This window comes from Schistocerca americana, chromosome 7 (genome assembly GCF_021461395.2).
Source record: "Schistocerca americana isolate TAMUIC-IGC-003095 chromosome 7, iqSchAmer2.1, whole genome shotgun sequence".
Lineage (NCBI taxonomy): Eukaryota > Metazoa > Arthropoda > Insecta > Orthoptera > Acrididae > Schistocerca > Schistocerca americana.
This window is the reverse complement of record NC_060125.1, coordinates 484337871-484482049: the sequence shown is the minus strand read 5'-3', so window position 1 is coordinate 484482049 and position 144179 is coordinate 484337871. Positions and strand designations below refer to the sequence as shown.

The window sequence follows — 144179 nt, the reverse complement described above, 5'->3', positions numbered from 1 at the left end:
AGCCACCGTATTCGCTGGACATGAACCCCTGCGACTGCTATTCTCGATGCTGAAGAGAACCATGAAAGGACGTCGTTTTGCCACCAATGATGAGATGAAAACAGGATCGCTGAACGAGCTGAACACCATAACGAAATGTGAGTCCCAGAAGTGCTTCCAAGATTGGAAAAAACGCTGGCACAAGTGTATTATATCTGAGGGGATTACCATGAAGGGGACAAAGTTGATGTTAATGGAATAAATTCCTTACGAAAACAAAAATTCCCGTTTCTTTTTTATCACACCTAGTATTCAGAAGTGGCATTAAAATTCAAGTGAAAATATATCAATGGTAAGATTCGCTGATAATACTGCTGTCCTCTGCGAAAGCGAGGAGGAATTACAGCAATTATTTAATAGAACGAATATCATGCTGAGCACAAAGTGTAGATTGGGAACGTACCAGAACAAGCAGTAGGTATTGAGCAGTAGCAGACTTGAGAATAGCGACAACTTAACATCGAAGTTGGGGACTATGTAGTAGATGAACTGAAGGAATCTCGTTAGCTTCAAAGCAAGATAGCGCATGGCAGAGGAAAGAACAGATCAGAACTCGACCAGTATCAAACATTAATTTGAGAAAGAAGTTTCTGAGAGATTAAGTCTGGAGCACAGTATTAAATGGAAGTGAACAGTGGGCGGTGGAAAAACTTCTAAGAAGAGAATCGAAGCGTTTGAGAGGTGGCGGTGCGGAAGGACACTTGGAATTAATTGTACTGGTCGGGGAGGAAGGGAGAGCATTGAAAACGGCAAATGGAAGAAGGGATAGGATAATAAGACATGCATAAGACATCAAAGAATGACTTCCTTGGGGTTATAGGAAGCCGTAGAGAACAAAAGAATTGGGAAAGACAAAAACTGGAGTAGATCAAACACCTCACCGAGGACGTCGTTGCAAGCGTTACTCTGAAATGAAGAAACTGGAACAGGATAGGGAAACGTGACAGGTCGCATCAAACAGACACAAGAAAGATCACGAAGCACACTGGATATGAAGTCCGTATAAGTCGCCAGGTCAAAATGATGGAATCTGAGGTCGGTTTTGCAAAGACTACCCCACGACATTTGCCCCTTACTTGGTTTGTATTTATGGCGAATCTCTGGCCCAAAGCAAAGTCCCAAGTGATTGCAAAAATGCGCAGAAGACTCCTACAGATAAGAATAGTAAAACAACGATCCCACAAAATTACAGACCAATATCCCTAACTTCGGTTTGCTGCAGAATTCTTGAGGATATTCTCAGATAGAATGTAATAAACGTTCTCGAAACTGAGGAGCTTATGTCCACGAATCAGCATGGTTTTAGGAAGCATTGCTCGCGCGAAACTCAGCTTGCCCATTTCTCATATGATATAATGCAAACTATAGATGAAGGGCAACAGACAAATTCCATATGTTTGGATTTCCGAAAAGCATTCCACCCGGTGCCCCACAGCAGACTGGTAACTAAGGTACGAGCATACGGAATAGATTCCCAGACACGTGAGCAGCTTCTGAAGTAACGGAACCCAGCACGTTGTCCCCGACGGCGAGCGTTCATCAGAGACAAGGAAATCGTCAGGAGTGCCCCACGGAAGTGTGATGGTACTGATATTATTTTTTTTATGCATACACAAATGATCTGGCGGATAGGGCTGCGGCTGTTTGCTGTGGATGCTGTGGTGTGTGGGAAGGCGTCGTTGTTGAGTGGCTGTAGGAGGATACAAAATGACACAGACAAAATTTATAGTTGTGTGATGAATAGGAACTAGCTCTAAATGTAGAAAACTTAAGTTAAAACAGGAAAAACAAATCCATAATGTTCAATACAGTGTTAATAGTGTACTACTTGACACAGTCACGTCGTTTAAATATCTGGGCCTAAAATTGCAGAGTGATATGAAATGGAATGGGCATGTAAGGACAGCAGTAGAGAAGGCGAATGGTCGACTTCGGTTCGTTGGGACAATTCGTGGAAAGTGTGGTTCATCTGTAAAGGAAACTAGTGCCACCCATTTTTGAGTACTGCTCGAGTGCTTGGGATTCGTACCAGGTCGGACTGAAGGAAGACATCGAAGCAATTCAGAGGTGAGCTGCTAGATTTGTTATTGGCGGATTTGCACAACAAGCTAGTATTATGGAGATGCTTCGGAAACTCAAATAGAAATTCCTGGAGAGAAGGCGGTGTTCTTTTCGAGAAACGATAGTGAGAAAATTTAGAGAGCTGGCTGCAGAACGATTCTACTGGGACCAACGTCCATTTCGTGTAAAGTACCACAACGATAAGACAAATTATGGCCCATACGGAACAATCGTTTTTCTCTCGCTTTGTTTGTGAGTGGAACAGAAAAGGAAATGATTAGTAGTACAGGCTACCGTCCGCCACGCACCATAGGTGATTTGCGGATTATGTATGTGGATGTAGATATTTAACATGAAAAAACGTAACTCCACGGAAAAGAAAACTATCGACTAAGACGGTGCTCTCCAATCTCGTTTAAGCGATTAACCTTATCAGCAGTGTTTACAATATGTCTGGCTTATCTACAACGCATGATTAACCATACAGCATTAGCACTGAGTACTTGCTGTTGATGTTGTTGGTTCCAGGAAAGTTTCGCCGCTAGATATCAGTCAGTAAATCAGGATGAATAGTACAGTGCAGTATTATTACTTGTTTAGTGAATAGCAGTTCCTATTCAAAGAGGATACTTGCAAAAAAAATTCAGTAGGCATCGAAGGATTTCACAGGTGCTATGCTAGGATTTTAACTATTTACCCTATACAGAAGTGTAGCAGGTATACTCGAGGAACTTAAACGGGGTCATCTGGAACATAGGCGAAATTGTACTCACAAGACATCTCTGAAGAAATTTAGAGAACTAGTATTGGAAAAAGAAAAGGGAGGTTAGGATTTAATGTCCCGTCAACGACAATGCCATTGGAGAGGATAAAGTTCTTTGTAAATTTGATTCGAGCTTGTGATAACCGAAATAATACCGTGCCCTCTCAACCCGTGAAGTTTCATCTCGTTCCCTCCTCCCCTTCTCAGTGCTTCGCTTTTTTTTTTTTTGTCAGGCGGGACAAAACCACACGCTAATCACATGGAAACTTACTTTAAACGATCGTGGCTATATGGTAACAGGGGTAATTTCTTATTTAAATTAATGCAGCAACCACATAGTACTATACGGTGCCTTTATCACTTGCTACACTGCTGGAAAAAATATTAGTGCACCTGGAAAGGCGACGTTGATTTTGATCCGATGACTGGGGTATAGTAGATGTACTGATAGTGGTTTCAACTTTTCCCGCCAATAGATAGCGCAGTACATGGCTATCAGAGCGCCATCTGTGTCTACCATGTAAAGTTGATGTGTTGTTCCAGCAGGATAATTCTCACCCACATCCTGCCCGTGAGTCTCAGCAAGCTCTGTAAGACGTGCAGCAACTTCCCTGGGCAGCACAATCTCCGGACTTGTCTCCAATCGAGCACGTGTGGGACGTGATGGGACGAGAAGTGACCCGTGAGACTCGCCAACCAATTCTTACAGAACTACGTGAACAGATAGAGCAGGCATGGCGTAACTTATCTCAGGACATTATTCGCCATCTACACGATCGACTGTGTGCCAGAGTCAGCGCCTCCATTGCCGCCCACTGACTAATATGTTTCAAGCATGGGCCGATACCTGGCACCTCAGAACCGCTCGTGCTATTGATCTGTAAATGTAATCATTTCATGTGCTCAATATGCAGTGTTGCAACAATAAATCCTGAGTAAATTGGAAACCTCTAAAATGGTGTACTAATTTTTTGCTGGCAGTGTGCATCGACGTATATACCCTGCAACCTTTGGACTGTGCGTGGCAAGGGGTACATGCTGCAATAATAAAATAACGATTTTCTTTCCTATTCTATTCGAGTACTGTGCGAAGAACAGACGACTGTCTATGTCTGTACGCACCTCAATCTCTCTTATCGTATTCCTATGAAAACTAATCGCGGCGGGAGTAACTAACGTCGGAATATCTACAGGCTTTTCGCGTATGATGCTGTTGTATGCAGAACAGTTGTAACGACAGAAAATTGTTGCGAAATTCAGGACTACCTTTAGAGGATTGATGCTTGGTGCAGTGATTGGCAGTCGACCCTCAACGTAAACAAATGTAATGTATTTCACGTAAATTAGCAGGAAGATCTATTACTTTATGATTACACGATTGTAGAGCAATTACTGGAAGCAGTCAGATCCATAACGTATCTGGAAATATGCATACGGAGCAATTTGAAGTGTAACGACACCATAAAATTAATCACTTGTGAGGAAGTTGCCAGACTAACTTTAATTAGAAGTAACCTCGGGAAGTGTAGTCCACTGACAATGGGGGTACGGTAGCTTTCAAAACCCTCGTGCGACCGATACTAGAATACTGCTCGTCAATCTGATATCCGTATCACATAGGATTGGTAGAGGAAGTAGAGAAGATCCAAAGAAGAGCAGCGTGTTTCGTTACAGGCTCGGTTAGTAGGCGCAAAAGCGTCACAAGAGATGCTCAGCAGACTCCACTGGCAGACGCTATTGTGCATGACAATGCGTTTACTATTAAAATTCTGAGAGCCGTATATCTCATGAAAAGACACTGAATGTAAAATTAGGGTGATTCAAGCTCACACGGAGGCTTACCAGCAATCGTTCTTCCCGCAGACCATTCAGGATGGGAACAGGAAAAGGGTGAAGTGACAATAGTACACAAAGTACCCTCCGCCACATACCGTACGATAGCTTTCGGAGTGCAGATGTAAGATGCAGAGGCAATAGAATCATCGACGATGTTTCTAGGACACCCTTTCTCTCCGTGTATCTAGTTAGGTTTTGCGAAAGCGATGTCGCCTTTCTTCCATAGATCACCATTTAAATCCTCCAAGCATCTGTGTTGCGCGTTATTTACGCTATACAAGCAGTGCGTCTCCTAATTTGTTTGATGTTCGTGAATTGAACACTGTTTTTTCTGTGAAACAGGACATTCCTGCTGCTAGGCCGTGCTGAAAAGTAATGCCTCAGAATTTATCATTCTGTTCTCAGTATCGGTAGAGGTATTACATGGCATCCATACATGCTACGCGGTCGACTTTCCCGCTTTGCATACGAAAGGTTCACCTCTGCTGGTAGAGGGCCCCGAATCGTAGCGTGTAACATACCGGTGTTAACGTTAACTATGTCGGTGCTCGAGAAACAACGTGCTGTAATGAAGTTCAGTTCCAAGAGCTTATCCACAAAAGCAGCACCCTCTCCTTCAGCATGACGATGTCAGACCACAAGCGAGCGCTACGACATTTACAACAATCTGTCTCACTCGGTTCATTGTCATCGATCACTTCACTTTGACAGCCATGAAGCGGTGCAAGCAGAGGTAGGTTGTGGCTCCGTCAACACACTCAAACTCTCTTCTTCAAGACTCTCTACATATTTATCAGCATCAACTTTGTCCACATCAAAGAAATCCCCCTCAGATATAATACACTTGTGTCAGCGCTTTTTTCAATTGGGGAAGCACTTCTGGAACTCACTTTTCGTTATGGTATTCAGCTCCTGCAGCGATTTTATTACTGATGACAAAGCGACGTCCTTTCATCGTTCTCTTCAACCTTGGGAATAGAATGGACTCTTACAACCCATGTCCGGCGAATACGGTAGTTGAAGCAACATGACGGTTTTATTTTTTGCTAACAATTACGAACAAACATTGACGTATGAGTGTCATTATCGCGACACAATTTCCACTGGTGGTTTTGCCACAGTTCTCCTCGTTTTCTTCGGACTGCTTGACGCAAATGGAGCATAACTTCCAGGTTGTATTCCTTATTGTCCGTATGACCATTAAGGAAGGAACTCTGTTGCGCTATCCCATTATAATCGAAGAAAACAGTAAGAAGAACATTCACAACTCGTCGAAGTTTTCGTGGCTCTTCAGGTAACATTCATTGGGACGACTGAACCTTGGTTTCGATGTCATACCCTTATACATATGTATACCTGTTATAATCTCCTTTAGAATTTCTGGATAGTTGGCTACATTCAGCAGTTCCTGAGCAAAATCTAGCGCAACATCGTTTTTGGTCGAAATCGAAACATTTCGGAACAAACTTTGCTGCTACACGTTCCATGCCAAATACTGAAAAATTCCTTGGCGTGAGCTAAGGATATGCCGACATCATCAGTAACCTCTCTGATGGTGATTCGGCGATTTTCAGAACCATTTTCATTACCTTGCCGGCCGGTGTGGCTGAGTGGCGCTTCAGTCTGGAATCGCGCGACCGCTACGGTCGCAGGTTCGAATCCTGCCTCGGGCATGAATGTGCGCGATGTCCTTAGGTTAGTTAGGTTTAAGTGGTTCTAAGTTCTAGGAGACTAATGACCTCAGATGTTTCGTCCCATAGTGCTCAGAGCCACATGAACCTTTTTTTCATTACTTCTCCCACTTTGTCGTCAGCAATTGATGCGCTTGGGCGTTCAGTAAGATGTCGTCTTCAGTATCTTCTCAACCCTCTATAAAAGGTTTATACCACTTGTAGACTCTTGTCTTACTGGTTACTGTTCCGCCAAAAGCCACAGTCAAAATTTCGTATACTGTGATGCACTTTATCGCTTTTTCAAGCAAAATTTAATGCAGATTAATTGATCCATGTTGTTCGAAAGTTAAAATTCGCCGAGCCATCGAAAACACGCATAATCTTTTCGACTTCCAACAATAAACTACATATTCAAAACAGTTGACAATGCAAACATACATCAGGAATCTGTGTATCAACAAGTTAAAAAAAAATTGGAAACTGGATGTATAAAGCCCGCAAAATTAAAAAAATATCCATCACTTTTTGATCACAACTCCTATATGGACATCACGAAGAAAGACATAGAATGTTAATAAAGATTGTTTTATTTAAAAACCTTTAAAGTTTTTGTCATAAAAATTCGGAGGCATTATTTGTTAGCTCGCCTTCGTATATTACGAGGAGACTTCAAAAAGTAAGTTACACATAATTATGGCAGGCGAAGTTACTTTTATTGAATTCTACTCTACAATTCAAACTGACAAAGATACACGACACTTCTTTTCGACACAGCCACCAAGCAACTACAAGCAACGGTCAGAACATTCTATCCAATCGTTTAATTCCTCGACGATAGACACCTGCTCCTTTGTCCAACGGTGCGACCTTCGTCAAATCGTTGGCACCATTTCACCAAGGCTGGACGTGACGTTGCAGTTGGTCCATACACGGCCAGAATTTCACGGTGAAACTCTGTGCAATTTAGACGTTTTGCCAACAAGAATCGTACGTCCCGCATAGTTCAACTTTGTTGTACGTTTCAAGATGCCGCGCCATTTCAATCGCACGCTGTGACGCACCTACTATCCTCAACGCGGCAGAACTGTGTCCGCATGAAACCTGGTATATGTACTCTCTTCTGACAGTGCTCACGTTTGCACAATGGTCTTAGCGTAGGTCGGGATGTGTAACTTAGTTTCTGAACTCACTATGTACACTGAGATCACAAAAGTCATGGGATAGCGATATGCCCGTGTACAGATGGCGGTGGTATTGCGTACACAAGATGTAAAAGGGTAGTGCATTGCGGAGCTGTCGTTTATACTCAGGCGATTCACGTGAAAATGTTTCCGACTTGATTATGGCCGCACGACAGAAATTAACAGGCTTTGAACGCGCAATGGTAGGTGGAGCTAGGCGCATGTGACATTCCATCTCGGAAATCGTTAGCGAATTCAATACTCAGAGACCCACAGTGTCAAGGATGTGTCGAGGATACCAAATTTCAGGCATTACCTCTCCCTACGGATAATGCAGTAGCCGACGACCTTCACTTAATGAGTGATTACAGTAGCGTTTGCGTAGAGTTGTCAGTGCTAACAGACAAGCAACACTTCTTGAAATAGCTGCGGAAATCAATGTGGGATGTACGACGTACGTATTCGTTAGGACAGTGGACGAAATTTGGCATTAATGGTCTTTGGCAGCAGATGACAGCACGACGTTGCCTCAACCTCCTCTCCTGGCCTCGTGGCCATACGGGTCGGACCCTAGGTGACTGGTTAGATGAGTCCAGATTTCAGTTGGTAGGAACTGACGTTAGGGTTCGAGTGTGGCTCAGAGCCCACGAAACCATGGACCCAAGTTATCAACAACGCACTGTGCAAGCTGGTGGTGGCACCATAATGGTGTGCCCTGTGTTTACACGGAATTGACTGGATCTTCTCGGTGGGAGTGGCTACTTTCGGCTACATGGAGACCATTTGCATCCAATCACAGGCTTCAAGTACCTAATCAACGATGGATTTCTTATGGATGACAGTGCGGCATGTGACCGAGCCACAATTATTCGTTACTGATTTGAAGAACATTCTGGACAGTTCGAGCGAATGATTTGGCCACCCAATCACAGGCTTCAAGTACCTAATCAACGATGGATTTCTTATGGATGACAGTGCGGCATGTGGCCGAGCCACAATTATTCGTTATTGATTTGAAGAACATTCTGGACAGTTCGAGCGAATGATTTGGCCACCCAGATCGCCCGACATTAACCCCATCGAACATTTATGGGACATAATCGAGAGATCAATTCGTGCACAAAATCCTGCACCGCAACACTTTCGTGACTATGGGGCTACAGAGGCAGGATGGCTCAATAATTTGTGGAAGGGGCTCCCAACGACTTGTTGAGTCCATGCTGGGTTGAGGTGCTGCAAAAGGAGGAGCGACACGACATTAGGACGTATCCCATAGCTTTTGTCATCTCAGTGTATAACACAAATACTTATCGTAGACAAAACTCTGATCGCGCAGATATCTGTGTTCAGCTTTGGAAAATGTCATACAAGAAAAGCTCAAGTTTTCTTGTCGGCGTGATAGGTGACTTCTACCCCTTTCATGATCACTGCACCGATTGCCGATTGCTTAGCTTAACCTGGCAAAATATTTTCGTGCCCATGCGTGTTCATTGTGAGGTAGAGCCCTCAGGGTATGGCAAGGGATACCATAAGGCCCTAACTCACGTTGAACGCTTTTAGTAACAAAAATTTTGTAAGATCAGAAAATGACAGTTATCTGTCGAAATCGGAAGGAAAAAAAGAAAAAAGAGAGACGACGAATTTATTCGATCTTGGCTTCTGAAACTTTTTTACCAACTTAAACAGATCGCTCCTTCTAACTTCTCAACATGAGAAAATTTAGTCAGATCGCTACCTTTTCCTCCTGCATCTTCATTAGAACTCTTCGATCCTTGTTCGAAGTCTGCCTCTATTGCTGGCAACAACAGCAATAAAAAAACCGAAATTCGATTATTACAGAAAACGGCTGTTTTGAGCGGTTTTAACAGTCAGGTTAAGCTGGAGACGAAAAAAGTGGTGTAACCAAAAACCGGTTGTTGTTTCAGCTATAACTGCTATTCCTAATGTATCATAGCGTAAAAACGGCGATCATAAAGGAGTTTCTATCACACAGGGACTGAAGACCAGTGTTAATCCTCTTCAACGATTGTTGGTTTGAAACCTGTTTCTGTCAGTGAATGCAGGTGCATTTCAACTAGTTTCCGTGCTGCCATTGCGAAGGGAAGTGCATGAAATGTACACATGCATTCGGGTACCCCGCAAAGAGCCATTGCTCACAATTACACATAGGCTAGACTATATGTGCACATCTTTAATGGGTCAAATAGCACGTCAACTGGACAGTATCTGATTGTGGCGTGTAGTGCACTATGAAGAGTAGCGATTATGTCTTTGCAATTGATACAAAGCGTCGAACGTACCGTTGGTTCAATTAATTGTTTGAACAGCAATGTGCAGATAGTGTAGTTCAGGCTGGGAGTAGTTCTGTGATGATTGGGGGCGTTTTTCGCACTACGACTTGGGACCACTGGTTTAGGTTGCCGTGAAACATAATCAGAATGTATATCTCAACATTCCTGGTGACCAGCCATTGCCCTTTCTTCTGCGTCTTCATGGTGAGTATGCTGTGAACACACCTGTATTGCAAGGTGACAACAGCCATATTCACTGTGGTGCACGGCCCGCTGAATCATGCAGAGTAATTCCTGTAGAATATATTTGGAAGAATGAGTGAAACACAGCATTTAACAAACCCACAGTTCGGTAGCTCTATGGCGTCAGATGATGAATCAGTGGCTTCAGCTGGATATGGAATACCTGCTGGTTCTTGTGGACTCCCTTACTAGCCGAATTGGAGCCATTATACAAAAAGAATGAAGGAAGATTAGTGTTTAACGTCCGGTCGACATCCAGGTCATTAGAGACGGAGTACAAGCTCTGGTTGTTTCAGGCATGATGAAGGAAATCGGCAGTCCCCTTTCAGAGGAATCATCCCGACATTTGCCTTGAGCGATTTAGAGACAGCACGGAAAACCCTTGAGGCAATTATAAAGTCTAGAGGCAGCGTTATACGTGTTTCCGCGTGACGTCATCTGGGGAGGAGTGGATGACTAATGTTTTGTCAGTTGTGCTTTTTCTCCAATGAACATATTTGGCACCTCTTTTATCGGCTACTTGACGTCCAGTCATCGTGTACTGAACCAACCGCCGAAGTACAGGAAACACCAAAAACACATTACCGCGTTCACAACAGCCTCCAGTCGTCTCGGAATGGATAAATAGAGGCCCTGCATGGTTTACAAGGGAATTCTTCCCGAAAAATAGTGTCAAGTTCAGCTAAGGGTGTTGGAGGTGCGTAGCTATCACGAACCCTTGTCTCCTAAGTAGACCACAAAGGCTCAGTAATATTGATATCTGACAGCTGGTGGCCAGGGAAGGAGAGACAATTCATCTTCGTGCTCTCAGTACCAGTCCTGGACGAAACGAGCGTGTGAACTGGGACCTTGCCGTCTTAGAGCACATCATCACCATTGGGGGCCAGACATTGACCTATGGGATGGACATGATCAGCCAGAATGGTCACATAATCCTTTGCAGTAATGCAACATTGCGTAGTAACCATGGAGCCCATGGAATACTACGATACGGCTGCTCAAATCATCACCGAACCCCCGCTATGTTTGGGATGTAAACTAGGCCAGAAGTTGGAAACAGTGAGACACGAGACTCACCGACCAAATGACTTTCTTCTATTGCTCCATAGTCCAGGTTTTATGGCTTCGGCACCACGTTTTCCTGTTAAGCGGTTTTGGAATTGCTGATCGCCCTGCAATTCCCTGGTTCTGGAACTCCCTCCGTGTTGTTTTGATACTGACACGGTTCTGCGACAATCAATTCTGCAGTGACTTCTGCAGTTGTTGTCTTCTTGGCTTTCGTCTCAGTCCTCTTCAAAAAAGTGTGGGTGTATTCCTAAGGGACCAAACTGCTGAGGTCACCGGTCCCTAGACTTACACACTACTTTAACTAACTTGTGCTAAGAACAACACACACACCCATGCCAGAGGGAGGACTCGAACCTCCGGCGGGAGGGGACCCGCAATCCGTGACAAGGCGCCTCAAACCACGCGATCACTCCGCGCGGCAGTCCTCTTCAATGATCGTCCGCCGCGATCACTCAACACACACTTTCGTCCACGTTGTTACCGGATGATGATTTTCGCTTTCCTTTTATACGATATAAATCTTCGATACGTTGCCTCCTGAAACACCAAACACTTCGGCTACCTTGGTTACGGAAGCACGCAACGTACGAGTACCAACAATGCGCCCATGTTCGAATAAATTGAGCGCAGACGTAGTGAACGCACTCAAAACCACACATAACGCTGATCCGACCACGATTGACACTTGCAACATATTGAGAACATTGCACTGATGCCTTTCGTGATCAAATACAACAGTGCAACCTGCAGGCTTTGGTAGAATCTGCATTTATGTTCAAGTATGTTTTTTTCGCTGCATTCCTATATATTTATCGATCCTCTGTATTTCCGTCCCCGGTCCGCTACTCTCTTTCCGATACCAAACAACAAGAGTTCAGTGTTAAACTCTAAAAGATTCCCTTTCAGTGAATGGCACCGCAGTTGGAATCAGATTACAAACAGAGAGTGAGAATTTCAAGCGCATCCGTAGCTCCTCCGGCGAGGAGACGACAGGCCGCTCGGTTCGTGGACTGCTGGGTCAGCGCTGGCCGCCATTACGCAAGCGCGTGAGTGCGTGTGACGTGCTCCTCGCCTGCTTACCGCGTGCCACCTCTGCGCCACGGAGAAAGTATGGTCGCTTCGCAAGCTTCGTCCGCGTCCGCACACTAACTGCTTCATTATCTCCGTGCTGTCAACACTGCACACAAATCGCCATTTGACTATTACAGCTTTCGCGTATTTCCGCGGTATTGCGATAAGGAGAAAGCGATTTCAGTTAATAAAATTTTCTGTTCCAACATTGACCTACAATTACGAAACTGTGCATTTGTAGCGGCATATAAGAGGTAACCCTGAAAGGTGACAGAACAGATAAGTATTTATCTAGAAGCACTGGAAATTACGTGATGCAGAAAGATTTAAAGTAAAAGAGATAAAAAGTATGAAAAATACAAGGTTTGCAAAGGCAAGCAAAAAGAAACGCCAAAAAGCGAAAAGTTGTTGAGACGCTTTCCAAAGGCTTTTTAAGGTTTGCTAATTTGTGTGGCGATGAAACGAGACGCTAAACACACAGGGACTTCTCGATCGCGAAATTCGGATTCTCAGTACCCCAAATGCGCCAGTTTTGCTTATTGTGGAATCCTTCCACATGAAATTGGTTTTCGTCGATAAGCCTAACCATATAGTGCATACTAATTCCCATCATGCCTTCCGGCAATACGTACAATTTGAATGTCCTAACGCAAACCGTTCGGAAGCTATGATGATTTTGTTTCATATAGTTCAATAATCGTCACCCTGTATTTGTAAAGGACTTACATTTTGCTTAATTTTATCCGTTACGGTCAGTGTTGCTTCCGTGACTGTATTACTTTCATAAATTAGTAAACAAATCACCTTCTGTCAAAAATCACGATTTGTTCGCTATTTTACTTAAATTGGAGTATTTGTTAAACATAGTGATACCTTGTTAACACAAATGGTCAACTTACGTGTACTGAACAGCTCTGATTCTGCTGCATGTGAGCAAGTGAATTGGGTGACTTCCATTGCAAACTACGGATATGGTGTTTCTCGAAATTTTGCGTCACACCAAATACTCTTCGTGAGGAGCCAGCAGAATGACAATCGTCACGACGTCGCGACGCGTCACATTTGGTACTCGGATGGATCGCAACAACCAGTCGTCAAGGGATTTATCTGTGTGAATGCAGGAGAATGGAAGGAAGGAAGATTAGGTTTCAATGTCCCGTCGACGACGAGACCGTTTGAGATGGGTCTGAGGCTCGGTTTGATGGACGATGGAGAAGGAAATCGCTCGTGCCCTTTTCGGTGGAACCATTCCGACTTCTGAAGGAAGTAATTTAGAGAAGCCATGGATGGGTGTTTGAAGCATTCTCCCCCAGATTGAAATCCAGTGCTTTACGATGTATATTTACTTGCATGACGACTGACAGCCATCCAAAATTAACTCGAAATAAATTCTTTGAATGCGAATACCTTGGCGTCAGTAGTGTCAGGTATGGATTTACAACCTAAGGGAATGAATTTACCGGGCGGTAGTGTAGGGATGTAGACAGTGAGAGATGTGGAAGTTTGGGTCAGCCCGTGAGGCGTGCACAGATAGCCTAAGTGGTTAAGGAGACCACGCCTCGGCACAAATAGGTAGTACGTCTGTACCTTACACAGCCGATGCCAAGATATTCGAATTCAGCGAATTTTACGAGAGAGCCACCTCGGACATTGGTGTGTGTTTTATATAGCATAGCTCCGAAACTCCTGGAGTCATTAAAGCTACACTTGGTACACGTGTGCAGAATTACAGTGGGGGCACGAACAGTATTGGCTCTTACTTGTGGACTGGGAATGGGAAAGTGGTAACTCTGGAAAGCCTGGTACATGTGTGACTTACTATCTGGAAAATATGTGATGCTGAGGAAAGGCATCCTTACAACCATTAGGTATGAGGCGTGGCTATGAAGAAGTGATGTGTAAAAATTATAGAAAACTAATTATATTAGTGTCGAATCCACCGTTTTCGGGGTTTCTTGTCTGATTTCTTAATATAAAAATGCGTCAATTTTAGAGCCTCTCTGCCCACCCACCACTCCCTCCTTCAGTTAAATTTCTGCTGACACCCATGGATATGTATACCCAAAGACAGCAATGCATGGAAAAGTGCAGGGGAAGGCTTTAGGGAGAAGCAGAGGTCAAATGGGACTGATGATGGTGATGTTCTTCTTCTTCACTTAATGTATTTGGCAAATTGGCTGTTACGGTACTCTCCTCCCACATTTCTTCTTTGAGTGCAGATGATAATGAAGCTAAATATTACAAATAACCACTTCTGGCGTGAACCCGGAAAAGACTTTGTAAATAACTGCTTGAGAAGTTCCTGCAAATAGGTAAGGATAGCTATCTGCAAAAAAAACTGTTCAGCAAAAAAATCACCGGCCAACTGTATCGTCGCACATCGCTGGAAGAGCGGCAGAAAAATCACACAGTCCATTGCTAAAGTGGAGGTACGCTACGCAGTTCTGTTTTAGCTCGTCAGGCGGTGTACTACGATAATGTGGAGAGGGACTTTAGTGTGCACCAAGGCTGCAAACATGTACCTGTATACAAGCAAAAAATTCATTACGTTAACTTTACTTTTTTTGGGGGGTAATTAAAATTAGTTTCAACTAGAAAGAGAGATAGACCAACTAGCAGAATAAGGGTTGGAGGTAAAAAGTTATGAAGGCGGAAAGTGTCAAGTACTTCAGAAGTGTAATAGAGCAAAATGTAAGAAATGAGAAAGAGATCCGTGAACGTGGCAGACAGCCAGAAGCATTCCTGCAAAGTGTTAGGAGCCTTTTGTGGAACAAAGATGCCCCATAGAAAAGCAAAGAGGTAGTAGAAATTGCTACATCCTAATTCTCACCTATGCATCTGAAGCATGGGTAAAGAGGAAAAGAGATGTAAGCATATCACAGACAAGTAGAATGAATTTCCTCAGACGTAGGAAAGGAGTAACAACGAAAGAATGAATGAGGAATGGAAGGGTAAAGGAAATCGTGAAAGATTGCAGAGAAGGATAGAAGCATCTAGGCTAAGATGGTATGGCCCCTTCAAGAGATTGGAAAACAAGAGGCTTCCCAACAAGATCACTAAATGGAGATGCGAAGGGAACGACCAAGAGGAAGATAAAGGGATGGATGGCCGAAAGTTGTGGAGAAGCGTGTTGAAAGAAAGGCAAGGACTAGACCAGAGTGAACACAGAAAGGTGGTGGGAAAACAGGACTAGATGGCGAGGTTTATATTCCAAACAGAACCAGTCTGGGGCTGAAAACTGTTCAGCATGATGCTGATGAATTAAAACTTCGACTACATCTCGTCACGCATATTTTTTCACTGTACCTAATTGTAACAGTTAGGGACAGCGGCCCTGTTTCAGCAGGGTCATATCAAGGCGTTGCGAGATGTGTCCTCATCAGGGCGTCACGTAAAGAAAGGGCAAAAAAAGAATGGCGATTTAAGAATACGAGAGCGGTAAGTTGCTCTCCTACCCCTTGCGTTCCTTGCTTCGGTTTGCGAGAAGCAGCCTTTCTCTAGGTTCGTGGTTGTAAGCGCACCCTATTGTTACAGTGTCATTTCTGCTGTGTCCTTATGGCGAAGAAGCATCATAAAGAAACGACTATTACTGAACAGATGTCTATCGCTAAAGCGACCCCAAGACAGTCAATAATATTGCGCAGTATTTACGGATGCGCAATAATATTGAAGGTTAGGGGTGTGATACCACAGTCTCTGAATAACTTTATATTCGATGTTCGTTGTTGTCGTTCCATTGAAAATGAGTTCATCGAAATGTATAAATCATTGCCGGCATTGTGAGATGTTAGGGCAGGTGAGTACAAAACCGAAAATGTTAAGAATTAATCGTACGATTTGTTGCTCAAAAAATGCAGGGAACAATACCCTGTAGCCACGAAGGAACATGTTGCAAGGAAATATAATTAATGTAAAGCTATGAATAAAAATATAAAGAGATATTTATGTATGTGCATACATTACGTACTCGAATGTAGTCCTCTAGTGCACGTATCATAGCATGACGCGTTGCCTTAACTATGCCTCAAACACTTAGGAGATGAAAGTGCACTTTTGCATTTTAAGTTTTCGAAAGAATTACCAGTAACAAGGTATCGTAGCATAATAGATGAGCGTCGACTTCTTGGAATTCTCTCATATGAATCCTGTCATATGTTTGCCGGCCGAAGTGGCCGTGCTGTTAAAGGCGCTGCAGTCTGGAACCGCAAGACCACTACGGTCGCAGGTTCGAATCCTGCCTCGGGCATGGATGTTTGTGATGTCCTTAGGTTAGTTAGGTTTAACTAGTTCTAAGTTCTAGGGGACTAATGACCTCAGCGGTTGAGTCCCATAGTGCTCAGAGCCATTTGAACCATCTGTCATATGTTTGATATATATGAGGACAAGAGTGTCCGCAAGAAATTTTTCCGGGGGAGGATGGTCAACCACAAGACTCTAATGATATACACTCCTGGAAATGGAAAAAAGAACACATTGACACCGGTGTGTCAGACCCACCATACTTGCTCCGGACACTGCGAGAGGGCTGTACAAGCAATGATCACACGCACGGCACAGCGGACACACCAGGAACCGCGGTGTTGGCCGTCGAATGGCGCTAGCTGCGCAGCATTTGTGCACCGCCGCCGTCAGTGTCAGCCAGTTTGCCGTGGCATACGGAGCTCCATCGCAGTCTTTAACACTGGTAGCATGCCGCGACAGCGTGGACGTGAACCGTATGTGCAGTTGACGGACTTTGAGCGAGGGCGTATAGTGGGCATGCGGGAGGCCGGGTGGACGTACCGCCGAATTGCTCAACACGTGGGGCGTGAGGTCTCCACAGTACATCGATGTTGTCGCCAGTGGTCGGCGGAAGGTGCACGTGCCCGTCGACCTGGGACCGGACCGCAGCGACGCACGGATGCACGCCAAGACCGTAGGATCCTACGCAGTGCCGTAGGGGACCGCACCGCCACTTCCCAGCAAATTAGGGACACTGTTGCTCCTGGGGTATCGGCGAGGACCATTCGCAACCGTCTCCATGAAGCTGGGCTACGGTCCCGCACACCGTTAGGCCGTTTCCGCTCACGCCCCAACATCGTGCAGCCCGCCTCCAGTGGTGTCGCGACAGGCGTGAATGGAGGGACGAATGGAGACGTGTCGTCTTCAGCGATGAGAGTCGCTTCTGCCTTGGTGCCAACGATGGTCGTATGCGTGTTTGGCGCCGTGCAGGTGAGCGCCACAATCAGGACTGCATACGACCGAGGCACACAGGGCCAACACCCGGCATCATGGTGTGGGGAGCGATCTCCTACACTGGCCGTACACCACTGGTGATCGTCGAGGGGACACTGAATAGTGCACGGTACATCCAAACCGTCATCGAACCCATCGTTCTACCATTCCTAGACCGACAAGGGAACTTGCTGTTCCAACAGGACAATGCACGTCCGCATGTATCCCGTGCCACCCAACGTGCTCTAGAAGGTGTAAGTCAACTACCCTGGCCAGCAAGATCTCCGGATCTGTCCCCCATTGAGCATGTTTGGGACTGGATGAAGCGTCGTCTCACGCGGTCTGCACGTCCAGCACGAACGCTGGTCCAACTGAGGCGCCAGGTGGAAATGGCATGGCAAGCCGTTCCACAGGACTACATCCAGCATCTCTACGATCGTCTCCATGGTAGAATAGCAGCCTGCATTGCTGCGAAAGGTGGATATACACTGTACTAGTGCCGACATTGTGCATGCTCTGTTGCCTGTGTCTATGTGCCTGTGGTTCTGTCAGTGTGATCATGTGATGTATCTGACCCCAGGAATGTGTCAATAAAGTTTCCCCTTCCTGGGACAATGAATTCACGGTGTTCTTATTTCAATTTCCAGGAGTGTATATTAGAACAAGAGTGTCCGCAAGAAATTTTTCCGGGGGAGGATGGTCAATCACAAGACTCTAAAACTGCCGTTTTTTTATCTAATTAGTCAAACAGTTTCGGGACTATCTTGCCACAAGAACTAAATTTTATCGATGACACAAAAAACTTTTTAAATCCTGGAGAATTTATGGTTATCCACTCAGTTTTTGTCATAGGTAATTACTTCTATCTACATCTACATCTGCATGATTGCTTCGCAATTCACAATTAAGTGCCTAGCCGACTGTTCATCGAGCCACCTTCGAACTATGTCTTTACCGTTTCACTCTCGAACAGAGCGCGGGAAAAGCGGGCACTTAAATTTTCCCGCTCGAGCTTCGATTTATCTTATTTTATTATGATGATCATTCCTCCCTAAGTAGGTGGACGCCAATAAAATATTTTTGCACTTTGAGGAGCAAGTTGGTGATTGAAATTTCGTGCGAGGAAAATCGCCTTTGTTTTAACGATTGTCACCTCAATTCACGTTTCATATCCATGGAACTCCCTCCCCTATTTCGCGATAATATAAAACGAGCTGCCCTATTTTGAACTTTTTCAATGTCCTCCGTCAAACCTATGTAATGTACAGCACAACAATACCCCAGAAGAGGGCTGGGACAAGCGTAGTGTAAGCAGTCTCTTTAGTAACACTATCTTGAGGAACGCCATATAGGTATATTACTCGTTTTACTCGATGACTTTCCGCCAATCATTACGAACTGTGACCTTTGTTACAGGAAATCACGAATCCAGTCACACGACTAAAACAACCCCGGAGGTACACCATTTCATTAGAAGTCGCTTGTGAGGAACGGTGTCAAAAGCCTTCTGGAAATCTGAAAATATGGAATCAATTTGACGTCTCTTGTAGGTAGAACTCATTACTTCGTGAGAATAAAGAGATAGTTGTGTTTCACAAGAATGGTATCTTCTGACTCCGTGTTGGCTATTTGTCAATAAATCATTTAATTCGAGGTAAAACTGTGAATGTCGTGTGACTAGGGCCTCCGGGGGCGGACAATTCGAGGTGATTCATAGTGTCAAGTACAGCACACGTTCCAAAATCATATTGTAAATACTTTGGTGCTTTCCCTAATTTAAGTTCTTCGTAGTTGTAATCCGTAAGTATTTAGTTGAATTTACAGCATTTAGATTTGTATGTTTTATTCTGTAACCGAAATTTAGCGGATTCCATTTAGAAATCATGCGGATGGCTTCACACTTTAAATTATTTAGATCCAGTTGCCGCTTTTCGCGCTATAGAGATATCTTTCCTAAATTGTTTTGCAGTTTGTTTTGATCATATTATGACTTTACAAGACGGTAAATGACAACATCATCAGCAAACAGTATGAGATGGCTGATTAGATTGTCTCCTAAATCGTTTAAGTTGATCAGAGACAGCAGAGAGCCTATAAAATTTTCTTAGGAAACACCAGGTATCACTTTTGTTTTACTCGATTTTCCGCGGGTTACTACGTACTGTGACCTTTCTGAAAGGAAATCACGAATCCAGTAGCACGGCTGAGACGGTACTCCATAGGCGCTCGCAATTTGACTAGAAGTCGCTTGTGAAGAACGGTTTCAAACGCCCTCTGGAAATCTTAAAAGTACGGGATCAATTTGACATCCCCTGACGATACCACCTCGTTAGAATAAAGAGCTAGTTGTGTTTCACAAGAACGATATTTTCTGAGTCCTCGTTGGCTGTTTGTCAACAAATCTTTTTTTTTTCGAGGTAACTCATGATGTTCGGACACAGTATATGTTCCAAAATCCTACTACAAATCGACGTCAGCAATATTGGCCTGCAATTCAGCGCATTACTCCTATTTCCTTTCTTGGCTATTGGTGTCAATCTCCAGTCTTTAGATACGGATATTTCTAAGAGCAAGCAGTTGTATATGATTCCTAAGTGTGAAACTCTTACATCAGTACTCCGAAAGAAATCTGACTGACATACATTCTGGACCGGTGGCCTTGCCATCATTAAGTGATTTAAGCTGCTTAATATTTAAGACCAGCAAACGTCACATGGTGCTGCATTTGGCTAAACCATAGGTACAACGGAGTCATGTGAAATGACGTCTAGAAGCCTATGAGGATATTGTAATGAATAAAAACTGCATTTTACTATAGATTCAGGAGGGTGGTGGGGGGTTGGGCGGCTGCAGCAGCATGTTTCTCTATATGTGAGCAACCATTTCCAGGAATGTATGAAATTTTGAACCATCAACACATTGTGTTATAATCTTCCTTCTTTTTTCGTTCAAACTCACTTCTCTCAATAAGAGTTGTTGAGTGGTATTTGACGTACCTTGAACTAGTTTTTCATCCACTTTTTTCTGCTTGCAACAAAGTAGAACAATTGTCACCGCATCAGCGTCTTTGTCGTCCAACATTCCGAAACAGTGTTATTGAGCAGTACAGGGACAACTTGATAATGTCGCACGATATTATTGGCTACCTAGTGGGCGCTTAACATGCTTTATGTGGCAACAGTATGCTACCGTTCAACAATGGAGTGGTGTTGTAGGATTTCAAAGTCGGCGAACGAGAGCAGAAGCAAATACGCTACTTCGCCGGAGGCTTCAGATTTTTGCTGACTGACGACTCGAGCGAGATTCAGGTTAAGTGCTTCAAAGTATATGACAGAATAGTAATTGAATGGGAAGATTTTACGTATATCACACCATTTCATCTGACTTTAATTTCCCGTCAGTAAATGAAATATCTGTATCTTATCTAGGAAATTTGCATATGATTTCGGTACGCTACTAATATAGTAAAGGGTGGTACAGAGAAAGAGGAACATTTGATTCTTCATTTGTGTGCATACAAATAAGTGCAGTGAACACTGATGTACGAAACTGTGCTGTTTTAAACGTCAAAAATGCTTACTTCTGCAAAGCAGCGTATATTAGACCACAATTATCAGTGGCTGACGAAGAAAGGAACCAAAAACGAACTAGCAGACGGCACTTCCTGATGCAGTCAAAAAACCAAGCAGAAATTACCGTAAATAAAAACCAACAATTTGTTAACGATCTGTTTTCCGAACTAGAAAACATCAGATTGCAACTAACTTTAATTGCAGACCACTGACGATGGTTTACTTCGGTAAAGCGCAACCCATCTCGTGTTAAAAACAAGCATTTTCGTCTAGCTGTAACGAGGGAACTAAAACACTCTCAAAAAATGGAACATTTGAAATAAAAAAATGAAACAAACTTATAAAACTATATTTAATATTCAAATGTTTGTTCCAGAAGAGTGGAAATTTCGTTAGGCATCACATTAAAAAAATATATCATTTGAATGTTGACTATTTCGACGTAAACGTTCAGTAAACCGATTCTGATGATTTTTCGCAGTTCGGTTCAAACTCTGGGATGGTGGCGATGTTTTCTTCTATTTCAGGTTTGAGTATGGCAAGGTTTGTTCGACTAGTATGGTACACAACGCTCTTAAGGCGTCCCCTAGTCACAGACTGAAAGGTCTGGAGTGTGGGTGGCTAAGCGACGTCAGCATCCCTTGAAGTTACGCGATCGCCAAAAAGCGCTGCTCTGCAGACAGAAGACTATCGGGCTCTGTGGGAAGTGGCTCCATCCAGTTGAAAGCAAAGATTTGGAAGAGCATGGCAGAATTGTCTGTGATGTTGACATAGCGTTTAGACGTCACACTGACAGCGGAACCTCCTCCATCTTCAAGGAAGTAGAGGTCTTTCGCCCCACGACGGTACATACCATTCAGCTACACTACTGGCCATTAAAATTGCTACACCACGAAGAAGACGTGCTACAGACGCGAAATTTAACCGACAGGAAGAAGATGCTGTGATATGCAAATGATTAGCTTTTCAGATCTTTTACACAAGGTTGGCGCCGGTGGCGACACCTACAACGTGCTCACATGAGGAAAGTTTCCAGCCGATTTCTCATACACAAACAGCACTAGACCGGCGTTGGCTGGTGGAACGTTGTTGTGATGCCTCGTGTAAGGAGGAAAAATGCGTACCATCACGTTTTCGACTTTGATAAAGCCTATCGCGATTGCGGTTTATCGTATCGCGACATTGCTGCTCGCGTTGGTCGAGATCCAATGACTGTTAGCAGAATGTAGAATCGGTGGGTTCAGGAGGGTAATACGGAACGCCGTGCTGGATCCCAACGGCCTCGTATCTCTAGCAGTCGAGATGACAGGCATCTTATCCGCATGGCTGTAATAGATCGTGCAGCCACGTCTCAATCCCTGAGTCAACAGATGGGGACGTTTGCAAGACAACTACCATCTGCACGAACAGTTCGACGACGCTTGCAGCAGCATTGACTATCAGCTCGGAGACCATGGCTGCGGTTACCCTTGACGCTGCATCACAGACAGGAGCGCCTGCGATGGTGTACTCAACGACGAACCTGGGTGCACGAATGGCAAAATGTCATTTTTTCGGATGAATACAGGTTCTGTTTACAGCATCATGATGGTCGCATCCGTGTTTAGCGACATCGCTGTGAATGCACATTGGAAGCGTGTATTCGTCATCGCCACACTGGCGTATCACCCGGCGTGATGGTATGGGGTGCCATTGGTTACACGTCTCTGTCACCTCTTGTTCGCATTGACGGCACTTTGAACAGTGGACGTTACATTTCAGGTGTGTTACGACCCGTGGCTCTACCCTTCATTCGATCCCTGCGAAACCCTACATTTCAGCAGGATAATGCACGACCGCGTGTTGCAGGTCCTGCACGGGCCTTTCTGGATACAGAAAATGTTCGACTGCTGCCCTGGCCAGCAGATTCTCCAGATCTCTCACCAATTGAAAACGTCTGGTCAATGCTGGCCGAGTAACTGGCTCGTCACAATACGCCAGTCACTACTCTTGATGAACTGTGGTATCCTGTTGAAGCTGCATGGGCGGCTGTACCGTACACGCCATCCAAGCTCTGTTTGACTCAATGCCCAGGCGTATCAAGGCCGTTATTACGGCCAGAGGTGGTTGTTCTGGGTACTGATTTCTCAGGATCTATACACCCAAACTGCGAGAAAATGTAATCACATGTCAGTTCTAGTACAATATATTTGTTCAATGAATACCCGTTTATCATCTGCATTTCTTCTTGGTGTGGCAATTTTAATGGCTAGTAGTGTAGCTTCGGCGGTTGAGCCAGGAGCGCGGGATCACCTCGGTACGTCTGTGTGTTGCAGTGCTGGACGCGACAGGGAAGCCCGGATCGTCCATCCTGCGCGGCAACTTGCGGCTGCTGGGAGACTTCGACGAGTGTGTGGCGATGCCCGCGTCGCGCTACTGCCTGGCGGACGTGCGGCTGCCCGCGCCCGCAGACATCGACAACGCGACGGCCCGCCTCCTCAGCATAGCCACAGCGGGGCGCTGGCTCTTTGAGGACATCCCTCGCAGATCTGTGAGTGCATCCAATTTATGCTTTTCATTGTTCCTCACTGCACGTGCCCGTAAGGCGGTGATTCGGAGTCGCCATATTGCATGCGAACCGAGCCTCAGCAGTTGTGCAATGTAGGTTGATCCACTTCAGCTCCACAACTCAGTTTTTTTAAACATATCACAATTCTGGCAGTTACAAGAGTCGAGGGACATAAAAGAGAAGCAGTGGTTGGGAAGGGAGTGAGACAGGGTTGTAACCCCTCCCTGATGTTATTCAATCTGTATATTGAGCAAGCAGTAAAGGAAACAAAAGAAAAATTCGGAGTAGGTATTAAAATCCATGGAGAAGAAATAAAAACTTTGAGATTTGCCGATGATATTGTAATTCTGTGAGAGACAGCAAAGGACTTGGAAGAGCAGTTCAACGGAAAGGACAGTGTCTTGAAAGGAGGATATAAGATGAACATCAACAAAAGCAAAACGAGGATAATGAAATGTAGTCGAATTAAGTCGGGTGATGATGTGTCGACAGAAGTGCCGACACAGTGTGGTTTGAGGAGACCGAAATGCACGCTATAAGCTCACGCAGGATGGCGTGAGGTCTGAAACAGGATACGTAATGAATGCTATAAAGAAAAGTACGTAGCTTCTGGAATACTTAACTTTAATCCATCATTTGTATACATCGTTCTTGATGAGACATGCTTCATACGATAACTATCAATTGCTATGACGCCTTGCTAGGTCGTAGCCATTAACTTAGCTGAAGGCTATTCTAACTATCTTCTCTGCAAATAAGCGAGGCTTCGTCAGTGTTGCATCGCTAGCTGAGTCCTCCGTACAACTGGGGCGAGTGCTAGTAAGTCTCTCGAGACCTGCCGTGTGGTGGCGCTCGGTCTGCGATCACTGACAGTGGCGACACGCGGGTCCGACATGTACTAATGGACCGCGGCCGATTTAAAGCTACCACCTAGCAAGTGTGGTGTCTGGCGGTGACACCACATTCCTCCCCCGCAAATCGGCGAACGGTCGTGTTATAAGGCTTCCGCCCGCCGTGGGGAGGACCCCATGGTGGCGTATGCGATGAGGTGGGGAGCCTAACAACAGGCGAGGCTGTGCCACCCGCACCCGGCCATTCGGTCCGAGGGGAGCTAGGAAACGCCTGAAAACCTAGTCCAGGGTGCACGCCAACATGCGGTGTATGCGCCCGTAAAGAGACAGGAGGGGCCGAAGGGTCGACCTCCATCGCGTCGGGGTACCCGACGCGCGAAGACGCCATGTGGTCCGGAGCGGGCAAGAGTTCCATGGCGGAGGACTGCTGGTCACGGGAAGCGATCGGCGGCGCGTGACCCAGGGAGGCGCTTGGCAGCTGCAGCGACGCGTCCATTGCGGGCGGCGTCGGCGGGAGAACAGGCGGCGGCGGCGGCGGCGGCGCGTCGCCATGGGGCAAAATGGAAGGCAGCGTCGGTAACATCTGGGTATGAGGCGAGCCAGTAGATGGGTCCCCAGGGCGCTGACCGGACGGCACCGTCGCTGAAAGCAGACGGGGAGCGGCAGAACCCAGGCGACGACAGAGGCGCAGCTGATTGAGATGCCGACGCACCTCACCAGAGGCCCCCAAAACCAAATACATCGCGCGGCCGAGGCAGCGAAGAATGCGCCCTGCGAGCCAACGCCGTGAACCGCGATAGTTGCGATAGAAAACAACGTCGCCTGGAGCAAATGCAGGAGTCTGCCGCTGCACAGGAACCTGATGCGGCGGATGCAGCAAAGACATCAAGGTTCGTTGAGGACGACCGTGGAGCAACTCAGCCGGCGAGCGACCATCGCGGGGCTGAGAGCGATACGAGGACAAAAAGAGCAATAACGCGTCCTCCTGAGAATGCGACTCTTTTTAACTTCAACATCTGTGACTTGAAAGTCCGGACCAATCGTTCAGCGGCAACGTTTAACTGAGGCGAAAACGGCGCGGATGTCAGATGTTGAATACCATTAGCCTTGCAGAATGACTGAAATTCTGCAGACATAAATTGTGGGCCATTGTCGGAAACAATAGTCTGTGGAAGACCTTCAATGCAAAAGATAGCGGATAACGCTTGGATGGTGGTAGATGACGTCGTGGAAGACATCCGGACAACAAAAGGAAAATTACTGAAAGAATCGACCACAACCAACCATCGAGCATTCCAGAATGGACCAGCAAAATCTATGTGCAAGCGTTGCCAAGGGGAAGTGGCTTTCGGCCATCATGCAAAGAATTTCCGCGGTGGTGCGGATTGTTGTTCGGCACACGCCATGCAAGAAGAGCACATATTTGTAATTACAGCATCGATTCCGAACCAAGTACAATGCTGACGAGCAAGTTGTTTCGTTCGCACTATACCCCAATGTCCTTGGTGGAGAAGCTTTAAGACAGATGACTGTAATTGAACGTGTGCAGGCTTCTCTCTGGGCCTCGCCCTTAGTGATTTTGCCAAAACCTTCCGGAAAATTGGGACTTTGCGTGGACTTCAAGGCAACAGTGAATCCACAACTAGTGATTGCCACTTATCCTTTACCCCGCTCGGAAGATCTTTTTGACAAACTGTGCCCGGGTAAATATTTTTCTAAGTTGGACCTAGCAGATGCGTACTTGCAAATACCGGTGGACGAAGAATCCCATCCTCGTCGCCAATATGATGTGTCGACAGAAGTGCCGACACAGTGTGGTTTGAGGAGACCGAAATGCACGCTATAAGTTTGGAAGGTAGGAGACGAGGTACTGGCAGAAGTAAAGCTGTGAGTACCGGGCGTGAGTCGTGCTTCGGTAGCTCAGTTGGTAGAGCACTTGCCCGCGAAAGGCAAAGGTCCCGAGTTCGAGTCTCGGTCGGGCACACAGTTTTAATCTGCCAGGAAGTTTGCACGCTATAAGCTCACGCAGGATGGCGTGAGGTCTGAAACAGGATGCGTAATGAATGCTATAAAGAAAAGTACGTAGCTTCTGGAATACTTAACTTTAATGCATCATTTGTATACATCGTTCTTGATGAGACATGCTTCATACGATAACTATCAATTGCTATGGCACCTTGCTAGGTCGTAGCCATTAACTTAGCTGAAGGCTGTTCTAACTATCTTCTCTGCAAATAAGCGAGGCTTCGTCAGTGTTGCATCGCTAGCTAAGTCGTCCGTACAACTGGGGCGAGTACCAGTAAGTCTCTCGAGACCTGCCGTGTGGTGGCGCTCGGTCTGCGATCACTGACAGTGGCGACACGCGGGTCCGACATGTACTAATGGACCGCGGCCGATTTAAAGCTACCACCTAGCAAGTGTCTGGCGGTGACACCACAGGTGATGCTAAGGGAATTAGATTTGGAAATGAGACACTTAAAGTAGTAAAGAAGTTTTGCTGTTTGGGGAGAAAATAACTGATGATGGTCGAAGTAGAGAGGATATAAAATGTGGACTGGCGATGGCAAGGAAAGCGTTTCTGAAGAAGAGAAATTTGTTAACATCGAGTATAGACTTCAGTGTAAGGAAGTCGTTTCTTAAAGTATTTGTATGGAGTGTAGTCATATATGGAAGTGAAACATGGACGATAAATAGTTTGGACAAGAAGAGAATAGAAGCTTTCGACATGTGGCTCTACAGAAGAATGCTGAAGATTGGTTGGGTAGATCACATAACTAATGAGCGGGTATTGAATAGAATTGGGGAGAAGAGGAGTTTGTGGACAACTTGACTAGAAGAAGGGATCGGCCGGTAGGACATGTTCTGAGGCATCAAGGGATCACCAATTTAGTATTGGAGGGCAGCGTGGAGGGTAAAAATCGTAGAGGGAGACCAAGAGATGAATACACTAAGCAGATTCAGAAGGATGTAGGTTGCAGTAGGTACAGGGAGGTGAAGAAGCTTGCACAGGATAGAGTAGCACGGAGAGCTGCATCAAACCAGCCTCAGGACTGAAGACCACAACAACAAAACAATTGTGTTTTCTCCCACGTGAATTATGTAAAAGGCCCCATTAAGCGACGTACAATGTCTTTTCATACCTATATTAAATACAGGTATATTAATATCAATTTCGCCATTTCAAATGGAACTGTTGTAATTTCTGCGACTAGTATTGTAATCTTAAAAGGGACGCAGTCAGATGTGTTCCTCTTTTTAAAATACGATTACTAGTTTCGGAAGAAATACGGTATTTACAACTTCGAATTTATGAGGGCTATCAAATGAAAACCTAACACCCGCCACAACGGGGCCATGGAATGGTAATCACCAGCATTAAGGTATTTATGGTGCTGGGAGACAAGACGATTAATTCCTGGTTCATAGAACGCGGTCGGCATTGACGGATCTACAACCGCAACCATTCTTGCACTTCTTCGTCCGACTGAATCCGATGTCCATGTGTCTTTCTCCAGTTTTGCCAAAGATGTGAAAGTTAACCAGTGACCAGTATGGAGGATGTTGCAGAGTTTCCCAGCGAAATCGTTAAAGTGTAGCCTTCATCTGATTGGCAGAGGGCATTGTGAGGGTGGGCGTTAATGTCCAACAGGATGATTCTGTCTGACAGCATTCCTGAGCTTTTTGACATTATGGTGCATTGCAATTTCTGCAGAGAGTCTTTGCAGTGCTGCGCATTGATTGTGGTTTCACGCTTGGAGAACTCGATGAGCAAAGGAAACATCCCGTTGCACGGTAATGCCTGCCTGCTCCCTACACTGCCAATCAGATGTTTGCTACGCTCCAGCGATCTGGTTGGGAAACACTGTAACATTGCCCGTACTGGCAACTGGGTGATTTTTACGTCTCTAACGACTGAAGAAAAGCACTCATGGACGTCGGTTTCACTCAGATGAGGAAGTGGTAGACAGGATGTATTTTTGGATCTGTCAGTGGCTGATTGCGTTCTACTGAACAGGAATAGATCGTTTCATCTCCCATTGGGACAAATGCCTTAACGTGTGTGGTGATTACTTTTGAATGGAACCTTTCCATGGTCCCATTGTGGCAGGTGTTTGGTTTTCGTTTGACTGTTTCTTAAATGTTTTGACCTTGAGACCGAGTGCAGTCATATGCGCAAGCTCATGATTTTGTACTCAAATAAGGAAATGCGTTTCGTTAGGTAAGGAGTAAACAGTATTGCACTGCTGTGGCACGAGTATAAAAGGGGCGCAGAGGAAAAGTAGCTTTCATTCAACAATGACAACAACAACATCATCACACCACCACAGCAGTGGCCAGCAACCACAGCCACCACTTGCTGTACATGTATTAGGTCGGATCTGCTAGCCTGTGATGTCTGAGTTGCACTCCCTACGATTGAAGCAGAACTACGGATCACCCAGGAGCAACCACCAACACACCAACCCCACATCATGCTCTGCTATCAACTATGGCAGGGCATTCCGAAGTTACTAAACTGGTATATGTACTTCAGTCCACGGCTTGTGGTCTTGTGGTAGCATTCTCGCTTCCCGCTCATGGGGTCCCGGGTTCGATTCCCGGCGGGGTCAGGGATTTTCTCTGCCTCGAGATGACTGGGTGTTGTGTGTCTTTCATCATCATTTCATCCCCATCGACACGCAGGTCGCTGAAGTGGTGTCAACTTGAAAGACCTGCACCAGGCGAACGGTCTACCCGATGGGAGGCCCTAGCCACACGACATTTCATTTTTTTTTCATCAAACTGTTACTGAAACCCCACTAGCAATCATGGTTGTGGCTTTACAAGAAGCCATCAGAAGCACATCGATGATCACCAGCAGAACTACTGACATCAGACATGCCCAGAAATGCTTCTGAAGGCTCCACTTTTGCAATTTGGAATGCGAACAGCATATACAACCACCTGCTGGAATTCATGCAGTTCCTACGGAATGAGAGCATTGACATCTGTGTAGTCTCATAGACTCTTTTAAAACAGGCACTATGAGCCAGCACTGCAAGTTATGCGTGCTATCATACAGACTGCCCTACTGCTGTGGGCAGAACTGCTGTTTAGATCAAGAACTCTTTCCGCTGCTACACTGCACTCAAACATACACCACATTACACAGAAGCTCCTTCAGTCGCAGTGGAGATCAGACAAAGAATTGTTACGATGCAACCAGCCTCCTCCAAACTAGAGGGATGCACATCATTGCTGGGGTGCATAATGCTAAGTCCAAAGTGTGGCACTCCTGGTCAATCAGTTGCAGTGGCAACACCTTACATAGAGCTGTAGAACACTTCCATACACAAGTGTGTGGACCTGAAGAACCCACCCCCAGCCAAATCTGCCAGATGTACTTGATGTTCGTGTCATCAAGGGAATCCCTGTATTCATTACTACAGAGGCTGTACACTTAAGTGGTATCTTCAGCAGTGGGACAATTTATCTCTGCCTTTAGTAGTCTTAACTGTTCAAAGACTAACTGGGATGACTACCGCTGATAGCTGCAATGCAAAATTGATGATCATGTCCTTGAAGCTGACAGCAGTGTTAACAATGCGGTTACTAATATCACTACAGCCATTACTGAAACAGCTGCCTCTTGCACTCCAGGATCACACAACACAGATGCAGGTTGCAGACCAGAAGGTATTCTGCAGAAAATCCTTTGAATTGCTCAGGAAAACAACAGGCTGAACAGGGAGTGGTGTCTTATTGTATTGTATTTTATTGATCCAGGCAATCATAGTATTGTAGAGTTGTACATATGATATTGGACAGGTCAAGAGAGCATATTTACAAGTAATTTTTACAAAACAGTCAATACAAATCGTAGAATTGTACGGTTGTACATATGATATTGGACAGGTCAAGAGAACATATTTGTAATTAATTTATAATAAATTGATTTTACATTATTTATTAATGAGGAAATTATCTATCTTTAACAAAACAGTAAATACAAATATTGTATAGTAAAATACAAACAGCTAATACAAACGTAATAGAAAATAATCCAGTATATTTCATAGACATGCACGGCATATAATAATCCAGTATATTTCATAGACGTGCACAGTATATAATTTTCAGACCTAATTGAACATTTATTATAAAATTGTTTACAATTTTAACCCCTTTCAAAAAAATGATCAACTGCATAAAAGCATTGGTACAAGAGATATTTTTTTAACTTATGTGTGAAGGCTCTTGCATTGTTTGTTGCTTTGATTTCATTTGGTAAATTATTATACATTTGTATCCCAACATTTAAAACACTTTTTTGGTAGCAGCGTGCAGCTGAGGCCAGACTAAATAACACAGTGTGTCCCATTCAAACTGGTCGCATGATCTGAAAATGTTGACTCCACGGCAGTGCGTGCAAGCAGTAGTGTGCTTTGCAGAAACAAAATCGCCGATTACTGTGCAAAAAAATTATCGTCATGCGTATGAATGTGATCCACCTGATGTGAAAACAATTCAGGAATGTTATAGGAAATTTCCGGCAACAGGAAGTGTTCTGAAATGTTTGGCGGTTCACATTACAGAGTTTCAGAAGAGACAGTGGAGGACATCAGACAAACATTTCTCAGAAGCCCATGTAAGTAAATTCGTCAAGCTTCTAGGCAACCTGATGTACCTTGATCAACATTGCATCATGTAGTTCACCTGTATCTTCGTACGTATGCTTACAAAGTGCAAATCCTGCAACATCTGACGCCGAATGACAAAACACACCAACAACAATTTGCTGCGGATATGCTGTACCGTATTGATATGGATGCCAGCTTCCTGGAAAGATGTTTATTTTCAGATGAGGCAACCTTTCATCTATCAGGAAGGGTTAATAGGCCTAATGTATGGATTTGGTGTTCACAAAATCCGCATGTTGTCACTGAACTTGTTCATGATAGCCCCAAACGAAACGTCTGGTGCAGGCTAATGGACGATGGGAATGTTGGACAATTTTTCTTTGTGGAACAAACAGTGAATGGGTCAGTGTATCTGGACATGTTGGAACACTTTGTGTACCCTCAGATATAGGACTTGGAACCCAACATAATTTTTCAACAAGATAGAGCTCCATCACATTGGTCAACGGCTGTTCACAAGTTCCTGGAAAGGAAATTTCCCAATCATTGGATCAGGTGTGGAGGCCTATTGCCTGGCCACCATGTTCACCTGACATTATGCCGCTTGATTTCTTCGTGTGGGGATTCATGTATGCGACCAAAGTGGACAATATTGCTATGTTGCTACATTGTATTACTAATGCAATTGCAACAATAACAGAGAAAATGTTACAAAGATCTTGGCAAGAAATTGAATATAGCCTGGATATTCTTCATGTTACAAATGGTTCACATGTAGAGGTGTATTGATGAAAAATAAAGAAATTCTTTGAGATGCTCTGCAATGTGGTGCATTTTTCATTGTCACATCTAATGTGTTTTATTTTTTCCCTGGGTCTTTGAGATCAGATAGGTTTGAGTGGGACACCCTGTATATACATAAATGGTTCACCTTTCACTAAACTTTATTGAAACAGAAGAGAAATTCTAAACTGAAAGAGGAGCCAGACAGAGATTTTGTACTGTCTCAAAAACAAATAAAGGAAATTTTTAAGTAGATATGAAAGACTATCATAATGTATAAACAATACATAGAGAAAAACTGATCCAAATGAAAAAATGAAGTCATTGAATCAGCTGACATGTTTGTGTATTTAGTGCAGTTGAAGACAATAACTGAATTGACAGCAAAAGAAATAAACAGCATAGTTAATCTGCCTCTGAGTGTGTTAGGTGAGCTAAATAGATTTTAATATGAAGATTCCAATCTGTTCGGCAGTGCTTATTGACAGTTTTGACTTGTATTGTTGACATATGAACATACAAAAACTGAAGGCTGCAATGGAGGGATTCATGTTAGGCACTACTCTCCAAAACATCAGAAGAAAGGGACCTCTCCCCAGGTGGCCACCATTCTCAGTGATGATGGTCATCTGGGTTAGTGCAGAACCATGATTCATTGCAGACTACAATGTGATGCCATTCATCAGCTGTGTGTGCTTCTCGATCACAGTACCACTCAAAAAGCAGCAGTTTGTGTTCCATTGCTGATGGTAGTCTACGCACTGAATAGTGATTCCCTAATCTGGCTGCTGCTAGTCTCTAACCAATGTTGCAGAGAATCCATTACTTGTTAACAGATGGTTGTCACAGGTGCGAAGGAGCTCCAACGTGGGTGGCAGATAGTATGGTGGACCTACCTTGTCGTGGTCAGGTATGGTTGTTTGAAAACTTGGCAACAAGTATGCCTGACTTCACATTCCTGTGCTGTACCAGTATTAGGCTACTGTTATATCACAGCGCCCCACACACCTGGATATCACTTGATTCAATTGCCTGACCAAATGGAGACCGACAGTGAGGTCTGTTTTGAACTCTGTCAGGTGCTGATCACATTGTTTTGCATGAGTAAGCAGCATCTCCATGTCCTTCACTGTAATCACTCAACATCTGATGCTGTTTATGCCTCTTGTATTCTCTACGAGGTCTGGTAATAACCTAATGTGCTCTAGTGGCTGTTCAACCTGCCACAAGATTTGTGACTCTAAAGATTTATATACCTTTTGATGGTGTATACAGACAATCTTGTTGGAAGAACATTCGCAACTGAACTTGTTACTAGAGGTTGAAAATCTGCTTCAGTTGTAAATTTCTTTTACTATCACAACTTCTTTCGGGCTCTCATAAGCCCATCCTCAGGTGTCACAGAAACTGCCGGTAGGGCTAGGTGCTGTGAAACCTATGTCAATGTGAAAGTGACACCAAAGTCATCCGTAGTACTGTCTGGTGTCACTTTCACATTGACATAGGTTTCACAGCACCTAGCCCTATTGGCAGTTTCTGTGACACATGAGGATGGGCTTATGAGAGCCCGAAACTGGTTCTGATACTAAAAGAAATTTATAACTGAAGCGGATTTTCAACCTCTAGGTGTATACAAAGTTACATCCACATTCAACCATGTCTTCCATTAAGAATATTTGTTTATGCAATGAAAAATTTTTGGTTTGAGTTTTTCAAACAGATAATATAAATAACCTTAAGAAGGCTCATACATATGATTACGAACTTTCTTGGCATATTCCAGTGGTAAAATCTTCTTGCATGATCATCTGAGGGGTGACGTTGTCTTGTCACAGTGTTTCAATGAGTTTTGTATCCATCATCTATGCCAGAAGATGATGGCTACAAAACTCATTGTACCATTGTGACATGGTGACACCACCACTCAGCCAGCCAATAACTCAAGAAGATCTTAAGAAGGTTCATTTTCAGCAGAGATGAAATTGTTTAAGCTTTTCATTATGATGGTATTGCTGCTAATATTTTTTTTCCCTTTTGAACAGGGTCCAATGGTCCTTCCAGTTTTCTCTTTGACTCAATGGGGAATATGTGTTCCTATATCTTGTGATCCTGATGAAGTCTCGGCATTTGTCACAAGTTTTTTAGAGAACCTATGTGGCTTAAAGCTGACAATAGATGTTCCACATGGATCATGCACGTCCAAATTGCCATCACTGAGCACAGCAGACATTGTAATTCTGTAAGTTCACATTAACTCTTTTATATGTGTAATACGCTATACTCTTAACTCTTTTAGTAGCTCCTTTAACAGTACTTAGACAGGACAAAATGCCTCCACCCCTCACCTCCTTTCCTTGCCAGTGGCAGTACACAGTGGGCTTACAACAGCTATGAACTGTTGAAAGTCATTGTTTGGCTTTTGGAGATACAAGTTCTTTCTCTGTATGTTTACCATCATGCTTATTTTCTGTTGTCACTGTTTCAGGCATTGATATAGTAAGAGAGGGATGATACTAAAAATCTCTCTAGTATTATTGAATAAGCCAAAGGGAATTAATTTCTTGATAGATAATGCCAAGCAATATTGTTGTTACATCAGCAATAATAATAAGTGCTGTTGTATAATACACTTGGCCAGCAGTGGCAATGGCAGCAAGCAAAGCAGGCACTCTTGTTTCGGTCTCTCACCAGCAGCACTAAATGTGAATCTAGGGTTGTGGTGATAATGGAGTAAGTAGACATGCAACCACATTGTAGGCTGGAATATGTTTTTGTGCTCCCAAGCCAGCAGTCTCAGGTAGCTGCACACAGGAATAAATTCCCTTTGGTAACATCAATTTTAATGCTTATGGGTAATCTGTTTTCTACACAATTCATATTTTTTCAGCATATTGCATTCTTTTAAATTTGTTTGCTGTTATTATAGCTCCTTCTTACTATGATTTACTTTTAAAATTTATTCACTCTGCTTAGTTTTGGGCATGAGGCTTGTAGAAAACAGTAACTTTTTTATTTTGTATACAACAGAAGTAAAAAATAAAAATCACTACTCACGGAGCAGTGGACAGCTGGTTCTTTTTCACACACACACACACACACACACACACACACACACACACTGGAAACAAGTGCTCTGTGTGTGTGTGTGTGTGTGTGTGTGTGTGTGTGTGTGTGTGTGTGTGTGTGTGTTAACTAACTCCGAGGGAGGACTGTGAGAGTAAGGAAGCACTGTGTCTATCTTCCTATGTGCCTGTCTGCTACTCAATGCCCCTTTCAGTTGATATGTAGCAATTATCATGTGATTTCTATATTCCTAACATCATTTTCTATAGAAGTTAAAATGTGTTTTATTTTCTAGGTCAACTATACTGGTGGTGATCATTTTTATAGTTTTGTGTACATTCTGGGACCTTGTAGTGAGAGCATGCCAAAAGCGTAATGAAGAGGAAAAAGGTAAATCATTTTCTCACCATTATGTATGTGAAGTATGTATTTCATGTTTTAATATATGAATCATAAGTGAGCATACCTATCCCTAGATAAAACCCAGTCCCATTTACTGTTCCATAAACACTGCTTAACGTATGGAATCCCCCCCTCCCCCCCTCCCTCCAAAAAAAGTAATATTCCCACCCTAACTATAAAAAGTTTCTTTTCTGGATATTACCAATCTTTTTGCAGTGTCCTCCAGACTGCCAGTTCCTATCCCCCTAAGAAAAGAAAATTTCTAATACTGGTTTCCCATCATTTGCTGACACCAGCCAATAGGAATTAACGAGAATCAGTAAAGGTTTTCAGTTACCTGTTTCCTTACACCTTCTGTCCAATTAGATATAGTGTTACAGACATCATTGGTGACAAATTACAAATTGACCTTAGTAGCAGGGAAATTACATTAGTGAAGTGTAGCTACTGGTCCAGTAGTAAACATGCCATGATAAAGGTCACTTGCAACAGTGGCCGAAATGTTGGCTCATATAACAGCATGAGGAAACAGCCACATACACAGAGAAGTTTCACAGAAGATGAAAGTGAGAAGCTTACAATTGGACAGTTTTAAACATGTTTAGGCTATATACAGACTGAGTTATAGTAATAGGTAAATAGGAAGTACTCTATAGAAGACAGAATGTGGCAGCAGAAACCACTAGCTGTAAAGACAGACAATAATATATCTGGACCAGTTGTTCAAGCTTATCTTAATGTTAACAAATAAGCTCTATACTCCATTACTTTAGATAAGGTCTCTGCCAATATGGTAATTACAATACCTTTTGAGGTTATCTACTATGTTGTAGCTTTTATGGTTCCATTTGCTTAATGCATTTCTCATATGTTTCACTGTGTTACCATTGTATCATATAAATGATGCATTTTGCACATTTCCCAATTTTTATAAATGTCAACCACACATCACCACTACAAGAAAATCGGTTAGCCATTCAATGCCCTTTGGTGGTGATCTGGAACAGAGATTCCTGATGCAAAATTTACATCTGTCACACAGTAGTGAGCTACATTCAACATTGCTTTACAGTCCAATAATGGAAAGTCCACTGGCCTGAGCAGCCATAAGCAATAGCTCTCTCTCTCTCTCTCTCTCTCTCTCTCTCTCTCTCTCTCTCTCTCTGTGTGTGTGTGTCTGTGTTGTGTGTGTGTGTGTGTGTGTGTGTGTGTGTGTGTGTGTGTGTGTGTGCGCGCACGCGTGTGGTTTTTTTCTGCTTCTGAAGAACTTTCTGCTTGTAAGCTAGAAGTTTAGCAGTCTCTTCATTGCATCTGCGACTCAATGCCTTCTCGTTGTGGTAAGTAGCAATCTACGCTTTTCAATTGTTGCTTTATAGCCCTCCACATTCATGTCTAAAGAAACTGTCTGGTATGTTCTGATCAGCTCATGCAGGTGCTATCACTTCTAATTAAAATTATTTAAAGGCTTTGAATACACTGTACATCTAATCTTTTCTAATTATATTGCCATTTCATACTATAAAGGAAAAAAAAAAACATTATAAAAGACAAATCTGCAGAGTAAGTCACATTTTATTTGGTATTAATCCATTGTGAAAGAGCAGTACACCTACAAAATTGTTGAGGCTTTCTTGTTCACTTATCAACATATTTCTCATTGGCTTCTGTTTTAGGATCTTTGGTCAGTAAGGGAGACCCACCTGTAATGAGATGTGAAAGTGAAGTAACTGTTTCCTAAAGCTAGGTAGTGTGACACTTTTACCTTTATGTGTGTCTGTCAGCAGTACTACAAATTTACCCTCTTGAAAGTTAGTAGTGGCCCACAATTCTCTCTCATAATTTATCCAAGAATTTTTAACATTGTGCAGCCCTGTCAGCAACTGCAATAACTGAACATGTAACACGTCAGCCTCAGTTGCAAATAGAAACCAAACTTTACTCAGGTTTCAACCAAAATAATTTGGCCTTCTTCAGAAGCGAGTGACACTAAACTACTGCATGCCAAAGTTTGGCCATGTCAAGTAAAAAACTGTAGCAACATAGTAACTTGTCATAATCTACATTACTTAGGCTGAAGAGAAACAGCAGGCCCCACTGTGCGGACGAGATCGGTGGGCTGCGAGAGCTGCACCGGACCTAAACGCTTGTAGCTCTCGCGGCCTACCGACCTCGTCCACGCAGTGGGGCCTGCTGTTTCTCTTCGGCCCAAGTTATGTAGATTATGACAAGTTACTACGGTGCTACAGTTTTTTACTTGACATGGCCAAACTTTGGCATGCAGTAGTTTAGTGTCACTTACTTCTGAAGAAGGTCAAATTATTTGGCTGAAACCTGGGGAAAGTTTGGTTTCTATTTGCAAATGAGGCTAATGTGTTACATGTTCATAATTTATCATTTTTCTCAATTAAGTTTTCCTTTGATGCAGTTAATTGTTTTTTATTTTGTAATTTTCAATTTTTTTTCTTAATTATTGGAGGTTTTTTTTCCACACAGTGCATTTGTTTTCCTTTCTTAAATAGCATACTGGAGGATCTGACAATACTTGCGATAATGAAGGATTAACTTTTGATTGCAACTTGTCCTCTGAATTAAGCAAAGTTCTCATTTCCTACCAGAAGTTACTGTAATATCTGGGGTTATGAATTTCTCATACTTGCCTCTGTTCACTTTCATTTTTAGTTGAGTCCAAAAACAGATTGGCAATGGCTTTTGCCATAAGTCTTTGGTTCTTGTAGGAAATTTTAGTGCAGCAAACAACTGAAAGCTAGACCGCAACAATTTTAGGTGTCTTGAATTAGTACTGTGACAGGAAATCAATATTAAAGTCCCCAGGAACAGTGCTGGTCTGTATAGTATCTGTCACAAGTTGCTGTTTGAAATTAAAGACATTTCATGATGTTGGCATGTAAACTGTCATTACTACTAGCTTATGTGTTTCCTAATTCACTGTTTTGATGCAGTGTCCCAAGAGCTGTTCAAGACATTATCCCTTAATCTGGAGGGCTGCAGATGTACTCCCAGCATTATTTTTTTCGTATTTAGCCTCTCTCACTATCCTCTCATTGGTTCTACAGTAATAAAATATTAGCTATACCCATCAAGATCCATCTGTTTCATTTGAGTGGTTTCCATGTATTGTTTTGGTAAGTACAACACATCTGCTGATATTCCACATATCCCTTCATTTTCCTCTATGTGAGAAGTTCATCCTTCCTATTAATGATGCTTTTAGTGTTCTAATAGAAGATATTAAGTGATTATTCTATAATATTGATGGCTTCATCCAAGCTACAGTATTTTGTATGGTCAGTAGCATTTAATTGTAACTATAATACTTAGCCCTGTCTATTGGAGTACTTTAAGCCTGGGATACACATTGAAATTCACTGGGATAGGGGAAACACTACTTTGGTCACAAAGAATACTTCTAATAATTACACATTCAAGACACATCTTACTAGAAGTATTCAGCTGCTAATCATGACATATGTGATGCAACCAAATGAGGAATGATGCATAAGTCACACCCACGTGTCCCTCTCTTCAAGTGATTTTCTAACTTATGAATTAACATGTTCTACAGAACACTTCGCACAAGAGTCTTTACATGCTTGAAGAGTGACACAATATTCTATTAGTGTGAGGAACATTCTCTTTATTTTGGAAAATATGATATTACATTTAAGGGATGGTGATTGACTTATTACAAAGTTCTGCTTATTTTTGACACAGTCACTTTTTTATGACACAATCAGAATTGATTGTGTCAAAAATAAACAAGACTTTATACTCTGATTATTGTTGCTGATATCATCTTCATTTGTATGATTGGGACTGCAGTGTAAACTATTGCCTGAACCTTGTACTACTATTATACAATCTTCTGTTCCAAGATCATTCTCAAGAGACCATAAATCACAAGTAATACTGCTGATCTCTGCACTTGGCTTAAAATACTAGTTTCATGGCTGTGATTTCCCTAAGAATTCTACTCCCGTTCTGCCATTCTCCACCTGAGCTTACTATCCACAGAAAGGGTACTGTCAGACTACTTCTAGATGGATTGATTTATTTGTACACTTTCCCCTGTTAACATAGGGTGAATCAATATCATGTTTCTGAAAGGTGCAGATTTTGTAGAAACTGAGTCAAAAGCTTTCTCAAAATAACTGAATCCCACAAAACTTCTTACACACTAAAAAACTCTTGAACAATCTGCCCACAGAGACAGATGTCAAATAGACACCAGTTACATTTCCAAATACATGTCAGGTTTGTTTTCTGTGAAGAACTCTTTCTGTTCTGCACAACATTTATTTGGTAGAAATAAGTGGTCAATGACAAACCTGTAAGTGGTCAGCATGTAACCATACAAATATATTTTAGGCAGTTTGTGCAAGCTTTTGTCAGTTGGTATGATGCAATTCACAATGTTTGTCACTAATATGTTCAGTGGGACATGTAAGTAATTAAATTACGACTATGTACTATGTGAATTGTTTGGAATCCAGAATGTAACACTGACAATAAGCTACTGTTTGTTGACAGATTATATCATCTCTCATATTCTAATGTGTTAAATAATTAAATAAAATAAAAAGGAATTGATTTTTTAGAAACACAGAACAGCTTAGTTACATTACTAGCTTTCACTCTACGATTCTTTTTCTTGTTGAAGCTCACTCTCACACATACATAGTAGTCTCTCTCTCTCTCTCTCTCTCTCTCTCTCTCTCTCTTTTACACACACACACACACACACACACACACACACACACACACACACAAAAAACCACACAGATGTCCTAACACAGCTACTTGTGGCCATTGGTTGTGTATCTGGTTTAACAAGAAGAAGAGAGATAGTTGGTGAATGGCAGCAGGAAGGGCATCCAGCCACCCCTTAAAAATTAACCACACCAAATCCACATTAACCATGCCAACCCTGTGCCGAATGCAGGACAAAGGCACTATCAAAAGAAAGAAGAAAGATAGTTTCAAAAGTAGTAATTTCTCTATGCTCTCTTATTTGTCTCTGCTTCATGTATCACCCAAGTGAGAGGCTGCTTAAGACAGTAGACTCATATCCATAAGAATCAATTTTTGGATCTCCCTTTACCCATTTGATTAAGATTTTTAGTTTCCCTCATGCCACATTGTTCCCTTCAAATGGGATTCATTTGATTTTCTTTTCCACCTTCTCAAGTGAGCTTCTGTTCTGGCTCTAATGGCAACACTACTAACAAAACCCAAACATTAATCCTCTCAGCTTCTTTTTCCATTCCTTTAATCAAAACCTGACTTCATCACACATAGTAAAACTTCCAATGCCTCTTACTTGTATGTCAACTATATTTCAATTTATACCCTATCTGCATTCCATGAAATGTACATCATGTGTCAATTAATTCACATCCCTTAGCATCATTGAAAAGATTGTGTTTTGCACTGTTATTTTTTAAAATTAATCCAGATTTGGTATGTCTCCTTTATACATTTCTCTGTAGTATTCTCTCTTTGTAGAATACAATATCTTAGTGAAACTTAATGATCTGATTTTATTGCAGCATCTAACTCACTTGCTAACTTAGCAAAAGGAATGTCATTGTGTAGCAGCTGGAAGAATCTCTGGAACAATCATCGCACAAATAGTTCCATTGCGTGCATTGATGGTATCCGTGCTTTCAGTGCTCTGTGGGTCATTATGACCCATAAAATTCTCCAGATGTCACAGGAACCATGGGTCAATAAAGTTATTCTTCTTGAGGTATGGAACTTGTAATTATGACTATTGTGAATGTGAGCTACATTTGGTAGTATAATTATAATATATCTGATCTTAAGACAACTAACATAAAAGTAATAAGTGAGAGAAAGTCTTCAACACATGATGGATGCTAAAATATATGTCCTCATAAAGCATTAAGAAGAGTCAACACTGAATCTTAATTTATTGGAACATAGGCATCCATTTATGATTACTTAAGGGGGTAGTACGTGTGTTTTGCTTTTCATTTCTACAAACTGGAGGGTTTCACAATATTTGTGACCATGTGGTTCTACTCTTGTCTACAGCTGTTAACCAGAATTAGGTAGAGCTTTCTCTTCAGGCAGTGTGTTTGCAACTTCTACATCTACATATACAAAAATACTCTGCAAACCACTGTGAGCAGCATGGCATAGGGAATGTCCCATTATACTAGATGTTAGGGTTTCTTCTGTGCCATTCATGTATGGAGCACAGGAAGAATGTTCGAATGCCTCTGTGCACACAGTAAATATTCTAATATTATCTTCATGATCGCTGTGTAAGCAATACATAGGGGGTTGTAGTATACCCTCAGAGTAATCATTTAAATCCGGTTCTTGAAACTTTGTTAATAGACTTTCTTGGAATAGTTTAAGTCTGTCTTCAAGAGTCTCAGTTCCTTCAATATCTATGTGACACTCTCCCACAGATTAAACAAACCTATGACCATTCATGCTGCCCTTCTCTGTATATGTTCAATATCCCCTGTTTGTCCTATCTGATATGGGTCCCTCACACTTGACCAATGTTTTTTGATGTGTCACATGAGTAATTTGTAAGCAATCTCTTTTGTGGATTGATAGCACTTCCCCAGTATTCTACCAATAACCCAAACTCTATTACCTGCTTTATCCATGACTGAACCTGTATGATCATTCCATTCTGTATCCTACAAAGTGTTACACCCAGGTATCTGTGTGAGTTGTCTGATTTGAACAGTGGCTCACTGATATTATAGTCATAGACTACTACATTGTTTTTACTTTTTGAAGTGCAAAATTTTACATTTCTGAAAAGTTTGAGCAAGATGACAGTCTCTGTACCATGTTGAAATCTTATCAGAATCTGACAGAATAGTTATGTAACTGCTCTCAGATAGTACTTCATTATAGATTACTGCATCATGTGCAAAATTCCGGATTCTACTATTAATATTGTCCGCAAGGTCATTAATATACAACATGAACAGGAATAAGCCCAACACACTTCCCTCTGGTGCACCCGAAGTTACTTCTACATCTGATGATGACTCTTCATCGAAGATAACATACTGTGTTCTCCCTAACAAAAAGTCCTCAGTCCAGTCAAAAATTTCACTTGATATCCCATATGATTGTAGTTTTGATAATAAGTGTAGATCCAGTACTGAGTCAAATGCTTTTAGGAAATCAAGAAACACTGCATCTACTTGGTTGCCTTGATCCAAAGCTTTCAGTATGTCATGTGAGAAAAGTGTGAGTTGGGTTTCACATGATCGATGTTCTCAGAAACCATGCAGGTTGGCATTTGAGGTGGTAATTCTGTTCAAAATAGTTCATTATGTTTGAGCTCAGATTATGTTCTAAGATTATACAGTAAATCAGTGTCAAGGATACTGGATGGTAGTTTTGTGGATCACTTCTACTACCCTTCTTGTAGATGTGTGTGACCTGTATCTTTTTCCAACAACTGGGCACAGTTTTTTGATTGAGGGATCTACAATAAATTATAGTGAGAAGAGGGGATAACCAGCCACAAATTCAGTATAGAATCTGACAGGGACTCCATCAGGATCTGGAGCTTTGTTCAGTTTTAACAATTTCAGCTGTTTCTAAAAACCCCTGACACTAATACTTATTTCATTCATCTTTTCAGTGATACAAGGATTAAATTGGGGTAATTCTCCTGGGTTTTGCTTTGTAAAGGAACACTAGGAAATGGAGTTAAGCATTTCAGCTTTTGCTTTGCTACTCTGAATTTCAGTTCTTGTCTCACTCGCTAGGCACTGGTCACTAACTTTGGTGCCACAAACAGCCTTTACTTATGACCAGAATTGATTTGAATTTTGTGAAATGTCATTTGACAATATTCTGCTATGGCAGTCATTGAAGGCATCACATGTTGCTTTCTTGACAGCCAAACACATTTCATTCAGCATATCTGTATCTACATGACTGCACTTTGTTTTAACCTACTAAGCAGTATTCTCTGTTTCTTTAGAGTGACTGTATACCATGGAAGGTTTCTTCCATTATGAACTTTCTATGAGATACATATCTATCCAGTGCGTGGTTAACTATTCTTTTAAACTTGACCCGTAGTTCCTCTCCATGCTCCTGGCCTGTGCTGAAAGTTTCAAGTTTCTCAAAGAGATATGACATTACTGTTTTTTTAAATCTAGTTTATTGAAAATATATATATTTTTCTGCTTGGTTTAGTTGTCCTCTGTACTTTGGTAATCATTGTTCTCACAACAGCATCATGGTCACTGATGCCAGTTTCAATGTGGACATCCTCAAAGAGGTCAGGCCCGTTTGTTGCCATTAAATTCAAGATATTTCCAACATGAGTGGTGTTCCTAACTATCTGTTCTAGATAGTTTTCAGAGACAGTATTTAGTGAATTTTCACAGGATGTCTTATCATGTCCACCACTAACAAAATTATATTTTTCCCAGTTTATAGTTGGATGATTGAAGTCTCCACTGATTTCAATGCTTCAGAGAGTAACATGTGGTGTTTGGTGGAATGTGAATTTATACTTTCGCAATATGAAAATTTTCAGTGTACATGTTGCTGCACATCAAATAACTTTCCAAAATGTGTTTTTTTCCTATGAGTTTTGTTTTCTAAAGTGCTGGGAAATCCTAAGCCACTGTGTAAAACCATAACCATTCAAATGATTCATAAGTTTAACAGTTCTGAGGAAAAGTGTACTGTCACTTAATACAGAAAAAGTGTATTTTCACCCAGGAGAAAGTGTATTTTTAACCGGGAGATCCGGGAAAAATCCAGGAATTTTTTTTCCTTGTCCACTTATACACCCTGAGACAGACAGCTTGGTGCTTGTCATGCCTATGCAGAACACAGCACAGGGTTTGCAGTTAAGCTTGTAGGACACATGAGTGGTTTCACAGGTAGCCCTGCATTTGTTGGGATAGGTGATGCTTGTGACTGGACTGAAGTAGTTGGGGGTGGTGGGAAGACGTATGGCACAGACTTTGCATCTAGATCTATTACAGGAATATGAGCCATGAGGCAAGGTGTTGGGAGCAGGCCTTGAATGTGGATGGAGAAGAATATTACGTAAGTTCAGTACAAACTCGAATATCTTTGTGGGAGGGGTGGGAAGGATAATGGGTCGTATATTCCTCATTTTAGGACATGACGAGAGGTAGTCTAAAACCTAGCAGAGAATGTATTTCAGTTGCTCCAGTCCTGTGTGGTACTAAGACGTGAGGGAAATGTTCCTCTTTGACTGGACAGTGAGACTTTGGGAGGTAGTGGATGACTGGAGAGTAAGGCATGGGAAATCTGTTTCTGGACAGGGTTGGGAGGTTAATTATGGTCTGTGAAGGCCTCAGTGAGATTCTTAGTGTATTTTGAGAGGAGCTGCTCATCACTACAGATCTGATGGTCATGGGTGGCTACACTGTGTGGAAGGGACCTCTTGGTGTGGAAAGCATGGCAGCTCTTGAAGTGGAGCTATTGCTAGTGTTTGGGATGCTCAATATGGATGGATGTACTGGTGTAGCTATCTTTGAGGTTGAGGTCAACATTGAGGTAGGTGGCTTTTTGGGATGAGGATGACAAGGTGAAGTGAATGGGGAGATGATGTTGAGTTCTGGAGCAATGTGGGTAGGGTGCCATCACCCTCAATCCAGATCACAAAGATGTCATCAGTGAATCAGAACCAGGTGAGGGGTTTGGGATTATATATGTTATGAAGGGTTTCTCTGATGGCCCATAAATAGGTTGGCAAAGGACAAAGCCATATGGGTGTCTATTGCTATATCTTAGATTTGTTTGTAGGTGATACCATCAAAGGAGCCGTAATTGTGGGTGACGATATAGTTGGTCGTGGTGACCAGGAATGAGATTGTAGGTTTGCAATCCATCAAGGGATCTTAGGAGAGGTAGTGTTCAATAGCAGCAAGGCCATGGGCATTAGGGATGTTAGTGCAAATGGAGATGGCATCAATAGTGATGAGCAGGACAACATGTGGGAAAGAAACAGGAACTGTGGAGAACTTGTGGAGGCAATGACTTCTGTCTTTTATATAGAATGGTAGGTTGTGGGTAATAGGCTGAAGGTGTTTTTATACAAGAACAGAGATTCTCTCAGTGGAGGCACAATAACTGGCCACAAAGGGGCATGCTGAGTAATTGGGTTTATGGATTTTAGGAATAATGTTACAGGCAGGACTGTGGGCAGAGGTAGGGGTGAGGGAGAGAGAGAGAGAGAGAGAGAGAGAGAGAGAGAGAGAGAGAGAGAATCTGGGAAGAGGTTCTGGAATGGGCCTAAGGATTTGAGAAAAGACTGGAAATCCTGCTGGATTTGTGGAATGGGGTCACTGTGGCAGGATGAATCTGACAGCTGGTGAAATCCTTCTACCAGGTAATCCTTGTGGTTCAAAACAACAATGATGGAGCTTTTGTCAGCAGGTAGGATTATAAGGTTGGGATAAGCTTTTAGGTGGTCAATTGCAGTTCTTTTTAGGGATGTAAGGTTAACTCGTATCCCTGTAACAGACCTAGATGCAAGACTTGTCGCATACATCCATCCACCACCACCACCTTCTCCAAACCAGTGATGTCACAAGCATAATCTATCCCATCAAAGGCAGGGCTACTTGTGAAACAACTGATGTGATCTACAAGCTAAGCTGCAACCATCATGATGTGTTCTACATGAGCTCGACAATCAACAAGCTGTTTGTCCACGTGAATGGATACTAACAAACTGTGGCCAAGAAACAGCTGGACCACTCGGTTGCTAAGCACAGTGCCCAACACAATGTTCTTCATTTCAGTGACTGCTTCATAGCCTATGCCCTCTGGATCCTTCCTACCAACAACAGCTTTTTTGAACTGTGCAGTTGGGAACTCTCCTGCAATATATCCTACATTCCCATAACTCTCCTGGCTTCAGCCTTCATTAGTCACTGTTCATCACCCACCTATACCCTTCCCTGCTCCCACTCCAGCACACAGTCTTCTATTCCACCAATGCACCCACAGTCCTTTTCATTTCTCTCCTTTTTTGCTTCCCTCCCCTGCCCCACTGCTATTCCATCTAAACTCCCAACTGCTCCTAGCTGCCCTACCCTTTTTCCACATCATCCCCATATCCCTGTATGCTCCCACAAGCAACACTTTACCGTCCTATACTCCTATCCTGAAATTTCTCCACCTCCGTGCTTCAGCCTCCTCATTAACCCCCACCACCCAAATTGCTTCTCCTATCATGCGCTGTTGCTTGCAGTATGATCTCAGCAGGTGGATACAGTGGCCATGTATATATGAGTTGTGTTTGCATGAACATGTGTGTATACGTTGTCTTATTCAGAAGAAGGTTTTTTGGCTGAAAGTTTAATTGTTTAGCAGTCTTCTTCTTGTGTCTCTCTGTGTCTCAGCATTTCAACTATAGGGTGAGTAGCCATCTATCCTTTTCATAATATTGTCAGTTGCTAACCAAGGACTCATTAGGAGGGTGACACAGAAAGAGTAATAAACCAATTGTTCAATTTCCAAGAAAAGTAAAAAGACAAATATTTGTAGTTCCAGGAAGTGTTTTACTGTATTTTTTCTTTTTCAGTCAACACGTGACATACCAAAGATGCCACTTCTGAACAGTATGATTAATGTAGATTCATTCTTTCTGATAAGTGGGATGCTTCGTGCGATGAATTTCATGAGAGATGTGCAACAACGTGGTGGATTTTGGATTGCCACAGGAATTCTGCAGAGGCTCCTCAGGTATGTTAGTTTAATACTATCTAGCTGACACCTCTAGAAACAAGAGAACACAACTGATTTGGATTATTTATTTACCATTGATCAGTTGAAGTGAAATAGGCATTTTACATCAATAGCACTTTATGTTTTCTTTCAATAATACCTTAAAACTAAATGAACATTATATATTCCAAATAGAACCTAGAAATGATAGGTAAACAATAAAATAATAAATAAATACAGTCAATGATGTAACATAATGAAAACCTTAAAAATTAATTTCACTTGATTTTATATTCGTAAATTCAATTATATCATAAGGATTAATAAATAAGAAGTTTAATAGCTTGCTACTATAGCTAGTTATGTGAGCTGACCAAGCAGACAATGGAAGTTTATTAAATATTTTTAAGCCATTGCTTAGATGGGAATTCCCTGTTCTTGCCATCCTGTGCTAAGGTATATCTAATTTTATTTTGCATCTGATGTTATGGTGGTGTATGTTTTCCCTTATTTTGAAATCAAAAACTACATATTGGATCAAAAAAAAGCTGTAATTCGAATTTGTTTGCCTTAGAGGGGGACATCCAGTGATACCACACATGACTCCCCACACCACTCTGTGTGTGGATGGTGGGGGGCAACTTAGAAATCTTCAGTGGGAACCCCCAGTTTTTAATGTCTGAGGCATTTTCTTTGTTTCGACATAGATGATGCTGTAATTGAAGGAATAGAAATGGGTATACAATCATAATGTACAACATGCTATCAGTGGCCCTTGAATATCCAGTGCCCCTTGAATATCCAGTGCCATGTGGGACCCCACCTCCATGCTGTGAGGCTCACTCACAATGTTTTATTCCTCTGACTGGATTCCGTGGAAATATTGGAACATGTGAGGCAATACTGACCCTATGACTTATCTTAGAAGCTAGATTAAGGAAAGGCAAACCTACATTTCTAGCATTTGGAGACTTAGAGAAAGCTTTTGACAATGTTGACTGGAATAATCTCTTTCAAATTCTGAAGGTGGCAGGGGTGAAATACAGGGAGCGAAAGGCTATTTACAATTTGTACAGAAAGCAGATGGCAGTTATAAAGAGTTGAGGGACATGAAAGGGAAGCAGTGGTTGGGAAGGGAGGGAGACAGGGTTGTAGCCTCTCATTTGCATTTGTTGACATGCCCATTTACAAAGTACTACCTGGTTATAGAAATTGGCTACATGAATTCTTGATGCAGTGACACATGGTATGAATGATACTTATGACAATACTACCTACTGACAATATGTGACAATACTACCTAAGGACATACCAGAACTGCACTGTAATTTCTGGGAGCTTATATATGTATTGTGGTGCACTGCCACGAGTACAGATATTTCATTTGCTTCTCCTGTAACATGTTTGCTTCATTTCCTTTTGCCAGTCTGTACGCTGCCATCAGGCATAAAGGCTTCCACTACCATGTAAAAGAGAGAGTGAGAGTGAGCGTTCTGTGGAAAATGCTCATCATACAAGGCAACGACAGCCTCACATTTCTCCTACATTCTCCATAAATCAGGATCATTTCAATTTTTTCTTCTGTGGTTGCAACATTCATCATCCACTTGCATGTCTGTTCTCCTAATGATAGGTAGGTTTGAAAGCAATAATCACTGAACAAGTGTTGTAATGTTTAGAGTTCCTGTCTGTTCTATGTCTGTGTAATACATGAGCTCTGGTGGCAGTGTACTGCCAGTTGTGATACATCATTGTTTGCTACATGGACATGGTGGCATGTTGAGTAGTTCCCTGTTTCATATGTTGGAAGAATACAACATTGCGAATGAGGTTTCCAATTAGAAGTTACGAAATACTGACTTATCCCACTCTTGCAGCATGGCGGTGGGGTTCCATGTGCCATTGGATATTCAAGGGCTGCTCAGAAGCATGTTGTAAATTACGATTGTGTAACCATTTCTGTTCCTCCGATTACAATGCCATCTGCGGAAAAACAAAGAAAATGCTTCAGACAAAACAGGTGTAGATTTTGCTGTAAAAGAAAAAAAAGTAGACTCTGAGCTGCATGAATAGTGGCCAGCAGTGCCCTAATCTACCAGCATTAGTCATTACCAGTACCACATTCTTCTGAATTATTAGAATTCCACTGATGTGAGGATAATGCCCCCATATCAGCAGGCCATACCCTACATGTGACTGAAGAGTCCAAAATAAATTACTCTTAAATGTTCTTTTGTTATTAAGCCTCTCAGTTTCTGCATTATATAGTTGGCTTAAGATAATGTTGTACCGATATGGTTGATGTGTGTTTCCCAAATTAACTTAGAGTTTGTATGAATTCCTAGAATTTTAACTGCTCTCAACTGTAGCTCTTTTGAAAATCCTAGTATAATCTACTGGTTATCAGGGTTGTGAAGCAGTATATTTGGTAAGAACCAATTTAGTGCTGTTTCCCTGCCATCTTGCATCATATCTTGCAGAACTAATGTTTTCTCATGCTGAGCTAGTAAAGTCGTTTCATCAGCATAACAAATAACAAAGTTAGGTTCACAGTGGGGTAAATTACGGACAGGAATTATAATAAAGAAGGGTCTAAGGACAGACCCTTCTGGGACTCCTGTTTTATCTTGCAACTGTGAGTGCTGTTTCTGACAGAGACAAACTGTTTCCTATTGTTTAGGTATGATACAATTACTGCCAATGCAATATTGAGTTCAGTACACATATGCCCCCACTGAAGTTGTCACAGCACAACTGCATCTTATAAATATCAGTAAGTACAAGTTTTCAGCGAGTAAAAAGAGAAGCATATTTCATCTATGGTTAGAAATGTTTAGTCAGTGACAACCAAGAGACAAAAAGACCTGAAAAAGGCAAAAAACTTATGTTTGATTAAAACTTAGAAATTAAGTTACCATACCTCTTACAAAGGAGTGGATGTAAACATTGGCATAAATGTGTAATTTTACTGTATATTATGGATTTTAACAATTGATAGGCATCAAAAGAATGCTACATATGTAGACATTCCAAGTTCCACAAGGTGCATTTTAGCTGTATATATTTTACTCATATATATATTTTACCTGTTTGTAATTTTATTTTTGACAAGCCTGTGTGGAATGTGCAATATTCTCTCCACTAAAATTTAAAAATGACATGAGTAATGAATGCTCAGTGGAATGTGATGTGCAACTAAAATTTTTTTAAAGATCTGAAGATGACATTCTTACCTGTCAAAACTGTCCAATAAAAAACAAGTTTTGACTGTGATCTTGACCATGTAAAAATTTATTTACAGAGATTTCTTTGCTCTAACAAACTCGCATCTGCATGCCACCAGTGCTCAACTATCCTCGCAATAGCTTCCTGTGTGTAGTGCTTGCCTGGCCTGTGTAGAGAGGGGATGGGGGTTACGATTCTCCGTATGATAATAGCAGTTGGAAATCAGCATACAAGATTCACAGAATCACTGAGTCCCTGGTTCAAGCCTTCTATGTGGTTCAAACCAGAGTGAGATGATATTTTGTGGGAACAATGCTGCAAAATGGTAGCACAGATTCCAGCCCGTGTATGATGTTAGCTACCTGTCTTCACCAATGCAGCCAGCCATGTGTAGGAACTAAGGGTGGACTTTGAACACAGGTGGCAGGTGTCATTAGTGTTGACTTGAGTCACAATTTGCAAGCACGTATACCAAGTGTGCTACATAACCACCAGTAGAGTCTCCACTAAATATTGGATGAGATCGCTGGCAAGCATACAGAGTGGAAACTGGCCTTCCCTCTTGACATCCCTGTTATTTCCCTAAGGGTCTCCGTCAGCCTTCTAATTTTGGATCTTGCAGACACCAGCAAACCCTTCCTGTCTACTTCTCTGGGTCTTTAAAGATGGCTGACCGCTATTCCAACAGAGGTGGTGTCCCATGCTGTCTCAAACATCCTTTCTGCATTGCGCAAGACCTTAAACCTGCTGTCCAGCCAGTATCCCCTTTCACCTTCTCCCTTGAGATTCTCAGCCTCACCACTGTTCTCTAATCACACTCAGATGAATGTGGATCTGCCAGATCAGAAGGCACTACAACATCTCAGGTGATGCTATAGCCCCGGGAGCCTCAACATCACGATAGACCAGGTCAACACTGTAAAGCCTGTTGACTGTGGCCAATGCAGCTTCCAACTGTTTGTGGACAGTGACCTTTTGTTCCTGCGACCATAAATTACATGTGCTGTCCCTATCCAAGTTTAACCTATGTTTGTCTCTACAACAAGGAATAAATACTAACCCACAGTAGCTAGATAGAATGTAAATAATGTAAACAGTGTTTCTATGTTACTTCTGTTTATCATTATGTTACACAGTCAGCACATATGATACTAATGCTAAAAAATTATGCAACAATTTAGAAAAAAAAGATAATAAACACTACTTACTCTTAAAAATACACATGCTATTCACCTTCTCACAGAAGCACATAATAGAAAGACTAAACGCTGTGTACAGGGTTATTACAAATGATTGAAGCGATTTCACAGCTCTACAATAACTTTATTATTTGAGATATTTTCACAATGCTTTGCACACACATACAAAAACTCAAAAAGTTTTTTCACAAATGTTTGATATGTGCCCCTTTAGTGATTCGGCAGACATCAAGCTGATAATCAAGTTCCTCCCACTCGGCGCAGCATGTCCCCATCAATGAGTTCGAAAGCATCGTTGATGCGAGCTCGCAGTTCTGGCACGTTTCTTGGTAGAGGAGGTTTAAACACTGAATCTTTCACATAACCCCACAGAAAGAAATCGCATGGGGTTAAGTCGGGAGAGCGTGGAGGCCATGACATGAATTGCTGATCATGATCTCCACCACGACCAATCCATCGGTTTTCCAATCTCCTGTTTAAGAAATGCCGAACATCATGATGGAAGTGCAGTGGAGCACCATCCTGTTGAAAGATGAAGTCGGTGCTGTCAGTCTCCAGTTGTGGCATGAGCCAATTTTCCAGCATGTCCAGATACACGTGTGCTGTAACGTTTTTTTCACAGAGGAAAAAGAGGCCGTAAACTTTAAACCGTGAGATTGCACAAAACACGTTAACTTTTGGTGAATTGCAAATTTGCTGCATGAATGTGTGAGGATTCTCTACCGCCCAGATTTGCACATTGTGTCTGTTCACTTCACCATTAAGAAAAAATGTTGCTTCATCACTGAAAACAAGTTTCGCACTGAACGCATCCTCTTCCATGAGCTGTTGCAACCGTGCCGAAAATTCAAAGCGTTTGACTTTGTCATCGGGTGTTAGGGCTTGTAGCAATTGTAAACGGTAAGGCTTCTGCTTTAGCCTTTTCTGTAAGATTTTCCAAACCGTCGGCTGTGGTACATTTAGCTCCCTGCTTGCTTTATTCGTTGACTTCCTCGGGCTACGCGTGAAACTTGCCTGCACCCGTTCAACCGTTTCTTCGCTCACTGCAGGTCGACCCGTGGATTTCCCCTTACAGAGGCATCCAGAAGCTTTAAACTGCGCATACCATCGCCAAATGGAGTTAGCAGTTGGTGGATCTTTGTTGAACTTCGTCCTGAAGTGTCGTTGCACTGTTAATGACTGACTGATGTGAGTGCATTTCAAGCACGACACACGCTTTCTCGGCTCCTGTCGCCACTTTGTCTCATTGCGCTCTCGAGCGCTCTGGCGGCAGAAACCTGAAGTGCGGCTTCAGCCGAACAAAACTTTATGAGTTTTTCTATATATCTGTAGTGTGTCGCGACCATATGTCAATGAATGGAGCTACAGTGAATTTATGAAATCGCTTCAATCATTTGTAATAGCCCTGTACATACATGTGCTGCTGCTTCTGGTGGCTGTTCTTGACTCTGCAGCTGTAAGTCTACTGACTTTCACAAAGCATCAGCCAGTTATGGTATTCCTGTCATTTTGCCCTTTATTTCATATGGTATGAGGTGCATCCAGAAAGTAACTTCGGGTGATTGATAAAGAAAACAAAAATATCAGTAAGTAAAAGAAATATTTATAAAATATTTACATAGATTCACTGGCTGTGCTGTCTCAACATAATCATCACAGGTGTTGAAGCATTTGTTGTAACGGTGCACCATCAGTTGTATGCCTATGTCATAGGAGTCTGCTGTCAATGTCCAGAGTGATGAAGGCACTTCCATCTGCACCTCTGAATTATTGTGGAAACATTTTCCTGCCAGAAAGTGATTCATGAGATGGAAGGGATGAAAGTTACTTGGGGCGAGTTTGAGGCTGTAGGGTGGATGGTGAAAATCTCCCATCCAAATTGATTCAACACACTGTGTGTATCATTAGCTGTATAGGGTCTTGCATTGCCCTGCAGAGGCATAATGCCTCTTGTCAACATACTATGTCTCTTGGTCTGGATCGCCATCCTCAGACTTTTTAGTGTCTGTCAATACTATAGGCATGGTCTCCCCTCACCATGAAAACTCATACAGGAGGACACCTCATTGATCCCAGCAGACAGTGCACAGGAGTTCTTTGACAAAGACTGTCTGCTTGAATTTGGTCTTCACAGATGAACCACTACGCCACCAATGCATGGATTAATGTTTTGTTTCTGGTGTGGAATGTGACACCAGTGGTTCATCCCCAGTGACAACATTGTTGAGAAACTTGTCACCTTTCCATGTATTGCTGTAGCAATGTCAGTGCTGTGGCCAGAAATTTGCTTTCATGTTTATCTGTCAATTGCCTTGACACCCATCTTGCATACACTTCATGAAAAACAAGCCATTGGCAAACAGTTTTGTGCAACAGTGAGTGAGACATTGGGGGGGGGGGGGGCTGACTAGAGAATTCTGGAATTTGAAGGGCAGGTTCTGCAAAATTGCTTGCTGCTCTCTTTCCATCAGTTCTGGTATCACCATGAATGATCAGCTGTTATGGTGTTTGTCATGAATATTGGTTCCTCCTTCAGCAAATTGCCTGTACCATTATCAGACCATACTGTCACTGATAGTGTTGTGTTCATATACGTGACACAATTGGTGGTGGATCTCTGCTGGAGACTACTTCTGAGCATGCAAAAATTGGGTAAGTGCATGAACTTTGCAGTTGGCAAGAGATAGTATCAGAGCAGCCATATTATTGTAGTACTGTGTGAGAACTATTGCTATCAGAAGACTGAACTGCACTGCATTATTCCCACATAACTCCTCTCTACTCCTGCGCATGCATACTTCTATCTGCTCATGCTGTCTCTATTGGAACTTACTTTCTGGTTGTACCTCATAAATTTACTATGTTCATTCAGCTTGATAGGTATTTGACAATACAAGTTTTGTAAAAAATGTTTCTCACACACAAATAACACAATAACTTTTAATATCGGAAGATGTTCTAAGGCTCTATATGAGTGACAACTTTAAGTGATACAGGAATGTAGTTGCAGGCATTATTGCTGTCCATTTTATTTTCATTCACTGACATAATGTGTTCCATAGTTTTAATTTTTAAGGAAAGCCTTGAGGAACATGGAACGAGTCAAGTTATACATTTACAGAAGCAACCATTTCATGGTATTTCTATAAAGTATAAAAAAGCTGAAACCTCCTAGCAAATTAAAATTGTGTAACAGACCAAGATTTGAATCTGAAACTTGCCTTTGTGCTAAGAACTAATTATGTTTAGTGCTCAGCTGCTCACAATGAGAATCATAGGACTAAACCCTAGATTAAAGATTGAACAAGACTCAGAACTTGCCAGCTTCCAGATGAACCTTTTTTCTTCTTGAGCTATGGAGTGCATGGGCCCCACCCCACACACATTATGTATGGCTACATTGTCCCAGCTGAATACAATGAGCCAGCTCTGCAGTTCGACCTCGATGAGGAATTGTAGGTGAGGGAAGACAGAAGGCAGGGAGCAGGAGGATAGTTTAGGGAAGGATGGCTTATGACCATGAAGGAGAGGCTGCAGAAACACAGGATGGGAAATGTGGTACTGGTGAACTTGTTTTTACCACAGGCATGCAGAGCTGTGCGCTGTGCCTGATAATATGCAGGAGTAGTTCAGGAGAAGGAGATGGTTCAAGGGAAAGGCAAGTGTGGGGTAGAGGCTTTGGGTGCAGGGTAAGTGAGTTAGGGTCTCTGTGACAGGGTGGGGTGGGGGGTTGTGAGTGTAGATAGAGGCTAGCAGAGAGGCCTTAGCACACCCCTTTCAAATAAGACAATAGTCTTCATCGTCCACCTTCTCTCTGGGACAAATATTGTCCCAAAATCCCCGAAACTGGAGCCTAGCCCTATAGGTAACAAGAATAGAACACAGTGAGATAAATGTAAACACATAAACAATGTCTACTGCAAAAACTTGCTCCTACAAAATCTCCTTGTACTCTACTTTTCCATCTTTCATCTTTTTTAAATCAGTTCCCAGTGCTACCAATAATATTACATTTTTTCAGCACTGCACCTTAACATAAACTTTTTTCAAATATTCTTCCTTGAAGAAAAAGAATAACAAAACTTCTGTATATAATAAAAGAACCATGACTGTGCAGTGTCTTCAAGCTCATCTTAGTATCATAAACTCATGTGGCTATGCCACTCACCCATTCTTCATGAAAATGAAGTGAAAAGATGTTACAGAATCAATTCTTATGAAAATACATTACCTTCATAACATACTATAATTCAAAACATATTACAGTCTGACATTACCTGTGACTGTGCATGTAGTAGAAGTAAGAATGCCAGTTCCCACATTACAGCTTTTCCAGAATAAATACTTTTCTGATGTGTGCTACACTCTCCCAGTAGATAATGCCACAGAACTTATTGTGTGATAATGTGCTAAGTGTGGTGTCACCGCCAGACACCACACTTGCTAGGTGGTAGCTTTAAATCGGCCGCGGTCCATTAGTACATGTCGGACCCGCGTGTCGCCACTTTCAGTGATAGCAGACCGAGCGCCACCACACGGCAGGTCTAGAGAGACGTACAAGCACTCGCCCCAGTTGTACGGACGACGTAGCTAGCGATGCACACTGACAAAGCCTTGCTCATTTGCAGAGCAGATAGTTAGAATAGCCTTCAGCTAAGTCAATGGCTATGACCTAGCAAGGCGCCGTTAGTAACATTGCATGTATCTACAGAGTCTCACTTGTATCATCAAGAACGATGTACCACAATGATGGATTAAAGTTAAGTATTCCAGAAGCTACGTACTTTTCTTTATAGCATTCATTACGTATCCTGTTTCAGACCTATCTCTAGCCTGCGTTAGTTAACGCGTGCCTTTCGGCTTCCTCTCATTGTGTCTAGGCTGTCTTGTCTAGACACAACACTAAGTATGCCAGAAACCTTAGCTGCAGGTGAAGATAATGAGAGAGATTTTGAAATTCAAAGCAACTGAAATTGAGCTGTTCAAATAATTTATCGACATACATTGTTACATTGTTATTCATCTTGATGAAGAGAAACTTTGCACATAGACTTCCATTTAATGTGTACCCACTGATATTTACTTCTGTGACCTGTAAGTAATTTTTATTAGTCTCATAAGCCATAACATAAGTTTTTCAGGAGTTAAACTGCTGCCTATGAAGAAGTTTTAAGCCCGTTACACTATTCTAGTGGCTCTGTCTGGTATGGGTGCATTTGGGTTCTTTATCAGTATAATTGTGCTATCAGCAAACATCACATCTTATGAAGAGCCCTCCAATAGCTTTGATAAATCGTTTATGCAGGGTCACGAATAGGAGTGTACCAAGTGATGAGCATTGTAAGATACCATATTTATTTCAATGATTCCCCATTCTGAATTAAGTTTTATTATTATGGTAACATTTATTAATGTGATCATATGTTTTATGTTGTTAAGATATGACTCCATCTATGCATTTTATTAATAAAATTTTCTGACCTACACAAACAAGGTCACATAAAATTCCAAATGGCAATTTTTCATCTTGACTTAAACCAGAACTGAGTTTGTGGGATCATATGTTGCTCTATCTATAGAAAAGCCATTACAGAAGCCATACTGATCATGTATTGTGAGAGAAGAAATGGTTTGGTATATTGTTGTAAGCTACATCTCAAACATTTATGAGAACATGGGAAAGGTAGATGGGTTCATTATTAAAGGTGATTTGCTTATCTCCATCTTTATAAATTGGAACTACTTTAATCTTTTAGAAACTGCACCTTGCATCATTGATGCAAAGAATGTCCTATCACATAAGCACACAATTTAGTATTTTTGTTGAAATGGCATCATAGCCAGACGAGTTACTGCTTTCAATTATCTATTATTTTTTTAAATCTCTTTAATTATTTTTTCAACAAAACTGGTATATAGCTACAGAGGCTAGATTTTTGCTCCTTTCTCATCACTGGTGTCATTTGTTTGGCCAAGGGATAAGCAATAATTTTTGATTGAGAGGAGCTAATTCAACTGTGGATTCTGTTTCTGCACTACCCCTTTTTTAATTGTTCCTGGAACTTTGTAGAGTTGTAGCAATTTCAGTTGGATTCAGCACCTGCTGTGGATATCATGAATCACTTAGCTTCGATGTGCTATAAAACTGTAATTGAATTAGTATTTCTTGATGTTACTTTAGTTTGAAAAATGATCGATATAATGGAATAACATCCATGTGTGTGCATATCTGCACTGATATATATTTTTCTAAGAACTACTTTAAACTATCAATGTTAACACAAGGACCCTGTCTTTATCCAGAGAGAATCTCTGTCAGAAAAGTGTTGAAATAGTTCCAGGAATTTATAAACAATCTACTGATGAAAGACATTACTAAAAATGTACACTTTCATGAATGTATGTCTAAGTTTGGGGCAATTCAAGCGAAGAGAAGGTCTATTTCACCTTGAGGTCAAGCCCATATGCTTGACCTTTGGTGTCACATGATTTCTTACTATAAGAAAGCATATTTGTAAGAAATAACAAAATAATTTAAATTGATTTAGTTAATGATTCTAATTATGTCCCTATTTATTTTCCTTTATTACAGCCTTTTATACCTTCTGACCTTCGTTGCTATCTTTTCTTTTGCATAGTTGCCCCTTCTATACTACTTGCTTCACTTGAAGTTCTGCTTTGTGACCTTCCATCTTTGTCATCTGTGCTTCTTGTTTCTGTCTCATCTATTTCCTTTTTGCACTTCTAAACTCTTGACTTTTTAACCTATCCTTATCTGTTTATTGAGAGTTGACTGTTGAAAGTAAAGGGTTTTCTGTAAGTTGCCAATGGAAGTCATTTGGAAAGATAGCCATTAGCCTTTTTTTTAAAATAATATGCCCCACCCATCATTATTACCATTTAAAGATTTGATTTTTAGAAAGATAGCCATTAGCCTCTCTTTAAATAATATGCCTCACTCATCATCATGGCCATGAAAGATTTGATCTAAATTTTATGTGATCTTATACCTTACACTGAAACTTTTTAAATTCAGGAAATGTAAAGTTTTTTGCATTGTTAGTAAACTTATAGAATGTTGTAATATTCATCACAGGTTAACACCAGCATATGCAGTGGTGCTTGCAGTATATGCATGTCTGTTACCATATTTTGGTTCTGGGCCTGAGTGGAATACTCAAGTCGGTTACAACTCAAAAATGTGTAAACAACACTGGATGTTCAATATAATGTATGTTAATAACTACATAAACTATGAAAATATGGTAAGTAGACATTAAATTTAAAAATGCCTTTATTAGAAACTATGCATAATATTGGTTCTGTTTAAAAGTAAATTTAAAAAAAAAAAAATTCTTCTGACTAAAAGAAACATTACCTATCTACAGCGTTTTAAAACTGACTAGTCTAATAATGATTTGCTGACTGCAGATGTCAAATTACTGGAGGAAAGGATTATTAACCAAACTTAGCTTAGGATTTTTTCACTTCACACAGTATACATTGGCAAATATTCTCTCTACTATATGTTCACACACTCAGTCAAAAATGAATTTTCATCTGTACTGTCAATAAGAAGCAGTAATGATGAAGAATATATACGAGGGCGGTTCAATAAGTAATGCAACACATTTTTTTCTCGGCCAATTTTGGTTGAAAAAACCGGAAATTTCTTGTGAAATATTTTCAAACATTCCTGCTTCGTCTCGTATAGTTTCATTGACTTCCGACAGGTGGCAGCACTGTACGGAGCTGTTAAAATGGCGTCTGTAACGGATGTGTGTTGCAAACAACGGGCAGTGATCGAGTTTCTTTTGGCGGAAAACCAGGGCATCTCAGATATTCATAGGCGCTTGCAGAATGTCTACGGTGATCTGGCAGTGGACAAAAGCACAGTGAGTCGTTGGGCAAAGCGTGTGTCATCATCGCCGCAAGGTCAAGCAAGACTGTCTGATCTCCCGCATGCGGGCCGGCCGTGCACAGCTGTGACTCCTGCAATGGCGGAGCGTGCGAACACGCTCGTTCGAGATGATCGACAGATTACCATCAAACAACTCAGTGCTCAACTTGACGTCTCTGTTGGTAGTGTTGTCACAATTGTTCACCAGTTGGGATATTCAAAGGTTTGTTCCCGCTGGGTCCCTCGTTGTCTAACCGAACACCATAAAGAGCAAAGGAGAACCATCTGTGCGGAATTGCTTGCTCGTCATGTGGCTGAGGGTGACAATTTCTTGTCAAAGATTGTTACAGGCGATGAAACATGGGTTCATCACTTCGAACCTGAAACAAAATGGCAATCAATGGAGTGGCGCCACACCCACTCCCCTACCAAGAAAAGTTTAAAGCCATACCCTCAGCCGGTAAAGTCATGGTTACAGTCTTCTGGGACGCTGAAGGGGTTATTCTGTTCGATGTCCTTCCCCATGGTCAAACGATCAACTCTGAAGTGTATTGTGCTACTCTTCAGAAATTGAAGAAACGACTTCAGCGTGTTTGTAGGCACAAAAATCTGAACCAACTTCTCCTTCCTCATGACAACGCAAGACCTCACACAAGTCTTCGCACCCGAGAGGAGCTCACAAAACTTCAGTGGACTGTTCTTCCTCATGCACCCTACAGCCTTGATCTTGCACTGTTGGATTTCCATATGTTTGGAACAATGAAGGACGCAGTCCATGGGAGGCACTACGCGGATGATGAAGAAGTTATTGATGCAGTACGACGTTGGCTCTGACATCGACCAGTGGAATGGTACCGTGCAGGCATACAGGCCCTCATTTCAAGGTGGCGTAAGGCCGTAGCATTGAATGGAGGTTACGTTGAAAAATAGTGTTGTGTAGCTAAAAGATTGGGGAATAACCTGGTGTATTTCAATGCTGAATAAAACAACCCCTGTTTCAGAAAAAAAATGTGTTGCATTACTTATTGAACTGCCCTCGTAAAATTTAGGTTAGCCAAGGGTACTCAGAGAAGAACAGAAACAGCAGAAATGTGTATATCGTCATGATCAATAAGGAAGCAAGCCTTGCATAGACTTTAAGTGATTCCAGTGTTTGAATCAAATGTAGATCCACTTCATTGGAGTGAAATGATAAAATGCAGTATACGAGTCTCACCTGACAACTTTAAGGCATCTGATCTGTATGAGTCTGCATTTTATTTCAGTCAGTGTCATCCTCTGGAAAGTATCCATTTATATTAGCTATTTTCCTTAAATTGCCCTTACCAGTTACAGGTTCAAATGGTGATGAGAGAAGTTCCTGCAAGATAATTCTAACACTGAAAACTGCTGTGAGGGCTGTGCTCGATCTATACCCTGCACACCGTTATTGTTATTAATGTTACCAATACCAATCACCACATTTCCAAGGCCTCAACTAATGTATATCTTACCCTTTCAGCCTACCTAGGGAAACCAGCTTGAATTAATTTTGCTCTAACAGCGAGACAGAGAGGAATTTTCAGTAGGGCATAACTAAAAAGAGTAGATATATTTATGTCTTCACTTAGACAGCCAGGTAACCTGGGAACATCACACAAGGTGGATTCAGGTACTATTGCGTTAACAGTACTTACCACGTGATGGGATAATGTAGCATGTAGTAACAACACAGTTACCTTTAATGTGCACTTTATTCCATAACTAATACAGGCTGAATATGTCGACTTAGTTCACAGCAGGCATAAAGCACACTGATAGTTCCTCAGAGGTTCCACATAGGCCACTGTCACTAATCAGAGTGCTTTTTCTCTGCAGCAGCCATTTTCACAGATAGTGTCCCCATATCCCCATACTTCCTTGCATTGTTGACCAGAATGTTTTTTTTTTCATAAATTGTTTAATGTGAGTGCAGAGCATGTGGGGGGGGGGGGAGGTGGGGAGCAACACTGATCTTCGTACCTGTGTGCATAACCAACCACGCCATGGCTGGCTGCAGAGCAGGGCACAGTTGGACCATTTCTTGCTGAACACAGGGGAAGGGCATGCTGATGATGATCCAGATCCATGGCTTGTAGATGGTATTCGTTGAGGTGATATGGAGATCAGCAATGTTAGCCATAATGAGATTGATCGATGATGATCGTCAATGGTGCGGGCCTAGAAAATGGGCCTGGCAATGTGGCAGGGGTGTTGAAGTCAGAATCCGCAGGATTGGACGCAGGCCACTGTGAAGTCCTGGGGGCCATGATGAGGAAGTCCTCAGGTGATATTCATAGTGTGATTGCAGCTGTGTCCACATTGCTCAGGGTTTCACAACTCTGAGAGAAATCTTTGATGATGACGTAGACTTAAACAATAAATTAAATTTGCACTAGTGCCATGATTTGAGCCCATGTGTCCTGCTTACTAGGCAGATGTGATATCCATTGCACCACATTGGCAATCTGACACCACAATTGACAGTGTGGTGCAACGGATATTGCATCTGCCTAATAAGCAGCAGCCTTGGGTTAGAATCCCGGCACTGGTACAAATTTTAATTCACTGTTTCAGCCTACATCATTATCGTAAATAAAGGTGAGGCTCAATATGTCTTAGGAACATAAACTGTGTATAATTAATATGAGAGAAATGCTGCATGATAAATCTGTTCTCAATTTAATGTCCCTCATGCCATCCCTCAACCACAAGGAAACTGGTTAGGTTGACCTGAATGTTGTCTGGCAGTAAGTGCTGCTCATCTAGTTCGAAATTGAAGGTGTTGTCACTGTTTGAGCTGGGTGACATGTCATTGAGCTGTAAAGGGTCCTGAGGAACCGCATTGGTCAGAGTGGTTTGTACATTGTAAGTATGGGTAACATAAAGCTGGTTTTAATCAATTGACCATCACAGTGGTACACTTACCCTGAGGCAATACGTTGAAAGTGTCACTATCTTGTCTGATGTCTATAGGGCTAGTTTATAGCAGTCATAGTGCCGGGCAGATAGTGTCAGCATGGAGCATGGCATTGTCTCATTCTGCTAGTGCCTAATGGACAAAAATTTTCTGAGAACTGTGCAGCTGTGGAGACATTATTCTGAGCTGTGTGATGTGTTGTTTGACTTATGTGATGAGGGCAGAGAATCCTGAGGTCTCTATTGGTGGTGCTTGTAGCAGGAGGTGCATACATCTAATAGCACCCAAGGTAATGCTTTCATCCAACAACAGCTATGACACATATGGATAGCCTTAAGTACACTATACCATCATTTCATGAGGCTGTTGCTTTGTGAATGGCAGATGCTGTGCAATAATACTGTACATGACAGAGATTACATAGTTCGTTAAATATGTCTGATTAAACTATCATCCTTGGTCAGTGATTATAAAGATCGGGTAGTTAAAACATGATATCCATGTATTGACAGATGCTGATGCTGTCATCTCTGCCGTGTCTCTGAGGAAAATGGCTTCCACCCAATTCATCACACTGTCAAAGACAGAGAGTATGTGTCGATAGCCTTCAGACTTGGGAAGAGGTCCTACCAGGTCAAGGTGGACATATTGAAATCAATCTTTTGAAATCTTGAAATGACTGAGGAGTGGCTGTGCATGATCACACACTTTGCAGCATTGCAAGCCATGCACATACATGTCCAGTCCTGGCATCCTTTTCAGCAGTAGACCATGTGGACCAGTCAGTGATGAGTCATCTCAATGGGCATATGCGATCTTCCCCATTGATGTGGGCATGAGAGGTCAAATTTCATTTTGTGAAACATCACATGATACTTGCTTGCTGGATTCTTTACATAAGTTGGTTGTAGGATCTTGAAGGAGGTCCATAATTTGCCAGTCTTGGAACTGCATCTCTGCCAATATGTCATAGACTCATAGTCAACCTTTGTGGAGAGAGCATTCACTCCCAATATATAGTTTGTGACAATGTTGTCCACTCCATAGAAACGTCTGACATCATTTGTGAACTGAACTATACAGGATGGTCCATTTATAGTGACTGGGCCAAATATCTCACAAAATATACACGAAAAAACCACAAAGAACAAAACTCAACTAGCTTCAAGGGGAAACCAGATGGCGCTATGGTTGGCCCGTTAGATGGCACTGCCATAGGTCAAACGGATATCAACAGCATTTTTTAAATAGGAACCTCCATTTTTTATTACATATTCGTGTAGTATGTAAAGAAATATGAATGTTTTAGTTGGACCACTTTCTTCGCTTTGTGATAGATGGTGCTGTAATAGTCACAAATAGTCACAAACGTATAAGTACGTGGTATCACGTAACATTCCGCCAGTGCAGACGGTATTTGCCTCATAATACATTACCCGTGTTAAAATGGACTGTTTACCAATTGCAGAAAAGGTCGATATCATGTTGAAGTCTATTGTGATAAAAATGCCCAACGGGCGTGTGCCACATATGCTGCTCAGTATACTGGATGACGACACCCAAGTGTCTGGACCACTCAATGGATAGTTAAGTTATTTAAGAAACAGGAAATATTCAGACACATGTGAAATGTCAACCACGACCTGCAACAAATGATGATGCCCAAGTAGGTGTTTTAGCTGCTGTCACGGCTAATCCTCACATCAGTAGCAGACAAACTGCGTGAGAATCGGGAATCTCAAAAACTTCAGTGCTGAGAATGGTACATCAACATTGATTGCACCCGTACCATATTTCTATGCATCGGGAATTGCATGGCGATGACTTTGAATGTCGTGTACAGTTCTGCCACTGGGCACAAGAGAAATTACGGGACGATGACAGATTTTTTGCATGTGTTCTATTTAGCGACGAAGCGTCATTCACTAACAGCGGTAACGTAAACCAGCATAATATGCACTATTGGGCAACAGAAAATCCACGATGGCTGCGACAAGTGGAACATTAGCGACCTTGGTGGGTTAACGTATGGTGTGACATTAGGGGAGGAAAGATAATTGGCCCCCATTTTATCGATGGCAATCTAAATGGTGCAATGTATGCTGATTTCCTACGTAATGTTCTACCAATGTTACTACAAGATGTTTCACTGCATGACAGAATGGCAATGTACTTCCAAAATGTTGGATGTCTGGCACATAGCTCGCATGCAGTTGAAGCGGTATTGAATAGCATATTTCATGACAGGTGGATTGGTCGTCGAAGCATCATACCATGGCCCGCACTTTCACCAGATCTGACATCCCCGGATTTCTTTCTGTGGGGAAAGTTGAAGGATATTTGCTATCATGATCCACTGACAACACCTGACAACATGCACCAGCGCATTGTCAATGCATGTGCGAACATTACGGAAGGCGAACTACTCGCTATTGAGAGGAATGTTGTTACACCTATTGCCAAATGCATTGAGGTTGATGGACATCATTTTGAGCATTTATTGCATTAATGAGGTATTTACAGGTAATCGCATTGTTGACATCATGCGTTCTCAGAAATGATAAGTTCACAAAGGTACATGTAACACATTGGAACAACCGAAATAAAATGTTCAAACGTACCTACGTTCTGTATTTTAATTTAAGAAAACCTACCTGTTACCAGCTGTTCATCTAAAATTGTGAGCTATATGTTTGTGACTATTACAGTGTCATCTATGACAAAGAGAAAAAAGTGGTCCAACTAAAACATTCATATTTCTATACATACTACATGAATATGCAATAAAAATGGGGGTTCCTGTTTTAAAAAATGCAGTTGATATCCATTTTACCTATGGGAGCGCCATCTAGCAGGCCAACCATAGCGCCATCTGGTTTCCTCCTTCAAGCTAGACAAGTTTTGTTCTTTGTAGTTTTTACGTTTGATGCTTATTTCATGAGATATTTGACCCAGTCACGATCAATGGGCCACCCTCTATAGCCTTGGTGATGGAAGTGTTAAGAGCAGGAGTCTTTTGAAGGGTTGCATATTGAGTCTGCCGTAGGTTAGTGGTTTGTGTAAATGATGACGGATTTTCCCTATACATCATCTTTAAGTCATTTTTAAACCAGTGGACTACCTCATATGCCACCAATAATTGATGTCCCATTTGTCTGTTTCTCGTTCTTCATTTGGCAATGAAAATATGGACAAGAATTTTCCTCTAATCACAAATTAATTTTCTTAATTACTCTGGTTACTTTGAAGGAAATTCACTTTGGAATTCAGAGCAGATGAGGAATTTTGTAGCCTATTGTGATGTAAGCACCACAAAGTGGAACTTTCTTGCTTTGCTGTGTCACTGTATGCAGCACAATGATAGGCCTATGCTATTAAGGTAAGATGTATTTCATGTTTGCCCTACTTTATATGTCATAGATACAGTCAGCTCTTTGTCTCCACTCAGCAACTGTGAGGCTGGTTGGCAGCAGCTCCTACTTCTTCTTGCTTGTCTATCTTCCATTTCAGCTCACTGTGTGAGGAACAATTTATATCCCCCATTATTTGTTTAATATTATCAAGTCTGGGTCTTTGTCTGTAATTTCTACCTTCTACTGCCCCCTCAATTTTTCTGTTCAGTAGACCATCACATCAAACTACACGGCTTATCGGCTGAGCCCTTCTAGTTTTTAGATGTTTCATGAAGCATCTTACCTCCCTTGCTCAAATGAAAACTTCCTCCTTTATGATCATTTCTCTCCAGCTGATTTTCATCATTTTTCTGTAGCACAGTGTTTCAAACTCAATGAACCTCTTCTCCTCTCTCACTTATATTGTCAAAGCTTTAATGCTGTATGTTGCAATGCTCTTCAAAAAGATTTTCAACATTTGTTTCCTCATGTCAAGGCTTATATTCTTTGTAGTGAATATGTTTTTCTTCTTATTACAAGCATTCTTAGCCTGGGCAATTCTGTATACTACCTCCTTGTAGCTTCTTCCATCACTTGTGATCTTACTTCCCAGGTAATTAATCCCATTCACTCCTCGGTCATTTCATTTTTCAACATTACCAGTGTCTTGCTTTCATTGTTTCTGTGGCAGCCTAGAGCTTTTGTTTTATGTGTGCTTATTGTCATATGGAATTCCTCCTCCATTATTCTATCCAGTATGTTCAGGATTCTTTTGCAGGGCTACTTCACTTTCTGTAATTAGTGCTACATCATTGGCAGATCTCAGCATGCCTACTTTATCTTCATGAATTGTTACTCCTATGTTCGCTTCCTCTCTCACCCTCTTGATTGCCTTCTGTGTGAACAGATTAAATTAGTGTAGGGATAGGGAGTAACCACACCATACCCTCTTTTGAATGCTAGCTTATCTTCTTTATTAGCACGGTGAACTGCTCTGATTTCACATATGTAGGTGTTATATATAAGTCTTCTGTCTCTAAAGCTGATTCCTGATTGTTGGAAAGTACTAAATAATACAGTGTAGTTGACATTGTCAAATGCTTTCTCCAGATCTACAAATGCTATGAATGTACTGTTGTTCTCCTTCAACTGTTTCTCTTTCACTTTCATCACTACCAATATTACCACACACACACACACACACACACACACACACACACACACACACACACACACACACACACACATACACCCCCCCCCCCCCCCCACACACACACACACAAGAACACACACACACACACACAAGATTGGATTTTAACATGTGTGTGATGTGTGTAACGGATCAGTCTGATGCAGCTGTCTGAGTTTCTGTTCCTATTTGTGTTTGTTTCAAACATAATAGAGGATGTATCAAAAAGAATCATTGGCATGTCTATATTTCTGAAACTAATAAACACATACAATGAATTATGTTTTTTGATGAACAGGAAAATCAAAAAGCTTTTTCTATACGTTTTCATGGGTGTTCAATATTCCCCCATTGAGACGCATGGCACATTTCAGTGTGGTATTCAAATTGTTCCCACACTGCAGCGAGCATGTCTTGAGTTACAGCTTCCACAGCTGCTGTTACGCGATGTCTCAGTTCATTCATTGTTGTTGGTAATGGAGGCACATAAACAGTCTTTTATAAACCCCAGCAAGAAATAATCACATACAGTCAGGTCCAGTGACCTTGGAGGCCAGTAATGTAAGGCTGATCCATTGTTCAGTAACCCTTTGATTTAAAAGTTCCCACACTTCCAGATGCTAGTGTGGCAGTGCCCCCATCCTATTGATAAATGCAGTTGTTTGAATAAGTCTCCAACTGTGGGAAAAGAAAGTTCTCAAGCATATTGAAATTTGTGCTTCCTGTAACAATGTTCTTGGCAAAGAAAAATGGACCATACACATTTTCCTGTGAAACTGCACAAAACACATGTTGTACAACTTCATGTGGTTGTTCCGTACCCCATATTCTCACATTATGGCAGTTCACCTTTCCATTTAAATGGAATGTTGCCTTGTCACTAAACACAAAGCGTGGAAGAAAACTGTCATCTTCCATCTTGCCGAGGATGAAATTACATAAATCCACACATTGTTGTTTGTCACCTTCATGAAGAGCTTGCAATAGCTGAATTTTGTTTGATTTCATGTGTAAATGTCGATGCAATACATGCCAGATGGACATTGGCTGAGCTGTAGAGCTGCAGGGCAGATTTCTGTGGACTCCTTGTGGAACAATGGCAATGCGTTCAACGACTGTGTCAGACACTTGGGGACAGCCTGGCGATTTGCCTTTACACAAACAACCTGTTTCTCAGAGTTGTTCATGCCATTGTCTAATGCTCTTTGCTGTAGAAGTATCCACACCATACTTAGTATGAAAGTCATGTTGAAAAGTTATTACTGACTGCACTGCACAAAATGTAAGACACAAAACACATTCAGTTGTCCCAACACAACTTTTACTAGAACTGAAGAGGGTGCACACTGCTGCTACCTAGCAGGAACCATGTAAAACTCGAGGGTTCGCTCTTTCCAAGAGTATATTGTTCATGCACATATCTCAAATAACATAATATTTACAATTTTTAAAAATCAAATGATTCTTTTTGATACACCCTTTGTATTGTGTAGCTAAAAAGTACATTATGCTAATAAGTAAATTAGGTGAATAAATAACTGAAACGAAATATGTTGTTGTTGTTGTGGTCTTCAGTCCTGAGACTGGTTTGATGCAGCTCTCCATGCTACTCTATCCTGTGCAAGCTTTTTCATCTCCCAGTACCTACTGCAACCTACATCCTTCTGAATCTGCTTAGTGTATTCATCTCTTGGTCTCCCTCTACGATTTTTACCCTCCACGCTGCCCTCCAATACTAAATTGGTGGTCCCTTGATGCCTCAGAACATGTCCTACCAACCGATCCCTTCTTCTGGTCAAGTTGTGCCACAAACTTCTCTTCTCCCCAACCCTATTCAATACTTCCTCATTAGTTATGTGATCTACCCATCTAATCTTCTGCATTCTTCTGTAGCACCACATTTCGAAAGCTTCTATTCTCTTCTTGTCCAAACTATTTATCGTCCATGTTTCACTTCCATACATGGCTACACTCCATACGAATACTTTCAGAAATGACTTCCTGACACTAAAATCAATACTGGATGTTAACAAATTTCTCTTCTTCAGAAACGCTTTCCTTGGCATTGCCAGCCTACATTTTATATCCTCTCTACTTCGACCATCATCAGTTATTTTGCTCCCCAAATAGCAAAACTCCTTTACTACTTTAAGTGCCTCATTTCCTAATCTAATTCCCTCAGCATCACCCGACTTAATTAGACTACATTCCATTATCCTTGTTTTGCTTTTGTTGATGTTCATCTTATATCCTCCTTTCAAGACACTGTCCATTCCATTCAACTGCTCTTCCAAGTCCTTTGCTGTCTCTGACAGAATTACAATGTCATCGGCGAACCTCAAAGTTTTTATTTCTTCTCCATGAATTTTAATACCTACTCCGAATTTTTCTTTTGTTTCCTTTACTGCTTGCTCAATATACAGATTGAACAACATCGGGGAGAGGCTACAACCCTGTCTTACTCCCTTCCCAACCACTGCTTCCCTTTCATGTCCCTCGACTCTTATAACTGCCATCTGGTTTCTGTACAAATTGTAAATAGCCTTTCGCTCCCTGTATTTTACGCCCTGCCACCTTTAGAATTTGAAAGAGAGTATTCCAGTCAACATTGTCAAAAGCTTTCTCTAAGTCTACAAATGCTAGAAACGTAGGTTTGCCTTTCCTTAATCTTTCTTCTAAGATAAGTCGTAAGGTCAGTATTGCCTCACGTGTTCCAGTGTTTCTACGGAATCCAAACTGATCTTCCCCGAGGTTGGCTTCTACTAGTTTTTCCATTCGTCTGTAAAGAATTCGTGTTAGTATTTTGCAGCTGTGACTTATTAAGCTGATAGTTCGGTAATTTTCACCTCTGTCAACACCTGCTTTCTTTGGGATTGGAATTATTATATTCTTCTTGAAGTCTGAGGGTATTTCGCCTGTTTCATACATCTTGCTCACCAGATGGTAGAGTTTTGTCAGGACTGGCTCTCCCACGGCCGTCAGTAGTTCCAATGGAATATTGTCTACTCCGGGGGCCTTGTTTCGACTCAGGTCTTTCAGTGCTCTGTCAAACTCTTCACGCAGTATCGTATCTCCCATTTCATCTTCATCTACATCCTCTTCCATTTCCATAATATTGTCCTCAAGTACATCGCCCTTGTATAGACCCTCTATATACTCCTTCCACCTTTCTGCTTTCCCTTCTTTGCTTAGAACTGGGTTTCCATCTGAGCTCTTGATATTCATACAAGTGGTTCTCTTTTCTCCAAAGGTCTCTTTAATTTTCCTGTAGGCGGTATCTATCTTACCCCTAGTGAGATAGGCCTCTACATCCTTACATTTGTCCTCTAGCCATCCCTGCTTAGCCATTTTGCACTTCCTGTCGATCTCATTTTTGAGACATTTGTATTCCTTTTTGTCTGTTTCACTTACTGCATTTTTATATTTTCTCCTTTCATCAATTAAATTCAATATTTCTTCTGTTACCCAAGGATTTCTACTAGCCCTCGTCTTTTTACCTACTTGATCCTCTGCTGCCTTCACTACTTCATCCCTCAAAGCTACCCATTCTTCTTCTACTGTATTTATTTCCCCCATTCCTGTCAATTGCTCCCTTATGCTCTCCTTGAATCTCTGTACAACCTCTGGTTCTTTTAGTTTATCCAGGTCCCATCTCCTTAAATTCCCACCTTTTTGCAGTTTCTTCAGTTTTAATCTACAGGTCATAACCAATAGATTGTGGTCAGAGTCCACATCTGCCCCTGGAAATGTCTTACAATTTAAAACCTGGTTCCTAAATCTCTGTCTTACCATTATATAATCTATCTGATACCTTTTAGTATCTCCAGGGTTCTTCCATGTATACAACCTTCTTTCATGATTCTTAAACCAAGTGTTAGTTATGATTATGTTGTGCTCTGTGCAAAATTCTACCAGGCGGCTTCCTCTTTCATTTCTGTCCCCCAATCCATATTCACCTACTATGTTTCCTTCTCTCCCTTTTCCTACACTCAAATTCCAGTCACCCATGACTATTAAATTTTCGTCTCCCTTCACAATCTGAATAATTTCTTTTATTTCATCATACATTTCTTCAATTTCTTCGTCATCTGCAGAGCTAGTTGGCATATAAACTTGTACTACTGTAGTAGGTGTGGGCTTCATATCTATCTTGGCCACAATAATGCGTTCACTATGCTGTTTGTAGTAGCTTACCCGCATTCCTATTTTCCTATTCATTATTAAACCTACTCCTGCATTACCCCTATTTGATTTTGTGTTTATAACCCTGTAGTCACCTGACCAGAAGTCTTGTTCCTCCTGCCACCGAACTTCACTAATTCCCACTATATCTAACTTCAACCTATCCATTTCCCTTTTTAAATTTTCTAACCTACCTGCCCGATTAAGGGATCTGACATTCCACGCTCCGATCCATAGAACGCCAGTTTTCTTTCTCCTGATAACGACATCCTCTTGAGTAGTCCCCGCCCGGAGATCCGAATGGGGGACTATTTTACCTCCGTAATATTTTACCCAAGAGGACGCCATCATCATGTAATCATACAGTAAAGCTGCATGCCCTCGGGAAAAATTACGGCTGTAGTTTCCCCTTGCTTTCAGCCGTTCGCAGTACCAGCACAGCAAGGCCGTTTTGGTTATTGTTACAAGGCCAGATCAGTCAATCATCCAGACTGTTGCCCTTGCAACTACTGAAAAGGCTGCTGCCCCTCTTCAGGAACCACACGTTTGTCTGGCCTCTCAACAGATACCCCTCCGTTGTGTTGGCACTTACGGTACGGCTATCTGTATCGCTGAGGCACGCAAGCCTCCCCACCAACGGCAAGGTCCATGGTTCATGGGGGGGGGGGGGGGGGGAAACGAAATATATAAGCAATATATAATCCTGATTTTAGAAACCATGACAACAGTAGGAAGACTTATCATAGAATGTCTAAAAAAAAAACAGAAACAAACATTGAAAATTCTAATTGTGAAGTTGTAATGCTGCTGTTTCACTGTATATGTACAGTTATTACAAAATGCAATAGTTAATAAACATTAAGTTTAATATAACAGTTTAATGTTACTGGCTCTTACTGTGTCTGAAAAATGGTTTTGTCTATTTTTTTCAGTGTATGTTACAATCATGGTATTTGTCTGCTGACATGCAACTATTTGTTTGTGCACTCATTATACTGATACCACTGTACTACTGGCACAAAATTGGTGAACTGCTGCTGGGACTGGTTATTTTTGTGTCAGTAGCACTGCCATTTGCTACTGTTCTCATCCGACGGCTTCCTGGTCTCTACCAGCCCACCCAGCCGTGAGTAGCATGTGAGGGTCCTTTCAAACTTCATCATTAGATCTCTGTTGGTTTACAAAATTATTTTCACTGCAAGTATTTTCTTAATTTAAATTTGTCTGTATTTAAATTTAATGTATTGTACTGCTGGCTCTTGAAATTGCAGTACCAGAAACTAAACTTTATTTGAAAACAAAAACAAATGTGAAATGACAAATTTTCAATTTCTTTAAATTGAAATTCTCATTATCATCAGTGTTAGGAGGCTTAATCTCTTCTTCATGTTACGATTTTCTTTTTTATTCAACTCTATCATCAGCTTCTTCCTCCAGTTGTCAATATTTTCTGTTGGTCTTAGTCATCAATCAGCTGGCGTCTTCTTCCATCCACTCCCTATTGCCTTCAATCCATCTTACCTTCTGTAAGAGAAGGAAAGTTGCTATTCACCATATAGCGGAGATGCTGAGTCATGATATGCACACAAAAAGATTCACACAATTATAGCTTTCGGCCATTAAGGCCTTTGTCAGCAGTAGACACACATACACATACGCACACACACACTCACGCAAATGCAACTTACACACACGTATGCAGTCTCAGAGAACTGAAACCACACTGTGAACAGCAGCACGAGTGCATGATGGGAATGGTAACTGGGTGGGGGTAAGGAGGAGGCTGGGGCAGGGAGGGGGAGGGATAGTATGGTGGGAGTGGCAGACAGTGAAGTGTTGCAGTTCAGACGGAGGGTAGGAGAGAAGGTGCAGAGGGGGGAGGGGGTAAGTAGCAGAAAGCAGAGAAATAAAAAGAAATGAAAAGACTGAAAATACTGGGTGTGGCGGTGAAATGATGGTTGTGTAGTGCTGGAATGGGAACAGGGAGGGGGCTCGATGGTTGAGAACAGTGACTGATGAAGATTGAGGCCAGGAGGGTTACAGGAACATAGGATGTATTGCAGGGAAAGCTCCCACCTGCACAATTCAGAAAAGCTGGTGTTGGTGGGAAGGATCCATATGGCACAGGCTGTGAAGCAGTTATTGAGATGAGGGATAGCGTGTTTGGCATGTTCAGCAACAGGGTGGTCCACTTGTTTTTTGGCCACAGTTCGTTGTTGGCCGTTCATGCGGACAGTCAACTTGTTGGCTGTCATGCCTACATAGAATGCAGCACAGTGGTTGCAGCTTAGCTTGTAAATCACATGACTGGTTTCACAGGTAGCCCTGCCTTTGATGATAGCTGATGTTGGTGACCGGACTGGAGTAGGTGGTGGTAGGAGGATGTATGGGACAGGTCTTGAATCTAGGTCTATTACAGGGGTATGAGCCGTGGGCTAAGGGACTGGGAGCAGGGGTTGTGTAAGGATGGATGAGTATATTGTGTAGGTTCGGTGGAGGGCAGAATACCATGGTAGGAGGGGTGGGAAGGATAGCGGGCGGGACATTTCTCATTTCAGGGCATGACGAGAGGTAATAAAATTACACTCTCAGTCAAATTAGATTCTCCACCAGGGTTTCGATTACCTCTCGTCATGCCCTGAAATGAGAAATGTCCTGCCCACTATCCTCCTCATGTCTCCTACTGTGGTATTCCACCGTCCACCGAACCTACTCAATATACTCATCCATCATTACAAAACCTCTGCTGCCAATGCCTTACCTCATGGCTCATACCCCTGTAATAGACCTAGATGCGAGACCTGTCCCATACATCCTCCTACTACCAACTACTCCAGTCCGGTCACTAACATCACCTATCATCAAAGGCAGGGCTACATGTGAAACCAGTCGTGATTTACAAGCTAAGCTGCAACCGCTGTGCTGCATTCTATGTAGGCATGACAACCAACAAGCTGTCTGTCCGCATGAACAGCCACCGACAAACTGTGGCCAAAAAACATGTGGACCACCCTGTTGTTGAACATGCTGCCAAACATGATATCCCTCATCCCAATGACTGCTTCACAGCCTGTGCCATATGGATCCTTCCCACCAACACCAGCTTTTCTGAATTGCAGGTGGGAACTTTCCCTGCAATACATCCTACATTCCTGTAACCCTTCGGGCCTCAACCTTCGTTAGCCACTGTCCTCACCCATCCAGCCCCCTCCCTGTTCCCATTCCAGCACTACACAGCCATCATTTCACCACCACAACCAGTCTGTTCAGTGTGCTTTCAGTTCTCTGAGACTGCATACATGTGTGCAAGTTGCATTTCCATGTGTGTGTGTGTGTGTGTGTGTGTGTGTGTGTGTGTGTGTGTGTGTGTGTGTGTGTGTCCTGACAAAGTCCTTAATGGCCAAAAGCTATAATTGTGTGAATCTTTTTGTTGTGCCTATCACGACTCAGCATCTCTGCTATATGGTGAGTAACAACTTTCCTCCTCTGGTATTGTTACATTCCACCCTGTATTTTGCATTGTCTGATTTTTACCTTCTATAAGTATGTGCATACCAGAATACTAATCCCCTATTAGATTTTCTGCAAGGGATGTTTCCCATATTTAATTTCCTTCCTCATGTTCTTTTCAGCACTTGTTTATTTATCATTTTACGTGCCCATCTTACCTTTTCTCTCCTACACCATCACGTCTTAGACCTCTTTAATTATTTTCTCTCTCTTTTCCTTAGGGTCAAGATTTCTGATCCATGCATACTTGACTCGATAAATAATATTTAACATGTTTTCTCCAGCTCAATACTAATCTTGATAATCACTAGACAAGACTTTTTTGTGAATGCCTCTAAGCTACTGTAATTTGGCAATGAGTTTTGCACTACAGTAAACAGATTAAATCTTCATCTTACAAAAACTTGTATTTACAAAGAGATAGAGGGGCTGGTCAGTACTTACCTCAGCTCAGTACAGCCGATAGATACACAAAACAGAACAGAAAATTTACATTCCTAGCTTTTGGAACTTTGTTCCTTAATCAGGGAGGAGAGAGGGGAAAAAAGTGAGGAAGGGAAAGTGGATTCAGTTGCTCACAACCCAGGTTAAGAAGCAACAGGGAAAGGTAGACAGGGATGGTAGCAAGGATGGAGGCATGGTTGTCAGAGGGAAGCCAAAGATATTCTACTGTTAAGTACTGTGCCAGCTTCAAACCAAAGAGGATGCATACAGAAGTAAAGAGGTATATAGTGTAAAGATAAATACAACTATGTAGGATGAAAAGATGTGTGAATGGTTAAAGAAGAGAGGGAAAAAGGAGAAAACTGAAGAGTAAATGGGAGTGAGGTTGGTTAACGTAGGTTCAGTCCAGGGGGATGGCAGAATGAAAGGATGTGTTGGAGTGCAAGTTCCCATCTCTGCAGTTTGGAGAGACTGCTGTTGGGTGGGAGAAGCCAAATGGCATGTACGTTGTAGCAGGTTCCTAGGTCCCTAGAATTATGCTGGACGGCATGCTCTGCTACTGAGTATTGGATATCTCCTATGCGGACAGTTCGTCTTTGCCCGTTCATGCGCTCAGCCAGTTTAGTTGTCGTCATACCAATGTAAAAGGCTGTGCAGTGCAGGCATGTCAGCTGATAAATGACATGTGTTGTTTCACATGTGGCCCTGCCTTGAATTGTGCATGTTTTACCAGTAGCGGGGCTGGAGTAGTTGGTTGTGGGGGGATGAACGGGGCAGGTTTTGCAGCAGGGTCGGTTACAGGGGTAGGAACCGCTGGGTAGAGAAGGTGGTCTTGGAATATTGTAGGGTTTGACAAGGGTGTTACGGAGGTTAGGGGGGTGACGAAAGGCAACTCTGGGTGGTGTGGGGAGAATATTGTCAAGGGATGATCTCATTTCAGGGCTTGACTTGAGAAAGCCATATCCCTGGCAGAGTAATTTGTTGATGTATTTGAGGCCAGGATAATATTGGGTGACAAGGGGGATGCTTCTGTGTGGTCTGGGGGTAGGAACATTGTTGTTGGACAGGGAGGAATGTATTGCTCGGGAGATCTGTTTGTGGACAAGGTCTGCAGGATAGTTGCGGGAGAGGAAAGCACTGGTCAGGTTATTGGTGTAATTGTTGAGGGATTCGTACTGGAGCAGATACGTTTGCCATGAATACCTAGGCTGTAGGGAAGGGAGCGTTTGATGTGGAATGGATGGCAGCTATCAAAGTGAAGGTACTGTTGTTTGTTTGTGGGTTTGATGTGGACAGAGGTGTGGATGTGAGCTTCAACAAGATGAAGGTCAACATCAAGGAAGGTGGCTTTGGTTTTGGAAAAGGACCAGGTGAAATTCAGGTTCGAAAAGGAGTTGAGGTTATGGAGGAAATTAAGGAGTGTTTCTTCACCATGAGTCCAGACCACAAAGATGTCATCTGTAAACCTATACCAGGCCAGGGGAAGCAGCTGTTGGGTCTTCAGGAAAGCTCCCTCCATGCGGGCCATGAAGAGGTTGGCATAGGACAGAGCCATCCTGGTTCCCATGGCCATTCCCCTGATTTGTTTGTTGGTCTGGCCTTCAAAAGTGAAGTAGTTATGGGTGAGGATGAAGTTGGTAAGTGTGATAAGGAACGAGGTTTTTGGAAGATCTTCGGGTGGGCGTTGGGAGAGGTAGAGAGACAATGGGTATATGGGATCCAGAATGAGATTTTCACTCTGCTGCAGAGTGTGCGCTGATATGAAACTTCCTGGCAGATTAAAACTGTGTGCCCGACCGAGTTCGAGTTTTGGTATGTGGGATGTTTGTGTATAGGGATGTAGCATCTGTGGTGACAAGAAAGTTTTCAGGTGGGAGGGGAGTGGGGATCGATTTGAGGCATTCTATGAAGTGGTTTGTGTCTTTGATGTAGGATGAGAGTAGGCAGGTGATAGGTTGGAGGCGTTGGTCTACCAGAGCTGAGATAAGTTCTGTTGGGGCTTTGAAGCCTGCCACAATTGGACGGCCAGGATGGTTCTCTTTGTGGATTTTGGGTAATAGGTAAAAGGTAGGGGTACGTGGCTCAGGTGGAGTGAGTAGGTCTATGGAAGCCGTTGTGAGGCCTTGTGAGGGACCTTGAATTTTTAGGATTTTGTGCAGCTCAGTTTGGATGGAGGGAATGGTATTCTGGGTAACAGCTTTGCAGGTTGAGGTGTCGGAGAGTTGATGCAGTCCTTCTGCCACATACTCCACATGGTCAAGTACCACAGTTGTGGAGCCTTTATCCGCTGGGAGGATGACAATAGAGCGGTCTGTTTTCAGCTCCTTAATGGCACGGGATTCAGCTGGGGTGATCTTGGGGGTTGTCGGGATGTTCTTCAAGAAGGACTGGGAGGCAACACTGGATGTGAGGAATTCCTGAAATGTCTGCAAGGGGTGGTTTGCTAGCGCTGTGGATAGTTTTTTCAGCACCTGCAACCAACTACTCCAGCCCCACTACTGGTAAAACGTACACAATTCAAGGCAGGGCCACATGTGAAACAACACATGTCATTTATCAGCTGACATGCCTGCACTGCACAGCCTTTTACATCGGTATGACGACAACTAAACTGGCTGAGTGCATGAACGGGCACAGACGAACTGTCTGCCTAGGAGATGTCCAATACCCAGTAGCAGAGCATGCCATCCAGCATAATTCTAGGGACTTAGGAACCTGCTACAACGTACGTGCCTTTTGGCTTCTCCCACCCAACAGCAGTCCCTCCAAACTGCAGAGATGGGAACTTGCACTCCAACACATCCTTTCATCCTGCCATCCCCCTGGACTGAACCTACGTTAACCAACCTCACTCCCATTTACTCTTCAGCCTTCTCCTCTTTAGCCATTCACACATCTTTTCATCCTACATAGTTGTGTTTATCTTTACACTATATACCTCTTTACTTCTGTATGCATCCTCTTTGGTTTGAAGCTGGCACAGTACTTAACAGTAGAATATCTTTGGCTTCCCTCTGACAACCATGCCTCCATCCTTGCTACCATCCCTGTCTACCTTTCCCTGTTGCTTCATAACCTGGGTTGTGAGCAACTGAATCCACTTTCCCTTCTTCCCTTTTTTCCCCTCTCTCCTCCCCAATGAAGGAACAAAGTTCCGAAAGCTAGGAATGTAAATTTTCTGTTTTGTTTTGTGTATCTATCGGCTGTACTGAGCTGAGGTAAGTACTGGCCAGCCCCTCTATCCCTTTGTTAGTATTTGTTTCACATCTTTATATGAGATTTTTCTTTAATCATTTAAAAACTTGTATTTGGCAGTTAAAAACAAAACAAAATGTCTTATAGTTACAAGAAATAGGGATCAGTGAGCACACACTAATAAAAACTCCATGTGTAATTCCTAGGCATGCAGATGGATAGCATATTGAGCTAGCACTACCATGTGAATAAGTTAACCACCATGGTCAGTTATATCTGCTTTACACTTAAATATTTCTCTTGTGGTGCTGACCTACAGATGCAATAGCTAGCATATTTTACATATTTTCACTCCGTGGCCTCAATGTTAATTAATTAATTAATTTACATTTTATTTGCATGAAGCCAGAACAGTGATGGCTTTTGCAAACGTCAAACACAACTGTATGACAAAAATTATATTTACAAAATATGTTACGTACCATAATAGCTGAATCTTGAATATATTTTACACATTTATTATTTTATGACTGATACACTACTCTCATATAACAAGTGGTATCTTAGAATTGATTGAATGAATACACTATAAACATTTCCCCAGAGCTTTTAATTTACTGTTAAAATCAGTCCACTGACGTGTTCTTGAATATTTTGGTCATTTTTTAAACCAAATCAAACCATTAATATAAGGGCTCTTATCTGTCATTTTTAATTTTGTTCCTCTCTAAAAATGGTTGTGTTTTGTGCCAGTGTTGTGGGACACTACAGCTGAGATGAGAAAAGTATTTATTCAATGTTCTTATATTCAGTGATTGATTCATTCATTGTATTCCACAGACCCCCATCAGAAAGAACTATCTTCAAGAATGAGTCAAAGTTTGTATTAACAAAAGAGAATCAATAACTGTACACTGAATTAAATATAAACTGTCACTACATTTGTAATACTATTTGTATTAACCAGGCCAATTTAACCAGTCAAATTAGAGGGAAAATCATTACACTAAAGAAAGCTGTTGCTTCCTCAATTACCTTCCAGTGGTGAAATTCCAAGTTCTGCCAACATACAGATAAAAAAGTAAAGAAAATTATAGTATCTGTGACAACTGATAATGCTATCCTGAAGTAGGTTGGGAAGGAATGGGCAGGTCTCTCAGATCCCAAGTAAAAAAGAATCTACTTGTTATGAGAATGGGGGGAGATGCAGGTGAAGTTGCAGATATCAGAGAAAGTAGTTCATAAGTAAAATAAAGAATTATACAGATTTCAAGGTAAGAAAGGAGTGTAGGAGTATGTATCACTTAGAAATGAAATTGATAGAAGGTGTGAATAAACTAAAGTGAACTGGCTACAGGAAAGAGATGTGAAAAAATATAAACAGAAATGGTCATCACAAGGACAAATTCAGATGTATAAAAGCCAAACTAGCTTCAATTGAATTTGAAAGCAGATGTCATTATTAGACTGCCAAAGAAATTGCACTGTTAAATGCAGAGGAAAGATCAAATAAATGAAAAGAGTGTCTCTATGAGGGGTAGGAATTCTGTTAATGTGATAGAAGATAAAAAGGATGTTGATTTGAAGGATGGGAATCAATTATTAGTCTGACCTAATGAAATTTTGCCGTAACACTAGGGAAAATTGATAAATAAAGTTCTGTCAGAATTACTAATATCATTGGGGGAAGTTGCACAAAATAATTATTAGATGACAATAAGTTAGGCCATAGAGAATGTAAAGGTGCTTGAAAGACAGTCCTTAAATTATGCTTGGCAGTGGTAGCAAGACTTGAGGAAAATTAAGATTCTTTCATAGGATTTGTTGACTTGTTCATTTTTATTCATCTTACTTTCCACTGCCCATCTATATGATGGAATAGGCTTCATATCTTAAATATAATTATGTTAATACATAGTTAATGGTACACTTAATTACACATATAATTGCATACATTTAGAATAAGCCCCCAACATTATAAATTAATTTAAGAAGTTTAAAATATTGCACATTTTCTCCATGGTGTTGTCAGACCGATAATTTTGAAAATGTCAGATGCGTTAGTAATATTTAGAATTGCACTTTGTATGTATATTACACATAAAACAATTTATGCAACTTATATCTGCTTTAACAATACCAGAGAAGGAAAGTTGCTACTCACCGTATAGCGGAGATGCTGAGTTGCGATAGGCACAACAAAAAGGTTCACACAATTGCACTCAGCATCTCTGCTATATGGTGAGTAGCAGCTTTCCTTCTCTGGTATTGTTACATTCCATCCTGGATTTTCTATTATATCTGCTTTACATATTTATTACATTCAGTTCATTTCATTCTGTTTCAAACTGATTCATAACAGAAGCAATATCTTATAACAATAAGCTTTCCATTTACAATTATTTTGTTGAAATCATTTCCCTTGCATGTTCTTAACATGTTTGACAACTTATTAAAGCAAATAACACCATTGAGAAATGGGCTTTGATCTGTCATCCTTAATTTTGTTCATTGTCAGAAGTATAACTCATGGCACACAAGAATACTCGGCCTGTATTCGTGCAGTATTTGAGCATAAGAGTACTTAGTGATTTCCAATAAGTTTTACGTGTAATTTCAGATCTTTTCTAACCTTTTCTCACTTACATGCTTAATATACATTAACTCACCTGTAAAGTAATCAGACATTTGAAGCTGTTTTAAACATGGGAATTTGATTCTACACAGAGTAGGGATTGATTGGTTACACACTGTATGATCAAAAGTACCCTGACAATCTGATGTAATGTAGAGTTGACCTCTAGATGTCACAAGATGTAGACATGCCAGTAAAAAATAAGGTGTGGAGTACTGCATTGTCAGTAGGGAAGCAGTTATAGCAGAATGAGTTGGTCGAAGATCTCAGTGACTTTGAAGATTTAAAACACATTACATCAAGCTAATTGAAGTGACTGCATCAACATAGCAGGGGACTTTAATGCCAGAATTGCTAATGGATAATTAGGTGATCTAATAGGAACTGGTGGAGGAGCTATACTAAAAAGAAATTGTGTTATTTTGTAGCTCCTAATAGACTGAAAATTAACAATTCCTATTGCAAGCATAAACAGTTACAGGGAGTGGCATGTAAAATAAGAGGTAAGACAAACATTGTATACTATATTGTGGAAAGGAAAGTTGCCACTCAGCAAATAGAGATGCTGAGTCGCAGATAGGCACAACAAGAAGACTATCACAAATAGAGCTTTCGGCCTGTAAAAGGCATTTGTCAAAAATAGATGACACACACACACACACACACACACACACACACACACATGACTGCAGTCTCAGGCAACTGTAACCACACTGCGAGCAATAGCACTAGTGCATGATGGGAGTGGCAATGGGATAGGGGTAAGGAAGAAGCTGGGGCAGAGAGGGGGAGGGATAGGAGGGTAGGGGTGGTGGACAGTGCAGTGCTAGTGGGGTGCATGTAGGAACGAGGTGGAAAGAGGGTAGGGCAGATGGGAGGTTAGATGGAGGGCAGGGGAAAGGTGGGGAGTGAGGGGGGGGGGGGGGGTAGTGGAAGAAGAGAGAAGTAAAAAGACTGGGTGTGATGGTGGAATGAGGGCTGTATAGTGCTGGAATGGGAACAGGGAGGCTGGATTGGTGAGAACAATGACTAATGAAGGTTGAGGCCAGGAGGATTATTGGGAACGTAGAATATACTGCAGGGAAAGTTCCCACCTGCGTGATTCAGAAAAGCTGGTATTGGTGGGAAGGATCCATATGGCACAGGCTGTGAAGCAGTCATTGAAATGAAGAATGTCATATTTGGCAGCGTGTTCAGCAACCGGGTTGTCCACATGTTTCTTGGCCACAGTTTGTTGGTGGCCATGCATGTGGACAGACAGCTTGTTGGTTGTAATGCCCACATAGAATGCAGCACAGTGATCACAGCTTAACGTGTAGATCATATGACTGGTTTCACAGGTAACCCTGCCTTTGATGGGATAGATGATGTTAGTGACCGGACTGGAGGAGGTGGTGGTGGGAGGATGTATGGGACAGGTCTTGCATCTAAGTCTGTTACAGGGATATGATCCATGAGGTAAGGGGTTGGGAGCAGAGGTTGTGTGGGGATGAAAGAGTACATTGTGTAGGTTCAGTGGACCACAGAATACCACTGTGGGAGGGGTGGGAAGGATAGTGGGCAGGACATTTCTCATTTCGGGGCACGATGAGAAGTAGTAGAAACTTTGGCAGAGAATGTAATTCAGTTGCTCCAGTCCTGGGTGGTACTGAATTATGAGGGGAATGCTCCTCTGTGGCTGGATGGTGGGACTTTGGGAGTTGGTGGGAGACTGGAAAGATAAGACACAGTAGATTTGTTTTTGTACACATTGTAATCATCCTCCCAACCTTATAGGACATAAAGATGCAATAGGTAAAGAAGTGGTTTTGTTTAACTAAAGGTTATATAACTAGCAAATGTCAGAATATTGGTACTTTTTTATGGGAGAGCAATTTGATGTGCACAGGGATTCCAAAATACACAAGAATGTTTGGAGAAAGTACAGCCTTCAAATTTGAGTAATCAACAAACTAGCTTGTTATTTAGTGCAATTGGAAGAAAAAAAATCTACTCACCAAGCAGCAGCAGGGGAGCAGGAGAACACTATACATATGGATGTCAGACAAATACCACAGTGGCAGATCCCTTGTTTGTGGGGTGGATAATGATGGAGCCATCAGCTTTTGGGGGAAGAAGAGCCTGGAGTTCTGCAGAGGACAGGTTAGAGTCATGTTGTAGGTACCTGATGAATGGTGGTAAGTAGTACGGGATGTGAGGAATTCTCAGAAAGCTTGTAAGAGATTATATTTAGGTAGCTGTGGTGGATCAAGTTGGAATTGTGGTTGAAACTATACAAGACTTGGTTCAATGTCAGGTTTCCTGTTGGAATGGTTTTGGGATTGGGTTTATAAGTGATATTTCCAGTTGGCATTACATGTGAAGAAAAGTAGGTTATTCACCAAAGCAGCATGAATAAATGCAGGTTTAGGACTGAAACTGAGACCCTTGGCTAATATAAATAATTCAGGATGAGGGAGTGCTTTAAGTGAGATGTTGAGAACAGCACTGTTGTGACTGGTTCTTGTGATAATGAATTATCATGATCTGGGAGACAATAGTGAAGGCTGGAGTGTGTTAAGGAGGTTGGGCAAGCTCAGTTTGTAAGAGATGGATGGTGGTTAATGGTGTGGCTGTTTAAGGAGCTGCATAGGAACAGGAAGGGGAGCACTATTGCTGAAATAGTTTAGGAGGAGGTGAGGTAGCTTTTTGAGGTGAAGTTTGTATGGTTTGTATGTTGTTGCAGTTTGAAATTAGGTTGGCAGATGATACCATCAACATGAGGGGCAGATAACTGCAGTATTTTGTAGAAGGAGAGAAGTCTGGTGGAGTGTAAATTGGTAGATGAGGCATATAAGCTACAAATTATTCAAATAAATTCAAGAGATTGCTGTATTTGCAACTATAAAAGAGGCAGGTGTAGAGTAAGATTACATCCAGAAACTGGACATTCAGTGTTAGGCCTTCGGGAGTAACTCACAGGGACAAGCAGGTTTCAAGAAACAGAATGTAGGACCTTAGTTTTGATAGTGCAAAGGATGTTTTTGAAAGGAATAGATGTAATATGAGACGGGATTCATCATGGCAAGAAAAGAGGTTTTGGAATGTTAGAGATGATGTGAGCAGCAGAAAAGAAAATCAAAGGGTGGAAAAACATAGAACAAGGGAAGAAAAGCAAGGTAAAAGATCAGAAAAATCAGAAAAATTTGTATGAAAATCATGAGACTAGACAAGTCTGAGCTTTTGCTTGATGAGTAGACTTTTTACCTTGTCAATTACATTATATTTTCAAAAATAGATTATTTTTGTTATTTAAATGAATGTATACATTTCCATGAACAGAAAAATCAAGGTTACAAAACTATGGTACTGAATTTGGAAAAAATTACATTTTAAGATTAGAACATTTTGGTACAAAAAAATTTTAAATACCTGTACAGATAAATTTTGACGTTTTAAGTTTCTGAAAAGGTAAAATGTGCACCTTATAAATGCATGCCCAGATATCAGGCGTGGAATCTATGTAAGTCGCCGCACCCATCTCGCCTTGGGGGCAGAGCATCACTGATACCCTGGTTGTGGTGTGAACAATCGCGATGTGGAGATGGCATCCATGTCCATGGAGAACTGGGAGGTGAATGTGGTGAGCAACTCCCCATTGCTGGAGACCTTAGAATATGAGCAAAATTGGACAGTGTGAGGAGCACCCTGACCTCCCATTGGAACATGAGACAACAGGACCGGTGACGGAGAGTCCAAGCCTGGATCCCTGGTGATATCCTACAGTGGTGTGGAAGGTGGAGTCAGCTCTGTCACAGGCTGAGGCTGTGCAGGAGACATTGAACCAACGAGTGGCATGTCCACGATCTAGAGGGCACTGGAGCTAGTGCGGAAAGCTGCAAAGTTGTTGGTCCATCAGACAGAAGTGCCATTGCAGGTGAAAGAGAAGGCTGGAACATTAGTGAATAGATGGCTCCCAGCGACCAGGGCACTGGCAGAGATGGTTGTAAGGCCGGGATAGGGGGTGGGTGCCCACCTGGACTCTGAACTGATTTCAATGGTGCTGGACATCCCAGTCTCCAGTCGAGAGGGAGTAGATGTGGCAACCATTCTGACATACAATGACTGCCATAACCAGTGGGGATGCCTACCAAAACCATGGAACCAGACTGCTATGCCCAGTGGAAAACTTGGTACAATGAGTGAGATCCCAGACTGAGGAGGTGGAGCAGCATCCTCAGCTGCACCCATGGAGAAGCTGAGCAGGGCTACAGGAATCAATAGGAGTCATCTAGTAGGCCATCAGAAAAAACTGGTGGTGAAGTTCAGCAGATATTTTTCATTTAGGTCTCAAAGGTGTGAACCACGTGCTAGGCTTCCCCATTAGATTGGGGGTAAAAGGGAGGGGAGCAAATATGGCAAATGCCTAGCCACACGCAGAAATCACGAAACGAGTAACTGGGAAACCTTCCTCAGAAAGGGGGGAAAAAAAAAAAAAAAAAAAAAAAAAAAAAAAAAAAAAAAAAAAAAAAAAAAAAAAAAAAGGAGAGAGAGAGAGCCTGCGTAGTTAAGTCAATGGTGGCCAAGAAGCAACAGACCATGTACAGAAAATACAAAAATGCATCAATGACAAGCAGCCAAAACACATTTAGAAATGGACCCACAAAATCCTCATGGATGCTTTCCCAGGGCTGCGTTGTTGGAGGCCAGGGGGAAAACGAAGCCTTGGGAGTTGCCTGTTGGCTAGTACATGGGGGACATGCAGCAACCAAATGCTCCAGCTTCTGTTCAATGCCAGGACAGTACATATGTCTGCAAGCCAAGGCTCTGGTGCAGGAAACGCTGCAGTGACTGTCATGTAACAACTGTAAGATCTCCTGCTGCAAACTCCTGGGAATAACCACCATGGGAGCTGTTTCACCTGTGGAGAGGGGGTGAACCCTGTCTAAGACTGAGAGACAATAACACAAGACAAAGTAGACACAAAGTGGATTGGAAGCGCTGCCTGGGTGATGAGAAAACCAATCCTGCTGGAGGAGGCAGGTTACCCTCTTGAGGGTGGGGTCAGACGCTATTGCTGTAGCAACTCGGGTACTAGTGATCAGATACCCATATACTGTTTGATAGGAAGAGATATCCAAATGAAAATAAATGAGCTCCAAAGTTGGAGTCCAGGCCAGAATAAAGGATCTGTGTGGGCATGGCACACACTGGAGTGAAAATGAATGTCATAGTTGTGTGTGAAGAGGAACAAGGCCCACTGCTGCAGCCTGTGGGCTGCCTTGCTGAGGATCTGGGTGGGCAGATTAAATAAAGAAACTAATGGCTTGTGGTCTGTAATGATTTGAAATTTGGTGCAATGTAGGAAAACATGAATTTTGTTGACCATAGACACAGTTGCCAGAGCCTCCATCTTGATCCAAGAATAGTGGAGATATGCTGGACTGAGAGGTTTGGATGTGAACATCAGTGGATGCTCCGAGCCATCTGCATTCCAGTGGGTGGAGGCTGGCCCACACTGTACTGTGAGCTGTCCATAGCCAAATCCAGTGGTTTGTCAGGATTAAAAGATGACAGATATGATGCTGACCTGAGGCATTCCATCAGTGTGGTAAAGGCCTGGATGCATGCTGGAGACTAGACAAAGGAGGATGTAGAGGGGGCATGCCACTGGAATGAATTCGTGGTAATAGGCAATTTTACCCAGGAAAGCCTACAGTACTTGTGATGATGAGGGATGCGGAAGGCCCATAATGGCCATGACGAGACTCTCCATGGGTCAAATGCCCTGCCGGGGTTTGTGTGGCCCAGATACTCAAGAGATTTTTGAAAAAATTTGGACATCTACAGATTGCAATGCAAATCCATGGTATGGAGTTTTCAAAAAAGGTTCTAGAGACTGTGCAGGTGGTTGCTTCTAGTACATCCAGGTTGTTGAAACAGTGTGGCATAGTGGACATGATCCATTTCAGTTAGCACTGGAAGAGTTCACTTGGCATGCCAAACATCAACTGTTGGTATTGACACAGACCTAAAGGCTCATTAAGAACTGTGATATACTTGGAGACCTAATCCAGGAATAACTAGTGATATGCTTCAGAAAGATCAAGTTTGAAGGAGAAGAATTGATACCCTGCTAAGTGTGTGAACAGTTTATAATAGTTCATAAGGTCATGGCAGTGGGTGTGTGTTCACCACAGACTGTGAATTCATGGTGACTTTAAAATTGCCACAAAGTTGCAATTTACTAGAGGGTTCTTTCAGGATGACTAGGGGTGTGGCCCATTCAGTAGAGGAAATAGGAACTGCAACCCCAGGAGAGCCAAGCCAGTACAGCTCTGCCTTGACTTGAGAGCCTAGAGCTATAGGTATCTACCTAGCATAAAAAATCTAGGACAAGCTGACTTCCTCAATGTTATGTGTGCTTGAAAGTGTGTGGCTAGGCCTTCTGCCAATGTATCCTGAAATTCTGAGCACAGAGATATCAATGACTGATAGAGGACTTTAGGAGATACCAACTATGTGGAGTCCATGACTGAAAACCAGAGGCCTGAAAGGCATCAACCTGAAAAGTTTTGCTAAACTGGCATCACAGACAACAATAAAGATAGTTGGCAGAGTCACTGATGTATAGGTAACTTCAGCCTTGCCCTGGCCAAGCAAAGGGATTTGCCACTTTCCATATTCATAGGGGCACCTGTTTACTGCAACAGTTGTGGAGCGCAAAGGTCTGTATATGTTTGGGCATTAAGCAGGGAAACTGCCATGCTGGTATCTATCTGCAGACACAGCTGACACAACCCAACTAAAACCTCATAAAAAGCTTGTTGGAATCCTGATCAGGAACTGGCCAAGATGATGACACTTCTTGGATATCCATATCCATGTTCTCTGATGCTGCTTTCTGTATTGTTGTGTGGCATATTACTGCCATATGGCTTTTTTTCAACATTTACAACAGACAGCCAGACATACTGATCTGTCATGTTGGGAGTAACAAGATGCACATGCTGACAACAGGGAGCAGTGGCTGGAACACTGTTTATGCACTTTACAGAATCCACAGGATTGTCTAGCTTACACTGGTGCTATGCCTTCCTTGCTGGAGGCAGTGGAAGCAGCCAGGTCACCCTATACTGCTATGATGTCACGCCATGCTTCCAGCTGCTGACCAGTGACATGGGAGACCTCATACTTGTAGGCAATTGACATAACCTCTTCAAGGAATAGTATCTCTGATTGGAGGGACCATTGACAGACTTCCTTATCAGAGACAGAGTGGATGATAATGTTGTGAACCATGACATCTGCATACCATCCTTTTGATTTGGCCATGACAAAATGGAACTTGTGACTAATGCCATGGGGGTCATGGCCCAGGCAGGATGAAACTGATGGGGCTGCTCCTTACATTGGGAGAATTTAACCTTAGCTACCACAGCATTTGTGCAGTGGCAATAACGGGAAGATAACAACAAACATAAATTGTCAAACTACAATGAGGATGGTTACTGCGAAGGGGCCAACTGCCGTACCTATGATATGAGGTGAGAGAAATCCGTGAAAAAGGCAGTGCATGACATACCTCTGTATCCATAATGTGGAAGATGTGGAAATGTTGCTGTAGGCAGTCTTCCACTGCCTTGTCAAAATATGGGAATGATGGAGAAAACAGAGCTAGAGACAAAGATTCAGGGAGCAGCACCAGCAAAGCATTTTATATGACTCTGATGAGACCTTCCATTGTTGCACCAATGTTTGAAGCAGAGACCTCATGTCACAACAAGATGCAAAAAGCAACCACACAATGAAAAATATGAAATACTATCCTACTTGTCAAGAATGTATTCTAACCACAAGAACACAAGGACAATAACAGACATAACATGTTACTATGACTAGAAATAACTTGTACAAAAAGACACTTGTCATGGAGTGGCTACACTACTAGCCCTATAATCCTCTCATAATGTCAACACATAACTGAGGGCATGGAAGACAGGTTGCACGAACACTCAGGATTGGCAGCTTCTGGTGGTTCTAGTGTTTGCATCTTACAGTTGCGCACCAGGATCTCATGTCTGTTATCTATGCTGCTCAGTACATATATACTGTTACACTTTGCATTGCTCTCATTACGTTGTTTTATGTTTTGTAGATGCTTGAAAATGGCATAATGCCAAAACTGAAATCATTAATTAAAACACAAAAAGTTGAAAGCAAGATGACAACATAAAATCCTTTAAAATTGTTTATTGTACTGAATACTAGAAAATTAAATATACAAATATGAATTTATAGTTGTGTAAGATCATTTATCACACAATTATTCTATTAATGTTTCAGACCTGAGTATTTTATATAAAAAATGGACTGTAATAGTTTATTAATGCCATCATAGTGGTCATCAAGTGTTCACTTGCTGCTTTGATAAACAGCTAGGAACATATGTAACTGATAATTAACAGTTACAGTGCTCCACATGTTTCTGATATTCATGCATTAGACACATCAAACATGTCTTGTGTCATTTTATTTATTAGTTAATTTTTTTTGCATGGAGTCATTAGAGAAATGACTGTTGCAAACATCATATGTATAGCATATATATAGTAGTGTGGTTTCAGTTGTCTGAGACTGCAGTCATGTGTGCAAATGTGTGTGTGTGTGTGTGTGTGTGTGTGTGTGTGTGTGTGTGTGTGTGTGCATCATCTATTGTTGATGAGGGCCAATGGCTGAAATCTTTAATTGTGAGAGTCTTTTTGTTGTGCATATCTGTGATTCAGCATCTCAGGTGGCCAAAATAAAACCGACCCCAAAGGTAGTCTTAAGTATTTTGTGACAATGTAATGCAAATGGCAAAGAAAATATATGCTATTATGCATCAGAAATTCTGACTAGCATACTCAATAGCTATTACATAGCATTAATATTGAAGTTAAGTACACAATTTTGTCGCTTATTTTATTTTGGTCATCCTGTCACTGTTAACCTGCAGGTTGTGTTAAGGAACAGAATATTTGTAGTTTTGCTAGTGTGGACATTATGTCCACAATGCAGTTTTTTAAATGAAAAATTTGGCATTGACTACACCAATGTAGAATGATGATTAATTAGCCAACAAAAAAATGCATAACTTCACATGTCACACTACAGATGAGTATGTGGACACACTTGCCTGTCCAATTGTGCTATTCAAGAGCTGACCTAATGAAAGTATACAAGGCAAATCATTGATAATCTATGATTCAGTACAAATGACTGACAGATTTCCAGCATGGGTAAGAGTCATGAAGGGGAAAAGTTACCTAGTTTGTTAGTTAGGGTTAGATAGTTACATGTTCCATGGATGATTTTGCACACTAGATCACAATGATGTGGAATGTGTCATTTTACACTCACACTGCAAATTAATTTGTACATATGATTGCGTCCTGAACAGTTCTAAGTTTATTTCTTCCTTATAAATGGAAGAAAAGATATACAGATGTGAGTTAGTAATTCCTACCCACAACCTTTTACGCATTACAATATAGAGATTCTTCTATGAAATAGAAGGATTTGTCAGGGAGAAACTTTCTCAGCTCGTTATCAGACTTTACGTGCTGCCTGTCAGACATTTATATCAAGGGGTACGTGAACAAAAATTTTTGTTGCAGCATTTTGCACCCCCTTTTTTGCTAAAGACAACCTTAATCTGGAGTAATGAATGTCACTTTTCTCTCTGGTATTGTAATTATGTACCTAATTGTTCCTTTTGAACTGTAGTGGATTATTTACAACAGACTTCATGAGGGAAGTTCCAAGATGTGTTGTTTCCAATTTAGATTCTCATCAGTCTGGACCCCTAAGAATTTTGAAACTTCCACACTATTCATTATTTCCTCACCATGTGTTACACTTATCATTGGTGTAGAACCTCTAGATGTGAAAACCAATTATGTTGTGTCTTTTTAAAATTGAGGGTGGGTCCATTCACCGAAAACCTGTCAATGATACTTTTAAGAACTTCATTTACGATTTCTTCTGTTTTTTTGTTGCAGCATTTTGCACCCCCTTTTTTGCTAAAGACAACCTTAATCTGGAGTAATAAATGTCACTTTTCCCTCTGGTATTGTAATTATGTACCTAATTGTTCCTTTTGAACTGTAGTGGATTATTTACAACAGACTTCATGAGGGAAGTTCCAAGATGTGTTGTTTCCAATTTAGATTCTCATCAGTCTGGACCCCTAAGAATTTTGAAATTTCCACACTATTCATTATTTCCTCACCATGTGTTACACTTATCATTGGTGTAGAACCTCTAGATGTGAAAACCAATTATGTTGTGTCTTTTTAAAATTGAGGGTGGGTCCATTCACCGAAAACCTGTCAATGATACTTTTAAGAACTTCATTTACGATTTCTTCTGTTTTTTTGTTGCAGCATTTTGCACCCTCTTTTTTGCTAAAGACAACCTTAATCTGGAGTAATGAATGTCACTTTTCTCTCTGGTATTGTAATTATGTACCTAATTGTTCCTTATGAACTGTAGTGGATTATTTACAACAGACTTCATGAGGGAAGTTCCAAGATGTGTTGTTTCTAATTTAGATTCTCATCAGTCTGGACCCCTAAGAATTTTGAAATTTCCACACTATTCATTATTTCCTCACCATGTGTTACACTTATCATTGGTGTAGAACCTCTAGATGTGAAAACCAAATATGTTGTGTCTTTTTGAAATTGAGGGTGGGTCCATTCACTGAAAACCAGTCAATGATACTTTTAAGAACTTCATTTACGATTTCTTCTGTTTCTGTGTGCACACTTGAATTGATTACAATACTAATGGCATCTGCAAAAAGAACTAATTCTGCTTGTTGTATACTAGAAAGAAGATCATTTACATGTATGAAGAACAATAGTGGACCTAAGATTGAATCTTGGGGAATGCTTTATGTGATTTCTCCCGAGTCGGAACTATGTTTCTGGACTAAATTGCTTGAATTACAGAGTACAACTTTCTGCATTCTTTTTGTTAGATATGGTATGATCCATTGCTTGGCTATACCAGTAATCTATTAAAACATCAATTTAGCTGGAAGAATACCATGATTCATACAGTCAAATGCCTTAGAGAGGTCACAGAAAATACCAACTGATGCTATTTTATTATTTAATCCTTGTAAAACCTAGTGAGCGAATATATAAATGGTATTCTCAGTAGAGCAACTTTTCTGAAACCCAATCTGTGATTTGCTAAAGATGCTGTTGTTGCTAAGGTGAGATACTAATCTAGAATACATCATCATCTCAAAAATTTTGGAGAATGATGTCAGCAATGAAACAGGTAAGTAATCATTGACATGTCTGTTAGTGGCTGACAAAAGTATGATAAGCATTCAGTTGTTGGGGTAGATTATTTTGGCAGACATAGAAAGGGTGGGAACAGTGAGCTTATTAATTTCATTTCAGAGCATGAATTATGGCCTTCAGAAACTTACATGGCAGTTGATTAATTGATTAAAACACAGTACGTCATTTTATAATTATTGGATTCCATTTCTCATGCATCAGCTCATTTTGTGTTATCGTGCAATAAGGGTGAGAGTCTCACTGATATGATAATGAAATTTCAATCAGCAACCTTCTCTTCCGAATGTGTAAATATTTTGTTGACACGCACCTACATAGGGAGAAATGATCATCATAATAAAATAAAAGAAATCAGAATGGAAAGATTTAGGTGTTCCTTTTCCCCACACACCATTCGAGAGTGGAATGGTAGAGAATTAGTATGAAAATGGTTCAATGAACCCTCTGCCAGTGTGAATTGTAGAGTAACCATGTAGGTGTAGTAGATGTAGAATCAGATTAGTATCATTCAGCTTGGCTTAAGCCAAATTTACTGAATGTATTTATTTGCACACAAGATCATGTGGATACATTGGGAAAGCAAAATCACTTCATGGAGTTTTGAGATATGTAACAAGAGATATTCAGTGGAAGAGTCCACATCAGAACTGACCCACCTCTTATAAAGGCCAAGAAAATAAGTTTGTGAACAACTGATGCTGAATAGCTGATGGCTACCAGGATAATGATGAATCAGTTCATTGAAGGCAGCATTGCAAATAGTAGAGTGAAAATGACCACCAAATAAAAAAAAACATCAACATAATGAATTGTTGCATTGGCTCAGAAAAAAGGCCATATAAATCATGCAGGGAAAGAGTTTTGTTATTTTGGAAAACTGAGAGATTGAGGTGCACCTTAACAACTCTGTTAATTGAATCAAACAATAATTTCCCCTGGGGTTCTCTAAATTAGCCATTAAGAGATATTCAGATGAAAGTATGATCATTTAAATATTGTATTGTAAACTTTTATGTAGTTTATTGAAACTGATATATTTATCTGCATCTGAATTTCCTTCACAGTTATGACTCAGTTTTGCATGTTCTGTGTAGTTAAACAGGAGAGAAAAGATTTTCTTATTATTTTACTATATTTTCATTAATTCACATTTTTGAAAACACAAGCATGTTATTTGAAATTAAAATTAGTTGGTTTCATTTTGATACTTAGTGATGACAGCAAATGTCTGTTCCATAAAAGTATTTGCAAATAGTGACAAAAAAGCAATTTCAGAAATATAAATACAAGTGTTAAGTTCAGCATAGGTAAAGGGAACTGTGCATTGTCTACATTTTGTTTCAGGGATGATCAGCTTTATGAATATATGCGTGATGTTTATATGGCAACACACAACAGGATGACACCATATCTTGTCGGACTGGCTCTAGGCTACTTGCTCCATAGGATTAAGGGCCAGCCTGTTACTAAAAGTAAGGTATGAAAAAGTATTAAAAATATTCTATGGACTGCATTTAGAATAGTCACTAATTCATTAGATAATGGTTCATGATATTTTCTTTATGTAATTAAGAAGATGTAATTTAGTGCCTCATATACTTACAAATTTAGGAGAAAAGCCTTACTCTGGCAAAAGCTTCTTCAAGGATGCTGCTCAACTGCTTTTCAACTGTTACAGCTTATTCAATAATTTTGTAAGTTTACTGATCACTATTTTAAGGTAGCAGTTGGTAGATAAATACTGTGTATTCCATAGGTCATACCTTGAAAGGAAGGAAGAGTATGGTTTAACATCACACAGCAATGAAAGTCATTAAATAAAGAGCACAAGCCTATGTAGAATGATGATGGGAATTAAAATCAGCTATGATCTTCTCACTGAAACCGTCTCGCCATCTGTCTTTTTACGAAATCTATGAAAAATCTGGATGGCTAGAGGGAGAATTGAAGCCTACTCCTCAGAAATTTGAGTCCAGTGACTTTCTCATTGTGCCATCTCAGTTGATCATTTTTATGAGATGTCATAACTGAGTGAAATGACTCATGTTACAGATTACTGACATAATGCATTTTTATGCTTGCATATTCATGTCATCTATTTATTGACATGGTTGTCTGTTCCCCTAAAACAGGCACCCTCATGACCTGAATAACGTTTAAGGTAAAATCTTAAGAGTCTGACATGATTGCTTTCTGGTTGTGATCATTATGTTGCTTCATGATGACAGTGGAAACTAAGGGAATAAATAAAAGCTTCAAAATTGGTGTTGATTTTTATGTAAAACCTAAAATAATGGATAAAAATATATGGTCCAATAATGTTGTGATAAAGCATCTTTTAATCAGGATCTCCGGTGCACTAGTGCAATATACTCTCAAGACCAAGAACATTCCACTGGAAAGGAAATGATACCATTGAAAAAAATGCTGACTTAGTTAGAGTCAGTACGAATGTGCAATGCCTGAGGACAAAATTTGGTACATTGTCACAGTTTGTTGAGGAAGTGAGACCAGATGTATTAGGTATATATGAATACTGACTAACCCAAGCAGAAATACAATACTACAGATGTACTGGATGTCTGGAAATGGTGAATGCAGGGTGTACATGGTGTAGAGAAACAACTAACCATGGTCGTATGTCTGTGTATGTAAGTAGTAAGCTCAGTGCCAAGAAAATTGACTTAACTAACTTTTGTGTACATTTGGACCTAAAATTGGCTGGGGCTGCCAGATGTTAACCAATTGTTTTTTGTGTGTTCGATTCCCTAGAGGCAATTTTGAAAATTTCACAGACGAGTTGGAGAGCTGTCTACCTCACCTAGTGCATTAAAGGGCAAAAATTTCCTCACATCTAAACTTCAGCATTCATATAGGGGAAGTTAGTGATAAAGAGGGAGCTTTCATGAACTTAGTAAGCAGCTATGGACTATTTATGGCAAATTATCCACCAAAAAATGGAGCTATTTGTCTGACACAGTTATCACAAACCTAAATAGTTGGGACTACAAAGTAATTGTAGTTTACCCTGTACTTGTAGACCACAGTGCAGTAATCATGAAGTTATGGACAAACTCAGTGATTACGCAAGACATCCCTAGCTGGAATTCTAATTATGTTTTCAGAAATAGAGTTATTACCAAGAAAAGTTTAGAAAATTTAAAAACTACATTATCTTCTATAGTTCAGCACCTAATATTTATGTATTGGCACGAAATGACAAATTCAGATGCTCGTTTCAGATCCTTGAAGTCAAATTTTATGGAAATTTTCCACTAAAATACAGGAGACATTCAATTGCCAAATCAAAATGCAAACTAACAAAGTAAAGATCTGATATATGCCTAGACAAAAAAAATGTATTGTCCAAATACTAACTGACAGGGTCAAAGCAGACATTGATCTTAAGGACAGAATGTACTGCTACTAATTACAGGCTGGGAGTAACTACAGAAAGGAAACACAAAAAGTACAGAAGAAAAGCAGTTCCAAATACATCAAAGCTGCTCACAATCCTTGCAAGGTAGCGTAGTATCTGATTAATGCGCACAGAAAAAGGTTCACCTCTTGCACTAATTCTTGCAGTCTAAATGAATTTGATGAACATTTTATAAATTTAGTGGAAAGCACAGTAGGTGAAATTCCTGAATTTGGAAATAAATACAGCATGATAATGTGGAAGAGTGTGCATCCAGGAGCCCAGATATTTGTAGCATGTCCTACAGCATGCTTAAAACTATAATTAGTGAAATTGTGCAGCCGCTAACAGTAAGTGCCTTCAAGCTGGGAAATTTCCACACTGTCTGAAAGCGGCATGCACAGTACCTGTCAACAAAGAAAGGTAATCCACATGAAGTGTCAAGCTACAGTTCCATAGCTGTAATACCAGTACTAACTAAGGTGATAGAATTGATAATGAAAGATCAACTGTTACGTTACCTTGAAGGAAATAACATCTTTTATGATACCAACACAGCTTGGAGAAAGGCAGCTCCATGATAACAGCAGTACTTAACTTAGTTACAAGTATGTTTATAGCAGAATCTGTTGCCCTAGTAGTCTGTGACCTTAGTAAGGCATTCAGCTGTATCCAACATAAGATGGTTCTCAGCAAGGTTAAACATATGATACTGTGAGATCTGTTCTGAAAACTTTCAAATCCTACCTGTATAACAGATGACAGACTGTATCAGTGCAAGGAGCAGACCCGGGTGAAAAGAAGTTACAACATGGTGTGTCACAAGGATCCATAATAGGACCTTTGTTGTTCCTGATTTTCATTAATAATGTAGGCTCCAGTAGGCACATCTTGCAGATTTAGATGGCATGAACTTGTTCTCAGAAGGAGAGAATATTCTTAAGGCATTACAACAAGCAGAAATTCTGCTCAATGAAGCCAATGCCTTGTTTATCATGAAGAAGATGAAAATTAATGAAGACAAAACTCAGAGGATTGTATGCAACCTCAGTGATACTGGAGCACTGGGTCATACAGCAGCTGTTAAACTTCTGGGCTCTTTCATTGGTACCAAGTTAACCTCGCAAAAGCATACCAAACACTTATGTTCCTATCTTTCACACTTCCTGTACCTCTTGAAGAAACTAAACAGCATGTCAGAACAGTACCTGCTAACAGTGTACTGTGCTATGTCCCACAGTAACATCAGTTCTGGGCAGTTGTTGTGGGGCCAGCCTACAGGCTGCAAGAAAGTGCTTCTTTGCAGAAAACTGACCATTGTAAACCAATTTTTTCCAGATAAGGAGTTCTGAATGTTTTCATCCAGGATGAATTCAACCACCTCATTCACATAAAGATAAATCATGAGCCCTACAGAAAGAGAATGAAGTTCACCAGTGCTTCTATCACAATAAAGACAGTATAGACAGACCAAGATGTCAATAAAAAAGATAAATAACTAATTAAAAAAAAAACACAACACACAAAACAGCTTCCCAATGCTGATCCTGAAATTACTTACTGCTGTACCTAAGGGCATTCAGTTTTTACTACTGCAGCAACTTACAACTAAAATTCTGTGTAAATCAAAAGAGCAACTTTTGTACAAAACTGAAGAAATCTTCTCTGGTGATAGGACAGTGTCTACCCAAGCTGCATCTCCATTTTGCTGTTTAATTAAACTATGTTCTTGTATTGATTTCATAGTTTTGTTATTATTGTAGAGCATATCATAATCTTATTCTTAACTCCAATATATTTTATAGTATCCTTATTGTTGTGGACTGGCAAGACAGCCAATCCACTAGCAGGAAGCCGAAAGGCACGCGTTTAAGCTCACGCAGGCTGGCGTGAGGTCTGGAACAGGTAAAGTAATTATACTAGCAAGAAAAGTACGTAGCTGCTGGAATACTTAACTTTAATCCATAATTGGTGAACATCGCTCGTGACGGTACATGTTTTACAGCATCAATAGTGACTGGTAATGGCGTCTTGCTAGGTCGTAGCAAATGACAAGCTGAAGGCTATGCTATCGTCTCGGCAAATGAGAGCGTAATTTGTCAGTGAACCATCGCTAGCAAAGTTGGCTGTACAACTGGGGCGAGTGCTAGGAAGTCTCTCTAGACCTGCCGTGTGGCGGCGCTCGGTCTGCAATCACTGATAGTGGCGACACGCGGGTCCGACGTATACTAACGGACCGCGGCCGATTTAAAGGCTACCACCTAGCAAGTGTGGTGTCTGGCGGTGACACCACACTTATTAGTATCAAGTGGTATTGTATTCATTTTATTCTTGTAACATTATTGTATCTTGACACTCACTGTCTTTACAGTCATGGCTGGTGGATGACTTAGAATCAGTAATAAATGGTAACTGTAAGTAGATTGTTTAGGCATGTTTAACAACACTGAAACTTCTGGCAATGCTGTACTTATACTGTTACACCTAATAACCCAGAATTGCCATACATCATATTCTTCTCTGTAGCACTGCTCTGTGTGTTCTGTGTGATGTTCAAAGTCTGTGGTGCACAGCCCTTCATTGATGGTATTCAGATCCTTTTTTGATTATAGTATATTAATTACTTATCCCTGAGACTCTGCCATAACTATAACTTTATTACAGTGAAGACAGGAAGAGAAATGTAGTGCTACAGAAAGAGTCCCGAAGATTAAATAGGTAGATCACATTACTAATGAGGAGATACTATACTGAATTGGAGGTAAAAGTAATTTATGGCACAACTTGGCTAAAAGATAGGATCAGTTGTTATGACATGTACTGAGGAATCAAGGAATAGTCTATGTGCTAATGGAGGGAAGTTGGAGGATAAAAATTACAGACGGAGACCTAGACTTGATTACAACAAGCAGGTCCAAATGGATTTAGGTTGCAGTAGTTATGCAGAGGTGAAGGGGCTTGTACAAGATAACACGAGTAACGTGTTTCTTATGGTTTTTTGGTCTGTCAACACCCTTTCAATTAAATCAGGGGAGAATCCAGAAATACAACTGTGTAATCTATTAAATTTTGGGCATGCAGCTGCGCAAATACTACTTCATCCACTGATATTTCAGCTGCATACCATCTGACCATCTACAGAGTGAGCCGCAAGACTCTGAAGATGGCCAGACTGTACTCAGCCGAAATATCAGTACAAGAGGTAGCATTTGCACAGCTGCATGCCCAGAACTATTCATTACACTACAAGAACTTAAAAATGCACATGTAGTTGTGTATACAATTTTATGTCAGATCGTGCAAACAGGAGAGGCGCTTAGCAACAGGCAGAGACATTTTGTGTAGAAAACTTTGGAGAAGCTGACAATGGTGTATCTCAAGATAGAGGCCTCATAATGGAAACTTGTTTATTGTATGTCTGAATTTCGTTTGTTTATTTCAGATTTTCTCTTTTATACTATTTATTTCATTCCTACATCTTGTGGCTCTCCAAGTCCAGGTGTTGACTTCTCCCTCTCTGCACTTTCTTTTCATCTATCCTTTCACTTTTCCTATTTTTTGAAACTTTTCCATCCACATAATGAGGAAATTTTAAAAATAAAAAAATGGCAGATTCAAGTACATGCATAAAAAATTGTATCACTCATTTTTTGGCGCTTTTTGATTTCATGGCTAGTAAGTGGATTGAAAATTTTTATATTAAAAACAACAGCAATAATAATAATAATAATAATAATAAATCCTGTGTAAGGCCCGGGAAAAGAATAGGCCTCTGGTATGTTCTGCCAGTCATAAAAGGCGACGAAAAGAACAAACCACTAATAGGGCTAACCCCCCTTTTAGTGTGATTAGTTGGTTCAGGACAGAACTAATGAAGCCTTGGACAAGCGCTGTCATGGTCGGGGATGATGTTTGAACCCTATGCCTGTCCACAATGGTAACAACACTGCTAGCCACACGGAAAATGATTTAAATCTAAATAGAGGTGTTTTGCAGGATATGCTTCCTGCAACCATCCTAGAAGGAAAACAAAGACAGAAGATGAGATGATCAGATGAAGTTAACCGACACGTCATGTTCTGTTATCACCAAGCAACAAACTTAGGAACCAACGCAACTGGATACAGATCACAAGTATACACAACATTTATTACCAGATACCCAGAATTAAAATTTTTAACAGAACAATGACTAGCTGATCAGATCCGTGTAATAATAAAAAATAACAGGATACCCCAGTCAGAATTAGAAAACATCAAACAACAACAAACTATCAACACAATCATACACAACAAAATAAATGAAAATACAACTATGGAAGAGTTACAACTACTGGTTTATATAGGAGCACTCACTACACTAAATATACACACTAGGCAGAGATCAGAACCAACCAACACACAGAAGAAACCCAAAAAACCAGTATGGCAACACAGGCTACAGATCAGAATAGAAAAACTGAGAAAAGACATTGGACAGCTAACACAATTTATAAGAAATGAAAAATCAGACAAAAAATGAAAAAGGTTAGGTAAAATCTCACAACAAGAAGCGATAGAGCAATTAGATGAAAAGAAGCAGAAATTACAAGCATTGGTCAAACGACTTAGAAGATACAAAAAAAGTGAACATAGAAGGAAACAAAATCAAACATTCAACACAAACCAAAAGAGGTTTTACCAGACAATAGATAACACACACATTAAAATAGACAATCCACCAAACATAACAGACATGGAACGCTTCTGGAGCAACATATGGTCAAACCCGGTACAACATAACAGACATGCACGGTGGATACAAGCAGAAACAGACACATACAAGATGATACCACAAATGCCTGAAGTGATAAATTTGCAACGTGAAGTCACCCGAGCAATTAATTCTACACACAACTGGAAAGCCCCTGGAAAAGATAAAATAGCAAATTTCTGGCTAAAGAAGTTCACCTCAACACATTCACATCTAACTAAATTATTTAACATTATGGATATAATAGAGGGAAACATTCCACGTGGAAGCCCAGGCTATCCGAGATCTGAAGGCTGACCGATCCATTGTCATTCTTCCGGCGGACAAGGGTTCCATGACCGTGGTACTTGATCATCGGGAGCATGTGGCTGAGGGACTGCGTCAGCTTTCAGACAACACCACATACAAAGTTTGCCAAGGTAATCCCATTCCTGATGTCCAGGCAGAGCTTCAAGGAATCCTCAGAACCTTAGGCCCCCTACAAAACCTTTTACCTGACTCCATCAACCTCCTGACCCCACCGACACCCCGGACCCCTACCTTCTACCTTCTTCCTAAAACTCCCAAACCCAATCATCCCAGCCACCGCATTGTAGCTGGTTACCAAGCCCCCACAGAACGTATCTCTGCCTATGTAGATCAACACCTTCAACCCATTACATGCAGTCTCCCATCCTTCATCAAAGACACCAACCACTTTCTCGAACACCTGGAATCCTTACCCAATCTGTTACCCCCGGAAACCATCCTTGTAACCATTGATGCCAGTTCCTTATACACAAATATTCCGCACGTTCAGGGCCTGCGATGGAGCACTTCCTTTCACGCCGATCACCTGCCAGCCTACCTAAAACCTCTTTCCTCATTACCTTAGCCAGCTTCATCCTGACCCACAACTTCTTCACTTTTGAAGGCCAGACATACCAACAATTAAAGGGAACAGCCATGGCTACCAGGATGGCCCCCTCATACGCCAACCTATTCATAGGACACTTAGAGGAAGCCTTCTTGGTTACCCAGGCCTGCCAACCCAAAGTTTAGTACAGATTTATTGATGACATCTTCATGATCTGGACTCACAGTGAAGATGAACTCCAGAATTTCCTCTCCAACCTCAACTCCTTTGGTTCCATCAGATTCACCTGGTCCTACCCCAAATCCCATGCCACTTTCCTTGATGTTGACCTCCACCTGTCCAATGGCCAGCTTCACACGTCCATCCAAATCAAACCCACCAACAAGCAACAGTACCTCCATTATGACAGCTGCCACCCATTTCACATCAAACGGTCCCTTCCCTACAGCCTAGGTCTTCGTGGCAAACGAATCTGCTCCAGTCCGGACTCCCTGAACCATTACACCAACAATCTGAAAACAGCTTTCGCATCCTGCAACTACCCTCCCGACCCGGTACAGAAGCAAATAACCAGAGCCACTTCCTCATCCCCTCAAGCCCAGAACCTCGCACAGAAGAACCACAAAAGTGCCCCACTTGTGACAGGATACTTTCCGGGACTGGAATGTGGCTCTCCAGCAGGGATACGACTTCCTCAAATCCTGCCCTGAAATGAGATCCATCCTTCATGAAATCCTCCCCACTCCACCAAGAGTGTGTTTCCGCTGTCCACCTAACCTTTGTAACCTCTTAGTTCATCCCTATGAAATCCCCAAACCACCTTCCCTACCCTCTGGCTCCTACCCTTGTAACCGCCCCCGGTGTAAAGCCTGTCCCATGCACCCTCCCACCACCACCCACTCCAGTCCTGTAACCCAGAAGGTGTACACAATCAAAGGCAGAGCCACGTGTGAAAGCACCCACGTGATTTACCAACTGATCTGCCTACACTGTGAAGCTTTCTATGTGGGAATGACCAGCAACAAACTGTCCATTCGCATGAATGGACGCAGGCAGACAGTGTTTGTTGGTAATGAGGATCACCCTGTGGCTAAACATGCCTTGGTGCACGGCCAGCGCATCTTGGCACAGTGTTACACCGTCCGGGTTGTCTGGATACTTCCCACTAACACCAATCTGTCAGAACTCCGGAGATGGGAACTTGCCCTTCAGTATATCCTCTCTTCTCGTTATCTGCCAGGCCTCAACCTCCGCTAATTTCAAGTTGCCGCCGCTCATACCTCACCTGTCTTTCAACATCATCTTTGCCTCTGTACTTCTGCCTAGACTGACATCTCTGTCAAAACTCTTTGCCTTTACAAATGTCTGCTTGTGTCTGTGTATGTGCAGATGGATATGTGTGTGTGTGTGTGTGTGTGTGTGTGTGTGTGTGTGCGTGTGTGTGTGTGTGTGTGCGTGCGCAAGTGTATACCTGTCCTTTTTTCCCCCTAAGGTAAGTCTTTCCGCTCCCGGGATTGGAGTGACTCCTTACCCTCTCCCTTAAAACCCACATCCTTTTGTCTTTCCCTCTCCTTCCCTCTTTCCTGATGAAGCAACCATTGGTTGCGAAAGCTTGAATTTTGTGTGTATGTTTGTGTTTGTTTGTGTGTCTATCGACCTGCCAGCGCTTTCGTTTGGTAAGTCACATCATCTTTGTTTTTAGATATAAATTATTTAACAGTTACATTGCAGACCCATACACATTCCCTGATACACTTACACATGGAATAACTTATCTGAAACCTAAAGATCAAGCAGACACAGAAAACCCAGCAAAATATTGCCCCATAACATGCCTACCAACAATATACAAAATATTAACTTCAGTCATTACACAGAAATTAATGACACATACAACACACAACAAAATTATAGATGAAGTACAAAAAGGCTGTTGCAAAGGAGCATGAGGATGTAAAGAGCAACTGATAATAGATGCAGAGGTGACATATCAAGCTAAAACTAAACAATGGTCGCTACACTACGCACACATTGATTACCAAAAAGCTTTTGATAGTGTACCCCACTCATGGTTACTACAAATATTGGAAATATACAAAGTAGATCCTAAATTGATACAGTTCCTAAACATAGTAACGAAAAATTGGAAAACCACACTTAATATCCAAACAAATTCAAATGGTATCACATCACAGCCAATACAGATTAAGCATGGAATATACCAAGGAGACTCATTAAGTCCTTTCTGGTTCTGCCTTGCTCTGAACCCACTATCCAACATGCTAAACAATACAAATTATGGATACAATATTACTGGAACATACCAACACAAAATCACACATTTGCTATACACGGATGATCTAAAACTACTGGCAGCAACAAATCAACAAATCAACCAATTACTAAAGATAACAGAAGTATTCAGCAATGATATAAATATTGCTTTTGGAACAGACAAATGTAAGAAAAATAGCATAGTCAAGGGAAAACACACTAAACAAGATGATTACGTATTGGATAACCACAGTGACTGCATAGAAGTGATGGAAAAAACAGATGCCTGTAAATATCTAGGATACATACAAAAAATAGGAATAGATAATACAAATATTAAAGAAAAACTAAAAGAAAAATATAGACAAAGACTAACAAAAATACTGAAAACAGAATTGACAGCAAGAAACAAGACAAAAGCTATAAATAATTATGCTATACCAATATTGACCTACTCATTTGGAGTAGTGAAATGGAGTAACACAGACCTAGAAGCACTCAATACACTTACATGATCACAATGCCACAAATATAGAATACATGACATACATTCAGCAACAGAAAGATTCACATTAAGCAGAAAGGAAGAAGGAAGGGGATTTATCGACATAAAAAACCTACATTATGAACAGGTAGACAATTTAAGAAAATTCTTTATAGAATGAGCAGAACCTAGCAAAATACACAAAGCAATCACTCATATAAATACATCGGCTACACCATTGCAATTTTACAACCACTTCTACAACCCTTTAGATCACATAACATCAACAGATACGAAGAAAGTAAATTGGAAAAAGAAAACACTACATGGCAAGCACCCGTATCATCTAACACAGCCACACATCGATCAATACGCATCCAACACATGGCTAAGAAAAGGCAATATATACAGTGAAACGGAAGGATTCATGATTGTAATACAGGATCAAACAATAAACACTAGATATTACAGTAAACATATTATTAAAGATCCCAATACCACAACAGATAAATGCAGACTTTGCAAACAACAAATAGAAACAGTAGACCACATCGCAAGTGGATGTACAATACTAGAAAATACAGAATACCCCAGAAGACATGACAATGTAGCAAAAATAATACATCAACAACTTGCCATACAACATAAACTAATAAAACAACATGTTCCCACATACAAGTATGCACCACAAAATGTACTGGAGAATGATGAATACAAATTATACTGGAACAGAACCATTATAACAGATAAAACAACACCTCATAACAAACCTGACATCATACTCACCAGTAAAAAGAAGAAATTAACACAACTAATCGAAATATCTGTACCCAATACAACAAATATAGAGAAGAAAACAGGAGAAAAAATTGAAAAATACATCCAACTGGCTGAGGAAGTCGAGGATATGTGGCATCAGGATAAAGTTGACATTATACCAATTATACTATCAACTACAGGAGTCATACCACACAATATCCACCAGTACATCAACGCAATACAGCTACATCCAAACGTATATATACAACTACAGAAATCTGTAATTATTGATACATGTTCAGTTACCCAAAAGTTCCTAAATGCAATGTAACATGTACCATACAGTTAAAAGGAAGTCACGCTTGATCAATATCTGCATCACTTTCCATTTTTAACCAGACATAACATCTGAGAAAGGAAAGAAATAATAATGATACCCTCTTTTGAAAATAAGTACTGGCCATCCCATTTCTCACTTTGCGTACTTTACAATTTTCTGAGTGAATATTTTCCTTTTTGTACCATTAATAAGAAAAATTGTAGCAATAACACTGAACAGCAGAAATAAATAATACTGACTACATACTGAACACATTGTTATCTTGCTGCCAGAACAGTGCCCTTCTTGAAAGGCCACATATTTCTATGCCAGAAGCTAAGAAAAATAATCAGCAGAGAATAGACAATGTGAGCCATATCCTGCTGTGGTAGGCTATTTGTTAATTGAGTTGGTATTTGAAGAATGACACTTGGCTATCTTCTGTGTTGCTATGATGATTACTAAACTGAGTGAGCAATCCACATACTATCAAAGAAGCTGTAGGGTTGTAGGTAACAAAACAACCTACAATATTACTAAAAATATTGGAATCAGCCTTTTGGAGATACGTAGCAAAGAAGAACTACTTGCTAAAAAAGTTATAGAGAATAAAAAGTAAAAGGTGCAATACCTTAGCAGTACAATGAGCTAAGTGGCAGATACAAAATGCTAATCATGAAACAGTGCTTTTCTGTGTTGTTAAAATAAAACCTGGTCTCATCTTTTCATTTCTTTTTTTTTTTAAAGACATTGTAATGAAGACAAAACATGGATTCAGTGTATCAAAAGATGACAGAATGAGGTAGACCTAAAAAAACTGGTAAAATGGCTATGTCTGATATCCAAAAAGCTTTAAAAAGGTTGTGCTGTAGGAAAGCACTAGATGCATACAAAATAAAAAATTTCTAGTTGAAATATCTGACACTAGCACATGTAACACTAATTAAATACTTCACAGGAACAGTAGAAGATCCTTTTTAGAAATATATTCACACCCAGTGGAAAGTGTTATGTATGTACTAGCTAAAACTGGGGCTACTGAGAAATACAGCAATTACCATCCAATAGCCTATCTCTCCATTGTCTACAAACTGTTCTTAACTCTTTTGTTCATAACTGTTTTAAGTGATAGGATCTACACTCTTTGTGAGAAAGGATTAGGAAGAGAAACAATGTATTAGAAGCTTTTTGCATTGAAAGCACCTTGATCTACATTTATACTTCACAAACCACCATACAGTACCTGGCAGAGGGCACTTCTGGTACTATTATTATTTCCCCCCTTCCCTGTTCCATTCACAGGAATGACTGATGGTAAGCCTATAAAGTTTTAATTTATTAGATTTTTCAACAATATTATGAAAAGGTTAGTTGCTACTCACCATATAGCAGAGATTCTGAGTTGCAGATAGGCACAACAAAAGAGCTTTGTTAGGTTTTTCTTGTCATAGTAATTTCATGAGTCATATGTGGGAGGATGTGATATGCTACCACACTAACCTGGGAACATATGCTCTTGGACTTTCAAAGTGAACCTCTCAATGATGCACAGTGTCTATCACTGTGCTTTATTGAGAATCTCCTTCATGCTCTTGGAGCTAATAAACAAACCTGTACAAAACACATCACTCTTCACTGAATCTTTTCTATCTCTTTTTATTAATTCATTTTGGTAAGGGTCCCAGTCTTCTGAGTAATATTCAAGAAGTGGTCAAAGAAGAGTTTTGTAAGACACTTATTTCATGGATGAATTACATTTCCTTAAGAGTCTTCCAATGAATCTCAGCCAGGTATCTCCTTTTACTAGCATTCCTCTCTAGGTTACTGTAGACAATTACTCTTAGGTATTTTACAATAATTACTATTTCCATCGATTTATCACAAATAGTGCAGTAAAACCGAAATGTGTTTCTCTTCCTGTTTTTACGCAATACATTACATTTATTTTTATTTGGGATCAACTGTCAGTCCCTGTATCAATCATGTATCTTCTGTGGGGTCCTCCTGTATTTTGCTTCTGGTGCTGAAACATTTCTAAAGATAACAGCACTGTCTGCAAACAGCTTTATGGGGTTGCAAAAATTATGAGCTAGATCATTAATATATATTGTAAATGGTGCCAGTACTCCAACTCTCCCTTAGGCTACTCCAAAAATTACCTGTCACTATTTTCCTTTTGAGAATAACATGTTGAATTTTATCTCCAAGGAAATTTTGAATCCACTCACAAATCTCGTCTGGTACTTGAGAAGTTCACATTTTGTTCACTAATTGCCAGTGCAGAACTGTATCAAATGCCTTCCTGAAGTCAAGGAACATGGCACCATCCTGGGGACTGTTCCATCTCTAATGACCTCATTGTTTGTGGGACAATAAACCCTAATCTTCCTTCCTTCTGGGAACTGTCGTCTATGGCCCTCTAGATTTCATTCCTGTTTGTGAAGTTGATGTTGATTCCTATAGAAGAATTTATCATTCTCCAAAAATGTCATAATGCATGATCAAGAAACATGTTTCATTAATTATGCATCAAACTGATGTCAGGAAGAGAGATCTGTATTTATCTACATGTCTGTCAATCCTATTTGAAAACATGAATAACCTGGTTTTTCCTATCACTAGGTACACCTAATTTCTGCAGGAACCTATGATAAGCTACTGCAGGAGGAATGCAAGTTATTTTGTGTTACCTGTGTAGAATTTGATAGTTATCTCACTCAGTCCCAGTACCTTTCCACAGTTGAGCATTTTTCATTGATTTCATATTCTGCGATCACTTTCTCAATATCTGCCATCATGACATTATGCAATTAGTGAAAGGAAGAATCATATTGTGACCTTCCACTGTAGAAATATTGAAGGAAGATTAGGGTTTAATGCCCCATAGACATCGATATCATTAGACACAGTCTACAGTGAAACAGTTTTGGAAGACTGAATTCAATACTTTGGCATACTTGCTCTCACCTTCCATTTTGGTGCCAGTATGGTCATGTGAACAGAAGATTTAGACATGCTTACTGGCTTTCACATGGCCCAATTTTTTTAGTGTTTTTGATTAACAAAATTTTTCTTTCACATTCATTAAATGCTTCTGCCATTGCTCTCCTTATGCTCATTTTCACTTCTTTGCTCATTTTCATTTCTTTGCTTAAATATACAACGAAGCTCTCTTTAACTTCATAACAACTTTCAAACAGTTCTACTGAGCCATGGTGGGTCTTTCCCATCCCTTACAATCTTGCCCAACACATACTGAACTAATGAACATTGTATAATACTTCTGAATTTTATCCATTTGTGCATTAAATCTTCGTCACATCTGAGATCATTTCAGAATCAACTGAGCCTCTGGCTTATAACTTCCACTCAGCTGCAAATCAAAGGATCATGAAAGATTCTGGATATAATGCTGCAAATAGCTTGTTCCCCATGTGTGATGTTAGCTACCTTCACCAATGCAGCAAACCAACTAAACCAACCAAGGATGGCCTCAGAACCTAGGTAGGAAGCATCATTCATGTGAAAATGAGCTGAAGTTTGCACCTGGTTACACCCAGTTCCTACAGTAACCACTAACAGAGCTCTCTCTTCATTTTGGATGAAAATCAGGTGCTCCATCATGCACCTAATGTTGGAGCTACCAGTTAGCAACATATCCAATCTCTGAGGTTGTCCAAACTTGGCAGGGCTTTTGGCTACTGGCCCACCAGCTGAAACATCCCATACTGGCTCAGATATTTTATCAGAACAGGGCAGTGTCTTGTACATGTAGCTAAGATTGCAGGGGGCAACAGTGCAATTAGTTCCCACAGTCACCTCTGTACCAGAGATTTGAAACCTCACCATTGTCTGCCACTTATCTATGAGCAAGGACAAACACTTCAGATGGTGTGCATCATAAGAAGCAGTGACAGCTGAGTTTGTGGGATATTTAAATGGCACCAGAGGTGTTGCAGCTTTTGCCATAGGGTGCTCTAATTTCACTGCAACTCAGGGCAGCAGCTTGTTGATTATAGCCAACACAGCTTCTACTCCTACTCCTCGATTCAGTGCAGGTACTGACAACCATTCATAATTTTCATAACAGGCTCACCTAATTACTTATGATCAATCATGTGAAAATCTATGCAGTCCTTTTTCAGTCTCTTAAGAAATTCGTTCATATATTATTTTCAGAATTTTAAACAAATCTCAAACACATAAATTGTCACATTTGGCACTCTAGTCAAAAGACTAACTTGACTTATTTTATAAATCACAACTACAATTCAGTCCATGTTAAAAGTTATTGAAATGTTAAGGGAAGAAACTCATGTTGATAAGGCCATTAGTGTCTCCGTGGAGAAGTTTGTAGTTATGGCACTATTTATGTAAATAAACTAAATTGTTTGTAACATTTTTTGTAATTATTTGATTAGAAAAATAATCTGTTCATTACACTGCAGGCATTGCCCCTTTTTATCTGGTGTATCATAAATGTGACTTCCATGATGGATTCAGTGGTTAAAATTTATTATAAACAACAATGGCAATAATGTCAACAACTTTTTAACTATTAAAGCTTCAGACATAGATTTATGTCCAATCCACTGTCACGGTACTGAAACTGACATCTGTTTTTCTCTAGCATGCTTATATCAAGTTTTAATGTGTTTTCATTAAAATCATATTAGTGATGACATTTCAAGTGACAGGTCCCTCCATATTAGCTCATCTGGTGACCATATTGCTAGAACACATCCCTTCTTCTGCCTGGAAAAACCTCAATGATCACTGGGCCTCGTGGCTTGCTAGCCACCTTTACTTCCACTCAGCTTGCCAGTCATGGTCCATCTGATAGCTGGCCACCCCAACAAACATTCACACAGACCCACAGCCGACCTGTCAGATTTAGTCCATCTTGCAACAGTCAAACCAGTTGCTTGTAATATCACATTGAGACATACATTAACAAAAGACAAGGAAATCATAGAAACTTAATATGTATGTGTGTTAACAATGAAGTACTATTATACTGATTCATGCTTATGCCAGCTAAATTTTATTGCATAAATTAGAAATAAAGCTGCTGCTTTGAAAAAAGCTGCAGTCCTCTGTTCTGCTAAGTAGCTGCTGTTCATACACCATTGGTAGCTTAATATTTACTTAATTACAATGGTATTTTCCAAACAAAATAGTTACCTATATCTGTAAATACTGAATCCTCTTTTACGGCAGTACATCACTACTTGTCATGCAACTTTGCTACAAACAATGCTACTTGCCTACAGCTATTAAAGCCTTTCCATCTTTCAAATAAAATTGTAATTTGTAGAAACAGTGATGAATGAGTTTGTTTTTAAATTTCTTTCAACAGTTTGGAATTTCCAATTTTTTGCTTTGTGTTAGACTGGACCTTACTAAATATCTTCACCCCACGCTGATTCTGAGACAAGTAGGCAATGTCTGCATGAAAATTATTTTTGTCTTGCACTGTGTACACCACAGGCCAAACTGATTATAGCTGTCAGCAATAAAAACATTAAGAAGTAAATGTATTGGAAAGAGAGTAATAATTTTGATACCCTTAAAAAGACTTCTGCACGATGTATGGTTATCTACTGTACACAATATCATTAATGCTAACCACTGCTGAATAAACTGTTTATGTACTTTAAATGCACTGCTCCCGAATTATCATATCATTTCATAAGGCAATGAGTAAAAATACAGGGAGTTTGAAGATGGAATAGCAATTGCTGTTCACCACATAGCAAAGCTGTTGAGTTGCAGCCAGGCACAGTGAAAAAGATTGTTAGAAATATTCAGCTTTGAGACAGTCTTTCTTCAGAAGCAGAAAACTCACCCACAGTCACACATACATGGCCACTATCACTGGGCACTAAGGCTCAACTGCTATGGAGATGCAGTTGCAGTTGTGCCTCAGTGCTTCTCTGTCCTGTACCATAGCAGAACTGAGGTACCAGGGATGACTGCTGCTATGCCAGCCAAAGCTGTGGTGCAACACGTCTCTCCTCTTCAATGGATCTGATCCACTGAATCATAGACATCTGCATCTCTGGAAAATGTCTTGACAACACATCTCACAGTTTGATATATATATGTGCAGTACATTTTTACTTCTCTTATGCTAATCCAGCATGCAACACAATGTTCACTGGCAGTTTAATTACTAACAATTATTTTTAAGTTTGACCCAGTCAACTGGCACACTGGGAGTTCAGGTGAGCAGGCGATTTTCCACCTAAAATACACACTAAGATTTTTTTTTTTTTTTAAAAAAAAGATGCTCCACAAAGGAATATTCCAACTGGGATATAAATCAGTAGATGTGATGTAAATGTACAGACAAACAAATGATTACAATTTCACAATAATTGGGTGATTTATTCAAGATAAAGAGCTTCACCATTTAACCAAATCAATAATGTGTTGATCCCTTATCCATGCAGTAATTTGGCTTGGTACTGATTGACAGGATTGTTGGATGTCCTCCAGAGGAATAGAGTGTCACATTCTGTCCAATTGGCATGTCAGATTGCCCAATAGCAAGATAGTTGGAGGGCCCTGCCTATAATGCTCCAAATTTTCTCAATTGGGGAGACATCTGGTGACCTTGCTGGCCAAGGTAGAGTTTGGCAAGCACAAAGACAAGCAGTAGAAACTATTTCCATGTGTGGGTAGGCATTATCTTGCTGAAATGTAAGTCCTGGACTGCTTATTATGAAGGGCAACAAAATGGACCAAGTAGGGTAGCACACTGGTTAGCACTGGACTTGCATTCGGGATGATGATGATTCACACCTACATCTGGCATCTTGACTTAGGTTTTCTATGATTTTCCTGAATTGCATAATGCAAATGACAGGATAGTTCCTTTGAAAAGGCACAGCCATTTTCCTTCTCCATCCTTCCATAATCCAAATAGTGCTCTGCCTCTGATGACCTCGTTATCAATGAGATGTTAAACACTAATTTCCTCCTCCCTCCTCCACAAAAAAACAAGGCATAGAATATTGCCAATGTACCACTGTGCTGTAAGGGTGCCACAGATGACAACCAAAAGTGTCTTTCTATGAAAAGAAATGGCACTCCAGACCATCACTCCTGGTTGTCAGGCTGTATGGCAGACAACAGTCAGGTTGGTGTCCCAATGCTGTCTAGGGCATCTCAGACACATATTCAGCCTGGAATCTCATTGATATGTGTAGAATTGCCTTAGGCAGTGGTGCTATATGAACCTGATTGTCACTTGCCATACAGCCTGACAACCAGGAATGATGGTCTGGGGTGCCATTTCTTTTCATAGTAGGACACCTTCAGTTGTCATCAAAGGTACTTACAGCCCAGCAGCTTGTTGACAATATTCTATGCCCTGTTTTGTTGTCCTTCAAGGCAAGCCATCCTGGGCTTACATTTCAGTAAGCCAATGCCCACCTTCACATGGTGAGAGTTTTTACTGCTTGTCTTTGTGCTTGCCAAAACCTACCTTGGCCATCAAGGTTGCCAGATCTGTTCCCCATTGAGAATGTTTGGAGCTTTATGAGCAGGGCTCTCCAACCAGGTCGGGGTTTTGGCAATCTATTGCATCAATTGGACAGAATTTGGCACAATATTCATTAGGAGAACATGCAACAACTCTATCAATCAGTGCCAAGCTGACTAACTGATTCCATAAGGCCAGACATGGACCAACATGTTTTTGACTTGCTCAATTTGTGAAGCTCTTTCTGTTGAATAAATTATCTAATTTTTGTGAAATTGTAATCATTTGTTTGTCTGTACTTGTAAATCACATCTACCAATTTCTGTTCCATTTGGATAATTCCTTTGTGGTTCATCATCTTGTTTTGTCATAGAATGTAGATGCAGACTCCACAAAGCTGAGTTAGAACCACAATGGTTCCTGATGCTGGCACAATCATCATAATGATTTTGCAATGTCAATCATTAAGGTATTGCTGCATATGCTGGAGCACCTGATCCGCAGTAATGCAGCACTCTTCAGTTGCTATCAGCTCACTAAACTTCCATTGTTTTTCACACTTATCCACTACTGAATTATAATATAACAAATACAGAGAAACAACTACAAAAATAATATTGCAGCACTCAGATTTCTTGTTAAATTATTTTAAAAATTCATCTTTTACCAGTAAACTGTTCCTCTCAATTGATCATTTGTGCTTGGCATTTCTTCTCATTTATCTGGTGGATTTTTAACTCACTGTGTTGGTACATATCTCAGAATGCTATCTCTGTTACAAAAGTCTGCCTTATGTAGTCTGTTCATCCTTTTTGAGTGATGAACCTTGCAGCTGCACATTATTGGCATCAGTTTCCTCCCAGTTGGAACAATGCCCCACCAAGTTCTATCATGAGCTACTGAAGATCAGTGTTTGGATGACGCCTCTTCTTACCTCCAGTAAATATTACATTGCAAGTATGAACAGTTTTATGAACCTTCTTATCCTTAGGTATCCCTTTGTCAGCCTGATCACTAGTATGACAAGCAATTTCCTCTTTCTTCTCTTATGCCCCCCGCCCTCTTGTATGTGTGCCACCACCAAAGTTGGTGATGAATCTGGTGCAATATTTGCAGCTAAATGTGTATGTACCACCTCATTATCTGCAACATTTGCAACATAATTAACGTCATCAGCTGCTTTTTCTTTGTCCTTTGCAGTATCTGCAATGGAATTACTCTCTGTGGCTATGCTTTTCTTGACACAAACAACCACTGACACTTATACTTTTCTGTACATGTCCATCCAGGATAACAATTGACCCAAGCTCCATGGCCTGTAGGCGGCACTCATTAACTCCCAATATCACCCATATTGCTATTCACATACTATTCATCTCATTATGACACCTTTAATTTGCCTGGCACTGCAACTGTTTCAGACTCTGAATTCTTGCAAGAAGTTAGAGCTAATAATCCCACTGCATTTTTCTCAACTTCCACAAGTTCGCTATCTTCTGCAGTAACCAACTCTTAACATTAACTTTGTTCTACTGACTGTTTGCTCTTGCACAAGTTCTATGTCTATGCAATGTCTCCATTTCTTTATGTCTAACATAATTTACCCATAGATCAACAATCTGCTCCCCATGAGTAGCCCACTTTTCTCCCTTTCTTTTTTATCACTCACGAAACTCTTGACTGGATTAACTTGGCTACAGGTAACTGCACCTGTTGCAGGAGCACGTAAACTAGATTTTTACCCTCTCACAGCCTTCAATTGTTTAAGCGTGTTTGCATTATCTGCTCTCATTTGAGCCATTGCAACTGCCAAAACTCATTACGTTTCCTCAAGGGTAAACCATTGTGTTTTCAAGAATGATATTTTGGAAGCTCTGTCCCATAAATACAGCAAAACAGAAAAACAGGAGAAACAAAATCACATGATGAGGACACTTTATTGTAACATTATCACACCACTTTTTGCTCTGATGCAACTTCCCACCTGAGTGGCTGTTCAAGATTAATGTGTTAACACCTTAAAACAACCTGAAAGTTATAACTGTACCATAACCCCTGCTTACAATATACATAGCCCATGTTAACCAGGAGCAAAGTAACGTATGTGTTTGCAATCCTCAGAACACTGCATGGTTCACTTGCCACAATTCACATATGAAAACAGCATTAAAGACATAGCAGAAGACTGACTGATTCTCCACAACACTATCAGGGGGAAAAAAATACTCTGCATTCACCCTACTGTTTCTTGATGCTGCACACTGTAGCTAGGGGCATGGTTGTGGATCCAAGTGTAGACATCAGCAACCATTTATGTTGCGATCTGTAGAGGTGACACACTTCTGACACCCTGTAGAGAAGGGTAGCCCCATCAAGCCCAGTGGATTAGTGTCAAGGTCTGGTGTGCCGGCCAGTCTGTGGATGGTTTTTTTATTGCGGTTTTCCATCTGCCTCGTGAATGCGAGCTTGTTCTCCTTATTCCGCCTCAGTTACACTATGTCAGCGATACTCTGCCACACAAACATTTGGGGTTACACTTGTCTGGTGGTGTTAGATGTTCCTGGGGGGAGGGGGGGGGGGGGCAGTGGGGTGAGTGGACTGCTGTAGCCTGTTGTGTGGTTGTGAACCACTGAGGGCTATGGCAGGGATGAAGCCTCTCTGTCGTTTCTAGGTCCGCAATTCAACAAAATACAATACAATAGTGTGATTTTAATACTCTGCTAGAAACACCATGTGAGTCAGAAAAATTTACTGCTGTTGAGTGACTTAATGCAGTTTAATTTCATCCTAAGTTTCTTTTAAACCAATGTCTGTTGGTGGTGCATCAGTTTCTGCAAAAATAAATTGAATGCCTCTGCATAAGGCTGTTTAAGTACAATGTCTGATGCTATTGTTTGGTAGTAACCATTTAAACTGTTGGCCATTGATTTCAGTGTACCATTATTTCTGTCACAGCTTCCTTTTGGGGTCTCAGTTTCATCCAAGTTGATATTTTGTTTGTTTCTTTCACTTTGTTTTTATTTTTTTTCTTGTGTTTCATTTCTTTTGTGTAATGGATAGCTGCTGCTTTTTTAATAACTGACTAGAGAATTTAGTGAAACTGATAATAATATTTTAATTTTGATTACAGTTTGTCACCAGAATTAGTGCAAAAAACTTAATATCCAGGAGTTATCTGTCTATTGCCCCCATTTTTGTTTAAGTTTACTCTTGTCTGCTTTATGAAAAAACAAGACACAGGTTGTAAGAACGTGTTAAAGTGCTAAATTTTCTATATCGAGTCTCTGCTTTATATATCACCGAAATTCTTCTTTCTTTTACTTGTACCTTTATCCACATCAGTGCAGGGTCAGTGTGGTTATTAATAGATTTGGTATGGTTAATTTAAGGAGTGACTGGATGCCCTTACTGTTGCCATTCCATTACCTACTGTGACGAAATATGTGTATCCCAACTGTAAACATGTAATATTAGTCATGTAAAAGTTAGTGAAAATTTTTGAATGTTTGCAAATTGTGTAACTGAGGTGGGACTTGGGTGCCAGCCAGGTACTCATCTAGTGGAGTGTGGGAACCACCTAAAAACCACATCCAGACTGACCAACATGCCAATCCTCATTGTTAATCTCCCCTGCAGATTCAATCCATGGCCAGTGCACTTTCCCATCCTGGAAGTGACATTTTAACATCCACAGCTATCTAGGTGGTTTATAAATCTCTGAATGTAGATGCAGTAACTTTACCCTTAGTTATTCATATCATCAAAAGACGTCACAACCAGTTACAGGCAGTACATGCTTGTAGAAATGCATCAAACAGAACATTTCATGAAGGATTGTAATTACCTGTAACTTTCAATGATTTTTTAAAAATTTGGATTGAACTGAGGTACCAGCTGTATCTGATATTGTGCTGCACAGGTCAGTGATTCAGCCACGTGGAACCATTTATTTCTTTACACCTTTCCACTGCTGACCTACACATTCAACTAGACAATGCGTCTCTCATTACCTACAAGTTTTTTCAGTGTCCCAGTATACATTTAAAAGCCATGAACGTACTTTCCTGACCTATCAATAATTCTATGCAGCTAGGATACTGTGAAAATACATGTGTGTCTGTTGGACACTACTCTTATGCAACACGACACGTTGTAGATAACTACTGAGAGTCATGGATCAGTGCAGTTTCAGTGTTTCCAGTGTCTGCCAATATTAGTTGATTCCATTGACTTATGGAAGAGAATGTTATGCACTGTTTAATTTAGTTGTTTCCCAGTGTATAGGAATGTAAAGTTTACATCAAAGGATAACAAATAGCTTGAATGGTATGATTGGTAAACAATTTGCTCTCTCCTAAGAAGTGGCTTTTATTGTGTGGAGTGAAGACAATAATTGACAGTCACATACTAACAGTGGAACATAATGATGGTTAGAAACTTCCTGGCAGATTAAAACTGTGTGCTGGACTGGTACTTGAATACAGGACTTTTACTTTTCGCAGGCATATTCTCTATTGACTGAATTATCCAGGCATGACTCATGATCTACTCTCATCGATTTACTTAAATAAATAACTGTCTCCTGCTTCCCAAACTTCATTGTGTATAATTATTGGTATGACTTTAGAAACATCAACATGGATGCCTTCTGATGTTAATGGCATGCAGAGCATTTTTGTAAGATTGATGTGCCTGCTTCTTACATCATACATCTCCCTTCCACTCCCTAATTGCACTACATTCTGACTAACATAGTTGGGTTCAATTTCTCCATCTTGATATTTCTCATTGAGAAAGTATTGTTCCTAACTGTCTTATTATAATAGCTGCCTTTATGCATGTTATATTGGCTGTAATGGCATCATTCCATTCTCTGCAAATGTTAGGTCTTGATACCTGTTTATTTAGTATCAGTTTTTTAATATGTGAATTTTCATTTTTTCCTTTCCTTCTTTCTCTTCTTCCTCTCTCTTCCTTCCTCCTCATACTCTCTCCTTTCCTGCCTCTAACAATTTGTGCAATAGTGGAACACATTGTTTCATCCTGTACAGTAATCGTACAGCATGTTCTATTATGAACACTGGTGTGTACATTTCAGAAATTGGACTTCACATTTTGCTAGTGAATTTATAGATGCTTGTTTTTTACTTGAAGTCAGGCAGGTAATTTATGTTTACAAATGCACTCATAAAATTTGCACTAACAGATGTTCTTTATAGATTACAGTGAATCATAGAGGACAATAACATACAATTAGATCATGGCATATCTGTGTGGAAGGGACCACATTAAAGTGGTGCTGCTTATACTTCATACACAAAAAAAGTAAAGGGCATACTGTAGTCATACAAAGAGCCTTTTATTTAGTCATAGAAATTGAACTCAGGTTCTGTGAGCATAATAATCACATTGCATTTACATGTATGTACGGTGATAATATAACAAAAATGAAATTATTTGCAAGTATTTATTTTTTTAATCCTTAAAGGCAGCTTCATGATCAGCATATTATTCTGATATTGCCTTAATTTTCTGGTATGAACTTAAAACACTAAATAAAAATGAAAATATTTTTATAGGTACTCATTGGTGTTGGCTGGACAGTGAGCCTGTTAGTACTGGGTGCAGTAGTGTGGGGGCCATACCACCTGCTCCAGGAATGTGCTAGCCTTACAACAACTACACTGGAGTCTGCTGCCTATGCTGCTCTACATCGATTCACGTGGGCACTTGCCCTTGGATGGATTATCATTGCATGTTACCATAATCTCCAATTTGGAGTTATAGGTAAGTTTTAATGAAACATTGGGTGATAATAGCATTTGAGCTCTTTTCATAATCTCTGAATGTTACAGTAGTGCTACTCTACTTACAAGGAACATATTCTGACTGTTTGCATCACTGTGGATGGTATACAATACTGTTATTATTTTGTGGAGAATTCCTGTGTAATTTATCAAAGAGAATAAATAAAATGACAGAAAATTTTGAAAGATAAACTGTATTTCCAATCATTAATGGAATTACTAAAAAAGGTAACTGCTGGTTGCGGGTTGAACACTATGTGTTAGTGTAACATGTTAGAAACTGCTTCGCTCATATGAAGGTGGAGTTGATTTCCTACTCATAATTCAGTATTCCAGTGTTTTCCTTCAATTTCAAGAGTTTCATTAGTAATATGATTCATCATCAACATCATTAGACATTTTACATCCATAGGTAGATAGCTGGACTTTACCATGCATTGCAGACATAACAGGTGTGTGCATCTACAAGTAATCAATTAATAATAACAACAATAATAATAATAATTCACTTTAAATCCATCAGAGAAGTTTCTTGGTCCATCTACCATACATTCAACTGATTAGTCATAATTGTCTTGCACTCCACTCTGTTTCTGACTCATTTGTTTGTTTTCCTGTCTCTCTTAGTAATCCACAACTTGCATATGTCTATTAGGTATTTCCTTACCAAAGCTCAGTTTTAATGGTTTTTGCATCATCAATCCATGTCTCACGACCATATATCAAGACTAATTTTCCATTTAGACTCATTGGAAACTTCATTTTGAAAACAATATTTAGTTTATTAAACACACACAAGCCTTTTTCTGTTCTTTTGTTGTTTGTTCATTTGTTTCCTTCAGCTGCACTAAACCCTAAAACTCATCAGCTGCTTGCATGATTTCATTGATATTAATAAAATTTTATTTTTGATGTTTGGATTATACATTTTTAAAAATCTTTTACAGACCAGTCCTCAAGCCTTTTTACACACTTGGACTGTCAAGCACCTCAAATTGTTGTTGAAGTTTGCACTGAAGGCAAACAGCACAGCATCACCAATGAAACAAATGTGGTTCAGATATATTCTACTACCATGTATTCTATCTTCATTTTCTCAGTTTAAGAATCTGAAAACGTTCTCTAAGGGTGCTGGGAATAATTTTCATGAGATGGAATCTCCTTCCCTGACTCATCATTTAATCCTGTGTTTTTCACTCCTGGGAGAAAATCATTGGAAACCAAAATACTGATCAACACATTCTTCAGAAACTCACATAATGCAATTCAGTGACTTTTTTTCTGTAGCTGTTATTAGAGAATTTGTTGATGCCTTTTTTTTAAAAAAAATTCAATGAATCCCATGCAAATTGGTAATTGATATTAATTATTTGATTCAGTGCTTTTGTTGGCATCTTGCAAATTATTCACTGTGCAGACTCTACTTAAAGCAAGCATGTTTCCTTAACTGACTGAAATCCAATGTTTTTTATATGCTGTTGGTAAAAATTAGGTGGAAAGGCTCAACAGACAAAATATCAAACAAAGAACTGTGGATGTACTGCTGGTCCATAGTGTCCAATGGGCACTATATTTTGGCAATCACACAAATCACCATCATCAGGTGCATTGACGATCTGAGCTCTGGATGGCATGCTGCTTACTAAGATTCACTCCCACCGCAAGCTGTATCCTCCACAGTCTGTGCCTGAGGGCAAATGTCAGCAGTTTCAGAGGCATTTGTGTCAGCATCTGTGGTAGTGTCCTGGTATTTTCTCGGTCTGCCTTGATCACCAGATCATTATGTTTGCTAAGTGTCTTCTTAATTAGGACCCTGTGCTGGTTCCCAAGTCTTGCTGGGATTAGAGCTGCAGTCCCAATTGATAAGATTATCACTGCTGCACATTTAAGTGGCTTCTCTAACTACGCTGTCCCAGTATTTGGAAGTCTGCTCTAAAAGCTGGTATGTTTGTATTCCATTGCATTATTCTCTGACAGCATTCTGTGACTGCTGACTTGTTGGGTTACATTAGTTGAGTGTACCACTGGTGTTCTCTGCATTGATCTTTAATGGTATACACTGTTTGTTCAATATATGTCTTGCCACGTTGGCAAGAACTCTGATATAGCCTGGCCTTCTGCAAACAGAGGTCATCTTTGACACTCCTCAGTGTTTTATTGGGTAGGCAAAAGACAGTTCTTATGTGATGTTTTTTCAATAAGTGCCTGACTTTTTCCCCATAATGCACCAATGTACAGTATGTAGGCTGTGGCTTCCTCTTCCTCCACGATTTTTTCCTTCTCTGCAGGCTGGACTGCAATTGTTAGGAGGAGAGGATGCATAATGTGCCATTCTGAGTATCTGTTTTTTCACAATACAGTTCTTAGGTTTTCCACTTCTTAGGGGAGACTCTCTACATCTGAGATTGTGCATGTTCTGTGTACTAGTGTTTTTACTGCTCCATTCCTCTATTCAGGGTGGTGGCAGCTATTTGCAAACACCATCTCAGATGCAGAGAATAGGCTCCAGCAATTAGAACACTTAATAACTATGTTAGAAAAAAACAACAACACAGATACTCAGAATGGCACATTAAGTGTGCTCTTAGCCTACCACTACTGTACAACCTCTAAAGATTGAAGAAATCATGGAGGAAGAGGAAGCCACAGCTTTTACGCCATACACTGGCACACTGTCAGGAAAAGTCTGGTTAATACTGGAAAAGCACCATGTAAGTACTGTGTTTTGCCTCCCAGCTTACACATTATTGGGAAGTGTCAAAGATGACCTCGGTTTGCAGAAGGCCAGGGTATATCAGATTTATTGGACAAACAGTGTGTACCATCGAAGATTGATGCCAAGGACACCACAGGCACACTCAACTAATGTACCCCAAGTTGATGGTCACAGAGTGCTGCTTGTCAGAGAATCAAGAGCTGGAATACAAATTTACCAGGATTTTAGTGTAAACTTCCAAAAACAGGGGCGGTGCCAGAGAAGCCATTGAAATTTGCAGCAGGGATCATTTTATTAATCTAGACTGTGGCTACAATCTCAGCTGGGCTTGGGACCAGCACTGGGTATAATTAAGATGATGATCAGTAAACAGAGTGATCTAGTGACCATGACAGTTGGGGCAAGTACATCAACGCTACTGCAGATGTTGAGGCAAGTATCTCTGCGACTGCTGACTCATGCCATCAGGCACAGATCGTGGAGGGAATGGCTTGCAGTGGGAAGGGATATAAGTCAGCTGCATTCCCTCAGCAGCTCAGTTCGTCAATGCACCTGATGATGGTGACATGTCTGATGATATTTGGAGTTTTTTTTCCATACAGCATCTTGGCTTCATTCATTCAGCCTACTGTGAACGTGAACTTTGCTGAGTCTTGTCCTTTATTCTGTATCTTTGTGATGAGTATGCTTCCAAGATAACAGCCATGTTCACAGGGTTGCACATATACATTCCTGGTTTGATGAACACTCAAGCACTCTATCACATCTTTACTGACTTACTAAATGGTTCAACCTTAATACTGTATGAAATGTGTGAGACTATTTGGAACAGCAGTTAAAACACAGAAATCATCATTCCTGCAATTTGGATGTAATCATCAATGAGTGGCTTCAGTTGGGTGTGGCATAACTGAAGATACTTGTGGGCTTCCTTACTCGCAGAAGAATTGGGTTCATTATCAATACTAGAGGTAGTGGTAAGTGATATTATCCTGGGTGTGATAAATTTATTGTCTAATGTGCTTACATTATACACTATGAAAAGCATGTTGATAGGTTTACAGGAAATAAATGATAAGTCTGCTTATGTGTTCTGTAACTAATAATGTAACTGGATACTAAAAAAAAACCATCGATGATTTTTGAGCCAACAGCACACTGTACCAAGTACTGTTGAAGAAAAGAAAAACTGAAATTACCCTTGAAGCAATGTACTGACTAAAATTCTTTTTAATTGGCAGGTGATGCTGTCAAGGGCATTCTGGAGAGCAGTACATGGCAACCACTGAGTAGACTTTCATATTGCATCTTTCTGACACATATTGCTGTCTTACTCATTAATAGTGGAAGAATACGAACACCAATCTTCATGGATGAGTATCTTCTGGTATGTAGTCTCACTTAGTTCTTAAACTATATCTAAAAACACAGATGATGTGACTTACCGAACGAAAGTGCTGGCAGGTCGATAGACACACAAACAAACACAAATATACACACGAAATTCAAGCTTTCGCAACAAACTGTTGCCTCATCAGGAAAGAGGGAAGGAGAGGGAAAGACGAAAGGATGTGGGTTTTAAGGGAGAGGGTAAGGAGTCATTCCAATCCCGGGAGCAGAAAGACTTACCTTAGGGGGAAAAAAGGACAGGTATACACTCACACACACACACACATGTCCATCCACACATACACGGACACAAGCAGACAAGCTTGTGTCTGTGTATGTGTGGATGGACATGTGTGTGTGTGTGAGTGTATACCTGTCCTTTTTTCCCCCTAAGGTAAGTCTTTCTGCTCCCGGGATTGGAATGACTCCTTACCCTCTCCCTTAAAACCCAAATCCTTTCGTCTTTCCCTCTCCTTTTCTCTTTCCTGATGAGGCAACAGTTTGTTGCGAAAGCTTGAATTTTGTGTGTATGTTTGTGTTTGTTTGTGTGTCTATCGACCTGCCAGCACTTTCGTTCGGTAAGTCACATCATCTGTGTTTTTAGATATATTTTTCCCATGTGGAATGTTTCCCTCTATTATATTCAATCATTAGTTCTTAAACTGTTTAACTGGTCACATAAATTCTTTTTTGAAGAAGAGTTTATTGAGTACAATTTTACTACATAGAAATATCATTCAAATAGAATTAAGAACAAAAAGTCGTATTAACTCAAAGGGTCATGACTGTGTCAGAACAATGCATTCCCAAAGAAAGATCCTTTTTTTATTTTATGACTTCGAGTACCTTTATTTTTAAAGGTTATTTTCAGTTGTGCTATTGTGCAATGTCATTGGGAGCAATTACTTCACTTGTCTTTGTGAAAACTATTACAGTTAAATGTAGGGAATTATATTCTCTGGATATTTTGAATATCATGTTTTGATTGAAAAGAAGATGTCTATAAACTGTAATCTCTCATTTCTAGTTTCTCATCATGTCATCATCATCTTCACTTCCAGGGATTACACTAAGTGATGTTCCATCTTCAAAGGTTATTGTTGAGTGCATCTCATTTTGGGCTACCAGAGTTTATACTTCCTCTCAGACTGTATCTCAACAGTCGTTTTGTCAGTCTTTCTTCTGACATTCTGCTCACATGCTCTATCCACCTGTTTCTGTATTTCTCTAATGCACTGTATATCCCTTCAACATTCAGTTCTTCTCTGTTATGTACAAACTTAATAAAGAAAAGTCCTGAATGGAATAACAACCACATGGAAATGATAAGTTGCTACTCAGTAAGTAGAGGAGGAGTTGAGCTGCAGGCAGGCAGGCGCAATGAAAAAGACTGCTAAAATGTTAAGCTTTAGCCAAAGTCCTTCCTCTGAAATAGAAAACACATGTACACATTCACTCCAACTCCCTCTGTTTGGGCACTGGAGCCTGATTGCAGTTGCACCTGATGCAAGCAGCAATCTGCTGGGGTGGGTGGTGGGGGTAAGGAGGTGGAATGGGAGAGGGAGAGGGAGGGATAGCAGCAGGGTAGGGGGGTGGGGCAGATGCTACCTGCCTATGGGAGTGTGCAAGAACTCAGTGGGGACAGAATACTGCTGCAAGACGCAGTGTTGGGAGGCTGTGCTGTGGAAGGGGGGAGAGTGTCAGGGATGGGAGGGGGAGAGGAGAGAAGTAGAAAAGGAGTGTTGGTGGAATATAAAGCATATCTAGTGCTGGTATGGAAGCAGTGTAGCAGGAAGGGGATGGGTGGATGATGGACAGGGACTTGTATGGGTTGAGGCCATGAAGAATATGTTGTTACGAGATTTTACACATCTGCACAGTTCAGAAAAGTTTATGTTGGTAGAAAGAATCCACATGGTACAGGCTGTGAAGTAGTCATTGAAGTGAAGCTCATCTTGGGCACCATGTTCAGCAACTGGGAGGTCCAACTGTTTCTTGGACACAGCATGGCAGTAGCCATTCATGCGGACAGACAGCTTATTAATTGTCATGCCAATATAGAGAGTGACACAGTGGTTGCAGCTTAGTTTTTAGATCACATGGTTGCTCCACAGTTAGCTCTGCCTTTGATGGGATAGAAGACACCTGTGACAGGACTGGAGTAGGTGGTGGTGCGAAGATGTACGGGGCAGGTTTTGTATCTAGGTCTGCTGCAGAGATGTAAGCCATGAGGTAGGGGCTTGGGATTAGGGGTAGAGTAGGGATGGACAAGGATTTTGTGTAGGTTTGGTGGGTAGCAGAATACCACAGTGGGAGGGGTGAGGAATGTAGTGGGGAGGATATTACTCTTACAGGGCACAAAGACAGGTAGCTAAAATGTGATTCAGCTCTGGGTGGTCCTGAGCCACAAGAGGAGGGCTCCTTTGAGGATGGACATGTGGGAGTCAGTTGGTGTTTGACTCCAACCTAAAGGTCCTGGTGGTGAGGGAGTCAGGAGTCCATAGAGGTTGGCTGCAGAAAGTCAATTGGAGAACATAACAGTTTTGTGATTTCATTAAATTTGAACAATTACATGTGTTTGCCCACAGCCCTGGCACAGCATGTGATGTCCACATGTCAGTGCAGCAAACATGACAGTAAGTCTTGTGGTTCATGCATGCCCCGGAAAGCTGTGTGCGTGTGCTTACATGGCACACTGGATGCTAATATACTGCCAACTGGCAATAGCACATAAGTCTAAGGTCAGCAGTGGCAGCCAGTCAACATTGAGACACTGAGGCCTAGTGTCCCAGTGATATGGCAGATGGCAGTGTTGACTATGGGCTGAACCTGGGGCTGCTGGTTGCATCACTGTCTGGTGATGATGGACACTGGCTGTATGGAGCTGGGTGTCCCTCCATTCATGCCTTGTACCATGAGGAGGAGGCAGCTTGAAGGTGGCCTGGTGGCAAGGCCATCAGGCAGTGGTTGTAGGTTTGCAGCTAGGCTGCAGCAATAGCTGCTGCATCAGTAGAGTGTTGTCAAACTTGCAGTGGAGATGGACACAGCGTGAGTGTTGATGGATAACTCTGCCATGCCGGTGATCTGCTCTGCGAGTCCGAGTGTATATATGTGGCCAGAGGAGTCTTGTCAGTGCAGAAGGAAAGCATTGTCATGTCTTTCCAATGTCATCAAACCTGCTTGTTAATATGGAAGATCACAACTGTTGTATACTTCTTGAACACTGAAACTTCCAAGAGGAAGGTCAGTGCCAGAGACAGCATTGAGCTCTTGCTTTAGCCCATGATATCACAGCCTGAAATGTTCAGTCTAATGAAATTTACTGACCAAACAAACAATATGTGTATCAAAAACGCAATCATTTTTTCTTCTATGAGAAAAAATGGTGTATTGTATTCAATGAAGGAAATACAAACATGAGCAGATAGCAGTAGCTGATCATTACTCAGTAATGAATGACTTAAAAGAAAATATAGAACAGAAATTCATAAAACAAAAGCTTTACCTGAACTCATTACATAACAACTCTGTTAGTGCCAAGTGATTTTCATATTTTCCAAAATAATTAAGAATTGTCTAGGGGGGAAGCAATTAAAAATTGATGAAACACTTAAAGAAGCAGGAACTTCATGAGTACAGTCACTGAGGGCACATTGGTATAATATTAGTCCCGAGGCAGGTTCATATAAACTAGTGAGGGTACAATGTTTTAAGAGTGAGTTAAATGAGGTGTTATGGGGTGAGGTATATGCAGCAAGAGATGCTAATGTCAAATTCAATTTATTCCACAGTAAATTGTTGTCAATATTTGAAAGTTTCTTGTGTAAAAAGTTATCAAGAAGGTCCCATTATAAAAAAGAAAGCTGATGATAACTAAGGGAATTAAAATCTCCTGTAAGAGGAAGAGGAAAATTTATATAAGAATAAGTCAATATGTGACATTATTGGCATAATACAAAAAATACTGCAATGTTTTAAGGAAAACTATTAAAAGTCAAGAAGTGCGCATCCTGATAGGAACTAATAATGGGGATAATACACTGAGGAGGTGACAAGTCATGGGATAGTGATAAACACATATACAGTGTGACGTTCCTTCCCTCCTTCACTCGGAGGGAGGAGACGAGACTCGTAATGATGTTCGTCCCCATCGGTATGACGTGGAACAGCACCTGTAACTCTCATAAGAACACAACTCCTCATGTGGTTTATAAATATTCTGTTATCTGTTCATGACAGTCTTCTCAGCTTGTGCAAACTCATAAACTGCAGTCAGTTATTTTTATTTTATGCCTGGTTAGCTCCGTGACGAAATAAAAATGTCCAGTTATTAACAACAATCTGATATAACTCCAGAGATAACTTATGTTGGAGTAAATGCTTTTTTAATGCACCATAATACTGGTTTATTAATCACTCTTGACTGTCCATTATTCATGTACTCATTTAGTTACTTAAAATATTTAAAGAGTCAATCAACTTGCATTAATACACTTTGCATTGTCCGTTTAGTGAGTTAGGCGACACATAAGATTTATCTTTTGACTCAGATTTTATTGTTCTTTCTGTAATTAATTGTTTGTCCTTACATGCACACAAATATGTCATTCAAGATTAACTTCTGTTCAGTTCAATAATTGTGACACTGACGACAACTTTTGACTAATCGGCGTACTTGTCATCTTCGTGTCTTCGTTTTATTGTGTCCTACTGTCATTGATCCATTGCTCTGAAGGTTTGTCACTGTTCATCAGTACGAAGGCTAAGTCTGAGAAACCAATATCACTCAATTGAACTCTAACAGTCGTCTTACATTCCGTCGCATTTAGAACGGTAAAGATGAACTTTCATCAGTCAAATGACTGAACAATACTTCAGTCTCTACCTCACCAATTATCAAACCTCCAAAACTGAAACACTCTAATAGCATTTGTGTCCAGACAACTATCGCAAAAGTACTCTAGAGGGACTCAAGAGCAACTAACTAACTGAACATTTCCATATCCGAGTTGCATTGTAGTCACATTGAATTTCCTTTTCGATGCGGCTACAACTCTCTTCCATGGTAAATGTTATCTTTGACTGAATTACTTTATTGGATTTAGCCTTCATTCATATGATTTTGAATTTATTCTATAGATGTTTGATAAAGAACCTATGATAATCCGTTCGTTTATCTCCCCTTTTTGTGTGCTATTCTCAGTATTTGAATGGTGTTGGTGTTAATCAAAATATTAACAGTGTAGATTTTATTGTCAATAGTTGCCATCACTGTCAAGATGACTCACTTCCCTACTTTAAGTTTCCACAAAGTTTGTTAACTGGGGTTTTCTGCCCTTGGGGCGATACAACAGATGGCAGCAGTATCTCGTACACAAAGTATAAAAAGGCAGTGCTTTGGCAAAGCTGTTATTTGTATTCAGGTGGTCCATGTGAGAAGGTTTCCAACAGTATTATGGCCACATGACAGGAATTAACAGATTTTGAATGTGGAGTGGTAGTTGGAATTAGATGCATGGGACATTCCATTTTGGAATGTCAAGCATGTGCCGAGAATACCAAATTTCAGGCGTTACCCCTCACCATGGACTGTGCAGTGGCTGACAGCTTGCACTTAATGACCAAGAGCAGCAGTGTTTGCATTGAGTCGTCAGAGCTAACAGACAAGCAACATTGCCTGAAATAATAATAGGAATCAACAAGGGACATACAACAAACATATCCATTAAGACAGTGTGGTGAAATTTGGCAAACAACTGATGTGAGGCCTTTGCTAACAGTACACTGCCTGTAGTGCTTCTCCTGATCTCATGGCCATATTGTCTGAACCATAGATGACTGGAAAACCGTGGCCTTGTCAGATAAGTCCCCAAGTTGAAAACAAAACACTGTGCAAACTGGTGGTGGCTCCATAATGGTGTGGGCTGTGTGTACTTGGGTTGGACTGAGTCCTCTGGTGCAACTGAACTGATCTTTGATTGGAAATGGTTACGTTAGGCTACTTGGAGACCATATGAAACAGTTTGTAGACTTCATATCTGCAAACAACAATGGAATTTTTATGTATGACAATGAGCCATGTCACCTGGTCTCTGTTGTTCGTGACTGGTTTGAAGAACATTCTGGACAATCTGAGTGAATAATTTGGCCACCCAGATTGCCTGACATGAATCCCATTGAACATTTAGGTATCATAATTAAGAGGCCAGTTTGTGCACAAAATCCTGCATCAACAACATTTTTACAATTATGGGCAGCTATAGAGGCAGCACGGCTTGATATTACTGTAGAGGACTTCAAACAACTTTTTGACTCCATGCCATTTTAAGTTGCTGCACTATGCTGGGCAAAAGGAGGTCTGACACAATGTTAGGAGGGATCCCATGACATTTTTCATCTCAGTGTAAAATTAGAAGTATATGGAGCTACTGTTAAATGGGAGACAGGACAGTCAGTCAGTGTACAAGATATCATAACGATTAAACTGCATACCAATGTTGTGAATGATAATTCACAAGTTGAGAGTACTTTTAACAATTACTTTCTAAATGTAGCAGCACAAATATTATTAAATGGTTCAGTCAAAGAATCAAGAGAATATATTTCAAATGTCAGTCCACAAAACCTTAAGCAACTAGAAACTGCACAAAAAATATTGTTTTAAGTGTAATTGCAAGAGTAGGGCTAAAACATGTGTTCATTAATGATAACACCAGTCATATATACATATCCTGTAAAATGACTCATTATAAACAATTTCCATAAAAAAATCATTGAAATGATATATGGAACATTTACTAACTAACTAGCAGTAAGAAACTTATCTTTCCTTGATAACTGCCTCAATAATGATGATCACTATCATATAGGCTTATAAGCAGTTGCATTTTACTTTCTGAATGACTTTATTTGTCTCATTTGGTACTTTATTCACAGATGCTTAGGCAGTCCCAAATTTAGAGCAAAAATGTCATTTATGGACACTTGCTGAAAACACTGCAACACAGAAATAATGATGTATAGTTCATAAGTTACTGTTCCTGTGATTTTTCTGGCACACAAATGAAAATGCTTGGAGCTGACACAGCTTGAATTACAATGGTAGAAACCACTCATATGCAAGGCTGAAATCAATAAATTACTCAAATGCTATCATATTTTGCTGAAGTAGACCTTTATAGTGTAGACTGAGTGTCACTGTACTCAGATCCCAATGAGGCCCTGCTGTAACATGAAAAGTGTAATGCAGAGCTGTTGTCAATATGTTGGTCGGCCATGGAGAAGAACACATTCAGGTTCATGTGAGCTGCCAGCTGGAGATGCTGTTTGCTTACCACTCACAATGACCCACTGGTCATAGGTCTAATGAGCTGCATTGATAGTGTGGCATCATCCATTTATACATGTAGTGAGATTATAAGATGCACCACCTAAGGGAAAATATTTCCATGTGTGCCTCTGTGTGTGGCTTTCAGGCTCTGTGTGTGGATTCCAGATAGCTGAAAAGTATGAAAGAATTTACAAGATGTGTATTTTGTAACATATGCCTTTTATATGGAAGCTACATTTCCCAGTCCCCCCCCGCCCCCCCCCCCCCTCCCCTTCCACCTTCCCACCCAATACTGAAGTTTTCTTCTCTCTCAGTATATCACTGAAGCTTCACTCAAACAAGGTTGGGCATCTCATCTACCTAGTAAGTAATGCAATTTTCTTTCTTTATTTGTTTGGGGACTTATTTTGAGCATTCTTTTCTTTTATTTACATTTGCTTTCATTGTTGAAACAAAATACTTGCTGTTTATGTTTTTTGGAAGTACCACTGTTGTATAACTGACTTACATTACAGATGCACAGCTATGCTGGAGATCTGGCCATTGTATTGTTAATATCAATGGCTCTCCACCTATTTGTTGAAGCTCCTTCACTTTTTCTGGCTCGAACCATTTTCAGTCGTCAAGGTGAGTGCAGTTGCTGATAATCCAATATTTTTTTTTCCTCACTAATATTTTAGAATTAAACTCAGTCTGTTTAATACTTTTATATGAATACTTCATCTGTAGTATGTTCAACTAGGTTATTTATTGGACACTCTGTGACTTGCTTATATTTGTGCCTTACATATTGATTACCAATTTCAAACACATTCCTGTAAGACGCCAGTAAAGTGTAAAGACAAGCAATTTTGTTTAAATTTTAAACATATTAATTATTTCAACTTTCCAGCTGCAGTTACATAAACTTTGGGAAACGACCACCATTTGAATTGGTCATTTTGGAAACAGCCTAACTCCATAGATGCATATTTTTCTGGAAACATAAAAAACTGTTTTTAAAAGAAAGATTAATACATATTAAAATATGCTGTGTCCTTTTTAAAGATTACAGTTGAGTGAGAAATTTAACATATAACACAAACTCTTGCTCCTAGCAGACCCAGCCAAAAGAGTGATCAAACTGGTTGGAGTTAAGATTTTTTTTTTTTTTTTAATTAATTCAAATTCATGTGAAAATTTATCACTGAAATGTGCTGTTGTAATCAACTTAATAATAATAATAACAGTAACAATAATAATAAACTTAATAATAATAATAATCATAATAATAGAACATTTAAAAACTGACTTATACAGCAAACTTACACAAATGCATGAATTAGTAATATATTGCCTTTAACATTAACATTAGTTTGGGGCATCTAACATTTTTCTTTTTTTAAATTATGCAACAAAAATAATCTTATAATGTTTTGAGTTCATAATGCAAATGCATGACTGAAACAATTTACTTCAAATTATCAATGACTCCAAAATCTCATGGTAAAATTGCTGATATTCATCAGGAATATGCAGCAAGACCTTCTTCAAGTCAGCATGCTTAGCTCCAGGGATTGACACCTATCTGTTGTATGTGCTTGTTTGGGATAAGCACACATTTTGCTTGCCAGTGCCCCTCCTGTCCTGTGAATTTACTATCTTATTGTATAGAAGAGGCCACCAATCATGCCATAGTAACTATGAACTTATCAGGGAGTCTTGAATTTACTATTATCTCACATACTTCTTTTGGAAGATAAATTTGATTGTGCTTTGACAAAAGCCTCTTCAAAACATCAAAATCATGGTTATTGGGGAGAAAAGAATATCCTCTCTGGGGAAAGAAGTGCTGGATTTGATCAAAATGCTCTGTTTCTACAAGAGCCATTAAAAATCTTAGTATGATGTGATTTCTGTTTTGACCAGCACAGCCATCACTAAAGTGGTGCAGTTTCTTCACATCCTTTGGAATGTAATTATCTTTGCAAAGCAGAAGCAAAGAAGCTACTTCATTTGACCCTTTGTTACCCTGGATTTCATCATAGATGTAAAAAATGACCTCCTTCTGACTTTGCATTATGAATTTCAGAAACATTGAGGTTTAACTGTCAAAGATAAAACAACTCCTGCACTGGAATATTAGGCACTGAAATATTCTGCATGTAGTCATCATTGAAGCTTAAAGAGTAGTGTGGAATTTGTTAGCTCTTCTTTTGTAGATCATTGATTCTGTGTCAGCAACATTCTTTGCCTTCTTGTTAAGGAATTGGAACTTTAGTTTCTGTTCCCCAAGCTTCGGATGTACAGCGGGTATCTACCTGAGGCCTCCAAAACCTGAGGTGAAGATGGTGTTTAAAGTATTTAGCATAGTACTGACATGTAATGTTTACTTCAAGATGTTTTTACTTAATCTTCTAAAACATGATTTTCATGTTTAACATTGCATCAAGGTAATTTTTCATCATGGAGGAATAGTGGGTTTGTATTCTTGGAAGAGAGTCAATATTTTGATGAATGAGCAACTTAATTTTGATAGGCTTTGAATTTGCTGTGGGGGTTTTTTCCTCTCAAATCAGCTGGAACCTACCTGCTATCAGCTGAAGACTGTAAATTCAAAATGGGCTAAATGATAAAATGGATGTTTTGAGACATTTAAAGAAAAACAATTTACTCCTTGTGGAATGTCTTAGTGCAAATAATACATTATTAAGTCACACTATAGCTCACTGTGACCTGGCAAGTAAAACTCAGTTACCCATAGTATCACAAAGAAAATGACAACAAAGGGCTAAGTCCCTTGATCTTGTATTGTTTCATCAATAATTGCAATAGTAAGATGATATGGAATAATAATAACAAATACCATCGTGTGACATTTTATGTGCATTTAACCACAAATGTCCTGGTAAAACTTCCTGAGCTCTTCAGGTAACTATGGTATCATACTTAATGAGTCCTTCTTCTTATTTCCTTGTAAGCTCTGCCAGTTGTCAACTTGCCTTCTTCAGGACATTGACCATTGTCCACTCTTCCAGCTCATTAAGTGTTCTTCGTATTTTGACCTTTCCAGGGACAGTTATTCAAATTCACAAAGTAGTCGATATCAAGAGTTTGTTGGTGGCGATCAGGTTTGCTGCTGCTCTGTAAAAGCCAAGAAAGTGTGAGTCATGTATTTCCAGACCTTTGATTGGCTTTGCATGATGTGATGAAGTCACTAACTTCATTAGGTCACCCAGAACAAAACATTTCACTGTCTTCTTTCTCTTTTCAGTGGTTGCCAAATTTCGATCACATACCAAAAAGATGTGTCCAAAAATGAGATATTTATGATTAACGCATTCTAACATACCACAAGACACTGGAAACATGTACAAGAACAGAAGAATTTTGCTTTTATTTTGTGTGCAGCAGTTGCCACTCCATGCACACAGTGTTTTCTTTATTGTGATGCTAGATATTTGATTGAGAAATGCAGTAAACAGAATGCGACTTCATTGGCTCCCCTGTCACCTTCCATCTGATTCTACAATTATGTTGTTGCTTCACCAGTGCCATGTACTCTGAAACTTTAACATGAGAGCTGCCTCATGTAGAACATATCTGAATGTTCAAGGGAAGGTACAAACATAAGCTGTTGGAGCTTTATGGGTAGTGTGCAAGTATCAGTTTGGTAACGTTGCAACAAGTGCATCAGTTCTTAACTGTGATGTGGCCCTTTCAGCTTTGCAGTGTTGCAGTTCAAGTCCTTGCTTAGCTTCATCAGCATTCTGGTCGTTTACTTTACCTTCTAGAACTAATTGGTCACATGTTTGACATGTTTTTGATTGTGGCTTTGTGAAGGATATGTGCAGAAAACCTGCAAGGAAAACTTTTCTGTAAAATTTATGTGTCACAGTACTATTGGGATATTTTACTTTGAATAGAGTGATAAGCCTGTTCATATTGAGACCAGGGCTTCAGTACTCCTTTGTTGTGCATTTTCTGCCATAGTGACTCACATCTCTATGCAGCATGTAATTTAGGCCCGAACACTCTGCCAATCTTCATCAGTGTATGTTCTATTAAATGCTCAACCTCTCTTGTCCTTGAAAACATTATCACTAGTTTTCAGTATTTCTTTGAAATACTGAAAGCATCCTTAAAAATGTTCTTACATACTTGTTTATGTCCACCATCACCACCAGGAACCATGAAAATCAATGTACACTGGCAGCAACTTTCCGTTGGGTAGCATACCTTCCATTTCACTGATGTTCTAGTGGAATAATTAAGAATGTGAGTTATGTCTGCTCATCTTGTTGGTTGAGTGTAGTAAATGAGTTCATCTTATGTTCTCCTGATAAGGAGTCACAATAATACCCATATTTGCAGGTAACCTAAAACCAAATATTAAGACACATTATAATGTTACAATATTATATTATTTGTTTTCAATCATAGGACTGTCACATAGACACTTCACATAGATACTCTTATTGAGGAGCATTAATATTTGATTTACCCATCTCACACCTGTGTTCTTGGCTGTTGCCTGGGAGGTCTTTCTCTTCCATTTTCTGTCTTGCACAATAAACCAGACACTCTTCTTTTCTTCTCCACCACTCTCTTACTTACAGTTTCACATTGTCTCCTCATTGTGTTTGGATCATCACAGTATTCAGACTCACAACACATCATAACCTCAGCCATCTTCATTAACAAATGTCAACTGATGAACAGCAAAGAGCCAGTGGTAGAATGTAGACTTAGCACACATCGACAACCCTCATAGTTTGAATGCCATCTATGAGTGTGCATAGAAAACTAACGGGGGCATGTACGGACATAGCACCTATCATCAGGTAATGGCCTTGACATGTAACTCCTATTGACAGCGAAATATAACTTTTCACAGAAATGGTACTTAGTTTCTTTTGAATCTGTAGTCTTCAATTCTCTTAGACAGCTGATTCTACTGTCACTCTTAAGATCATGGAAAGCTTAAATACCTTCTGGCAGACCTCCTTCCTTTCATAATTGAGTATAATGAAGTATTTAAAACAGTGACTATGGTTAGTGGATGACACATTTTTAGACGGATGAGGTCTTTGTGCATTGTTACAGGTGATGAGACCTTGTAAGCATATATTCTTTTCGTCTTTGCTCTTCTGATTATTAAATCTATCTAACAAAGATATTTGATGAAATATATCAAAATTAGCAAAGCATGCTTCCTTAAAATTGCATTTCTCACCTGTTTTTCTTGCCCAAAATTTTATTTCTTCATAGCTTATGTATTCACTTCCTTGAACACATGCTCTTTTAATTACCTTACTCTTGTATCCAGCTTCATTCCTCACACCCCTCTTTCATTTGTTTGAGTTTTACATTATTACATAACTTTAAAATAAAACTGCACCTCGTCATCAGATAAGATAACCAAGACCAAGAATGTTCTGTTCTGTCTAAGAAACAACTAAATCTTCAACAACAACAGATCTTATTACTAGAATAAATACGTCACACAACACTGCCAACAGAGTCAACAGTGCTACCACATTAAGATTTGAAACTCCAGAAATTACATTGTTTCTAAAACTAATACAGACTTGCTAGATACAATAAAATACTGAGGTCTATAGAAATTATGTCATTTCTATACTTGCTGTGGCCACCCTTAAAGAAGACCTGGACATAAATACCTCAATTGGTAAAAGAAGAATTCTTATAGGATCACTTTGTCTGTCTCTCTGACTGACTGACTGTTAAGAACCCTCTTTCTCAGGAACGGATAGATGTACCGAGTTCAAATTTATGTCACATACTGAGGTCTATGGTCCCTTGGCAGTGTAAAAAATATAAGCTTCCAAGATAATGCAATCAAATCATAGTGCCACTTATGCCACATATCTTGCAGTATCGATAACAATAACAAGCAAAAATTCTCAAGATTCTAGACTCCCGTAATGGATGAACTATCTATGTATATAATTAAGTTTGCATGGAACCCTTGGTGTGTGAGCCCTACTCGCACTTATCCAGATTTTTTCCTGGTCGTAACTGTACAGTTAATCAACAAATGCATGTCAGCACATACATTTGATGGTTTGACCAAGTAATTTACAATAACAGATAAGACTTAAGATGAAGCATATGAACATAGAGCTTTTTGATGAATAAAAGTTTGAATCTGTTTTCAATATATTAAAATTTGTTAATCAGCTGTTAATCTTCTGTTAAAATGATGTATAAAATGGAGAGAAGAATTAATGATAGTGCAAAGTTTTATAATGTCCTCAGAGAAAGAGAGAACACTTTACTGCAGCTAATCCAGAGCACTGAAATGTCATATCTCAGAGATTAAACACAGATGCTATGGGTGTGATATGTCAGAAACTGTGCAGCTTCATCAGACACTTAAATAATTGAAGTAAGGTCAATTCAGACATCTTTACCACAAATGCTCGCTTACATTAGTATAAAATAGAGTTTTTGTAGAAAGGAGAAGTAAGAAAACAAATTTATTGCATTAAATTTTAATCACACATGTGATGCCGGTATATAAACTAAATCTGTTGACAGGAAACCAACAGCAGTCTTCAAAAATAGTGAAAAGTCAAACTCCACATCAAAAAAATACAGTAGACCAGAAGAAAAAACAACAGAGGTGGCAGCATGTGTCTCCAACAGACATTCCAACATCAAGTGAATGCCCTGTTGGTCAGCCATAGCAATTTACTCAAGATCTTGGCAAAGTATCTCTGCATTGTAGAAACATTATCTCCTTCTACTAGTTACCTGCATAGTGATGAAGGGTAAAGTTTTGTTACATAAACAACAAGAATCTACTAGAAACTCAAGATTATTTTATCTAGTATGATAGTACTCTGTGAATAGAACTGTTGAAATTTCTAGTCTCATTTATTCACTGTAATTTCAATAGTTTTCATTTGATCACATGCTATGTATTACTGTCTATGAAAATTTATAACTGAATTGAGTGGTATTGGAACACTTCAAATGAAAACAATCTCTGCATATCATAGATACATTATTACTAGCAACATTGTGTGGAAAGCAAATGAATTGCTATGCACTTGCATAAATTAATATTGTTATTGTAGGGAATTAATGTCTGCTTATTTTAATTACAACTAAAAATATAATATTTATAAATTGTGGGCCTCATAAACAACTTTCTGCAATATGTAAATTTAAGTTGTTTTCTGCTGAAAAATTTGTAATCTTTGCTACCTTGCAAGACATTAATATCTTGCCAGTTGTCTTACAAGTTAACTGCATTTGTTGTTGTTGGTAGTAAGCCACAATCATTTTGTTTTGTATTATTATGACTGATGTTTAAATCCTATGTGAGCTGCAAAATACAAGGAAAATGACAGAAAATGTTAAGTGATACAAATTGCAGCAGGACAAAATCCCAAGACATGCTTAATAGTAAATATTTCTCACTGCAGTATACATGTAGGCTATATGTCAAACTTTTACTGCTTATGTTTAGAAAAGCAAACTTTTATTTTGGATTAATATTTAATTATCATAGTTTTAATACCTGCAGATATAGATACTTATAAAATTGGCTAACCTCCATTCTGTGAAGACTGATAAAATATAGCTGTACATAATATTTTATGACTCTGTAATCTAATAGTAAGTGTTGTAGTGTTTCTTAACATTGTATGATAAAGCACTATATTGAAACTGAAATCACATATACCGACAGACAATTCTGGTTCTGAAAGAAGTAACAGATTTGGTGGAGCAGGCAAGCTTCTTCAGCACAAGATTTCTTTTGATGAGAGTGGGATAGCCAGACAAGAGAAGAACAAAGGTCAGAGACAAGAGGATATTAGTGGAAAGACAGATAATATGTACTACATAGTAAACAAAAGCACATCAGACACAAAGAGGATCTTTGTGTTGGAGTACACCTTTTTCTCTCTTTTTGACATTGTATCAACAGCATACAATACCTTGGACATTGTAAACTTGTGCCATGTAGCTATGCACACAAGAGACACAGGCATTATGATATGAATGCAGTCAGTTTGCCAACATTGTGAGAGAACTATCTCATTTTTTGATATACATGCATCATAATTCTTCTATGATTCAGTTTTAGAAAATGTCTGTGAATGTGCTGTGATTATACTCTGTTGCTTGTTACAGACAAAAAATGTTATTGTTGTATGAATTGATAGACAGCTCAGGGTATTTGCCTGCACATGGTGAAGAAATAAGATTGCGGTGTGTGAATATAGCTACAAATATATGCATATGTCGTTAGAATTGATAATTTTTCTTACATGTTGCATTAAATGTTTCATATATACAATTATCTTTTGTGTTTTTATAATTTTGTCCTTTTTATCAAGATATTATACTTAGTCTCTAACTATATGGTGTTTTGTGAAATGCTCATAGCTTATGCTTTTTTGCAGACAGGTATGGAACACAATAGGAGAAAGTGATATAACTTAGAAGGAAAAGTAATCAAGTCACAATATACCTTTATTTTGGTAGCAGAGAATTATTATTTATCATTGTTGTTATCTGGTCTTCAGACTAAAGACTGGTTTGGTGCAACATCTGACATACCCTCCCATCTAAGCTAAATATACAACTGGGACAGTGATATTACTTTAAAAAATTAACACATCAGGTTATGGCTGTAAGAAAATACATAATTTATTAAATAGTTTATTATCACGGGTTGATGAGAGCTTTGGATTTTAATAAAAACTGAGAAGTGAAACACCAGTTTCCAAAAAACTTTATAGGCAACTGCTTCAAAATTTCCATAAAAATTAATTAAACTGGTACACATTTTTGTCACAACTATCTTATAACTGCTACACAACAGATTCACAACTTGGCATTGCACTGGCTCTTATATATATATATAAAGAACAACAAAATACTTTACATTAATTAATGCTATTCATACATTAACTCGTTTACAATGAGTAACTAAATAGTCACAAACTTTTAAGTATATCACAAAGCTCTGTATAAACAACATTAATTTTGTTGTACAAAAAAAAATTTAACTTTATGTTTTAACAATTGCTTTTGAAGTAGTAGTAGTAGTAGTAGTAGTAGTAGTTTCCATCATCTGTAGATCAATTTTCAAGGATATTGGACATGTCATGGTATTATAGTTTAAGAACAATAAAAGTATCGTAGTTCATATATGCAGGCTGAAACCACTTCCATCACAATTAACCAATACCTTGTGGAACTGTGAAGTGTAAATTTACAAAATAATGTACCATGGGATTTAAATATTAAATAAAATGTTACCAGTTTGTGTATTTTATGCTTGTGGCAAAGGTAAGTGCTCCAAACTTAATTTTAAAGAAATTGAATACTCATCTTTCACTAATGACCTCTGTAGGAAATGTGCTCATTGTCTGGAGACAGCAAGGTTTGTGATTTATAAGAACATAGACAATGTATTGATCTGTACTTTAGATTTATTGATCTTCATTCCTTGTTGACTTTTAGTGCATATTTTCTCAGAGTAACATTCATCTGAAACAATGTCACAATTTTAACAAACCAGAAGATGATATTGTGAAAATTTTCACTATCAATCACCAAATGTTACTGAAAATCACTAAATGTTACAATCTGAAGAAAACTAAATTGATGAGACAAAGAATTGTGCTCCAGCATGCATTTTAGAGACAAAAAAATATTGATGTAGTGTGACTGCTATCTATGAACTGTTTAAAAAGAAACAGGAAATTAGACAGTCTGTTCTGGTATGCATTTAGTAGTGCTTATAACCTATGTATGCCTGCCAGAATGTTGTGGATACTTCCACTGTCACTTTAATTATTTTACTGACTTTTCTATTAGTCAAAATTTAAACAAAATTGTATGCTCTCATCTGTGAAAAAATCAAAGACCAAAAATAGTCAAAATAGATACATTAAACACTTACGTTTTGAATAATGAAGTTTGCGAAATGGCATGACTATAACAAGTTGTTTATATTTTGCAAGTAAGTAATTTTAAATTAATTAAAATTGTTTCTCATGAAGCTAACTACTGTTTCATAAACCAAAAATAATCATTTGAATAATGAATATTAACTTGTAGTCTGTGAAGTGGCCTGGGGTGAAGAGCCATTTCTGTGCAGTGGTGTGTAGTGATAGTGAGTCATAGTGAGGATGCAGGAATATCAGAAAGTTAAACATTTATTGTGATTCATGCTACTACATTTATAGCACTGCAGTACACTGGCCATGCCTCCTTTAGCGTGTGGTGTGGTTGACTCCTAGTGCACTGCAGTGGCCAGCTGTCAGTTTAGAAGGTGGCTTTGATGTCTGTGCCCAGGAATGTTGATGCCTGGAAGCTTACTTAGTGATGCCCCAGTTATGCACAGCATGGCTGCTCACAGAAGATCCCAGTGGTGCAAATGTCTGCCAGAAGTCTTGTAAGAGGTGACGGCCTCTGGGAGTGGATGCAAACTAGCAAGTGAAGTCGTGATGTTCCAGGTTCACCCCATCAGTGTAGAAGGGCAGTGGCTGTACTGCCCTGGTCAAGATCTGTTTCATCCCTCCCAGGCCAGGAGTCTGTCAGCTGCTCAAGAGATTCAGAGGCAGCCCCCCCCCCCCCCCTCCCTGCCAGTAGAAATGTGAAAAGTCCAAGCAGGAGGGCTTGGTGGTAAAAGATCTTCCTGTGTTGATGGAGGGCCAAACTCGCGCTGCCTGCTTGCTGACCCACAGCACTCAGGCACCTGGCATAGCCCTTTCATCATAGTGGGTGTGCCAGACTGCAAATACTTCTGCTTGAATTGACAGATATTTGTACTGGTTAGAAGCTCTTCTACACCCAAACTACTATGGAACAGTTTTGTTGTTGAAGTGGTCTTAAATCAAGATTCTTTACAATAAACTCCTCAGAGAATATCATGTGTAGAACATTTATGATATTTATTGACCCTGTGGAACATATTATCTCTAAAATCAGTCATTCTGTATTTTGTTAAAATTTTTTTCATTGCCTAAGTATCACCTACCTGATTCTTTTAAAGCAAGCAATTATCTACTTTGCATTGAATTTATTTTATAAAATTATGTGATATGACAAACACCTGCAGTAATAAACATATGTAAAACATATCTAGCAGAATCATTTTGAACCAATATCCAAATGTAAGTTCAAACAAAATAGTCCAGGAGAGCACAGAGAATCATATTTATTTAGTGAAATTGCTACATCTTCTAAGTGTTCTTTCCATAAAATGCATCTTTGGTTCACCTTCCCCACAACATTAACTAAGTGATCACTTTAAGTTGTTCCTCAATGCTGTCACAAGCTATTTAGATTAATTGACAGTCTTTAGGTTTGTGTGATTTATTGCATAGCCAAAATTTAACAGATTCTTTTTAGTACTCACATGGATAACCTCACAATTTCCATTATTAATAATCAATTACAACTTTTTGCACCACACAGATATCTTGTCTAAATCATTCTACAATTGCTTTTGATCTTCTGATGATTTTACTGGGTGGTAAATGACAGCATCATCTGCAGACGGTCAGAAAGGATCTCTTGGATTGTTTCCTAAATCATTTACATAGGTTGTAACAATGGACATAATTTTTGACAGTAAAATGTAATTGGATAGATAAAAAGTTCTACTCACCAAGAGGTGGCAGGAAAATGCACACATAAAAGAAGATTATACTTACGTAAGCTTTCAGAGCCAAATGTTCCTTCTTCTGGCAGAACGGTTGAAGGGAAAGGAAGAGGAATGAAGGAAAAAGACTGGAGAGGTTTAGGAAAAGGGGTGGATTTTGGAGAAGTCATCCAGAACCATGGGTCAGGGGAGATTTACCTGACAGGATGAGAAGGAAAGAGTGATTGTTGGGGACTGCACTAGATGAGATCTGAAAAACTGAGAATCATAGATTAGGAACAGCAGAAGGCCTATAATGCTTCTTTGGGAAACATCATATATTCCTTCTTTTTTATTCAAAAGCATTCCATCAACTAGTAAGAGCTATGACCTTTCTGACAGGAAATCCTGAATCCAGTTACACAACTGAGGTGATAATCCATAGACACTCAATTTCATTAGAAGCAACTGGTGAGGAAAAGTTCAAAAGCTTTTGGAAATCCAGAAATATGGAATCAAATGAGATCCTATGTCAGTAGCACTATTACATCCTGATAATTAAAGAGATAGTTGTGTTGTGTAAGAACAGTAGTTTCTGAATCTGTGTTGTCTGTGCCAATAGATTGTTTTCTTTGAGGTAATTTATAACGTTCAGGCACAGTATACATTCAAAAATCCTACTACAAGTTAATGTCAATAATATGTGTCTGTAATTCAATGGATTACTCCCATTTCCTTTCTTGAGTAGCTGTCTGACCTGTCTAAATTTTCAGTCTTTAGGTTGGATCTTTCGTTGAGTGAGTGGCTGTATAAGATTGCTGGGTATGTGGGTATGGAGCTATTATGTCAGTATATTCTGGAAGGAATCTAATTGATGTATGACATTGGCCAACAAAATTTTACTTTTTTCTATAGCTCTAATTTATGACAAAAATGTAAATGAAAATGCAAGATTACCTCTCAATTTGAGGTTAAGATAACTTTACACTATTGCTTATATACTCTTATATATGTATTTACCTAAGTGTTATCCCTTGGAGGAATGTTTCTGAAGACACAACCGCTTTGCTAGGAGTTTGAAGTTTTCTGCTGGTGATTGCCTCATCAGTGTCCATCAGTAACTAGCTAATACTGATGCACTCCACTTACCCTGGTATCTCATTTCCACATCCAAAATTTTATGGTGGAAGCATTCTCCATGCTCACTGGTTACAGCAACACAGTTGACAGCAAAGAACTCTAAGTTGGAATCTAGGAAATGTAACTTTAAGGAAGTGTGCACCCCAGTGTATTATAGCAATGCAGAAGATTTGCAAAAAGATCCTTATAGTTTTCTATCCCCTTATTTTCTAGAAAGTTTGTTGACACTTGAACAAAGGCACCCTAAGCTAACTCCTCATCAACTATCAGGATGGGATTGAAATACTCATCTTTGTACAGTTTGCATATCTGGGGACCGACAAAAATCATCGCTTTAATTTTTGTCTCTCTAAGACATGGGCATTTCTCATGCAAATAGAGCAATGCTTGTCCACTTTTGTCTGTGGCCTTAATAAAGATTTTCATTAGGCACAATTTCATATGAAGAGCATTCTTGAATTCAGACAGTACTTCATACATAACATTATGAGATCCTGGCACTTAGGCCAGTCTTTCTTTTTATATTGAAATGCTTTGGCATTGCTATCTCAGAGACACAGGAAACAACAGAATTTGGTGTAGCAGTGTTGAAGCCCAAGTAATAAGCCTATAACTCTCAGATCTCTGGCAATCTGCCATTTAAACTTGTCATAGTTCAATCACAATAACAACTGTTTCATGTTATCATATGTTTCTTGCATGTAAAGTGCATACCCAATAGGAATTGAAGGTGACACATTGCCATTATCCAACAGCACACACTTGAGATGCACTTTGGAGGAATCAAAGAACAACCTCCATTGATTACTTTTAAAGTAAATGCCCATAGCTGTCATTAGTACCTGTACATCACTACAACACACCAAGTTCTTTTCGCTTTTGAGAAATGGAAGTAATGGCATATGGAAGTAACAAAAGGCAATCACATTTACCACCTTGTCAAGACAGTTTCACTATTTCAATCTTGGAACCAACAGTTCAGCTTTACCTTTTGGCAATTCCAGATCTCTCACTAGGTCATTAATTTCATACTGTGTTATTCTGTGAATCTCTAATCACTCATAGTTACACATGCATGCACATGCACATGCGTGTGCACCACCGCGCGCGCATGCGCACGCGCACGCGCGCCCACACACACACACACACACACACACACACACAGAGAGAGAGAGAGAGAGAGAGAGAGAGAGAGAGAGAGAGAGAGAGTTAGGATCTTTCAAAGACCTGGATTCTGAAAGTAATGGTGCAACACTACTGCCCTCATCACTATCACAAGCAGGTGGGTCAGGAACACACTTAACCCATCTCCATGAGGCATTGGTCACATGGTTGATGGTATGTTAGTATATTAGTAGAAAGACTTTTTCTTCTTGGAAACACCATGCATTAATGGAGTAGTTGTACAAAAGTACAATAATTCACATGGTTTGATGGTTCAGAACCATAGCAGATCATGGGTATAGCAGAGCCCATGGGTTTACTATTCAACCATTAATGAAGACTCAGCCAAGGTGCAGTCTGTACTCCTTCCTAATACATGGTGTTATTGGCCTCTTTTGCAATTTTAATGTAGGCTGTCTGGAAATGTAGCAAAAATTGTCAGCACTGTTTATGAATTTGTGAGGCATATTGAAACACAGGAATTACTCAGGCC

At 40.3% G+C, this 144179-nt stretch overlaps 1 protein-coding gene across 1 annotated transcript; it reads left to right on the top strand.

Annotated features, from left to right (window-relative positions):
- Nucleotides 1-34033: 34033 nt before the first annotated feature.
- On the top strand, nucleotides 34034-136596 carry LOC124623031 (O-acyltransferase like protein-like). The gene is made up of 11 exons (XM_047148823.1): nucleotides 34034-34053; nucleotides 35173-35267; nucleotides 40847-41046; nucleotides 46885-47045; nucleotides 58548-58716; nucleotides 71985-72178; nucleotides 93520-93652; nucleotides 118106-118313; nucleotides 122291-122436; nucleotides 130284-130395; nucleotides 136312-136596. The coding sequence occupies exons 3-11, from the start codon at nucleotides 40879-40881 to the stop codon at nucleotides 136458-136460; spliced, it is 1440 nt and encodes a 479-aa protein (XP_047004779.1). The 5' UTR covers nucleotides 34034-34053; nucleotides 35173-35267; nucleotides 40847-40878; the 3' UTR covers nucleotides 136461-136596.
- The last annotated feature ends 7583 nt before the right edge of the window (nucleotides 136597-144179 follow it).

Excerpts from the sequence above, each read along its gene's own strand:
- LOC124623031 (XM_047148823.1), top strand. The coding sequence starts at position 40,879 with ATGTCATTGTGTAGCAGCTGGAAGAATCTCTGGAACAATCATCGCACA. Across the intron at positions 41,047-46,884 it reads ATAAAGTTATTCTTCTTGAG|TCAACACGTGACATACCAAA; the intron begins GTATGGAACTTG and ends TTTCTTTTTCAG. Across the intron at positions 130,396-136,311 it reads AACCATTTTCAGTCGTCAAG|GAAACCAACAGCAGTCTTCA; the intron begins GTGAGTGCAGTT and ends ATCTGTTGACAG.